Source organism: Clinocottus analis, unplaced genomic scaffold (assembly GCF_023055335.1).
Source record: "Clinocottus analis isolate CAN_PGR_092001 unplaced genomic scaffold, fCliAna1.0.p SCAF_20, whole genome shotgun sequence".
NCBI classification, from domain to species: Eukaryota; Metazoa; Chordata; class Actinopteri; order Perciformes; family Cottidae; genus Clinocottus; species Clinocottus analis.
Window position 1 is genome coordinate 12,504,404 of NW_027175932.1, and position 107,414 is coordinate 12,611,817.

At 43.8% G+C, this 107,414-nt stretch overlaps 9 protein-coding genes, 1 long non-coding RNA gene and 1 pseudogene across 10 annotated transcripts in view; 8 read left to right on the forward strand and 3 right to left on the reverse strand.

Moving 5' to 3' along the window:
• LOC137791791 (uncharacterized) overlaps window positions 1-2,484 on the forward strand; it is a 2,567-nt gene extending 83 nt beyond the window's left edge. Inside the window, exons 1-4 of the long non-coding RNA XR_011078049.1 lie at window positions 1-86; window positions 813-918; window positions 1,974-2,119; window positions 2,419-2,484. The exon at window positions 1-86 is cut by the window's left edge and continues 83 nt beyond it. This is a non-coding gene — a long non-coding RNA (uncharacterized lncRNA). The remainder of the gene's footprint in view (window positions 87-812; window positions 919-1,973; window positions 2,120-2,418) is intronic.
• Window positions 2,485-2,729: 245 nt separating this feature from the next.
• LOC137791790 (NXPE family member 3-like) lies at window positions 2,730-3,630 on the forward strand. Its single transcript, XM_068586953.1, has 2 exons — window positions 2,730-2,795; window positions 2,879-3,630. Exons 1-2 carry the CDS (start codon window positions 2,738-2,740, stop codon window positions 3,475-3,477), a joined length of 657 nt encoding a protein of 218 aa, XP_068443054.1. The 5' UTR covers window positions 2,730-2,737; the 3' UTR covers window positions 3,478-3,630.
• Window positions 3,631-3,854: 224 nt separating this feature from the next.
• On the reverse strand, window positions 3,855-7,007 carry LOC137791762 (angiopoietin-4-like). The gene is made up of 5 exons (XM_068586907.1): window positions 6,930-7,007; window positions 6,553-6,660; window positions 6,151-6,268; window positions 5,497-5,676; window positions 3,855-4,153 (listed from the first exon to the last, which is right to left on the reverse strand). The coding sequence occupies exons 1-5, from the start codon at window positions 7,005-7,007 to the stop codon at window positions 3,855-3,857; spliced, it is 783 nt and encodes a 260-aa protein (XP_068443008.1).
• Window positions 7,008-10,601: 3,594 nt separating this feature from the next.
• LOC137791615 (NXPE family member 3-like) lies at window positions 10,602-19,242 on the reverse strand. Its single transcript, XM_068586699.1, has 7 exons — window positions 19,224-19,242; window positions 15,945-16,054; window positions 15,000-15,443; window positions 14,008-14,303; window positions 11,584-11,654; window positions 11,238-11,441; window positions 10,602-11,155 (listed from the first exon to the last, which is right to left on the reverse strand). Exons 1-7 carry the CDS (start codon window positions 19,234-19,236, stop codon window positions 10,602-10,604), a joined length of 1,692 nt encoding a protein of 563 aa, XP_068442800.1. The 5' UTR covers window positions 19,237-19,242.
• Window positions 19,243-22,503: 3,261 nt separating this feature from the next.
• On the forward strand, window positions 22,504-27,210 carry LOC137791758 (protein adenylyltransferase SelO-1, mitochondrial-like; annotated as a pseudogene).
• Window positions 27,211-29,817: 2,607 nt separating this feature from the next.
• LOC137791843 (NACHT, LRR and PYD domains-containing protein 12-like) lies at window positions 29,818-36,411 on the forward strand. Its single transcript, XM_068587035.1, has 11 exons — window positions 29,818-30,088; window positions 30,175-30,198; window positions 30,322-32,074; window positions 32,215-32,388; window positions 32,554-32,727; window positions 32,815-32,988; window positions 33,738-33,911; window positions 34,058-34,228; window positions 34,411-34,584; window positions 34,954-35,000; window positions 35,834-36,411. The coding sequence occupies exons 1-11, from the start codon at window positions 29,818-29,820 to the stop codon at window positions 36,409-36,411; spliced, it is 3,714 nt and encodes a 1,237-aa protein (XP_068443136.1).
• Window positions 36,412-37,873: 1,462 nt separating this feature from the next.
• On the forward strand, window positions 37,874-39,900 carry LOC137791810 (fibrinogen C domain-containing protein 1-like). Its single transcript, XM_068586992.1, has 5 exons — window positions 37,874-37,951; window positions 38,221-38,328; window positions 38,613-38,730; window positions 39,150-39,329; window positions 39,554-39,900. The coding sequence occupies exons 1-5, from the start codon at window positions 37,874-37,876 to the stop codon at window positions 39,850-39,852; spliced, it is 783 nt and encodes a 260-aa protein (XP_068443093.1). The 3' UTR covers window positions 39,853-39,900.
• Window positions 39,901-44,756: 4,856 nt separating this feature from the next.
• LOC137791872 (fibrinogen-like protein 1) lies at window positions 44,757-47,577 on the forward strand. Its single transcript, XM_068587075.1, has 5 exons — window positions 44,757-44,837; window positions 45,107-45,214; window positions 45,489-45,606; window positions 46,092-46,271; window positions 47,279-47,577. The coding sequence occupies exons 1-5, from the start codon at window positions 44,760-44,762 to the stop codon at window positions 47,575-47,577; spliced, it is 783 nt and encodes a 260-aa protein (XP_068443176.1). The 5' UTR covers window positions 44,757-44,759.
• Window positions 47,578-47,801: 224 nt separating this feature from the next.
• Window positions 47,802-60,739, reverse strand: LOC137791512 (NXPE family member 3-like). Its single transcript, XM_068586507.1, has 6 exons — window positions 60,638-60,739; window positions 59,845-60,282; window positions 58,609-58,904; window positions 58,255-58,325; window positions 48,637-48,840; window positions 47,802-48,553 (listed from the first exon to the last, which is right to left on the reverse strand). The coding sequence occupies exons 1-6, from the start codon at window positions 60,737-60,739 to the stop codon at window positions 47,955-47,957; spliced, it is 1,710 nt and encodes a 569-aa protein (XP_068442608.1). The 3' UTR covers window positions 47,802-47,954.
• LOC137791513 (fibrinogen-like protein 1) lies at window positions 53,766-56,586 on the forward strand. Its single transcript, XM_068586508.1, has 5 exons — window positions 53,766-53,846; window positions 54,116-54,223; window positions 54,498-54,615; window positions 55,101-55,280; window positions 56,288-56,586. The coding sequence occupies exons 1-5, from the start codon at window positions 53,769-53,771 to the stop codon at window positions 56,584-56,586; spliced, it is 783 nt and encodes a 260-aa protein (XP_068442609.1). The 5' UTR covers window positions 53,766-53,768.
• Window positions 60,740-65,062: 4,323 nt separating the features above from the next.
• On the forward strand, window positions 65,063-99,707 carry LOC137791431 (anoctamin-4-like). Its single transcript, XM_068586385.1, has 29 exons — window positions 65,063-65,288; window positions 67,652-67,726; window positions 73,939-74,163; window positions 79,444-79,647; window positions 80,435-80,583; window positions 80,672-80,821; window positions 82,009-82,109; window positions 82,676-82,720; window positions 82,806-82,937; window positions 84,026-84,132; window positions 84,379-84,434; window positions 84,633-84,754; window positions 84,917-85,051; window positions 85,826-85,922; window positions 86,485-86,545; window positions 90,376-90,458; window positions 90,982-91,122; window positions 91,235-91,399; window positions 91,527-91,563; window positions 91,677-91,788; window positions 92,381-92,438; window positions 93,966-94,063; window positions 94,342-94,484; window positions 95,640-95,792; window positions 95,891-96,038; window positions 96,432-96,551; window positions 96,970-97,075; window positions 97,427-97,741; window positions 98,325-99,707. Exons 1-28 carry the CDS (start codon window positions 65,063-65,065, stop codon window positions 97,616-97,618), a joined length of 3,441 nt encoding a protein of 1,146 aa, XP_068442486.1. The 3' UTR covers window positions 97,619-97,741; window positions 98,325-99,707.
• The last annotated feature ends 7,707 nt before the right edge of the window (window positions 99,708-107,414 follow it).

Below are 107,414 nucleotides of genomic sequence, written 5' to 3' on the forward strand. Positions count from 1 at the left end.
TTTAACGGACTGAATCAAGCCAGTGAGCCTCCCAGTTCCACATGAAATAAGAAACATGACCTTGGTTTTTTAGCATTACATTTTCGGTAAGTACTTTTCTGTTAACCAAGTTATATGTTTTGATATTGATATTTCTCTTCTGGCATGGTGAGCAACTGTTAGCATTGCGTTATAACGGCAGCGTTACTGTGCGCAATCACTACACTTAACATTAGCGCCAACTTAGCATTAAGCTAACCCAGCTGATTCACTTCCAATAATGCTGAAGACAGTAGCTGGCGATGGGTTTACGCTTCTCCGTTCCCGACTTGAGTTTACCGAAGCACGATGACGGCAACAGACGGCTGTTTGTGTGTGAGCTCAGGCTTAAAAAACGCTGTAATGACTTCTGCTGCTCACACACAAACAGCCCAAAAGAGCGCTGAGCAATGAATAAGCATTAAGAAACATCAACGCTGGTCTGTTGCCGTCATCGTGCTTCGGGAAACTCAAGTTGGGAACGGAGAAGCGTTACAGCGGTCTTGATTTTTTAATTTACACATTTGTGAAATGTGCTTTTTGTGGTATCAAAACCACCGTAGGCCACTGTACCGTAACACCATGAATAGAGGCTCACTTTCAAGCAGCAGTTGTATGCATTCAAACAACGTTAGTAATCGGATATTTCTTGTGGTACAGTCGTTATGTTTTAGAAACGAACTTTAACTAACGTTACTGACGTTAATTACTTGATATTGTCTCATATTGACTATTCATGTATTTATCTCAATTACTTGGGCTAACGTTAACTAAAGCTAAGGTACTCTTGCAAGTTGCAACAGAAAATGCTGGCAAAGGTGAAATACGGACGAGTCCAGAAATACATCAAAGTTCCACAAAATGATGACTTCTTTGATTTCCTTCAGTTTCTTCAAGAAGGTTTGTCGCATAATATTATTTTATATTTTTAAACATAAAAATGTAATTACTCAAAGCTTGTAAGGTGTATTAAGGTATGTTTACATGTTTTCTGTTCTTTGTCAACATTTAAAATTAAATGTTGACATGTTGTATATTAGACCTTTTGATAAACAATACTCTAATGAGAGTGACAGAGCATACATTAATCCCTATTGTTGTATGTCTTGAAAAGCATTGTAAAATGTCCATGTGATGCACTGGTTTTAAAATAAATATGTTTTAAAACAAACATGTCTCTTTCACTTTAACAAACTTTGATTTCTTTTAGTATTTCTAGTAAAAAAACAACAACACATTGACACCTTATAGAGTTAAAATGGGAGTGACACTTGTGTAGTTAACAAACCATCCCTTGAGAGAGTTAATTTTTAACACTACATACAGTGTTAAAAAAACTAACACTGCTGAGTGTAACAAAGAGTTAAATTTAAACTCCCAAAAGAGTCAATACTAACACTAAAATGATGTTAAAGTACTAACTCTTCAAAAAGAGTGAAATTAATACTTTGTGGTCCCTTATACATTCTTCAAAAGTGTTCAAATCAAATCTGAGAGTGTTAATTTGGCTCTGGTGATTTTGCTGTGATAGACTTAAATTTCACGACTGTCATATGCCTTGCAAGCTGTCGCGGGCCACATAAATGACGTGGCCTTGAGTTTGACGCCTATTGCATAAAGGGTGTTAATTACCCAATTCTTTATTTTATATATGTCACGGGTGTTCGTCCCCTGATCTACACCTGTGTTTTCCCTCTCTTCTATATACCTCCCTGCTTTCCTTTGTCTCCTGGCAGGTGGTCATTTGTCGTTCGTCGCTGTGTACCTGTGTGAGTGTTCCAGTTTTGTGTCTGCCCTTTTTTTGGTGCCTGTTTTTGTGAACGCCAGTAAAGTGCCCTTTTGATTTTTGCTGAAACCTGCCCCCTGTCTTCCTCTGTACCTGAGTCTCCGCCCCACCACACACGATCAAGACAATACATCTATGAATATATAGATATTTTTTAATCCATTTCCAGAGTAAGAGCTTCACTGGAGCTGAAGGTGAAGATAATCACTGATGATGAAGGTCCTATCATGTACAAGTAGGGGGTACGGCGCCATCTTCTTCTTTCTGGCTGTCTGTGTCTTAGTCTTCATGCTACGTAACGTGGACGTCCTGGAGGTAAGAACTGAGTTTTAGTGAGATTGTGTGAAGGTTTAAATGTTCTGTATTATTCAGGTTTTTGGATATTGTTTTGAAATGTGTTTCAATGTTTTTCATTTACCAAAAACATGAATTTCAGTGAACAAAACCTTGGAAAGCACACAAAAACAATCTGTGAATTTAACATTCACTTTCTTACTTTCTTTCTTCTTTCCTTGGATGTCAAAGTGATTCAGTAGTTCCATGTTTGTCCTCTTGTATGCATGTCCTAATGTTGTAGTGTATTTCAGAGATATATTGTATGTGCTTTTCTTCAGTGGTGTTAACCAGAAAGTCTACATTCGGGCTTCAGGACCTGCTAGTGTCACCGTGTTGCCACAAAAAGAAGGTACAGCATGATATTTATTTTCATATTTATTACTGTTACTGCCAAACACTGCCTATAACAATAATTAAAACAGAATGTGCTACAGACAATGGTCCTCATGAGACTTGTACAAACAGATTTAGCTAACCCTAATAATTAGAGTAAACACTTAATTAATCATTTATAAAGTTTTGTTTCACCATGTGTGTGTGTATATATATACACACACACATGGTGTGAAACAGTGTCTGAAAGGCAAGGCCGTCCACATGTATGGAGACTCCACCGTCAGGCAGTGGTTTGAATTCCTCAACGCAGCTCTACCAGGTAGCTGATCCACAGGGACTTCTGGCAGCAGTTTGGTTTTGTTCCCACTGCAGCCTAATTTGTTCCCCCTGTCAAACTTTCAGGTCTTAAGGAGTTTGACCTTCACAGCCCAAAAAAAGCTGGACCTTACATCTCATTGGACTATGAAAACAACATCTTGGTGACGTCCCGCTTCCACGGCCCTCCCATCCGGATTGTCCCCGTCTCAACCAGCGAGCTTCGTTACATTGCCAATGAGCTGGATGGCTTAATCGGAGGCACCAACACTGTCGTAGTCTTTGGCATCTGGGCTCACTTAGGCATTTTCCCCATGGAGATCTACATCAGGAGGCTACAGAGCATCCGCAGGGCGGTGGTGCGGCTGCTGGACAGGGCTCCAGACACGCTGGTCGTCATCCGGATGGGGAACCCAAAAGCTTTGACGCTGGCTGTGTCGATAAGCAACAGCGATTGGCACTCGCTGCAGTGTAACAAGGTGCTCAGAGCCGTGTTCAAAGGACTGAATGTTCATCTGATCGATGCTTGGGAGATGACCCTGGCCCACCATCTGCCGCACAACCTCCACCCACCACCTCCCATTATTGAGAATATGGTAAACCATCTCTTGTCCTATATATGTCCCCAAAAGGACGGCAAGATGTTTGTGTCTTGGGGGAGAGGAAAGGGGAACGCTGTCCTTTGATTGTTATTCAAAGACAGAATATCTTTGTTGATCAAATGGTGTCGTTTTAAAGAAATAGATGGATCAAGGGTTCTGCAAATAAATGTTTATTGAATATGTATGTCTTCATCTCAGGTATTTTGCAATACAATAAATGCACTTAGCCTTTACAAACTGTGCTCTGTTTATTGACTTTTAATTATGCAATCAACCAAACCTCAATGATGATGTCATCGACCAGTTAAAATGTCTTCCTCTCGTGTTAACATGAAGACATTTTAAATCCATCAACAATAATCATTCTGCAAAGGCAGAAAAAGAAAGTCCTATTGCTAAACGTACTACCAGCCTGGATGTGCCACTAGAACAGTATGAAGTTAAGTGATGGTTGGCTCCGCTCACACAGACTTGATCATCATCCTGGTGGCCTTCATGGAGTACGACCCAGGACCTTTCCAGGTACCCCAGTGGAGGCCTGACAGCCAATCGGTGTGGTCACCTTTAGGACTCCAGTCTCCGTTCAGGTTGGCAGAGCCACATGTGTTGAACCACCAGCCACCACCTTCTGTAGTGGTACAGGCAATTAGCGCAATGTCACCAAAGATGCATGGGTTGCAGCCGTCGTTGTCGCGGTCGGTGGTGCTGAAGCCAAAGCCGTTCTGGTCGATGCCTGGATAGGCACCACGGATGGCATCACCTGTGGACAGATGGAAACCATATAAGCAAGTTCAGGATTCAGTGGGGGCCTTTTGAAATGCAACGTTTGTGGAAAATTGTCCACTGTGAGCTCATGAGGCAGAAGATGAGTACAGAGGAGACAGTGAACCTATTCACTAACTTAAGTTTACCAAAATTAGCTAACGTCAGCCGCCATAAGCTACTGGTCATACCATATCAAGTAAAACTCCTCAGGGTAGATTGGCGTGCATTTTATTTTAATCCACTTTTGAAAGAGGAAATATTGTATTATTTCCCTCTTTCAAAAGATACATTGACTCACTTTAAAGCTCCAATGTGTAGCATTTTATTAAGTGCACATGCTGTGGCCAGGTCCATTTTGCCCAAGAAAGACGGGTCTAATAAGCAGTTTAGCCAATCACTGATTTAAGATATAAATGAGTGACATACAATTTATCCAATCAGCACCCAAAAAAAAGATTCACACTGGGGCCATTCTCACTTGGCCCCAGGGTGCGCGTTCCCGTCTCTCGCTCTCGTCAGGGCTAGTCTCTCGAGGCGCCATTTTAACAACATGATTATTGCGAGTGAGAGCACGAGCAGTGCTCTTCAAAGAAGACCAAATGCCAACTCGGTAAAATCTCTCCTCTTGATTGAAGAACTTTGGTGGAGAAACTACAGGTAAAACACCTCGTCCCAGATCAACTGGACCTCACCGTAAGACAACAGACTGTCGTGAAAGGGAAGCAGCTTCTGTGGAGACGGCTAAGCGACGCCAGAGCGGTTTGGCTAAGCTAGCTGCTGGATGCAGTCGTTCTAACGCTATATCTTACTTTCCATGCTTGCTTTTTAAATCAAGGGGTACCGATCCAGCATGGACAGCTACGGGAGTAAGGGACATGAAGCTCTTGTCGGAAAAATTCAGAATTTATGAGAACAACAGGACACGCGGATAACTCCGTCATGTTAGCATATCAGGCTAAGTGAACATCGCTACCCAGCGGACACAGGACTGCGGTGAAGAAACACAATGAGGTGGACAACAGCGGGCACATTTTATCCAAAGTAATTGATTGTATGAAGTTTTGTGGAGCTTTTGAGGTGGCCTTGTATGATGAGACTTACTCCTTGGAGTGCTGACGAAGCACTGAAAGACATCCAGCGTTTTTAAAGGCTTGTCAAAGACGGCACAAAACGAGCTGTTGGGCAGCATGCTGTCAGTTTTTATATGATATGGAAGTAACCCACTGACTGTTCTAAAAAATAGTCCAACCAGCATAAATGTAAGTGAAGTAATTGGGATGAAAATTAGTGTACCAATAAAAAGCAGAGAGAGAAAAGATGGCTGAAAGCAGTTAGTACCTGCATCTCCATTGTAGTTGCCGACATGCAGTTTGAAAGCAGCTTCTTCATTGTCCAACCGGAAGTTGCTGTACTCTGCAAAAGCGTTGACATCGTCGTGGTCCCACAGGTCGACCCTCAGGGTCCAGGTCTTGGTCTTGGTCAGAGAGAAAACCTTCATCAGACCCAGCCAGTGGTCGTCTAGAGAATCAGCAGAGCACAAGGAGACCATTCAGTTTTTTTCCTGATACAACGTTGCTTTGAGTTGTCACTGCTGCAGGATGCAGGGGTTTGAACGTTTAGGATTGCAATTTCTGAAGTTCACACAATGCTTTTACTCTGTGGTACCACAGCCTGATTTGCATACAAGTCTGTGTGATATAAAATGTGCATATTGTGTTTACATTGTAATCTGATCTCTTCACATGAGAGCATGTGGTAAAAGTGGTAAAATAGTTTCCATTGAATGTCAATAAGGAAAACAAAATCTGTTAATTCTTGCAATGTTTCACCTTAATAAAATCTAATTGAATTCAAAATCCTGTCTGTTCTTCTGCTTTCTGGGATATGTTCACATGTCCCTGTTCATAAGTAAGGCGTGTCACAGTTAATCACATGTTTGATTCATCCTCACATCCCTGATCAAACGCAACCGGTTGTATATTCTTTACTTACCAGAGAAGTCTCCAAAACCATTTTTATATGCTGTCCATTCCCTGTCAAAAGAAACCTCTCCTCCACTGCGCCTCTGAATCACCGTCCAGCCGCCGTCTGACCGCATTTCACAGAACACCTGAGCAGATAATTCAGTTAACAACTTTACCCACACTACTCAACCTAGTCACGACTATTTGCTGTCCTAGCTCCTCAATGGTGGAATGAGCTCCCTATTGACATCAGGACAGCAGAAAGTCTCTACATCTTCTGCCACAAACTAAAAACACATCTTTTCCAACCATACCTTGAATAAAGAAAGTAGCACTTACAATAACTAAGGGGGTGGGGCTTAGCGAATGGTCCATTACAGTCAAGCCTTGCTATGAACATTACATCTCAGGATTGGGTCTTTTGTTATACCTTGAACGCGGGCTTGAGTCTAGAAGGCTGGATCCAATAAACCCCACTGGTCGCTTGTGGTGAGAGAGTCTTAATCTGTGTGCAGTCTGTGCCTGAGGTTAGAGCCACAAGAGAAAAACAAGAGGAACATCATGAAATATGAATATACACAACCTTCCAAAATGTGTGCATTGCATGAAATTGTGAGGCAAGAATAACATTCACAGTACCTTCAAGGAAATTCACCTCCTGGGGATTAAAAATCAGAGAAACAGTTTCATAGTGAGACTCAAAAATACAGATTAAGCCAGAGCGTGAGAATTGAGCAGCTTGTCTGAAACATATTAAAGACAAAAGAGAGGAGGAAGACAATGCAGAGAGGAAGAGATATCCTGTAGTTGTATTACCTCAGCTTGTCCAGTGCAGCTCAAAAGAAACACCGAGATGAGCACACAATACCCGACCAGAGTCTTCATCTTGACCTGCGTTCAAAAGAGAACCTCTTTTTAAAACATCTTATAAATGATAAAACAACTGTCTGAGCAGTGAGACTTTTCAGCCTTTGTTCACTTTCACGAGACCAACACTGACATTATGAGCTCATAGTAATGTAAGCGTTCTTTCTGGCACTGACCTGTGTGATGGATGATCCACGTCCTGTCGTGCAGACTGAGCAGGAGACAACAGACCTCTTATAGCCCGTCTTCTTACCTCAGGCAAACATTCCAAAGTGGACTCAAACAAGAAATACCTGCCATGTTGTTGACGTCCACGACAGTCAGCGCCCACTTAGGAAATCGCACACTCCCAATCGCACAATGTCGTGACACAATGTGTGATTACTAACTGTTTCCTCACGCCTGTAAAACAGCACAGGACCAAACACTGCATGATGGATTGGCACCATACTTTGTACATTCATGGTACCCAGGTGGTGTATTCTTATAACTTTGATGATCCTCTGATTTTACTAGAACGCTGCCATGAGGTTTACACCTGTGATTTTGAGTGAAATCTCTTGACAACAATGACTGCAAAGAAAGTGGCTTAAACTTATCAGATGTACAGTATTCTTCAGCTTTGCTGCCACACTTTGTGAGCAGAAAACACAATTTACATTTTCATTCAACAGCTCCACTGCACAAATAGTGCAGTGGACTCCGTCCCAAACCCGGTGTAGACGGGCTCTGTGAAGGTGCTCTAGAACGTGTGAAGGTGCAGTAGAACGTGTGAAGGTGCTGGAGAACATGTGAAGGTGCTGTAGAACGTGTGAAGGTGCAGTAGAACGTGTGAAGGTGCAGTAGAACGTGTGAAGGTGCTGTAGAACGTGTGACGGTGCAGTAGAACGTGTGAAGGTGCTGTAGAACGTGTGAAGGTGTAGTAGAACGTGTGAAGGTGCTGTAGAACGTGTGAAGGTGCTGTAGAACGTGTGAAGGTGCTGGAGAACGTGTGAAGGTGCTGTAGAACGTGTGAAGGTGCAGTAGAACATGTGAAGGTGCAGTAGAACGTGTGAAGGTGCTGGAGAACGTGTGAAGGTGCTGTAGAACGTGTGGAGGTGCAGTAGAACGTGTGAAGGTGCTGTAGAACGTGTGAAGGTGCTGGAGAACGTGTGAAGGTGCTGTAGAACGTGTGAAGGTGCTGGAGAACGTGTGAAGGTGCTGTAGAACGTGTGAAGGTGCTGGAGAACGTGTGAAGGTGCAGTAGAACATGTGAAGGTGCAGTAGAACGTGTGAAGGTGCTGTAGAACGTGCAAAACTCCAGATATTCAAGTGTGGTTGTTGAACGGCACAATCTGTGATTTAATCACATTGTTTTACTTCTACTACTTCCGTTTTATGCAACTTAATACTTCTGCTTCACAACATTTCAGAGGGGAATTTGTACATTGTACATTACTTGTACTCAGTTATTAGATACTCTGTTGATTTAAGATTTACATACAGTTGAAATTGTGTGACCAGTTTATAGAATCATGCATTCAAAACTTAATGTCAGTAAAAGTATCAGCATCAAAATATACCTCAAAAATACTCATTATGCATAAGCCCCATTTTAGAATAATAGAGTATTATATTATGATATCCCAAATCCATGCAGCAGTTTCTGAAAGCTGATCGAAAGTGATGATCATCATCTGCTGTTTCTTGTTCTCTTGAGTTTGCACATTGCTGTGGTAAAACCTTTTATAATAGGATATGTCAACGTAAACACTGAGCAGTGTATTCACAAGACTTGAGGTTTACAAAGTCTATTAGATCAGATTGTTTGGCTTCTTTTATGCCATCGCCGTGCTCTTGCTTAAGGACCTGTAACCTGAGATTCAGTATCTAAGAGGGATTTGAGTTGAAGCACTGGACAAACCAGTCTGACAAACCAGTCTGACAAACCAGTCTCACAAACCAGTCTGACAAACCAGTCTCACAAACCAGTCTGACTTCTGTCTCGTTGTCCTCATGTTTTATAGGTCAGATATGTTTCAGAAATATTTCTGCTCTTATTCAAAGCTTTTTATTCGGTGCATTGTATTGTTTCGAATCATGACAATCCATAATCCATATTAACTTGTATATATTACAAGTCAATATGAATCATGGGTTCTCAACATTGTCAACAGTAGAACAGCTGCTTTATACTGTATGAAAAGTTCCTTCAATGCTTAAAGTTCCTGCAGCATCTGAGGTCACACATATGTTTAATAAATCCATGAGAAGTAACGTGCAGAGCAAATTGCATGACTGTGTTAACCTTCATTAAATCACTTTAAAACGATGTGAAGCGGATCAGTAGCTATAATCATACAGACCTCGACACACAGCAGACTAGTGTCCCAGTTTACATTCTGCTTTTGTGTGACGCCCTGGTCCCATTAGCAGGACGCATCGAAGCCTCTTTAGTGTTCACGCCATGAGATTTAGTGGCCATTAGAGGTGAGGTTTCACACTGCAATGAATACCCCTCTGCTCACCCCTCCCTTTCCAAGCATGTCTTATAGCTACACTGGCCATCAGCTAACATAAAAACATGAAAGACTCTCGTTAGATCCAGTGTTTGGTTTGTAGGTTCAGGGCGTTCATGGCGGCGTAACATGGCGGACTCTGTGAGGAGGACCCGCCCCCGATGTAGAGATGAAGGACTCATTCTAAGGTAACTAAAACACAATGATTCTTAGTTTCAGGTAAATATAAAGTTATGGATACTGTATACATTTTTGCTCATACATTAATAATACTAATATAATAATACGATATAAGGAAATTAGGATATATGCAAAATTTTGTTGAGTAAAACAATATTACTTATAACAACTATTAAAGTGGACTCAGTTCTTGCTTATGCTGTCAGAATACTAAAATACAAGGAATTGCCTGTTGAATTAAAAAAAACTTAAGAGAAAGTAGTTTCAACAGTATTTTACTGAACAAACTGAACATTGATTCATTGCTAGCAGCTTCAACTGGTCTGACAGGTCTATTTGGCTCTAAAGCAATCTTTTCAGATTTTCTCCATTTCAGGCTGGTTTTGTTGACTTTTAGTTAGTTTTGATAAAACATTTTTGCAATAGTGATACTCGTTAACCAAAGATATATGTTTTCTTAAAACTAAATATTGGAAAGACCAAAGAGTTGGTCATGGATTTCAATGGTCGTGGCATTACTGCAGATGATAAAAACAAGATGATCAGACAGGCTGGCTCAGGCCTTCCCTCAGACTCACCAGAGGTCACTTTGGAAAAGATATATGTTTTTTTTTTCAACTTGCCACACATGGAAATCAATTTGAAATAAAGTTAAATGTCAATTCTGTAAGACAATCCCAAAACATGGAGCATGAAGTTGTATGTGTTCAGAGTGTTCATTCAGCAGTTTTTAATACTTGTAGACACTTTCAATCCTGTCCAGTTTCTTTTGCGTTCACTCAACATTGTCTGATGGATGAAATACATTTGGCACAGAGGGCTCTGCCTACATAAGACATCCTCTGTCCTGGGGCATACATCGAAACAGGATGAGTTAACATGTAAACTCAAGTGATTTAATCCACAATTCTCTCCCCCAACAAACAGAACACGACTAGCCAGCCTTCTGAGGACAAATGTAGGACAAGATATGGTTTATCATATTCTTAATTATGGGAGGTTGTGGGTGGAGGTTGTGCGGCAGATGGTGGGCCAGGCTCATCTCCCAGGCATCGATCAGATGAACATTCAGTCCTTTGAACACGGCTCTGAGCGCCTTATCGCGCTGCAGTGAGTACCAGTCGCTGTTGGTAATTGTCTCATAAAGCGTCAAAGCTTTTGGGTTCCCCATCCGGATGACGACCAGCGTGTCTGGAGCCCTGTCCAGCAGCCGCACCACCGCCCTGCGGATGCTCTGTAGCCTCCTGATGTAGATCTCCATGGGGAAAGTGCTAAAGTGAGCCCAGATGCCAAAGACTACGACAGTGTTGGTGCCTCCGACTAAGTCGTCTAGCTCATTGGCAATGTAACGAAGCTCGCTGGTTTGTAAGGTGGGGAAACGGATGGGAGGACCGTGGCAGCGGAACGTCACCAAGATGTTGTTTGCATAGTCCAAGGCCAGAAAAGGTCCAGCTTTTTTTGGGCTGTGAAGGTCAAACTCCTTAAGACCTGAAAGTTTGACAAGGGAACAAATTAGGCTGCAGTGGGAACAAAACCAAACTGCTGCCAGAAGTCCCTGTGGATCAGCTACCTTTTAGAGCTGCGTTGAGGAATTCAAACCACTGCCTGACGGTGGAGTCTCCATACATGTGGACGGCCTTGCCTTTCAGACACTCAGTGATGGCAGACTCCTTGAATTGTCGAACTGTGATGCCACTTAGTGCTCGCCACAAACCCTGGTAGTAATAACCAGAGGGTCCAGATGTCACAGTGCTGCTATTCCCCTCCAGTTGACCTGAGAGGAAGTTAAGTAATATTAGTAGGTGGTTTTTCCCTCCAAAAAATAAAACCTCCATGCCGCCTGCACACTTTCATTGTCTGTAGGACATTCGGTTTTGACTTATTGTTATTATAGTCTGTAGTAAAACTGTGCTTACCTTTCTCTTTTGGCAACACAAAGACATTGGAAGGTCCTGAAGCCCGAATGGAGACTTTCATGTTGACACCACTGAAGAAAAGCACACAGAAAATATGTCTTAAACATATACAAAAAACTAATACAAGTTTAGAAGACTGTCATTTTACATAGTTGAATAAAGTTAAAACGAGAAAGATTGAACACTAAAATCCACAGCTTAAAATTCCATTTAACATCCCACAAAACTTCATTTAGTGGGTTAAAGTCGCCCGTATCAATATTTGTACATAAGCAATGGGTCAATGACTATGAGCATGTTGCTTGCACCGATTAACATGAATAATAATAATAATAATAATAATAATAATAATAATAATAATAATACAAAAATAATAATAGTTTCAATTTATATAGCGTTTTTCACGGTACACAAAGACACTTTCAAACGGAACAGAACACAAACTGGAAGACAAGACCAAACAAAACAAACAAACAGAACATTTTAGGAAATAAAGAAATAAGGGGAAGTAAACAGAAGAGGCTGGGTGGGCCAGAGAGCAGGGTAGGCACACGGGTCTATCCAGCTTTCGCAGGTTGGAAGAGGTGTGTTTTGAGGGCTTGCTTGAATGGTGTGTTCACACCTAGTGCGACAAAAAAAAAATGATGTTGAGTCGTTGTGTCGCGCCACAAAAAAAACGTGTTTGGGTTCATAAGAGCATCTGTAGCTGCACACAGCTCCAGGAACTACCTCTAGCTTACTACAACAGTAACTAGCCTTCATCCACCATAGACATAACCTCTAGTTCTGTTTATACTTGTTGTGTAAATTCCACATACGTCGGGACATCAAACGCCATCGTGTCTGGGTTCATAATACATCCATAGTCCCTCAACAGCGTCTGAATGACGGCTGCTATCATCGCTATCACAGGCAGAAGTTTGATTCAACAACAGGACGGCGGTGACGAGCAGAACATCTCAACGCTGATTGGCTGAGGCAACTATGACTCACGCGTTTTTGTCGCCGGAGTTGGGAAATTTCAACTCGCGCGACAAGCTGTCGCGTCCAACGCTCTGTTCGCCCCGCGGCAAACGCGTCTGTCGCGTCGTTCGCCAGAAAAGTCGCGTCTACGCAGCTCCTACGCAGCTCCTATGCAGCTGTGCATTGACTTTGCATGTGATCTGGTCGCGTGACCAAATTGTGTCGCGTTCAGTGCCGTGTTCACACCTACCGTGTCAGTTTACTGGCTTGACAATAAAAGGGTGTTCACACCAAACGTGCCGCGAATATAATCGCGCCGCGTCAAAGGGGGCGTGGCTTATCGGCGTCACTTCTCTCAAGGAAAATAGCATCGTCTCTGCTATTGACTACGGAAGAAATAACTACTAGTTCTGTTTCATAATTGTTGTGGAAGTCACAAAACGTGGGAGCATCAAACACCCCTCTGTTCGGGTTCACAACACCATCCGTAGCCGCACACAGCTCCGTGAATTTCACCAACTCCAGGAACTACGTTTGGTGTTACGTTACCGTATCCTCCATTCACCATAGAAATAACCACTAGTTCTGCTTTACACTTGTTGTGTGAACTCCACATAGTGTGAACATCAAACTCCATGGTGTCTGGGTTCATATTTTTATATTTAGTCCCAGTACAGCGTCCGATTGACGGCCGCTATCAGCGCTTCTTCCGGGGGTCAGTCAGCAGTTTGAATCAGCGTCGGTGACGGGCGGAGCTTCTCAACGCTGATTGGCTGACGAGGCTATGACTCACGCGATTTTTGTAGCAGGAGTTGGGATATTTGAACTCGCGCGAATTCGCGCCGAGTCAAACGCTCATTTCGCGCCGCGTCAAACGGGCTGTTCGCGCCGCCTCAAACGCGTCTATCGCGCCACCCGACGCCTGAGGCAACGGGTTGGGGCGTGGAGATGGAGGTCAGCAAGTCAGGGAGGGCCAGGTTGTTTAGGGATTTGTTGGTGATGAGTAGCAGTTTGAAGTCTATCCTGTAGTTGATCATCTCTCAGCTCATTGTTTTAGTTTCACATTCTTACAGGTAGCCAATAACACAACTAACTCTTTACCCATATCAACTTCATATGGTTACCATATATCAATGGCTTGTTGTGTACACAATCATAACTACAACGGTACACTCAGTTGAGGGAAGTTCTCCGTCAGGTGTTTCCACCACAACCAGTGTTGTATTGAGTGATTGATTGAATACAACCCACGATTGGCTAACCCAACGAGACACCAATAACTTGTTTGATGTTGTAAAACACACTGAAATCAAATTCAAAACCAAGCAGGAATGAATACGGCCGTCAACTCCAGGTCGTCATAAAGTACATGTCATTGCACGTTTGCATGTCAAAGTTCTTCAGGATCAATGTTAACCGCTGGGGTCAAAACCGTCTCTCTTTGTCTTTCTGCTCCTTCACCTTTGAAAGAGTTTATCCTCCTTGGCCTTGAGGTTTTGTTTGTATCCTCCCATAGCGTGGTCGATCCTGGCATCACAGCTCAGGTTCTTTGGCTTGTAGCAGAACCAAGGTTCACCTGTACGGAGGTCAGTGTGGTTACACAGCGGCTGCTGGGTTGGCCGTAGGCAGACGTTACAGCTGGTGGTTTCAGAGAGTGATCCTGAGCGGAAGAGGCTCTTGAAGTAAATCCTGTCTGGCTGTTCTCTGTTCAGCCTGTCGAGCACTGAGATGGCCTCACCAGGGTGAACCAGCGTCACCTGATTGGATACAGAACCAGAGTTTTCAATAAGAATCGACAATTCTTGATGAAAAATTAGACATTGCTTTGTCTGTCATGAAAAAGTCCCGCTGTTTATAAATAGACTAACATTTTTGAGTAGTAAATCTGCCAACTGGGCGGGCCTAGTGATCAGTCAAGTATCAGTAGAAATCTGAACTTTAAAAGGTTTAAATCTTTACTTTTTGTTGGGGCCTATAGTGTACAATTGAGGCTTTGCTAAGCCCCGCCCCCTCCTGCTCCTCCATCAACCAATCAATTCAATGAAAGGTTGGAAATACTTTCCCTTCATTTTTAAAATTCAGCAAGCAGTTTCTTGTATTTTAGTAGACTGAAAGCAGAAGAAAGGCGAGACTGAGTACACTAGAATACTTTTTAATTAATTGTGTAAATCATTTTGTTATATTCAACAAAATGTCACATACATCCTAATTCCCTCATATTGTGCAGCCTCAACATATTGGCAAAATGGAAACAATATCCATACCTTGGTTTTCATTCACCTGAAACTATAATAGTAATTGTCTTTCATGTTCTTGCCTTACCTGAAGGCAGGTGTCGCTCTAAGACAAGGGAGAGGTGACTAGTGGGGTATTCATTGCAATGTGAAACCTCACCACTAGATGCCACTAAATTCTACACACAGAACCTTTAACATGATAGTTTTTAGCATCACCTCAACCTGTGCGTCTCCTTCCCAGAGTAAAGAGAATACAGCAGAGTAGCTCCCATTCAGAAGATCCACCACTTTCCCAGCAACACCTGCTTTAAGCTTCCGGTTGTGCAGCCGGGCGAGGAGGAAGTCCCCTCCAGACTTCTTGGGACGACCCTGGAAGTCAGAGGCTTGTATCATGACCTCCAGCTGATCCCCTACATGCCACTGTCCTCCTCTCCTCCCTGGGAGGATGGTGAAGGTGCTGTGAGCTGGATCACTGGTCTGCTCCAAGGAAATGAGAGCTGGCAGAAGTGGAGTTTCAGGCCAAGCAGTGGAGTCCAGTATGAGGCGTTCCTCCAGAGCGTCCTGAGGGGACAGCGGCTGGAAGCTGCAGAAGCTGCGACTCATGTCAGGGTCAGAGGAGACTCTCAGAGAGAAGATGGTGGAGTTGACTTTAGGCTGAAACTGAGAGAGAGAGAGAGAGAGAGAGAGAGAGAGAGAGAGAGAGAGAGAGAGAGAGAGAGAGAGAGAGAGAGAGAGAGATTTGAATATTCTTTGGGGGAATTGATAAGAATTGTTCTTAACATTGACTAATGGAAAAGCGTTAATATAATCTTACTTTCTGTTTTATACAAGGCAAGAAAGTGAATGTTAAATTCACAGATTGTTTTTGTTTGCTTTCCAAGGTTTTGTTCACTGAAATTCATGTTTTGGGTCAATTAGTCAGTTTTAACACATGGACTGTTGTTCTAAAGAACATAAATCTGCCAGCTTCATCCTTTAGCTACAAGATCTGCTGCTGTCAGCAAGTCAAGATGCTGGACTGAGAGAAAAAATACAATTTACCTCAAATTCTATTTATTTGCAATGAAAAACATTGAAACACATTTCAAAACAATATCCAAAAACCTGAATAATACAGAACATTTAAACCTTCACACAATCTCACTAAAACTCAGTTCTTACCTCCAGGACGTCCACGTTACGTAGCATGAAGACTAAGACACAGACAGCCAGAAAGAAGAAGATGGCGCCGTACACCCTTCTTGTACATGATAGGACCTTCATCATCAGTGATTATCTTCACCTTCAGCTCCAGTGAAGCTCTTACTCTGGAAATGGATTAAATATATATATAAACATTTACATGAAGAATGTAACAGACAATGAACACCTTGGTGGTGCAGTGGCTAGCACTGACGCCTCACAGCAAGAGGGTCTGTGGTTCGGATCCCGGGCGGGGCGGGGTTCGGATACTGGTCTGGCAGGTCCTTCTGTGTGGAGTTTGCATGTTCTCCCCGTGGCAGCGTGGGTTCTCTCCGGGTTCTCCGGCTTCCTCCCACAGTCCAAAGACATGCTGCATAGGTTAATTGGACTCTAAATTGCCCGTAGGTGTGAGTGTGAATGGTTGTTTGTCTATATGTCTGCCCTGTGATGAACTGGCGACCTGTCCAGGGTGAACCCTGCCTTCGCCCCTTGACAGCTGGGATCGGCTCCAGCGCCCCGCGACCCTAATGAGGATAAGCGGTTAAGATAATGGATGGATGGATTTTGCTGACGCTTTTATCCAAAGCAACTTACATAGTTGCTCAATACACCGTAGACACAGCAACAGGGAGCAATTAGGGGTTAAGTGTCTTGCTCAAGGACACAACAACATGGTCTAGCGGAGCCAGGGATCGAACCACCGATGCTCTGATTGAAAGACAGGCATGCTAACCACTGACCACAGTCACCTACTGGTTTGAACTTGAACTCAGTTGTGTAATCCTCCCTCTCTATACTGGTCCATAGTGAGACATGTTCAGCTCTCAGTCTTTAGGACCAAACTAAATCCACTCAGGAAAATCCTTACATTGATCGTCCGTCAACCAGGAGAACCCTGAAAACATATTGACTGGGATATGTACTGTATTATTTTACTTCACTACATTATTTTACTCCGATACATTTCCCCTGAACCCTTTGCTTACTCGCTATAAATAAAAATCTGTCTTTAGAAGAAAAAAACCCATCGGGGACTGTGGTGGAACACTGACTCCACCAAGCAGGTTTGGAGAATCACCATATTTTGCATTTGCCTCTACATCCTGTAGTCCAGCGGTCCCAAACCTTCATGCGTCACGGACCCGTTACGTGAGGATATGTTCACTGACCGGGTTCACCTCAGGATGACGGGAGACACCCGACGTGTGTTCATTATGTCCAGTCTGCTCCGTAATTTAGACCTTTATGTCCAGTCTTCTGCTTAATTTATAACCCGCTGGACAAAGACAGGATGTTGAAATAAAAGCAGTGTTTTTTGGGCAAGCTCAGGATACTTTGCCTTAGTTTTAATCCAGAGCGGCAGAGTTGAAACAAACTTTTAAATTTCATTTTTAGGGTAATACACGTGACCTCTTGACATGTTCAGCTGTTCAGTTTGAGGTTACGCACAGACCGGATGTATCCGGTCGTTTTTCAGAATAAAACATCTTTCCTGGCTTGATTTTCTGTTGGACAAATTTGTTTTATTCATTCTTTCTGTGCGGCCCGGTACCAAGAGACACAGACCGGTACTGGCCAGAATGAACACACCTCTACACACTGTTACAACTCCTTCATAGTGTCATATTACCTTTGGAGAATTATGACAAGTTCATACTAGATGCAAAAGTATACTTATACAATATATTATGTTGAACATTGTTGCTCAGCACAACTCCTGGTCCTTGGTCATGGTGCCAAAGCACTTAAAAGAATAAACTTCATAATTCTCTAAATTCTAAACGTTTGCTTTTTTATTAACAGCATTTACTTGTACTTTTACTTTCAATATGTAAGTACATTTTATATCAGAAAAATACATCTGATACTTAAGTACAGAAAATATCAGATACTTTAAGACTTTTAATAGGTGACTTCATTTTCCCGTAAGGTATCTTTACTTTTACTCAAGTATGTCTTTTGGGTACGTTATACACCACTGTCTGAAATAAATTTGAGCTCTACCACATGAAGACACTGACGTCAGACTAGTTTGTTCTTTAGAAAGAGTTCAAGCGCTTCCTTAAGGGCTTGACTGTGCTTCTGCAGATCTGAAAGGTATTTGTTCTTGAAGCACTGCACAAACCAGTCCAACCAACCAGTCTGGTGTCAGTGTCTTCGTTCCCCTGTAGCATAGCTCAGATGCATTTCAAACCTTTTTGTTAGGTGCATGGTATACAAGAAATCCAACTCTCTGATCGAATAAACTTTGTAAATCCCAAATCTTGTGAATAAACTGCTCAGTGTTTATATTGAAATACCTTTAATATAAAAAGTATAACTACATCAATGTGCAAACGCAGAACAAGAAAGAGCAGGATGACGATCCCTTTTGTTCAGCTTCCAGATACTGCAGTTTGGATTTGGGGAAGACATAATATAATCTCTTCTAAAATAGGCCTTCTGCATCATGAGTATTTTTGCTTCAGGTACTTGAGGTATATTTTCTGAATGCATGATTCTACAAACTGGTCACACAATTTTAACTGTAAATCTCAGATTGATAAAGTTTTTAATAACTCAGTACATGTAATGTACAACGTACACATGTCCCTCTGAATGTTGTTGAAAGGCAGAAGTATTAAGTAGCATACAACAGACGTAAAACAATGTCCAACATAGTTAATGTAGTATATTAGAGTTGTTGATACTGATTCATAGTAACATTGAACTTCAAATATATTTGGTTTGAGCGTTTCATGTCTTACCTCAGCAGAGACTCAGTTGCAGATTGTTTTCATCACAGTGTGATCCGTCATCAACCCTCAAGAGAGAGAGAGAGAGAGAGAGAGAGAGGGGCAACAAATACTTCCCTAAATGCAGCGGAAGTGCAAAGATGGAAAATCTTCCACCACTTTGATAAAAATGAGTGAAATGTATGTTTACTCCCCTTCTCAACGTCCCCCATGGCCCTTCCTCTATTGTCAGCATTGCCATTGCACCTCATAGTCCTCCCTTTAGTCCCCAGCTGTGTTTTAAAGCATCTCTTAGCTCTTTAATAACTTTATGTCTGCGACTCATTTCTTCAGATCCAGAAACTTGACTAATATCAGACTCTTCAAACAGGGTCCGACCGTAACGCAAAACCACTAACACTTCAAAGTGCTCACCTCCAGATTGTCCAAGTCACGTAGCACTAAGATTAGGACAAAGAAAGCCAGAGGGAGGAAGATGGCGCAGTGCTTCCCTCTGACAAAAGCTTTGGCCTTCATTATTGGTGATCACACCTCATCTCTGGCTTCAGCAAAGCACTTTGACCACTTTCTCTGGTACTGAATACAACATAAACAATAAAAAAAAGCACCTTGTTATACAAAAGAAGGTGTACCAGTCAGAGAGAGACGTTAAGCTTCACAGCAACATTTTCAAAGAAATACAGTTTGTTTACTACGGAAGCACATTGCATTCACTGGATAAAAAAAATAGACCCATTTTTCTCGTAATTACGAGATCTTTTCTCGTCTTTTCTCATAATTACGAGATTTCTTCTCGTAATTACGAGAAAAGATAAAGAAAAAGGAAACGTCTGCAAATCCTCCCTCAGTGGCAATGATGGCGCTATCGCAGTTATCTGCTATTAATAGTGTAACGTCCACGGCAGGAAGACACGCAGACGTTGGTCTCATTTACTTGTTGGTTTATTTCACCAAGTTTCACACACTCACTGTTACTGTAACGGGGCTCTTTGCTAATGCTAGCTCACGAAGCTTTCCCCACACTACACCTACAGCAAACCACAACACACATACTACCTCTGAAACCACCCGCCTCCCACCCCCCCTGCTCCACCAATCACAGGCCACAACCCCACCAAGCGGTCGCTGCTTGGCTGGAGAGAGAGCGAGACCCCTGCCCGAACATCTCACCCAACAGATACCTGTATAGGGTCGCTACAGCACCTTCTCGGTTTGAGACACTAGAAAATACTGATGTTTCTGAAAAATGAGGATGGTATTACATTTAGTCTGTCATTACTGCGCAGGCATCACAAGGCGTGTTCAGGAGGAAAGCCTGAACAATCCCAACGTGGTGGATGTCGTTCTGTTTCTGCAGGAGTAGTTGAACCAACACAGGATGCTTCATGGATACAAATGCATGCATTTGAAGTGCATCCAATCTGGTTTGGTAGTGACTCAAAGAACTGTGCAGCACCGATTAAAAATCCTAGATCCTCAAAGAGTACAGCTAAGGCAACAGGACTGTCTAAGAAGACGTCTGTCTTGTTGCATTCAGTCAATGTTTTCCTCTGCAACACGAGAAAAGATCTCGTAATTACGAGATCAGGGGTCTTTTTTTTATCCAGTGAGTGCAATGCGCTTCCGAAGTTTACACATTAGTTGTAAACCATTAAAACAACATGGCCACACAGTCTGAGTGCAAATAGACACATTTAAATATGTTGAGCCACATTTTAAAATTATCAAAATAATTTAGAGAAAACTATGAACACTTGTGGTCCAGACATTAGACATCAAACAATGTAATTTAAGAAGCTTGAAGGGTGATATTTATATGTATATTAGTGGCGCAGGTGTAATTCTATTTTGGCATTGCCATCTAATCAATTTCACTCCAAGTATGATTCAATGCAAAGAAAGGTATCAAACACACATTGCAATTTTTTTTCCAAACACTTTTGAGATACATCTATTTAAGATACACATCTTTACTATCTTTATTCAAGAATGTTGTATGTGTACAGATTGTAAAGCCCTCTGAGGCAAATTAGTTTTTGGGATTTTGTGCTATACAAAATAAATTGAATTGAATTAATCCATCTATTTATTTATGTAAGTTAATTTAAGTGTATGTTATCCTCCAACTGTTGTCTGTGCCACATTTGTTATGGCCTAAGAGCTGGGTCATGACAACAAGTTCATCTGAAAGAGTAGCATTAGGGTGTGTGAGAAATCAGACAATCTGATCTAAAATGAGGACTATTGAAAATCCCAAATTGTGTCAAATGACTGTTCTGTGTTTACATTATTACAAATATCCTGTTAAACTGTTACAAAGAACAAACAGATGGATGAAGTTCAGCTTTCAGATACTGGAGTATTGACTTAGCGAAAATATAGGTCAGTAATATATATTATTAATAATAATACAATCTCACAATTTCACACATGTACAGTATATTTGGTAACATTTAGTTGTTATAAAATGAAAATGACTTAGTTTATCTAGCGTTGCATGTGTCTTACCTCAGCAGAGAACCATTGGGAGATTCTTGTTATGAAAGTGGTGAAATCTCAGTCTCTTTATCTCTGCTCTGGTTTCCTGGAAACTTTGCTCTTTGCTCGGCCTACAGGTTTTGCATGTGAGAGGATAGTGACCATCCTCTGCAGTGTTTCAGGAGTCTCAGTCACAGCTTTACTCAAATAAACAGCAACTCTGTGTTGATTGACCTATTTTCTGAAACACTCCCATGTGCCAAAAGAGCTGCACTAAACATTGCAATAGGGACAATATAGAGAGAGTATAGAGAGTTTATTTTACAGGCTGTTAGTAGAGAATGAAATACAAATAAAAGAAATACATGAAAACAAATTGTTGGAAGACACAAAAATACTAATTGTTATGCAATCAAAAATAAATGCTGTCTACAGCCAAATCCCAATCTACACACTCACGGACATAATAGACATACTACATATTTCAGTACAGTTTATTAGCTCCTTTTTCTCTGTATTCTCTGTGATGAATATGTCATTGAGACAGTTGTATGATCACAGAGGTGAAAGAAAAACCTCCGTATTAAAAACTAACCTTAAGGTTTAGGGCCGTCCCACTGTTTGAGGGCTCTCTCGCAGACATGTGTAGGAACCCTTTCTGTAAGTCAGCATCTCTGCAGACTTTGCAGACGAAAAATCATTTAACATCATCAGCCCGACGAGAGATTAGAAGAGAACATGGAGTGTAGAACTGTGTGTGTGGCCTTGCTCTGTTCCAGTACAGGACCAAAACAATGATAAGGAAAGACGTCGGTGGGATTATTTGCTGCCATTAAAAAAACTAAACTTTGACATATACCAGTCTGTGATGATCTATCAACACACAAGACTGCGATTGTTAACTATAGTCAGAATAACTGATAATTTAATTATTGTTTTACTCAAAAACAAGGCAAAAGTTCATGTAAATAAAGTATTATTGACCTTAAAAAGTTGTAAATGTGTTTGAAGTAAGTTGTTATTAAGGTGTCTGGGGAAGTATCCACTTTATATTCTTTAAATAACAGTCCGACCAGACGGGGCCATTTTTGACTCCAGGGGACAAGAGTGTGATTATTTAATGTATTATAAATAAGTTGATTATACGCGTATGTTCTGTTTTATTTGTTGTTACGTGTGTGTTTCACGTACTAAAACTGCATCCTTCTATTTCTTCCTCCCTCCACCTGCTTCATGCGTCCTCGCCCCTGACACAAAGCGCCCTCTCGTCGTAGCGCCACCACGCAGCTGGTGACCGGTCCGGGTCGCGTCACGCTGCCGCCTTCATGGAGCCCTCCCGCCGCGCGCGCACGGCTCTGGAGCGCCTTCCTTTCAGCAACACCGCGCTGCAGAAGCTGCCGGTGGATGACTCACAGGACTCCGGGGTGTCCCGCTCGGTCCCGGCGGCGTGTTTCTCCAGGATTTGGTCTCTGCAGCCTCTGGTTCGCCCGACCCTCGTGGCCCTGTCCCAGCCGGCGCTGGCTCTGCTCGACGTGAGCGCGCAGGACGTGTGGAGCGACCCCGCGGGCCCGCAGTATCTGAGCGGCTCCGGGCCGCTGCCGGGCTCCGAGCCCGCGGCGCACTGCTACAGCGGGCACCAGTTCGGGCTGTTTGCCGGACAACTGGGAGACGGAGCGGTGATGTACCTGGGAGAGGTGGAGTCAAGCACCCACGGGCGATGGGAGATGCAGCTGAAAGGTGCAGGGGTCACACCTTACTCCAGGTATGTTTTTTTGTTGTTGCGCTGGACAGTTACACATTCATCATTTAGTGAGAATATGACCATTTCAGCAGGTGATGCAGCCAATCTTTCACAAGCCAGAGGCACGTGCATGCATTAACCCGACTGGAGCTGCTTAAGAGCTTAACTGCTTGGCACACATCACATGTGTCCCCAATTGCTCCACACCTGTGTGCTCAGTAGAAAGTAATGCACCTTTTGTTCCCCCGCTAATCTGAGCTGTTAAACATATTATATAAAGAATATTTGAGATTGTCATATCTTCACTTAAGTGTATTACACATACATGAGAAGGGATGGATATCTATATTTTTTGGGTTGCCGAACTGAAATATAAAGCTTTAATCTAATTGTAAAAAGGTAAGATCCTGCTCCCACCCCCTCCAGAGAGAGAGAGAGTAAGAGCGGACTCTTACTCTCTAATATTATTAGGATGTATTCAGAGTTGAATATCAGACATGTCTGTGTGACAAACACATTTCCTCAGAGACGGTGATGGCAGGAAGGTGCTCCGCTCCAGCATCAGAGAGTTCCTGTGCAGCGAGGCCATGGCGGCCCTGGGGATACCCAGCACCCGTGCGGCCTCCCTTGTGACCTCTGACCTCTACGTCAGCAGAGATCCACTCAACAGTGGCAGGCGCATTCCTGAGCGCTGCTCAGTCGTCCTGCGTCTCGCACCTTCCTTCATCAGGTATAGTCGCCTCTCAGGAAGACACCAGAAATTGTATTCAAATATTTTTTTGTTCATGACGTATTCCTCTTTGTTTTAGATTTGGATCTTTTGAGATCTTCCTGGGTAAGGATGAGTTCTCAGGCTTGCAGGGTCCCAGTGCAGGGCGGTATGACATTCGCGCTCAGCTGCTGGATTATGTCATTGAGACTTTTCATCCTTGTATTCAAAAGACTCATAGCAACCGGAAAGTCAGGAATCTGGCATTTTTCCGAGAGGTGAGGACCGAGGGCTTTCTTTGAGCGAAGCTGGGCTAATAATGGAAAACACGGTTTAGGACTCAGTCTGCCTTCATGTTTATTTATTGCGTGCTGGCTTTTTTTTGCATTGTGATCATCATATTTTACTTGTGTATCTCCAGGTGATGATGCGAACCGCCAAGCTCGTGGCCCAGTGGCAGTGTGTTGGTTTTTGCCATGGCGTCCTTAACACAGACAACATGAGCATTTTGGGCCTGACGCTGGATTATGGCCCCTTTGGTTTCATGGACAGGTAGGCTGCTGAAAGTCTCGGTGCACTTATTCACTTGACCACAGCATCTTCTTAGCTTTCGCTTGAACCAGTTGGATCATCGCTATCTGAAAAACTGGTTCTTCTGCTCCGCTCATTGAGCTTAAACTCACTCAAATGGTTCTAAAAATCTGATTGCAATCTCTTTTGACACTACTCCTAACATATTCTACGCCCACGCCCGTGTATCAGATTTGATCCAGATTTCGTTTGCAACACCTCGGACAAAAAAGGGCGCTACTCATACCAAGCCCAACCATCAGTGTGCCACTGGAACCTGGCTCGCCTGGCAGAGGCGTTGGGCTCGGAGTTGGACGCCGCCGATGCGAGGGCGGCTCTGGATGACTTCATGCCCGCGTACGAGGCCTTCTACCTGAGTATCATGCGGAAAAAGTTGGGCCTTGTGAGAAAAGAAGAGCCGGAGGACAGCGCGCTCATATCCGACCTATTGCGCCTCATGCATAACACTGGTACAAAGACAGAACACTTTCATGAGGAAGATTTTCCGCACATTTGACATTTTCACAATGTGTTAGACGACAGAAACTGAATGAAAATGTTACTCAGTTATGCTTTTGCAGTCTTGCCATGGTACTATGACATCATTTGTTTTCAGGTGCGGACTTCACCAACACCTTCCGCCTGCTGGGCCGAGTCCCCTGGCCTGAGGAGGGCGACAGTGAGACGGCGGCAGTGGGACCGGTAGTGGACCTCGTCCTCGAGCAGTGCGCCTCTATCGAGGAGCTAAAGGTGTCAAATACGCCAACTATGGAGAACCGGTGAGGGAGTGTATGGTGGATACGTGTGTGTTTCTTCACAAAGCAGCTACTGTATCACAAGAACAGGAAGTCTCTAGCTGCCCCACCATATACTCCTAATAATAAATGTGCATTTGATACTAGTTGAGTACTCGTTGATACTTTTAATGGTCTCAATTTACTCAAAGTCCCTCCCCCTCTTATCTCTTTGTCCTTTCACATGCTAGCATTTTGGGGGGAAAGCTTACCAAGACAATATGTAAGTTACATGTTTGTTTTGCAGCATTTGGAAGGATTTACATTGCGACAGTGGCAGTCGTCCGTGTAACATTATGTAGGATTAGAGTTAGATTTGTGGCCGTCATCATCCAACTAGCATGTTTCTCTCCAATTCTAGTGAACTGGCGATGATTCTGTCCATGGCTCAAACCAACCCGGTCATGTTTGGGATGGTGGCGGACGGACCAGCTGTGTCCCAGCAACTGGAACGGATGGGACGGCTAAAGGAGCTGCTGGAGACGGATCAGGATGAGCTTCAGAAAAAGCAACGCGATGACTGGATTCGCTGGGTTAGTCGATACAGGTATGGAAAAGAAGTAGGACAGGCTTTGCAACCTTTTTATTGTTTCTATTAAAGGGTTTTAATTTGTTTAATTTGCATTTGTTAACATGTGATAAACACAAAAGTATACGATATTAAAGGGGCTGAAATTCAGAGAATATCTATCCAGGACGTTGTCTTCAGCTGTCGGTCACAAACACTGTCAAAATAAAAACAAATAAACAAAAACAAACACATAAAAACAAAGCACAGTGAAGCTCTGTTTACAACACTAAGATGCCATGACGCCACTATATCTATATTTGTTTGCTGCGATATCATTGCTCTAAATTCAAAATGTAGCACCTGTAACATAAAACAAACTGGGTGCATTGGTATTTAACAAAGCTCATGTTTATTCCACATATTCCATGTTCCTTGCACAGATGTACAATCGTACATCCGATGCACATATTAAGTACATCTAGTTAGGCGAGGTACATGCCAAATTTATACAAATGTGATTTTGTAGTAACATTGGTTATTTGTAACATATTGGTCCATATATGTAATTATATCTTTTATAAATATGTCACTGTGAATATGGACACCCACAATATGGCATTCTGATGTCAGCCATTTATGTGATTGCAGCATACATACATTGCATATATAATATTTATATAAAATGCTCCTACTGGAAAATGCACATTCACAGTTTCTTGTTTTTTCCTAACACTTTCTCTCGTGCTGAAACACCAGGAGGCGTTTAGCCAGAGAGTGTGACGACAGCAGCCACTCGTCCCTCACCCAAAAGGAGAGGCTCATTGTGATGAACAGCACCAACCCCAATGTCGTCCTGCGCAACTACATCGCCCAGAATGCAATCCTGGCTGCAGAAAAGGGGGACTTCTCTGAGGTTAGGAGATAGAAAAGAATGTTTTCTTTCTTTGTGAAAATCTCCACGTTTGTGACTACAGATTAATGAATAAAAGTCAAACAGCCAGCGATGGGGGCGACGGCCTCACTGAGGATATGTCGCTGGTCACAGGAAGATGTTGTGCTAAGGGACCTGGATGACGGAGCACTGCCACAATGGCTGGCTCAACTGTTTTCAAAATGGCGGCCGGCTCACAAACGTTCTCATTTTACGGCTAAACAGTTCACTCAAATACGTTTCTGTCAGTTTGAGAGTGTATATCACGCGCTGCACGAGCAGGGATTGAAAGCTGCATCAGAGATTCAAGGGTTCTGATGGTGAGTTTACTTTAGGCGCTGTGGAACATTGCAAAAGCCAATAGGATCACAAAAAGAAGACAGAGGAACCAGATTTAGTTTAACAAATGATCTGTTCCATCCACTAGAGGGACAATTTGAGCACAAACAATGAAGTCATCTTTTTGAAAGGTTACCAACTGCAGCTTTATTGGACTGAGTTGTCTCATTCTCAGGACTGCAGTCTCATAATTGATATTTAATGTAACGCCTATGTTTTGCCTCAAGGATCAATTGAAGTTTTTGTTTCTGTTCCTTGTCATGCAGGTCAACAGGGTCCTCAAAGTCCTGAACAAACCATATTCTGATACATTTGGACTGGAGTCTTTGGATGGATCTCATGCATGTGAAGAACAGGCGCTGGATGGCAGGGAACTTGCCTACAACAGGAAACCTCCTGTCTGGGCACAAAGCATCTGTATCACCTGATCATCGTAAAGCCTCCCAGACAGGTGAAGGAGAAAGGTCTGGACCACAAAGGACTCAGTTTTCAGAGCAAGCAAGTTGCCGGTTGTCGGTACTGCTCCCTGTGCTACTGATGCTGTTCCTTCCACTTCAGACTTTCTTCCCTGTTTCCTGAGAGGAGGGTGTCCTGTGACCCGGTGTGTTCCAGTGTTTATCAGTGTGGTCACGATGCCCATCGGAGAGTAAGACTTACACCGTTATTCTAAAGCTGATTTGGACCAATTTTGACCGAATGGTCACAGCTTCAAGCCGATGGACTTGCTGATGATGTATGACGGCTCAGATGACCAGTCACACAGTGACCTGTCTGGGTTTGAAACATGGGAACACACTGGGAGCAACTATTTACAGTCGTAGATAACAATTACAATAATTACAAATATGAGCAAAATGATTACCGTTAATTTCTTAAAGCTACTGTAGATATGTTTGTTTCTTTGACTGGTATTTTGTTGCTAATAGATTCTCAGAAATTCAAATAAAAGATGACATGTGTTTGTCATAAAGTGTGTTTGAAACATATATACTGTACAGTATAGTGAGCATTATGGTAATATCTTAAAGGACCTTAACACATAAGTTGTATACTACATGAAAAAAATAAGTTATTATACTTGGAACAGTGTTTGAACATGAATATATATATATATATATATATATATATATATATATATATATATATATATATATATATATATATATATATATATATATATATATATATATGGGTATGTGTGCGCCCATTCATTTCTTACTGGTTTGAAGTGTCCAGATCCATGAAATTCGGTGCAACATTTTAATCAAATGATAACAGTTGGGTTATTAACACTGTCATCAAAGCTAATAAAACCACACAGACACAACCTTATTAGCTGAATTTTAAAGTGTTGAACTCTATAAATAAGTAAAACAAATTTGGATTTATTACAATCTAACAGACAATATTTACTCTATTGATGATGGCTCAGATTTTTAAAGAGCAAATAGATTATTTTAATTAAAATACCCACTATGTAGTACTGATCATGCATTTCATTTATATGCATTTTATTGGTTGTTGTAAATAGTTTCTGTTCCATCCACAATATTTTTAGGAACTATACATCTACAATCTTATTATCTGTTGACCGCAGAGAGCTTTGTCCCACAAACTGTTTCATATGTATTTCACAATTGCCTGACACGGGATATGAATACTAGCCATCACAAAGACTGAATATGAATACTAGCCATCACAAATACTGAATATGAATACTAGCCATCACAAATACTGAATATGAATACTAGCCATCACAAATACTGAATATGAATACTAGCCATCACAAAGACTGAATATGAATACTACCCATCACAAATACTGAATATGAATACTACCCATCACAAATACTGAATATGAATACTAACCATCACAAAGACTGAATATAAATACTAACCATCACAAATACTGAATATGAATACTAACCATCACAAAGACTGAATATGAATACTACCCATCACAAATACTGAATATGAATACTAACCATCACAAAGACTGAATATAAATACTAACCATCACAAATACTGAATATGAATACTAACCATCACAAAGACTGAATATAAATACTAACCATCACAAAGACTGAATATAAATACTAACCATCACAAAGACTGAATATAAATACTAACCATCACAAAGACTGAATATTAATACTAACCATCACAAAGACTGAATATAAATACTAACCATCACAAAGACTGAATATAAATACTAACCATCACAAAGACTGAATATGAATACTAACCATCACAAAGACTGAATATAAATACTAACCATCACAAATACTGAATATGAATACTAACCATCACAAAGACTGAATATAAATACTAACCATCACAAAGACTGAATATGAATACTAACCATCACAAAGACTGAATATAAATACTAACCATCACAAAGACTGAATATGAATACTAACCATCACAAAGACTGAATATAAATACTAACCCATCACAAAGACTGAATATAAATACTAACCATCACAAATACTGAATATAAATACTAACCCATCACAAAGACTGAATATAAATACTAACCATCACAAAGACTGAATATAAATACTAACCATCACAAAGACTGAATATGAATACTAACCCATCAGAAAGACTGAATTCTCCAGAGTCGTACTCCTGCATCTCATGGTTTGAGAACATGATATTTTCTTTCTCTCTAGATGTATCTGCTCGGTAAAATGAAGAACATAACTCTGTGACACAGAGAGAAACTAAAATAATGAGCTAGTCAGTTCAACTCGGTTCCTTTTATTCACTTTTTTTTCTGAAGAGTTCCCCTATCACTGGACTGGCTCTACTTGTTCGTCTGACATGTAAACAAATTCACTCTCATGGAAAACTGATAAGAAGGAACAAAGCATTTACTGTAAACTGGGGTTGTTTAGTCTAGGCAGTGACAGCGGTTACGCGGCTGTAAAACATGTTGTAAACTCAAAACTGAAACTGCTGCTGCATTTGAACGTTGCTCCTGCCAGAGGATGGACACCGAACGACAGGACTGGCTGATCGCATGACCAGCTCGGGAAAAAGATGGCTCGTGTCCCTGAGCTGCTCTTGGCCACTTTGGATGAGCTGGTTGATAAAGACCTGAGGACGTTCCAGTGGTTCCTTTACAGTAATGTTCTTGAAGGAATCCCTCATATACCAAAGTCACGAGCCGAGGGGGCGGACAGGCCGGGCACAGTGGATATTTTGGTGCAGACGAATGGCTACGACGGTGCTGTTTCTGTTACAGTGGATATACTGATGAGGATGAAACTCAAACTTTGGGCTGAAACATTAAAGCAGAAGTACGAGGAAGGTAAAACACATTTAAAAAGAACATAATTTGACTATGTAGTTAGTTTGTGACTTAACAACTCTCTCTTCTCTTTATCTCTTTATCAGTTCCAATAAATCAAGCTGGCAAAGGTAAGGAGATAAAATGGTAGCCACACAGTCATGTTAAAGCGTTCAAACTCATAAATCCATTTACTGTATATACTCAAGATTAAAGTACATGGAGTGATAGTGTTTTATTTATTCTTTGGACAGACATTGACTACCATGCAATCAGAGAAAAACTGAAATCCACCCTGAGGAGGAAGTACCAAAACCTTTACCAGGGCAATGCAGATGAAGGCGACACCGTTTACCTGAACAAAATATTTACTGAACTGCACGTGATTGAAGGTGCCTGGGGAGGTCTCAACGAGGAGCACGAGGTCAGACAGCAGAGGTCCAACTATGTGACAACAGAAGAAACCTCCATTAAAGCTAGGGACATTTTCAAACCCAAGCCCAACCAAGAGAAGCAAATCCGAACTGTGCTGACCCAGGGTATACCTGGAGTGGGCAAAACTGTCTGCGCACAGAAGTTTACCCTGAGTTGGGCAGAAGGAGAGGAAAATCAAGATATTGCCTTCCTTTTCCCGCTTCCTTTCCGGGAACTGAATCCCAACATCGGCGAGAAGGACTGCAGTCTCATGCAGCTTCTCCATCAATTCTTCCCTGAGATGAAACCTCTTGAGACGGTGGGAACAGAACGCAAAGTCCTCTTCATCTTTGACGGTCTGGACGAGACTCTCCTGCCCTTGAACTTCAAGCACAACAAGGTTGTGAGAGATGAGACGGAACCGGCCTCGCTAGATGTGCTGATCACCAACATCATCACGGGAGATCTTCTGGGCAACGCTCTCATCTGGATCACGTCCAGACCTGCGGCGAGTTGCCGGATTCCTCGGAAACACATCCACCAGTGGACAGAGGTGAAGGGCTTTGCTAATGAACAGAGGGAGGAATACTTCAGGAGGAGTTTGGATGATGATAACCTCGCCATCAGGATCATCAACCATGTGAAGTCATCGAGAAGCCTCTGCATAATGTGTCAGATACCAGTTTTCTGCTGGATCACAGTCACTGTAATGAAGAACATGTTGCAAAACACTGTGACAGGACGCATGCCCAGCACCCTGACGGAGATGTACGCGCATCTCCTTCTCTGCCAGACAGACCGGATGACTGAAGGCCACTACCCAATGGGAAGTGACAATGTTGTTTTGAAGCTAGCAGAGCTGGCTTTCCGTCAGCTGGAGAAAAGAAAACTGATCTTCTACGAGGCTGACTTGAAAGAGTGTGGCATGGATGTCAAAGAGGCAACCATCTACTCAGGAGTTTGCACAGAGGTCTTTGTGATGGGGGGCAGGAGGAGAAGAGAAGTTTTTAGCTTTGTGCATTTAACCATCCAAGAGTTTCTGGCAGCTGTGTTCGTCCATCACTCCTACATGCAAAGAAAGGACAATTTTCTTCTTGGGTACCTAAAAAGGATGTCAACAAGATGGCTCCCAAAGTCGGTGTTCGGTTTTCACAAGACTGCCGTCGAAAAAGCCTTGGAGTGTTCAGATGGCCACTGGGACCTCTTCCTTCGCTTTCTCCTGGGACTGTCGCTGAAGCCGAACCAGGAGCTCCTGGGTCGAATCCTGCCATTGGAAGCAGCAGGAGAGGAGGACTTGGAGAGAACCATCCAGTTTATCAAGGAGAAGATCAAAGATGAACCAGAGGCCAAGCTCAACCTCTTCCACTGCCTGAGTGAGCTGAAAGATGAGTCTTTGGTACAGGAGATCCAGAGCTTTGTGAGTTCTGGGCGCTTTGATGCCAAACAGCTGTCTCCAGTCCAGTGGTCTGCTCTCACTTTTGAACTGATGACATCAGAGGCAATAGAGGAAGAGTTTGACTTGAAAAAGTACATGAGATCAGAAGAAGGGGTAGTGAAGCTGCTGGCTGTCATTACGTCGTCCACACGAGCTCTGTAAGTTGATAATGATGAGTGTTGTATGTTGGATTAAGTTGTTCTGCAAACAAATTGTTTTTCTGTGTAATGCTGCATTCTTTGATTTTGACTTTCTCCCCATGTTAAGACAGAACATGTGTTGTTTGTGCTTTTTCTAGGTTAAATCACTGCAACCTCACTGAGAGCAGCTGTGAAGCGTTGACCTCCGCACTGAGTTCAACCTCCTCTCACCTGAGAGAACTGGACCTGAGCGACAACAACCTCAAGGATTCAGGGCTGAAGCTGCTTTCTGTTGGATTAGGGAGTCCACATTGTAAACTGAGGAGTTTAAGGTCTGTAATAATTGCCAGTAGTCTTTTAGAAACTTGCTTTAAACAAGTGGTTAAAAGACCTGGGTTTAGGTCTTCTGCAGTCATAATTGCTATTGATTTATATACAGCTCACTTGAGCTATGTTTCAGTTCTGAATATTAACAGATTTATTTGACCTTTAATTAGATTGCACATGTGCAAACTGGAGGGAGACTGCTGTGAGGCACTGGCTGTTGCACTCAGCGCAGAGTCGACCCAACTCAGAGAACTGGACCTGAGTGCTAATAACTTCCATAAAGCAGCAGTAAAAGCTCTGTGTGTGGGACTGCGCAGCCACCACTGCAAACTGGAAACAGTGAGGTTAGTGTTTCTTGCTGACAAACTTTAATTCACAAGTCATGTATTTAAGAAAATTAACTCCTGTTGTTTTGGTAAATATTCTTGCAGGTTGAATCAGTGCAAGCTGAACGAGAACTGCTGTGAAGATTTAGCTACAGTGTTGAGTTCAGGCCCATCGCAGCTGAAAACTCTTGACCTGAGCAACAACCACCTGAAGGATGCTGGTGCGTCTCTGCTTGCAGCTGGACTGATGAGTGCAACCTGTAGACTGGAAACACTTTGGTCAGTGCAATCCTCTCAAATGAAAAATATGACTGTGGTTGTCCAAGTGACTTTTAAAGTATAGGGCCTGAAAGGTCACTGTGGCAATCTCACAGTTCAAACGTAGAGACATAGTGCAACTCAAGAGCTAGAACATAGTTCCTTAAGTGCAAAGGAAATCTTAATATTTTGTTTTGATGCTGAGTCCTGATTTAGTGATTTCTTTTGTATCAACATGTGTATTTAAGTGTATGTGCATTGATCACATTAAGTACTCTAGCGGATAAAGTGTTTCTAAAATAATACAAACATCCAAATTATACAGATATAGAGCAACATTAACGTTCCACTGGATTTGTCATGCGTTAAGAGTACAATACGGTACAGTGGGTTTAGAGCCTGTTAAGTGTAAACAGATAACTGCTGCGGTTCATGTGTTCATGTATACACGTGTTTGTATAACTGTCGACAATTCAAACAAGACAGGCAAGGAGTTTCTAAATAAAACGGGAAACAGAAAGTTAATTGTTTTGTTTTATGACCTATATTTTTACTTGGTTCACACAACCTTATTTGCACTCACAAAATCAATATACACCTGTCAGCCTAGCATTAAACCACAAGGAGGCAAAGTTAGCAACTCCCTCGTCAACATTGTGTGTGTGTGTGTGTGTGTGTGTGTGTGTGTGTGTGTGTGCAGTGTGAACTGATCTCTGTGTCTCACGTGGTGTGCTGTAAGTTGTAATTGGACATTTTCTCTCGCCTCTTAGGCTCAGCTGGTGTGGCCTGACACAGAAATGCTGCCACCACATCGGCTCAGCTCTCAGCTCTGACTCTGCCACCATGAGAGAGCTGGACCTGACTGGAAACAACCTGCAGGGTCTCGACACACAGTCGCTGTTTGCTGGTCTGCAAAGTCCAAACTGTAAACTGGAGATAATCAGGTCAGGTCACGCCGGTTCAGCGGCTTATATCGATGCAATGATTCAGTTCTATATGACCACTCGGGTCATGACGAGTTCCTTAGAAATAAAGTTCAATTCAACTTCGGCACATAACCCACTGGAACAAAACATATCCCCTTCTGCAGGTTAAATGAATGCAATCTCCAGAAATGCTGCGCTGATCTGGCCTCAGTGCTCCGCTCCGACACCTCTCACCTGAAGCAGCTTGATCTGAGTGGGAACGACCTGCAGGACCCGGGAGTCAAGCTGCTCTGCGCTGGACTGACATGCACAGACTGTAAACTGGAGATTTTACGGTAAACTAGCTTTACATTCAAAGGGACATCGTCTTTAATTGCTCAATCAGATAACTTGCAAGAAAACACTTGATTGTACATATAAAAAACAACTTGAAATTGATGACAGGAAAGTAACAAATGATGGTTAAAGATGAACAAGACTGGAAGTGATTCAATTTGAAAACCTTGCCTCCACAAAGGCTGTCGTTCTGTGGAGTCACAGAGAAAGGCAGCACTTATTTGGCTTCAGCGCTGAGCTCCAACCCTTCTCGCCTGAGGCAGCTGGACCTCAGCTACAACTACCTGCAGGACTCAGGCGTGAAGCTCATCTCAGTTCATTTGAAAGACCCGCTCTGTAAACTGGAGACATTAAGGTAAACGATGTATCTCTGCAATGAGTGTCTTTGGGGATTTCAGGGTGTAAATGTCTTCATTTGTTTCCTAGTACAACACTTCTGTAAATATAAGAAGTGAGACCATGTGCCTTGTTAAAATGGGATTTTTTTGTTAAATAAGCAAGACGTCTTGTGGGTTAAAGTTTCATTTAAAGTTCGATACATTGCATGGAACAGAAAGTGCATCGTACATGCGAAGCAAAGTGCAACATGTCCACATGTTCTACAACACATACAATCACATTTTACATACATATGCATTTTGGTAGAAAAGCCAGATATAAATAATCATAAAACCTAATAATGTATCTATTAATATTTTCAAACTGTATATCCTCCTGTATACAGAGTGGACCATAATGCAGAGTGCTACTTGAAATCAACACTGAAAAACTGTGAGTGCAGTGTTTTCTATTTATATTATTTTCATTCGCTTTACATTTTTGGCCCAGTGGCAACAATCTGTAATGTTGGCAAAGACGAGACTCAAAAGCCTTGTAGTTGTTGGCAGCAGCAGGCTCAGGATCAGTTTCTGAACCTGCAACTGCACAGCTGTGTAAGAAGCTGTAACTGGACTCTCTTACAAGAAAAGAAAACCTGCCGCATGTGTTTAGGTAACGCATGAATGACTTCACCGGTTTCAAAACGGCATCAAGCCTCTAAGAGTTCTTCAATTTAAAATGTAAAACTTCAAATGGTTATGTTTATTTCTGAATCATGTCTTCCGTCTCAGTTTAATTGTAGTTTCTGTCTTGTCTGGATTGTTTGCACGGATACTGTATATGTGACATGTGCATGATGAAATATTTCAGCCCATCCACTTGCTTTTTGCTTGAGCTATTGTCATTTGTCCAACAGATGGCAGGATATAGATAAATAGTTTTACCACTGAAAGTGTGGGTTACGTAAATCTGGTTTATTTCTGTCTCTCTCTTCCTCATTTCCGTTGCTTGCGTCTGTCTCTCTGTCTGTCTGTCTATGTCTACTTGTTTGAATTAGACACAGTCTTCTTCTGGTTGGCAATATTTTATATTTTTTTATGTTGGGTAATTACATAACATAAAAATGCATTACCAACGCCTTTGAGAACCAAAATAGTAGGGGCCCTGAGAAAAAAAATCTAGTTGTAAGGGCCTTTACTACATCAGATCGGGCTCTCCTATGAGTTAATACGGCTCTGGGATCTCATCATTGCTGTGAAATAAAACCATATTGGTGTTTTGTACAGATGCATGTTCGCTGACGTTGGACACGAACACAGCCGCCAAGTCTCTGTTTCTGTACGACGGTGGAAAGCAGGTGACGTGGGTCAGGGAGGCACAGCAGTACCCAGATCACCCTGAGAGGTTCGAGAGTGTCTCCCAGGTGCTGTGTTGCCAAGCCCTCACCCAACGGCACTACTGGGAGGTGGAGTGGCGAGGGCGCTGGGTGGATGTCGCTGTGGCGATGAAGGCGATCCGTAGGAGGGCGAGCTCTCACCTCTGTGGGTTCGGCTACACAGACCAGTCCTGGAGTCTGTACTGTTCTGAGGATCACTACAGCGCTCAGCACGACCACCAGCCTGTGGAAATAGCAGCACCCGCGTCTTGCTCCCACAGGGTGGGAGTGTATCTGGACCGGCCGGGTGGCACCTTGTCCTTCTACAGCGTCTCGTCCGGCACCCTCAGCCACCTTCACACGTTCTACAGCACCTTCACGGAGCCCGTCTACCCCGGGTTTGGGATGGAGTCCGATGACAGCTCTGTAACTATATGTGCAGTGGAGGGTTTGCGAGAACTGGTTCCTCTATCAAAAGGGCAGAAATAAATGACGGCTGTTGAATGCAGGTCAATTTGAGAATAATTCAAATTCGAATGACAGGAAATTTGGGTTTTTGGTGACAGAGCATGGCACCAAAGCTGAAGAATACTGTGATGAGTTGGGGGTGCAAGATAATTCTGAACTTGGTAGCATCATTTACTAAAACATCTTTTTGCTAAACAGACAACTGTAAACTTCCATCCAGCCATGCTAGCAGCCGTTAGGCTGTACTTTGAGCTTTAGGCTCAATGCTCATGAACCAGGCCAAACAACACACAAGACTTCAAGTGCTATCATTTTAGAGATCTTTATTGTCTTCTGATATTTTCCTGTAATCTTTTTGAAAATGAGTAAATAAAAAATGGTTTTCAATTTCAATTTATTTCTTGTTGTTTACCTGAATATTGTACCAGTTTGGCATCAACATGGCACCAACATGGCATCAATATGGCATCAACATGGCATCAATATGGCATCAACATGGCACCTACATGGCACCAATATGGTACCAACATGGCACCAACATGGCACCAATATGGCACCAACATGGCATCAACATGGCACCAACATGGCACCAATATGGCACCAATATGGCACCAACATGGCACCAACATGGCACCAACATGGCACCAATATGGCACCAACATGGCACCAACATGGCATCAACATGACACCAACATGACACCAACATGGCACCAACATGGCACCAATATGGCACCGACATGGCATCAACATGGCAGCAACATGGCACCAATATAACAGTATCCATAGCAGGACTGCTGCTTCAAACTAACATGAGCTGTCTCTCTGACTCATTCTCAATCCTGTCCCTCTGTTTGTCACTCCCAACAAACATTTCAGCATCTTCACACTCCCCCACCTTCAGCACCACCTGAATCCCGTCTTTTTTTGTCTCACTACTATCCTGGAAAACCTCCTTGTCACTTCTGCCGGTACCCTTCTGTCACAAATTACTCCTGACACTCTTGGCAGCGTTCTAGGAAAATCAGAGGATCATCAAAGTCTCTCGAATACACCACCTGGGTACCATGAATGTACAAAGTATGGTGCCAATCAATCATGCAGTCTTTGGTCCTGTGTTGTCTTACAGGCGTGAGGAAACAGTTAGTGATTGGGAGTGTGCGATTTCCTGAGTGGGCATTGTTGTTTAGACTTTGCTCCTCAGTCTGCGAGACAGGACGTGACGACAATTATGGTAAACATGAAGTAGGTGTGGTAGTTTAGTTGTTTGGAAAAGGTGCAACTGCTCTGGAATTTGAGCTGGCACACAAGGATCATCCAGCACACAGGTCAGTGCTAAACAGAACGCTTACATTACTATGAGCTAATAAAGTCAGTGTTGGTTTCCTGAAAGTGAACAAAGGCTGAAAAGTCTCACTGCTCAGACAGTTGTTTTATCATTTATAAGATGTTTTAAAAAGAGGTTCTCTTTTGAACGCAGGTCAAGATGAAGACTCTGGTCGGGTATTGTGTGCTCATCTCGGTGTTTCTTTTGAGCTGCACTGGACAAGCTGAGGTAATACAACTACATAATATCTCTTCCTCTCTGCATTGTCTTCCTCCTCTCTTTTGTCTTTAATATGTTTCAGACAAGCTGCTCAATTCTCACGCTCTGGCTTAATCTGTATTTTTGAGTCTCACCATGAAACTGTTTCTCTGATTTTTAATCCCCAGGAGGTGAATTTCCTTGAAGGTACTGTGAATGTTATTCTCGCCTCACAATTTCATGCAATGCACACATTTTGGAAGGTCGTGTATATTCATATTTCATGATGTTCCTCTTGTTTTTCTCTTGTGGCTCTAACCTCAGGCACAGACTGCACACAGATTAAGACTCTCTCACCACAAGCGACCAGTGGCGTTTATTGGATCCAGCCTTCTAGACTCAAGCCCGCGTTCAAGGTATAACAAAAGACCCAAACCTGAGATGTAATGTTCATAGCAAGGCTTGACTGTAGTGGACCATTCGCTAAGCCCCACCCCCTTGGTTATTGTAAGTGCTACTTTCTTTATTCAAGGTATGGTTGGAAAAGATGTGTTTTTAGTTTGTGGCAGGAGATGTAGAGACTTTCTGCTGTCCTGATGTCAATGGGGAGCTCATTCCACCATTGAGGAGCTAGGACAGCAAATAGTCGTGACTTTGTTGAGTAGTGTGGGTGAAGTTGTTAACTGAATTATCTGCTCAGGTGTTCTGTGAAATGCGGTCAGACGGCGGCTGGACGGTGTTTCAGAGGCGCAGTGGAGGAAAGGTTTCCTTCAACAGGAAATGGGCAGCATATAAAAATGGTTTTGGAAATTTGACAAGTAAGAAAATAATATGAAACTGATTGCATTTGTTAAGGAATGTGAGGATGAATCAAACTTGTTAAACTTATGACACAGTGAACATATCCCAGACAGGATTTGGAATTCAATTAGTTGTTATGAAGGTGAAACATTGCAAAAATTAACAGATGTTTTTATTCCTTATTGACATTGGCTAGAAACAGCCTATTTTACCACATACTCTCATGTGAAGAGATCAGATTACAATGTAAACACAATATGCACACAGACATGTATGCCAATCAGGCTGTGGTACCACAGAGTAAAAGCATTGTGTGAACTTCAGAAATTGCAATCCTAAACGTTCAAACCCCTGCATCCTGCAGCAGTGACAACTCAAAGCAATGTTGTATCAGGAAAAAACTGAATGGTCTCCTTGTGCGCTGCTGATTCTCTAGACGACCACTGGCTGGGTCTGATGAAGGTTTTCTCTCTTACCAAGACCAAGACCTGGACCCTGAGGGTCGACCTGTGGGACCACAACAATGCCACCGCTTACGCCGAGTACAGCAACTTCCGGTTGGGCAATAAAAAAGCAGCTTTTAAACTGCATGTCAGAAACTACAATGGAGATGCAGGTACTGCTGGCTTTTGGCCATCGTTTCCCACTTCTTTTTAGCGATACATTCATTTTTATCCGACTTACTTCACTTCCATGCTGGTTGGACAGTCTTTTGCCCCGGTTTAGGTCTCCTCTGTACTCATCTTCTGCCTCATGAGCTCACAGTGGCCACTGTTCCACAAGCGTTGCATTTCAAAAGGCCCCCACTGAATCCTGAACGGTTTCCATCTTTGTCCACAGGTGATGCCATCCGTGGTGCCTATCCAGGCATCGACCAGAACGGCTTTGGCTTCAGCACCACCGACCGCGACAACGACGGCTGCAACCCATGCCTCTTTGGTGACATTGCGCAAAATGCCTGTACCACTACAGAAGGTGGTGGCTGGTGGTTCAGTAAGTGTGGCTCTGCCAGCCTGAACGGAGACTGGAATCCTAAAGGTGACCACATCGGTTGGTCGTCAGGCCTCCACTGGCGTACCTGGAAAGGTCATGGGTGGTACTCCATGAAGGCCACCAGGATGATGATCAAGTCTGTGTGAGCGGAGCCAACCATCACTTAACTTCATACTGTTCTAGTGGCACATCCAGGCTGGTAGTACGTTTAGCAATAGGACTTTCTTTTTCTGCCTTTGCAGAATGATTATTGTTGATGGATTTAAAATGTCTTCATGTTAACATGAGAGGAAGACATTTTAACTGGTCGATGACATCATCATTGAGGTTTGATTGATTGCATAATTAAAAGTCAATAAACAGGGTCAGAGGAGACTCTCAGAGAGAAGATGGTGGAGTTGACTTTAGGCTGAAAATGAGAGAGAGAGAGAGAGCGAGAGAGAGAGAGAGAGAGAGAGAGAGAGAGAGAGAGAGAGAGAGAGATTCGACAATATGCACTGAAAACAAATATGATTTGAATATTCTTTGAGGGAATTGATAAAAATTGTTCTTAACATTGACTAATGGGAAAAGTGTGAAGATACTTTCTGTTTTATACAAGGAAAGAAAGTAAGAAAGTGAATGTTAAATTCACAGATTGTTTTTGTGTGCTTTCCAAGGTTTTGTTCACTGAAATTCATGTTTTTGGTAAATGAAAAACATTGAAACACATTTCAAAACAATATCCAAAAACCTGAATAATACAGAACATTTAAACCTTCACACAATCTCACTAAAAGTCAGTTCTTACCTCCAGGACGTCCACGTTACGTAGCATGAAGACTAAGACACAGACAGCCAGAAAGAAGAAGATGGCGCCGTACCCCCTACTTGTACATGATAGGACCTTCATCATCAGTGATTATCTTCACCTTCAGCTCCAGTGAAGCTCTTACTCTGGAAATGGATTAAAAAATATCTATATATTCATAGATGTATTGTCTTGATCGAGTGTGGTGGGGCGGAGACTCAGGTACAGAGGAAGACAGGGGGCAGGTTTCAGCAAAAATCAAAAGGGCACTTTACTGGCGTTCACAAAAACAGGCACCAAAAAAAGGGCAGACACAAAACTGGAACACTCACACAGGTACACAGCGACGAACGACAAATGACCACCTGCCAGGAGACAAAGGAAAGCAGGGAGGTATATAGAAGAGAGGGAAAACACAGGTGTAGATCAGGGGACGAACACCTGTGACATATATAAAATAAAGAATTGGGTAATTAACACCCTTTATGCAATAGGCGTCAAACTCAAGGCCACGTCATTTATGTGGCCCGCGACAGCTTGCAAGGCATATGACAGTCGTGAAATTTAAGTCTATCACAGCAAAATCACCAGAGCCAAATTAACACTCTCAGATTTGATTTTAACACTTTTGAAGAATGTGTTGCAGAGAGTGGTCTTTCTTGGAAACAAAAGAATCCAGCGCCAACAAGATGAGGATGGTCTGACTATGCCGGCTGCCAACGACTCCTTGATGTATTTCTCCATGGCCTCCCTCTCAGGACGGGACAGTTTATAAAGCCGGCGAGACGGGTGAGAAGCGCCTGGGAGAAGATCTATGGCACAGTCGTAAGGGCGGTGAGGAGGCAACGAGAGGGCTAAATCCTTACTGAACACCTTCCCTGGATCGTGATAATCAGCTGGGATGACGGACAGGTTAGGGGGTTGAGGGCTTGGTGGTAATGTGGGGACCTCTGCAGGAGGCAGTGCTGACTGCAAGCAGGCCGAGAGACAGAAAAGGCTTCAGCTAAGCACTCTACCCGCTGACGAGTCGATGTGTGGGTTATGCAACCTTAACCAGGAATAACCCAGGACTAGTGGGGAGTTAGGGAAGAAATTACGTTGAGCTAAATAACCTCACAATGGTTACCAGACAGGACAAGGGACAAAGACGCTGATTGATGGGGAAACTTAAGCAAAAGGCTTGCCATCTAAGGCAGTTGCCATGAGTAGGGACTGTGATTGTTCTAAGGGAAAACCGGCCTGGAGGGCCACGTCTCCGTCTAAGAAACTATCCTCAGCGCCAGAATCGACCAGGGCAAAGAGGGGCAAGGAGAGTTGTTGGTGACAAAGAGTGGCTCAAATCAGCAACCTATGTGGGAATGCCTGGTTTGGGGAACGAGACGGGGAACTAGACAGGGAACTAGGTTGGCTCGCCAGAAACCCACTACTACTGGCGAGCCCTGTCTTTTGAGCGGACTGGGCAGAGAGCAAAGAAGTGACCGGGCTGGCCGCAGTAAAGGCACTCGCCCACCCTCATCCTGCGCTGTCGTTCAGCAGGAGAAAGATGAGCACACAACAACTGCATTGGCTCCTCACCGGGAGGAGCGAGGGCTGATGCCATGGAGGGATGAGCCAGCATGGCGTAATGAGCTGGCATGGAGGGTGGTCGCATTCCCCATTTAGCTTGATGTGGTGAAGAGTAGAGGCTTAAAAACTGACTGGGACGGCCGGCCATCTCTTTGCGTTGCTCACACAAGGGCTTATCGAGCCGGATAGCGAGGGAAACCAGAGAATCAAAGTCAACAGGTTCCTCACGAGAAGCCAGTCAAACCCTGAGGTGTTTGCTGAGCCCATTCAAAAGCGCCCCTCACAATGCCTCATCGTTTCATCTGGAATCCGCTGCGATTGTTCTAAACTCGAAAGAGAAATCAGCCGAACTTCTGGGGCCCTGGCGGAGGTTAATCAAGCGCATAGCCGCATCACCCACGTGGTCCGGGTTGTCAAAAAAACCCTTCATCCTGCAAATGAAGTCTTCATAGGAAAGGGCAGTAACTGCCAGATTAGAATTAACGGCTTCTGCCCAGGCTAAAGCCCTTCCTCTCAACAGGCCCAAAATATAACGCACCTTGGAAACATCGGAGGGGAAGGTCAACGGCCGCTGGCTAAAACCCAGAGAACACTGGAGAAGGAAACCTCAGCACCTATCCAGGTCTCCAGGGAAGGGTTCAGGGACCATGACAAAAATCTGAAAAGATTGCATTAGAGCCAAATAGACCAGTCAGACCAGTCGAAGCTGCTAGCAATGACTGGTCGGACTGCATTCAAGGGCGTGACTTAACGAGGGACGATTCAATGTTCAGTTTGTTCGGTTAGTTCCCTTGAGTTTATTTAATTCAACAGGCATTTTCTTGTATTTTAGTATGCCGAAAGCATGAGCAAGGCAGAACTGAGCCCACTTTAATATTTGTTAATTTATCGCAAGTAATATTGTTTTATTCAACAAAATTTTGCATATATCCTAATTTCCTTATATCATATTATTATATTAGTATTATTATCGTATGAGCAAAAATGTATACAGTATCCATAACTTTGTATTTACCTGAAACTAAGAATCATTGAGTTTTAGTTACCTTAGAATGAGTCCTTCATCTCACAGAGTCCGCCATGTTTCTAAGTAGCCCTGAACCTACAAACCAAACACTGGATCTAACGAGAGTCTTTCATGTTTTTATGTTAGCTGATGGCCAGTGTAGCTATAAGACACGCTTGGAAAGGGAGGGGTGAGCAGAGGGGTATTCATTGCAGTGTGAAACCTCACCTCTAATGGCCACTAAATCTCATGGCGTGAACACTAAAGAGGCTTCGATGCGTCCTGCTAATGGGACCAGGGCGTCACACAAAAGCAGAATGTAAACTGGGACACTAGTCTGCTGTGTGTCGAGGTCTGTATGATTATAGCTACTGATCCGCTTCACATCGTTTTAAAGTGATTTAATGAAGGTTAACACAGTCATGCAATTTGCTCTGCACGTTACTTCTCATGGATTTATTAAACATATGTGTGACCTCAGATGCTGCAGGAACTTTAAGCATTGAAGGAACTTTTCATACAGTAGCCTATGAAGCAGCTGTGGAAAGCAGATACTGTATGAACCTCCTACATTCATTTATAGATTGATGCAGACACACATCTGACCTACAACACATGAGGACAACGAGACAGGCGTCAGACTGGTTTGTCAGACTGGTTTGTCAGACTGGTTTGTCAGACTAGTTTGTCAGACTGGTTTGTCAGACTGGTTTGTCAGACTGGTTTGTCCAGTGCTTCAACTCAAATCCCTCTTGGATACTGAATCTCAGGTTGCAGGTCCTTAAGCAAGAGCACGGCGATGGCATAAAAGAAGCCAAACAATCTGATCTAATAGACTTTGTAAACCTCAAGTCTTGTGAATACACTGCTCAGTGTTTACGTTGACATATCCTATTATAAAAAGTTTTACCACAGCAATGTGCAAACTCAAGAGAACAAGAAACAGTAGATGACGATCACTTTCAATCAATGTTGAAGCTGATACTTTTACTGACATTAAGTTTTGAATGCATGATTCTATAAACTGGTCAGACAATTTCAACTGTATGTAAACAGAGTATCTAATAACTGAGTACAAGTAATGTACAACATACAAATTCCCCTCTGAAATGTTGTGAATCAGAAGTATTAAGTTGCATAAAACGGAAGTAGTAGAAGTAAAACAATGTGATTAAATCAAAAATATTTGTTAAATAACTATTATTGAGTTTTTCTTTAAAGCCAAGTTGTGCCGTTCAACAACCACAGTTTTGCACGTTGTCCAGCACCTTCACACGTGGATGTACAATATATTGTGCCAGTCCATCACGCAGTGTTTGGTTCTGTGCAGTGACATTGTGTCACGACATTGTGCGATTGGGAGTGTGCGATTTCCTAAGTGGGCGCTGACTGTCTTGGACGTCAACAACATGGCAGGTATTTCTTGTTTGAGTCCACTTTGGAATGTTTGCCTGAGGTAAGAAGACGGGCTATAAGAGGTCTGTTGTCTCCTGCTCAGTCTGCACGACAGGACGTGGATCATCCATCACACAGGTCAGTGCCAGAAAGAACGCTTACATTACTATGAGCTCATAATGTCAGTGTTGGTCTCGTGAAAGTGAACAAAGGCTGAAAAGTCTCACTGCTCAGACAGTTGTTTTATCATTTATAAGATGTTTTAAAAAGAGGTTCTCTTTTGAACGCAGGTCAAGATGAAGACTCTGGTCGGGTATTGTGTGCTCATCTCGGTGTTTCTTTTGAGCTGCACTGGACAAGCTGAGGTAATACAACTACATGATATCTCTTCCTCTCTGCATTGTCTTCCTCCTCTCTTTTGTCTTTAATATGTTTCAGGCAAGCTGCTCAATTCTCACGCTCTGGCTTAATCTGTATTTTTGAGTCTCACTATGAAACTGTTTCTCTGATTTTTAATCCCCAGGAGGTGAATTTCCTTGAAGGTACTGTGAATGTTATTCTCGCCTCACGATTTCATGCAATGCACACATTTTGGAAGGTCGTGTATATTCATATTTCATGATGTTCCTCTTGTTTTTCTCTTGTGGCTCTAACCTCAGGCACAGACTGCACACAGATTAAGACTCTCTCACCACAAGCGACCAGTGGGGTTTATTGGATCCAGCCTTCTAGACTCAAGCCAGCGTTCAAGGTATAACAAAAGACCCAAACCTGAGATGTAATGTTCATAGCAAGGCTTGACTGTAATGGACCATTCGCTAAGCCCCACCCCCTTAGTTATTGTCGCAATGCATGTCCTTACCAATACACAATCTTAAATTGTACAGCTCTTTTTCTGTTGTGATGAATCAAGAAATGATCAAGAAAAAGAATAGAGCGCATGCAAAGTCCTATCAAACCTCTGTGGAAGACATGTCATGTTTGTATTTCTAACATACTGCATGTTAACTGGACTACCTGCTCAGGTGTTCTGTGAAATGCGGTCAGACGGCGGCTGGACGGTGTTTCAGAGGCGCAGTGGAGGAGAGGTTTCTTTTGACAGGGAATGGGCAGCATATAAAAATGGTTTTGGAGACTTCTCTGGTAAGTAAAGAATATACAACCGGTTGCGTTTGATCAGGGATGTGAGGATGAATCAAACATGTGATTAACTGTGACACCCCTTACTTATGACACAGGGACATGTGAACATATCCCAGAAAGCAGAAGAACAGACAGGATTTGGAATTCAATTAGTTGTTATTAAGGTGAAACATTGCAAGAATTAACAGATTTTGTTTTCCTTATTGACATTCAATGGAAACTATTTTACCACTTTTACCACATGCTCTCATGTGAAGAGTTGGAAATCAGATTACATTGTAAACGCAATAGGCACAGTTTCTATCACACATACAGTCCTTGTATGCAAATCAGGCTGTGGTACCACAGAGTAAAAGCATTGTGTGAACTTCAGAAATTGCAATCCTGAACGTTCAAACCCCTGCATCCTGCAGCAGTGACAACTCAAAGCAATGTTGTATCAGGAAAAAACTGAATGGTCTCCTTGTGCTCTGCTGATTCTCTAGACGACCACTGGCTGGGTCTGATGAAGGTTTCCTCTCTTACCAAGACCAAGACCTGGACCCTGAGGGTCGACCTGTGGGACCACGACGATGTCAACGCTTTTGCAGAGTACAGCAACTTCCGGTTGGACAATGAAGAAGCAGCTTTCAAACTGCATGTCGGCAACTACAATGGAGATGCAGGTACTGACTGCTTTTGGCCATCTGATATGCCTAATATCAGATGGCCTGATATGCTTACTTGACGGAGTTATCCGCGTGTCCTGTTGTTCTCATAAATTCTGAATTTTTCCGACAAGAGCTTCATGTCCCTTACTCCCGTAGCTGTCCATGCTGGATCGGTACCCCTTGATTTAAAAAGCAAGCATGGAAAGTAAGATATAGCGTTAGAACGACTGCATCCAGCAGCTAGCTTAGCCAAACCGCTCTGGCGTCGCTTAGCCGTCTCCACAGAAGCTGCTTCCCTTTCACGACAGTCTGTTGTCTTACGGTGAGGTCCAGTTGATCTGGGACGAGGTGTTTTACCTGTAGTTTCTCCACCAAAGTTCTTCAATCAAGAGGAGAGATTTTACCGAGTTGGCATTTGGTCTTCTTTGAAGAGCACTGCTCGTGCTCTCACTCGCAATAATCATGTTGTTAAAATGGTGCCTCGAGAGACTAGCCCTGACGAGAGCGAGAGACAGGAACGCGCACCCTGGGGCCAAGTGAGAATGGCCCCAGTGTGAATCTTTTTTTTTGGGTGCTGATTGGATAAATTGTATGTCACTCATTTATATCTTAAATCAGTGATTGGCTAAACTGCTTATTAGACCCGTCTTTCTTGGGCAAAATGGACCTGGCCACAGCATGTGCACTTAATAAAATGCTACACATTGGAGCTTTAAAGTGAGTCAATGTATCTTTTGAAAGAGGGAAATAATACAATATTTCCTCTTTCAAAAGTGGATTAAAATAAAATGCACGCCAATCTACCCTGAGGAGTTTTACTTGATATGGTATGACCAGTAGCTTATGGCGGCTGACGTTAGCTAATTTTGGTAAACTTAATTTAGTGAATAGGTTCACTGTCTCCTCTGTACTCATCTTCTGCCTCATGAGCTCACAGTGGACAATTTTCCACAAACGTTGCATTTCAAAAGGCCCCCACTGAATCCTGAACTTGCTTATATGGTTTCCATCTTTGTCCACAGGTGATGCCATCCGTGGTTCCTATCCAGGCATCGACCAGAACGGCTTTGGCTTCAGCACCATCGACCGCGACAACGACGGCTGCAACCCATGCATCTTTGTTGACATTGTTCAACATGCTTGTACCTCTACAGAAGGTGGTGGCTGGTGGTTCAACACATGTGGCTCTGCCAGCCTGAACGGACACTGGCATCCTAAAGGTGACCACACCGATTGGTATTCAGGCCTCCACTGGGGTACCTGGAAAGGTCATGGGTCGTACTCCATGAAGGCCACCAGGATGATGATCAAGTCTGTGTGAGCGGAGCCAACCATCACTTAACTTCATACTGTTCTAGTGGCACATCCAGGCTGGTAGTATGTTTAGCAATAGGACTTTCTTTTTCTGCCTTTGCAGAATGATTATTGTTGATGGATTTAAAATGTCTTCATGTTAACACGAGAGGAAGACATTTTAACTGGTCGATGACATCATCATTGAGGTTTGGTTGATTGCATAATTAAAAGTCAATAAACAGAGCACAGTTTGTAAAGGCTAAGTGCATTTATTGTATTGCAAAATACCTGAGATGAAGACATACATATTCAATAAACATTTATTTGCAGAACCCTTGATCCATCTATTTCTTTAAAACGACACCATTTGATCAACAAAGATATTCTGTCTTTGAATAACAATCAAAGGACAGCGTTCCCCTTTCCTCCCCCCCAAGACACAAACATCTTGCCGTCCTTTTGGGGACATATATAGGACAAGAGATGGTTTACCATATTCTCAATAATGGGAGGTGGTGGGTGGAGGTTGTGCGGCAGATGGTGGGCCAGGGTCATCTCCCAAGCATCGATCAGATGAACATTCAGTCCTTTGAACACGGCTCTGAGCACCTTGTTACACTGCAGCGAGTGCCAATCGCTGTTGCTTATCGACACAGCAAGCGTCAAAGCTTTTGGGTTCCCCATCCGGATGACGACCAGCGTGTCTGGAGCCCTGTCCAGCAGCCGCAGCACCGCCCTGCGGATGCTCTGTAGCCTCCTGATGTAGATCTCCATGGGGAAAGTGCCAAAGTGAGCCCAGATGCCAAAGACTACGACAGTGTTGGTGCCTCCGATTAAGCCATCCAGCTCATTGGCAATGTAACGGAGCTCGCTGGTTGAGACGGGGACAATCCGGATGGGAGGGCCGTGGAAGCGGGACGTCACCAAGATGTTGTTTTCATAGTCCAATGAGATGTAAGGTCCAGCTTTTTTTGGGCTGTGAAGGTCAAACTCCTTAAGACCTGAAAGTTTGACAGGGGGAACAAATTAGGCTGCAGTGGGAACAAAACCAAACTGCTGCCAGAAGTCCCTGTGGATCAGCTACCTGGTAGAGCTGCGTTGAGGAATTCAAACCACTGCCTGACGGTGGAGTCTCCATACATGTGGACGGCCTTGCCTTTCAGACACTCAGTGATGGCAGACTCCTTGAATTGTCGAACTGTGATGCCACTTAGTGCTCGCCACAAACCCTGGTAGTAATAACCAGAGGGTCCAGATGTCACAGTGCTGCTTTTCCCCTCCAGTTGACCTGAGAGGAAGTTTCAAGAATAAGGGTCGGTTTATTCCATGAAAAGACCTATGAATATATATATATATATATATATATATATATATATATATATATATATATATATATATATATATATATATATATATATATATATATATATACACACACACACACATGGTGAAACAAAACTTTATAAATGATTAATTAAGTGTTTACTCTAATTATTAGGGTTAGCTAAATCTGTTTGTACAAGTCTCATGAGGACCATTGTCTGTAGCACATTCTGTTTTAATTATTGTTATAGGCAGTGTTTGGCAGTAACAGTAATAAATATGAAAATAAATATCATGCTGTACCTTTTGTGGCAACACGGTGACACTAGCAGGTCCTGAAGCCCGAATGTAGACTTTCTGGTTAACACCACTGAAGAAAAGCACATACAATATATCTCTGAAATACACTACAACATTAGGACATGCATACAAGAGGACAAACATGGAACTACTGAATCACTTTGACATCCAAGGAAAGAAGAAAGAAAGTAAGAAAGTGAATGTTAAATTCACAGATTGTTTTTGTGTGCTTTCCAAGGTTTTGTTCACTGAAATTCATGTTTTTGGTAAATGAAAAACATTGAAACACATTTCAAAACAATATCCAAAAACCTGAATAATACAGAACATTTAAACCTTCACACAATCTCACTAAAACTCAGTTCTTACCTCCAGGACGTCCACGTTACGTAGCATGAAGACTAAGACACAGACAGCCAGAAAGAAGAAGATGGCGCCGTACACCCTACTTGTACATGATAGGACCTTCATCATCAGTGATTATCTTCACCTTCAGCTCCAGTGAAGCTCTTACTCTGGAAATGGATTAAAAAATATCTATATATTCATAGATGTATTGTCTTGATCGTGTGTGGTGGGGCGGAGACTCAGGTACAGAGGAAGACAGGGGGCAGGTTTCAGCAAAAATCAAAAGGGCACTTTACTGGCGTTCACAAAAACAGGCACCAAAAAAAGGGCAGACACAAAACTGGAACACTCACACAGGTACACAGCGACGAACGACAAATGACCACCTGCCAGGGGACAAAGGAAAGCAGGGAGGTATATAGAAGAGAGGGAAAACACAGGTGTAGATCAGGGGACGAACACCCGTGACATATATAAAATAAAGAATTGGGTAATTAACACCCTTTATGCAATAGGCGTCAAACTCAAGGCCACGTCATTTATGTGGCCCGCGACAGCTTGCAAGGCATATGACAGTCGTGAAATTTAAGTCTATCACAGGAAAATCACCAGAGCCAAATTAACACTCTCAGATTTGATTTTAACACTTTTGAAGAATGTGTTGCAGAGAGTGGTCTTTCATGGAAACAAAAGAATCCAGCGCCAACAAGATGAGGATGGTCTGACTATGCCGGCTGCCAACGACTCCTTGATGTATTTCTCCATGGCCTCCCTCTTAGGACGGGACAGTTTATAAAGCCGGCGAGACGGGTGAGAAGCGCCTGGGAGAAGATCTATGGCACAGTCGTAAGGGCGGTGAGGAGGCAACGAGAGGGCTAAATCCTTACTGAACACCTTCCCTGGATCGTGATAATCAGCTGGGATGACGGACAGGTTAGGGGGTTGAGGGCTTGGTGGTAATGTGGGGACCTCTGCAGGAGGCAGTGCTGACTGCAAGCAGGCCGAGAGACAGAAAAGGCTTCAGCTAAGCACTCTCCACGCTGACGAGTCGATGTGTGGGTTATGCAACCTTAACCAGGAATAACCCAGGACTAGTGGGGAGTTAGGGAAGAAATTACGTTGAGCTAAATAACCTCACAATGGTTACCAGACAGGACAAGGGACAAAGACGCTGATTGATGGGGAAACTTGAGCAAAAGGCTTGCCATCTAAGGCAGTTGCCATGAGTAGGGACTGTGATTGTTCTAAGGGAAAACCGGCCTGGAGGGCCACGTCTCCGTCTAAGAAACTATCCTCAGCGCCAGAATCGACCAGGGCAAAGAGGGGCAAGGAGAGTTGTTGGTGACAAAGAGTGGCTCAAATCAGCAACCTATGTGGGAATGCCTGGTTTGGGGAACGAGACGGGGAACTAGACAGGGAACTAGGTTGGCTCGCCAGAAACCCACTACTACTGGCGAGCCCTGTCTTTTGAGCGGACTGGGCAGAGAGCAAGGAAGTGACCGGGCTGGCCGCAGTAAAGGCACTCGCCCACCCTCATCCTGCGCTGTCGTTCAGCAGGAGAAAGATGAGCACACAACAACTGCATTGGCTCCTCACCGGGAGGAGCGAGGGCTGATGCCATGGAGGGATGAACCAGCATGGCGTAATGAGCTGGCATGGAGGGTGGTCGCACTCCCCATTTAGCTTGATGTGGTGAAGAGTAGAGGCTTAAAAACTGACTGGGACGGCCGGCCATCTCTTTGCGTTGCTCACACAAGGGGTTATCGAGCCGGATAGCGAGGGAAACCAGAGAATCAAAGTCAACAGGTTCCTCACGAGAAGCCAGTCAAACCCTGAGGTGTTTGCTGAGCCCATTCAAAAGCGCCCCTCACAATGCCTCATCGTTTCATCTGGAATCCGCTGCGATTGTTCTAAACTCGAAAGAGAAATCAGCCGAACTTCTGGGGCCCTGGCGGAGGTTAATCAAGCGCATAGCCGCATCACCCACGTGGTCCGGGTTGTCAAAAAAACCCTTCATCCTGCAAATGAAGTCTTCATAGGAAAGGGCAGTAACTGCCAGATTAGAATTAACGGCTTCTGCCCAGGCTAAAGCCCTTCCTCTCAACAGGCCCAAAATATAACGCACCTTGGAAACATCGGAGGGGAAGGTCAACGGCCGCTGGCTAAAACCCAGAGAACACTGGAGAAGGAAACCTCAGCACCTATCCAGGTCTCCAGGGAAGGGTTCAGGGACCATGACAAAAATCTGAAAAGATTGCATTAGAGCCAAATAGACCAGTCAGACCAGTCGAAGCTGCTAGCAATGACTGGTCGGACTGCATTCTAGGGCGTGACTTAACGAGGGACGATTCAATGTTCAGTTTGTTCGGTTAGTTCCCTTGAGTTTATTTAATTCAACAGGCATTTTCTTGTATTTTAGTATGCCGAAAGCATGAGCAAGGCAGAACTGAGCCCACTTTAATATTTGTTAATTTATCGCAAGTAATATTGTTTTATTCAACAAAATTTTGCATATATCCTAATTTCCTTATATCATATTATTATATTAGTATCATTATCGTATGAGCAAAAACATATACAGTATCCATAACTTTGTATTTACCTGAAACTAAGAATCATTGAGTTTTAGTTACCTTAGAATGAGTCCTTCATCTCACAGAGTCCGCCATGTTTCTAAGTAGCCCTGAACCTACAAACCAAACACTGGATCTAACGAGAGTCTTTCATGTTTTTATGTTAGCTGATGGCCAGTGTAGCTATAAGACACGCTTGGAAAGGGAGGGGTGAGCAGAGGGGTATTCATTGCAGTGTGAAACCTCACCTCTAATGGCCACTAAATCTCATGGCGTGAACACTAAAGAGGCTTCGATGCGTCCTGCTAATGGGACCAGGGCGTCACACAAAAGCAGAATGTAAACTGGGACACTAGTCTGCTGTGTGTCGAGGTCTGTATGATTATAGCTACTGATCCGCTTCACATCGTTTTAAAGTGATTTAATGAAGGTTAACACAGTCATGCAATTTGCTCTGCACGTTACTTCTCATGGATTTATTAAACATATGTGTGACCTCAGATGCTGCAGGAACTTTAAGCATTGAAGGAACTTTTCATACAGTAGCCTATGAAGCAGCTGTGGAAAGCAGATACTGTATGAACCTCCTACATTCATTTATAGATTGATGCAGACACACATCTGACCTACAACACATGAGGACAACGAGACAGGCGTCAGACTGGTTTGTCAGACTGGTTTGTCAGACTGGTTTGTCAGACTGGTTTGTCCAGTGCTTCAACTCAAATCCCTTTTGGATACTGAATCTCAGGTTACAGGTCCTTAAGCAAGAGCACGGCGATGGCATAAAAGAAGCCAAACAATCTGATCTAATAGACTTTGTAAACCTCAAATCTTGTGAATACACTGCTCAGTGTTTACGTTGACATATCCTATTATAAAAAGTTTTACCACAGCAATGTGCAAACTCAAGAGAACAAGAAACAGTAGATGACGATCACTTTCAATCAATGTTGAAGCTGATACTTTTACTGACATTAAGTTTTGAATGCATGATTCTATAAACTGGTCAGACAATTTCAACTGTATGTAAACAGAGTATCTAATAACTGAGTACAAGTAATGTACAACATACAAATTCCCCTCTGAAATGTTGTGAAGCAGAAGTATTAAGTTGCATAAAACGGAAGTAGTAGAAGTAAAACAATGTGATTAAATCAAAAATATTTGTTAAATAACTATTATTGAGTTTTTCTTTAAAGCCAAGTTGTGCCGTTCAACAACCACAGTTTTGCACGTTGTCCAGCACCTTCACACGTGGATGTACAATATATTGTGCCAGTCCATCACGCAGTGTTTGGTTCTGTGCAGTGACATTGTGTCACGACATTGTGCGATTGGGATTGTGCGATTTCCTAAGTGGGCGCTGACTGTCTTGGACGTCAACAACATGGCAGGTATTTCTTGTTTGAGTCCACTTTGGAATGTTTGCCTGAGGTAAGAAGACGGGCTATAAGAGGTCTGTTGTCTCCTGCTCAGTCTGCACGACAGGACGTGGATCATCCATCACACAGGTCAGTGCCAGAAAGAACGCTTACATTACTATGAGCTCATAATGTCAGTGTTGGTCTCGTGAAAGTGAACAAAGGCTGAAAAGTCTCACTGCTCAGACAGTTGTTTTAACATTTATAAGATGTTTTAAAAAGAGGTTCTCTTTTGAACGCAGGTCAAGATGAAGACTCTGGTCGGGTATTGTGTGCTCATCTCGGTGTTTCTTTTGAGCTGCACTGGACAAGCTGAGGTAATACAACTACATGATATCTCTTCCTCTCTGCATTGTCTTCCTCCTCTCTTTTGTCTTTAATATGTTTCAGGCAAGCTGCTCAATTCTCACGCTCTGGCTTAATCTGTATTTTTGAGTCTCACTATGAAACTGTTTCTCTGATTTTTAATCCCCAGGAGGTGAATTTCCTTGAAGGTACTGTGAATGTTATTCTCGCCTCACGATTTCATGCAATGCACACATTTTGGAAGGTCGTGTATATTCATATTTCATGATGTTCCTCTTGTTTTTCTCTTGTGGCTCTAACCTCAGGCACAGACTGCACACAGATTAAGACTCTCTCACCACAAGCGACCAGTGGGGTTTATTGGATCCAGCCTTCTAGACTCAAGCCAGCGTTCAAGGTATAACAAAAGACCCAAACCTGAGATGTAATGTTCATAGCAAGGCTTGACTGTAATGGACCATTCGCTAAGCCCCACCCCCTTAGTTATTGTCGCAATGCATGTCCTTACCAATACACAATCTTAAATTGTACAGCTCTTTTTCTGTTGTGATGAATCAAGAAATGATCAAGAAAAAGAATAGAGCGCATGCAAAGTCCTATCAAACCTCTGTGGAAGACATGTCATGTTTGTATTTCTAACATACTGCATGTTAACTGGACTACCTGCTCAGGTGTTCTGTGAAATGCGGTCAGACGGCGGCTGGACGGTGTTTCAGAGGCGCAGTGGAGCAGAGGTTTCTTTTGACAGGAAATGGGCAGCATATAAAAATGGTTTTGGAGACTTCTCTGGTAAGTAAAGAATATACAACCGGTTGCGTTTGATCAGGGATGTGAGGATGAATCAAACATGTGATTAACTGTGACACCCCTTACTTATGACACAGGGACATGTGAACATATCCCAGAAAGCAGAAGAACAGACAGGATTTGGAATTCAATTAGTTGTTATTAAGGTGAAACATTGCAAGAATTAACAGATTTTGTTTTCCTTATTGACATTCAATGGAAACTATTTTACCACTTTTACCACATGCTCTCATGTGAAGAGTTGGAAATCAGATTACATTGTAAACGCAATAGGCACAGTTTCTATCACACATACAGTCCTTGTATGCAAATCAGGCTGTGGTACCACAGAGTAAAAGCATTGTGTGAACTTCAGAAATTGCAATCCTGAACGTTCAAACCCCTGCATCCTGCAGCAGTGACAACTCAAAGCAATGTTGTATCAGGAAAAAACTGAATGGTCTCCTTGTGCTCTGCTGATTCTCTAGACGACCACTGGCTGGGTCTGATGAAGGTTTCCTCTCTTACCAAGACCAAGACCTGGACCCTGAGGGTCGACCTGTGGGACCACGACGATGTCAACGCTTTTGCAGAGTACAGCAACTTCCGGTTGGACAATGAAGAAGCAGCTTTCAAACTGCATGTCGGCAACTACAATGGAGATGCAGGTACTGACTGCTTTTGGCCATCTGATATGCCTAATATCAGATGGCCTGATATGCTTACTTGACGGAGTTATCCGCGTGTCCTGTTGTTCTCATAAATTCTGAATTTTTCCGACAAGAGCTTCATGTCCCTTACTCCCGTAGCTGTCCATGCTGGATCGGTACCCCTTGATTTAAAAAGCAAGCATGGAAAGTAAGATATAGCGTTAGAACGACTGCATCCAGCAGCTAGCTTAGCCAAACCGCTCTGGCGTCGCTTAGCCGTCTCCACAGAAGCTGCTTCCCTTTCACGACAGTCTGTTGTCTTACGGTGAGGTCCAGTTGATCTGGGACGAGGTGTTTTACCTGTAGTTTCTCCACCAAAGTTCTTCAATCAAGAGGAGAGATTTTACCGAGTTGGCATTTGGTCTTCTTTGAAGAGCACTGCTCGTGCTCTCACTCGCAATAATCATGTTGTTAAAATGGCGCCTCGAGAGACTAGCCCTGACGAGAGCGAGAGACGGGAACGCGCACCCTGGGGCCAAGTGAGAATGGCCCCAGTGTGAATCTTTTTTTTTGGGTGCTGATTGGATAAATTGTATGTCACTCATTTATATCTTAAATCAGTGATGGGCTAAACTGCTTATTAGACCCGTCTTTCTTGGGCAAAATGGACCTGGCCACAGCATGTGCACTTAATAAAATGCTACACATTGGAGCTTTAAAGTGAGTCAATGTATCTTTTGAAAGAGGGAAATAATACAATATTTCCTCTTTCAAAAGTGGATTAAAATAAAATGCACGCCAATCTACCCTGAGGAGTTTTACTTGATATGGTATGACCAGTAGCTTATGGCGGCTGACGTTAGCTAATTTTGGTAAACTTAAGTTAGTGAATAGGTTCACTGTCTCCTCTGTACTCATCTTCTGCCTCATGAGCTCACAGTGGACAATTTTCCACAAACGTTGCATTTCAAAAGGCCCCCACTGAATCCTGAACTTGCTTATATGGTTTCCATCTTTGTCCACAGGTGATGCCATCCGTGGTTCCTATCCAGGCATCGACCAGAACGGCTTTGGCTTCAGCACCATCGACCGCGACAACGACGGCTGCAACCCATGCATCTTTGTTGACATTGTTCAACATGCTTGTACCTCTACAGAAGGTGGTGGCTGGTGGTTCAACACATGTGGCTCTGCCAGCCTGAACGGATACTGGCATCCTAAAGGTGACCACACCGATTGGTATTCAGGCCTCCACTGGGGTACCTGGAAAGGTCATGGGTCGTACTCCATGAAGGCCACCAGGATGATGATCAAGTCTGTGTGAGCGGAGCCAACCATCACTTAACTTCATACTGTTCTAGTGGCACATCCAGGCTGGTAGTACGTTTAGCAATAGGACTTTCTTTTTCTGCCTTTGCAGAATGATTATTGTTGATGGATTTAAAATGTCTTCATGTTAACACGAGAGGAAGACATTTTAACTGGTCGATGACATCATCATTGAGGTTTGGTTGATTGCATAATTAAAAGTCAATAAACAGAGCACAGTTTGTAAAGGCTAAGTGCATTTATTGTATTGCAAAATACCTGAGATGAAGACATACATATTCAATAAACATTTATTTGCAGAACCCTTGATCCATCTATTTCTTTAAAACGACACCATTTGATCAACAAAGATATTCTGTCTTTGAATAACAATCAAAGGACAGCGTTCCCCTTTCCTCCCCCCCAAGACACAAACATCTTGCCGTCCTTTTGGGGACATATATAGGACAAGAGATGGTTTACCATATTCTCAATAATGGGAGGTGGTGGGTGGAGGTTGTGCGGCAGATGGTGGGCCAGGGTCATCTCCCAAGCATCGATCAGATGAACATTCAGTCCTTTGAACACGGCTCTGAGCACCTTGTTACACTGCAGCGAGTGCCAATCGCTGTTGCTTATCGACACAGCAAGCGTCAAAGCTTTTGGGTTCCCCATCCGGATGACGACCAGCGTGTCTGGAGCCCTGTCCAGCAGCCGCAGCACCGCCCTGCGGATGCTCTGTAGCCTCCTGATGTAGATCTCCATGGGGAAAGTGCCAAAGTGAGCCCAGATGCCAAAGACTACGACAGTGTTGGTGCCTCCGATTAAGCCATCCAGCTCATTGGCAATGTAACGAAGCTCGCTGGTTGAGACGGGGACAATCCGGATGGGAGGGCCGTGGAAGCGGGACGTCACCAAGATGTTGTTTTCATAGTCCAATGAGATGTAAGGTCCAGCTTTTTTTGGGCTGTGAAGGTCAAACTCCTTAAGACCTGAAAGTTTGACAGGGGGAACAAATTAGGCTGCAGTGGGAACAAAACCAAACTGCTGCCAGAAGTCCCTGTGGATCAGCTACCTGGTAGAGCTGCGTTGAGGAATTCAAACCACTGCCTGACGGTGGAGTCTCCATACATGTGGACGGCCTTGCCTTTCAGACACTCAGTGATGGCAGACTCCTTGAATTGTCGAACTGTGATGCCACTTAGTGCTCGCCACAAACCCTGGTAGTAATAACCAGAGGGTCCAGATGTCACAGTGCTGCTATTCCCCTCCAGTTGACCTGAGAGGAAGTTTCAAGAATAAGGGTCGGTTTATTCCATGAAAAGACCTATCAATATATATATATATATATATATATATATATATATATATTAGGGCTGAAAAAATTAACGCTGAAGCCGATCCCAGCTGTCAATAGGCGAAGGCAGGGTTCACCCTGGACAAGTCGCCATCCTATCGCAGGGCAGACAACCATTCATGCTCACATTCACACCTAATTGTTCGTGGTGAAACAAAACTTTATAAATGATTAATTAAGTGTTTACTCTAATTATTAGGGTTAGCTAAATCTGTTTGTACAAGTCTCATGAGGACCATTGTCTGTAGTATATTCTGTTTTAATTATTGTTATAGGCAGTGTTTGGCAGTAACAGTAATAAATATGAAAATAAATATCATGCTGTACCTTCTTTTTGTGGCAACACGGTGACACTAGCAGGTCCTGAAGCCCGAATGTAGACTTTCATGTTAACACCACTGAAAAAAAGCACATACAATATATCTCTGAAATACACTACAACATTAGGACATGCATACAAGAGGACAAACATGGAACTACTGAATCACTTTGACATCCTGTTATGTCCTTCAAACACATATTGCAAAAAACGTGATTTGCATCACCTCACATCTTTACAACATCTTTATATTCAGTCCTAAGTGCCTGTAGTTACAAACTTCTGAAGTTCACGAAAAAAATACATAGGTAACACTTTGTACTTAGACGTCACACAACATATCAGTATCTGTGCTCCTTCACCTCTGAAAGAGCTTCTCCTCCTTGGCCTTGAGGTTTTGTTTGTGTCCTCCCATAGCGTGGTCGATCCTGGCATCACAGCTCAGTTTCTTTGGCTTGTAGCAGAACCAAGGTTCACCTGTACGGAGGTCAGTGTGGTTACACAGCGGCTGCTGGGTTGGCCGTAGGCAGACGTTACAGCTGGTGGTTTCAGAGAGTGATCCTGAGCGGAAGAGGCTCTTGAAGTAAATCCTGTCTGGCTGTTCTCTGTTCAGCCTGTCGAGCACTGAGATGGCCTCACCAGGGTGAACCAGCGTCACCTGATTGAGTACAGAACCAGAGTTTTCATCAAGTTCAATCATGTTCAGTCACCTCAATCAAGACAAATAAAGTGAATACTACCTGAAGCTCCACATTTTGTCACATTTGGAAAGATTCATGTCTGGATTGACATCTGACGATAATCTCTGGAGAATTGTCTGTCCATTCTCATTTCATGTAATCTGCTCTTTTTAACATAAACAGCTGACCAACTAGCTACCAACAAAACATAAAGACCTAGCCTAACTTCTAACACCAAGGAGTATGTAGAGGTTAGGTCAAAATATATATTTTTAAGTTACGTTTACAACTAGCACAGCTACTGTGTAGTATTTCTCCAATATGTGAGCCTTCTGGGTGCTGCTTAGAGAGTCGACTAATGTTAGCAGCACTATCCTGGTTCAATGGAAACATTATGTGCGGCATCCGCATCAGGCACATTTATGCTATACATTCTTCAATCATACTTATAACCATAGGACTAACTAGCTGGTTTCGGGAAGATAAATCTACTACTGACAGTTTGCAGCTGAAACAAAATCTCCAACCATGAGAACAGCTTTTATCTGAAAATAAAGAGTCTGAAATGACTGAGATTTTGAGAGGTAAATCTGTCCCTGTTAGCTTCACAAACTGCAAATATGCCGTGCAAGACAGTAAAGTTAACAGGGATAGCAACTCTTGGAGCCAAAATGGGGTTCATTGTTTGAGGGAATCACTGGTTGAACGGGGGCATGTAGTTCCTTCATTTGAACACAGGGTGGCACACTAACTTCCATAAGGGCATATAGGTAGTGCCTGCTAATGGGAACACGTGTGTGGAAAGGAAGCACAATAGTTTTTGACCGTGGTTGAGCCAGGTGGTACTGCTGTATCCGAATATTGATATTAAAAACATCTACGGTGCCATTACATTGAACATCATGGTTTTAGCATCACCTCAACCTGTGCGTCTCCTTCCCAGAGTAAAGAAAATACAGCAGAGTAGCTCCCATTCAGAAGATCCACCACTTTCCCAGCAACACCTGCTTCAAGCATCCGGTTGTGCAGCCGGGCGAGGAGGAAGTCCCCTCCAGACTTCTTGGGACGACCCTGGAAGTCAGAGGTTTGTATCATGACCTCCAGCTGATCCCCTACATGCCACTGTCCTCCTCTCCTCCCTGGGAGGATGGTGAAGGTGCTGTGAGCTGGATCACTGGTCTGCTCCAAGGAAATAAGAGCTGGCAGAAGTGGAGTTTCAGGCCAAGCAGTGGAGTCCAGTATGAGGCGTTCCTCCAGAGCGTCCTGAGGGGACATCGGCTGGAAGCTGCAGAAGCTGCGACTCATGTCAGGGTCAGAGGAGACTCTCAGAGAGAAGAAGATGGAGTTGACTTCAGGCTGAGAGAGAGAGAGAGAGAGAGAGAGAGAGAGAGAGAGAGAGAGAGAGAGAGAGAGAGAGAGAGAGAGAGAAATTCGACAATATGCACTGAAAACAAATATGATTTGAATATTCTTTGAGGCAATTGATAAAAATTGTTCTTAACATTGTAGATACTTTCTGTTTTATGCAAGGCAAGAAAGTGAATGTTAAATTCACAAATTGTTTTTGTGTGCTTTCCAAGGTTTTGTTCACTGAAATTCATGTTTTGGGTAAATGAAGAACATTGAAACACATTTCAAAACAATATCCAAAAACCTGAATAATACAGAACATTTAAACCTTCACACAATCTCACTAAAACTCAGTTCTTACCTCCAGGACGTCCACGTTACGTAGCATGAAGACTAAGACACAGACAGCCAGAAAGAAGAAGATGGCGCCGTACCCCCTACTTGTACATGATAGGACCTTCATCATCAGTGATTATCTTCACCTTCAGCTCCAGTGAAGCTCTTACTCTGGAAATGGATTATATATATATATATATATATATATATATATATATATATATATATATATATATATATATATATATATATATATATATATATATATAAACATTTACATGAAGAATGTAACAGACAATGAACACCTTGTTCTGCTGAGTATTATTACTTTACATTTAGCTGACGCTTTTATCCAAAGCAACTTACATAGTTGCTCAATACACCGTAGACACAGCAACAGGGAGCAATTAGGGGTTAAGTGTCTTTCTCTCATTTCTTCTCATTTTATCTGTACTCTACTATTTATCTTTCTGTTGACTTTTTACTTTTACTTCACTACATTTTACCAAGAAAACTGATACTTTTACTCCTATACATTTCCCCTGAACCTTTTGCTTACTCGCTATAAATAAAAATCTGTCTTTAGAAGAAAAAAACCCATCGGGGACTGTGGTGGAACACTGACTCCACCAAGCAGGTTTGGAGAATCACCATATTTTGCATTTGCCTCTACATCCTGTAGTCCAGCGGTCCCAAACCTTCATGCGTCACGGACCCGTTACGTGAGGATATGTTCACTGACCGGGTTCACCTCAGGATGACGGGAGACACCCGACGTGTGTTCATTATGTCCAGTCTGCTCCGTAATTTAGACCTTTATGTCCAGTCTTCTGCTTAATTTATAACCCGCTGGACAAAGACAGGATGTTGAAATAAAAGCAGTGTTTTTTGGGCAAGCTCAGGATACTTTGCCTTAGTTTTAATCCAGAGCGGCAGAGTTGAAACAAACTTTTAAATTTCATTTTTAGGGTAATACACGTGACCTCTTGACATGTTCAGCTATTCAGTTTGAGGTTACGCGCAGACCGGATGTATCCGGTCGTTTTTCAGAATAAAACATCTTTCCTGGCTTGATTTTCTGTTGGACAAATTTGTTTTATTCATTCTTTCTGTGCGGCCCGGTACCAAGAGACACAGACCGGTACTGGCCAGAAAGAACACACCTCTACACACTGTTACAACTCCTTCATAGTGTCATATTACCTTTGGAGAATTATGAACTTCAAATACATATATTTTGTTTAAGCGTTTCATGTCTTACCTCAGCAGAGACTCAGTTGCAGATTGTGTTCATTACAGTGTGAATCAACACCTCCCAATTTCAGTTTCATGAGAGAAACATGAGCGCATAAGAAAGGAGGTGCAGTTGCTATTTTATTTAATGAGTCTCTTCAATGCAAGCAAATGTCTTTTGGTCATTTTACTTTCTTTGAATATGTGGCTCTGAATTCCACTCAAGTTTTATTCCTCAACATTTACAGACCAACTAAATACTGTGCAACCTGCTTTGATGAGTTTACTGAACTGCTGTCTATCATGTGTATTGATTTGTGTTGTCGTTGTTGGTGATTTTAATATCCATGTTGATAATCCCCAGGACAGAGGGTCTAGAGAGCTCTGTGGTGTCCTTGATCACTATGATCTGACTCAGCATGTACCAGGTCCAACCCACAACAAGGTTACTGTGACTAATGTTGCACTCTCTGATCATTTCTGTGTTTTCTTTGAGAGTGCAATCTCCCTGCACACAAATGCCCAAACCGAGGTTGTGACAAAGCGTTACATCACTGAAAACACCAGTGAACTATTTATTCAGAAGTTCTCCTCCACATCAGCCCTCTCTTGCATCTCAGTCAATGATCTTGTGGATGGCTTCAATTCTAAAGTGTAAAATGTTATTGATGCCTTTGCACCCACGAGGTGAAGGTTGTCTCGGGTAAGAAAAGATCCCCCTGGAGAAATGCCACACCGGTCCAGATAGAGAAAAGTGCCGGAAAGCTGAGCGCAGCTGGCAAAAAACTACTCTCCAGGTTCACTGTGGTATCTATAAAGAGAGACTTCGCAATTATAATGTGGAACTTAGAAATGCAAGGCTACGCTCCAATCCACCTGGACTCCACACCAACCACAGGATGTGTTGTCACCATCTTTAAATAGCATCCATTCAAATATGACAGAATTTCATTCATTTAACCAAAGAAGCCTGGAAGACATTATACACCATCTGCAAACATCCTCCTGCTGCTTAGATATTCTACCAACACACCTTTAAAAATATATTTCACACTGCATGACCACTGATCTTTGTAAACACATCCCTTCTCTCAGGTGTTTTCACACAAGCCCTAAAAACTGCAGTTATTCAATCACTCCTAAAGAAGGCTAGTTTAGACCCCGAAATATTGAAAAACTATAGGCCAACATCAAACCTCCAGTTTTTAAGTAAAATAATGGAAAATGTGTCTTTTCAACAGCTGAACAACTTCTTGGCCAAAAATAACAGTTTTGATGTCTTCCAGTCCGGCTTTCGTCAGCACCACAGTACTGAAACGGCTCTTGTTAAGGTTTTCAACGACATCCACTTGAACAGACGGTGGCAGATCTTCAGTTTTAGTGTGGGAATATGGTACGATAAGCTCCTTAAGATATGGTGGCGCATCACAAATTAAGGCCTTGTATATGCGGAAAAAGATTTAAATGTGAATCTTGATTTTACAGGGAGCCAGTTCAGCAGCTATAACTTCAGATGACTTGGTTTGATCACCATACAGCAGTTTGGACTTTGCTCAGCTGAGTCGGGTCCACAGCCGGCTTGTGAATGTGGAACAATATAAAGGATCGCTGCAGTATCGCTGAGTTATTACTGGACTGATCTGGGCTATTTCCCTGGAGCCAAAGGGCCTTCCTCAAGTGAAGCGTGTTCTCCCTCAAACGCTCTCAGAGTACAATAGTGTACAGCCAAAGCTGGAGGCCAGAGATTATACTCTGTTTTAGTATTTTAGCCTTTAATTGAATTTGGTTGAGATAAATTCTGCACGTTACAATGTTTTCCTGACCTTTGTTCCAGTCAGGCATCAGAAGGAAAATCAATGCGGCAGCTTCATTTGTTTGTAATTGATACTGAGCCGTTCGTGGGATTTTACAAACTTTTATTACATTTTTACATTTGTTCATATATGCGTCACTTAAACTGAATTTTTTTTCTTCTTCTTAAAGCAACCTGTTGGTCATGCCATGGCCTTCTTGGCCTTCTTGGCCAGATTGGGACCCAAAACGGGGTGAAACAGTCATATTGGATTGTTCCCAAAACTGTTTAATTTAGTGATTTCTTCATTTTGTGGTATTAACTGAGGTTTCGCTGTAGAGCATATGTGATGTATCTAAAGTATTATAGGATTTACATCAGAAACCTAAGGAAACAGATGTTTTGGGCCCTTGTGTTGTGGTGGATACACGCACATTAACCAAAACAACTCTCACTTGAAGGAATCCGGCCTGACACATTAATGTTATCGTCAACAGGTGATTGACATATTGTGAGTGTGTGTGTTTGTGAGTGAGCGTGTTTTGATTAATTATTTTTCCTTATTTTCTATTTTTTACTATTTTTATTCGTTGTATTTCCTCTTATTTTGTACGTTTGTCTGTTTGCTCTTCTTTCCTGTCACTTTCTTCATTCCTACTGCAAACATATCGATTGTAGTGTTGCTCATCACACACACACACACACACACACACACACACACACACACACACACACACACACACACACACACACACACACACACACACAAATGAAAACACTTGTTCTCCCCTCTACGTCATATTGGGCATATTCTCTAATAAAGTATATCTTTTTTGACTATGTCCTGACTTAAAGTCATATTTATTTATTTTTGGGGATTTCTTGTTGTAAGTTGCAAACATTTTTTCTCTGTTACAGTAAGTAAGGAGCGGGAATGTGATGGCTATCCCTACGTGATCTGTCTCTGTTTCTTTGGTTAATAGCGGCTAGAAAACGCGTAATAAATTAGTTTCGGGGTTGTAATCCTTTCGGGACTGAGACAGTCTCAGTGGTACTTAATAGAGACCTCATTTTACAACGTCTTGGTCTTGGTACCACTTTATTTCCCCACGGGAACCTGACATCGCGACCCCATCAGCCACGTGAAGCGGCCACGCCTGCAGTCGTGCGTAAAGAGGGAAAGACTGCACCAGCGGCCAGCACGAGCCGAGGGAGGCTGCCGCGGAGGAGCTGCTGCGGACAGCAGCCGCGGAGTAAACAGTGCTCTGGCTCAAGAGCAGTGGGTGGAGTTTAAAGGATGCTTTCCGTGGCTGCGTTAGAAGTTGTTGCCTTCACACGCCGAAGCCATGCGTAATAAGAATAGAGTGTGACCGCCGCCGGTGAGGAGGAGGAGGAGGAGAAGGAGGAGGAGGAGGACGTGGAGGGATGCTGGAGCACGAAGCAGGAGCGGACATGCGACTGGTCCGGCAGATCAGCGCGGGGATGAAGATCCAGGCCGCGGGAGAGCACGTGTGCTGCAGCAAGGTCGGGGGGAATCCGGAGAACCAGGTCATGTGTGTGCAATGTCAAGAGGAGGTGGTGCGGGTCTGCCCGGGAAGCCCGCGCAGTCCTCACCGCGCCATCGCGACGCGCCTCTCCTCCGTATCTGCAGGTAAAGACTTCCGATGCGGGGACGGGACGAGGATGACGGCAACATGGCTCTTCACGTGTGCTCGTGTGTTTGATAATGCATCCCCTGCTTTTTTTGTAATGTCACTGTTCAGCGTGGCCGGACATGAGGGTGTGGCGAAATATGATCACTATAGTCTCACATGAAGTGTCCCATAAAGAGCAACTCCCTCAGTGAGTTTGAAATCAAACCAGAGGGATGAACACGTCTGTGCTTCTCGTGGTAGATGCTTTGGAATTGGATTGTTCCCAAAACTGTTTAATTTAGTGATTTATTATTTCAGTATAGGAGTTAGAGCCTCTTGTGCGGTGTTGTTAGTTTTCATGAGGGAATTTGGATGACCTTACATGACAACCTCTGACTCCAAAGTTGTTCAGCCAACACACTCATGAAGTGCTCTTTATGTTCTCTGCCGAGAGATAATGAGATCCTAATGAGATTGGTCGAGGTCGTGTGTGTGTGTGTGTGTGTGTGTGTGTGTGTGTGTGTGTGTGTGTGTGTGTGTGTGTGTGTGTGTGTGTGTGTGTGTGTGTGTGTGTGTGTGTGTGTGTGTGGTTCTGCATCTCTGTTTCTGTCCATGGCTGTTTTGCATGCTGCTGAAAGCAAACCGCATCATTTTTTGGGCGCTCATTTATAGATCAAGGAGCCTTTGTGGTTGCACCGACACACACTTTCTCACAAGACCTTTTATTGCCTGTTATATACTGCCAGTGATTGACTGCTGACTCATCGCTCACTACTCTTTACCAGCCAGTATGGGCTGCAAGTGAGATACAGTGGGATGTTGTTTTGGACTGTGTGCACTAGATGGAGGTTATTCATGTGTGTGTCGTCTTAATTTTTTTGAAATCCAACATCACCTCTGCTGCATCAGATTAGATGGCTCCTTATCTGCTGCTCACAATAAAACAGTAGTCTATCAACCTGTGAAGAGTCTTTTAAGATTGTGACTGAAACGACTTTGTACACGAAGCTTGAATGATGTGAAACCATTTTTCTAAGTTATGGGTTTCACTGGACGCTGCTTTAGATGCTGATACGGTTTGTCCCGTTCCATGCAACGACGTCCCACAGCGCAGGTAATGAATGATACCTGCAGGTGTATCTCGTAACATGGACGCAAATGTGCAAGCCTGGACTGAAAAGACTTCCTGTCAGTGATGAATGTCTCGCTGTGCTGCAGTTGCTCATGTTGGACGCGTGGGTGTTAGATTACACAGTATGGAGATGAAAAGTTCTTTAAATTGCTAAATGGGCATTTTTATTCAACGCAAAAAAATGTCAGGCGGCACCTTGAAGCAGCGACTGCAGGGCCACAGGAAGTCCTTTCCTCTGCTGAGACAGATGAATCATTTAACCTCCGGCGGCCTTGATTGCTTGGCGTTCCAAATTAGCCCTTTAGTTTCCTGCTCCCACTGGGACCTCATTGAGAGCAAGACGTGTCAAACCAGCCCATCAGATCATGGAATACTGTGATGGCAATAGCGATGTCACACAAGCAGCTTGAGCTCTACTCCCGCAAATAAACTGAGCAAATTGTGAATTGGGTTCCATCAACGTTTTGTGCCACTCGGTTAACATTTCAAACCTTCTTTTAAGCAAAACTGCTCAAATTATTGGGTTGCACCGTCTCCAATGTGAGGTTTTGCTGCTTTTCTCTGTTTTCATATCGTTGTAAGTGAAACTCTGGAGGTTTTGGACCGTTGCTCGGACCAAACAACGCACTGCGCGACATCGCCGAGGAAAATGTGATGGGCTTTTTCACTATTTTGTGACATTGCGTTGGCCAAAGTGATGAATTCATCAAATCGAGGAAACAACCCTGGCACCAATTGAGGCGTCATTCCCTTAAATACAGGGGTCTCTTCCTGTCTTCCCGGGTTAAGGGCTCATTCTCATATCACTGCTTGGGTTGTGGATTGTATCCACAGTGGATTATTTCACTACTAAGGCACTAACGCTGCCAAACTCCTGGATTGTATTCCCTTACCTCTGCCAAGGTCACGGGTTTGTCCCCCTGTTGGCTGGATGTGAAGCAGGGCACTAACGCTGCAGGTTTAGGGGCTTCACTCCCCGTAACGCTGCAGGGTCATGGCTTTTCTGGAGCCCACAGGAACAGCAACGGGCTTAGCGCACACATTCGGAAGTGTGGGATTTCGATTTTTCGAAATTCAACTTCATTGCAAGAGCAACGGCTGCAAAAGTCATTCAAACTGTGGCGGTCGCCTATGCTACGACGAATTCATGAATAAAAAATGTATGTCTTTGTTGCACAATGAGTCTCTTTGGATAGAGGAGTCTACCTGCAGCCACTCTGTACATGATGATCTCTCGCCCTGTCGTAGACCGTGAGCCCAGCAGCAGCAGCTACAACGCCTCTTCTGGCACCTTCTACAGCTGCGTCAGTCAGATCACCATCGGTAAGTGCAAATCGCTGACTAACTTTGAATATATGTAAAAGTGAAAAATATGTTTCGTCCCCTTATTTATTGTTATCAGGTATAATACGATTGAATCATAAGATGTTTCCTGTTTGCTGCCACGGACCCTCACAGACCTGAACCGAGCAGGGGAAGTCTGAGTAACGAGGAAACGACCTCGATGCGATGTGAACACAATGAACTACGATTCTGTTCACATTCAAAGCAATAAGGCAACATAGTAAACGCCAACACAAGTGTTTGACTGAAGCAAGAAAACAGGAAAAGCACAAGTACCAATAAAGAATTTGATGATGGCCGAAATCCATTTCACTGCTCCAGTTTCAGGGTCCCTGTGTGGTTCATGCAGACTCTGACACTCAAACAGGACGGAGCCATCGCGTACGTTAACTACGTCAACATGTCTGCTGTGACATTACGGGAAAAGTTAGTATAAATGATTCACAACTCACCATGTACACCTGGGTGGGTTCCAGTAACATGTTAGAGGACTTACTGCAGAACCGTGTGGTGCTGTATTAATGCTAAGCTGACTGACAAAGTGCCGGGGGAGGCGGAGGGGATTTGCAAAGCAGTAAGAAATTTGAAAGATTTCCCCTGACGTACCACTGTTCCTGTTTTTCTGTCTCTCAGAGGCTGTGGCAGCTGCGCTGTGTGGTTCAGCTGAGGCCTCAGCTGCTGCTGCTGCTGCAGGTGTGGCCTCTCTTCTCCCCGTGCTGGAAAAAAAACAACATCAAAAGAACTAATGAAGTGCTGAGGGAGAGCTTTGAACTGTTGAGGCTGTTGGTTTTAACAAAAGGGAGAGATCTATAGTCTTGTCCCGCACGCTGACATGAAAAGTTAGTGTTAGCCACCCGTGATTTAAAAGCCCTGAGAGGAAAATACCAGTCAGCACCGCTGGAGGTGCTTAAAAGTTCCAATCGATTACAATCTCCCATTAATTCCACCCCTCTTCATTGTTGCAGGACTTTACTTCCTCACAGCTGAGAGCTGGATTTAGGTTGTTGTGTTTTCGGGTTGTGCTGACTCGGCTTTCTGCTTTTTTTTCTGTGAATTTCAGAAGGTTGCCGAGGGACCTTCAGACATCACATGAAACAAAACAGACCAATGTCGATAAACTCATATTATTATCAGCTAAGGTGTTCTTACGTGTAAAAAAAAAAAAGCTCACGCTTGTCCAGATTGAGGTTGAAGATTGTCAGCAGTATGAAAACAGCCTCAACAGTCTGACATTGAATTTGGGGGACGACATTTTTCACGATTTACCCCTCCGCTCTCTGGGACTTTGTTTGAAGCGTGTTACATTTCTCACATGTTTAATCCAATGCATCATACATCGATGCATCGATACATCAATGTATTGATGCTTTAATGCTTTGATGGATCAGGAAGTGATGACAGTTGGGCCTATTAATTCAATTAAACTGTGATATACATTAAATTATGGAATTTTAATTCCTGTTTGAGTTTTGATGAATTAGTTGCAGCTTTTATTTTGCCAGGTTGATGATGTACACCTCATTATTTTGATAATAAATAACAATTTAGAACATTTATATCCGTCTTTTTATTTGCTACATTTTCATTTGACAAAGTTATAAAAGCAACATGGAAGTAAAGCCTGATGTTGGTGTAATGAAAGAAAGGATGATCCCGCTCACCTCCACACAGGGAGGCATTCAGCCTTTTTATTTAATAGCTGGGATCGGATCACATCCTCAAAGCCCAAGTAGCTCATCGGTGTTTTCTCCACAAGGATGACCACAAGGCCCCCCCTCTTACTTTTCAACACTTTTTCCGTAGTAAAGAGCATCTGTAGCTCGGCGTACAGCAAATGTCATTCTTTGACATTCAAGCTGCAGGCTGTCTGATGTGCAGGAACTAAAAAATATAAATGGCCCCGAGCTGCACAGGATGGGCCACCAGCACGTAGAAAGTAGCCTGAAGGGCTCTTCATCAAGTCCTCTCCAATGGAAGGGCCTCCTGGAGAGCATGTGATCATCCAATGGGGCAGTAATATATATATATATATATATATATATATATATATATATATAAATGAAAAATGAAACGCATTCTCTGCATTTGACCTATATCCTTGGTATTTGAAGGAGCAGTAGTAATATCCTATATTAGTGTTCCGAGCCCAAATGCATTTTGTGTTATTGTGGTGATATGAATCATTTATGGTGCTGTTACATCTGGTTTGTATAGGTGCGTTCCTCCCTGTGTGTGCAGCAGGAGAGAGAGCAAACTGTTTTCTGACGGCAGGGAAAAAACACGCAATATATTTGTATTGAAGCAGAATATTCCGTGAGATAAAAACACGTTGTGACGTTTGGAAATTAATACATATATCTTATGTTAATTTATTTATTTATTGGGCTTCCCAATGCTTTGGAGTTATTAAAAATGTTTGGATCACACAAATACCTAAATATGGTCTTTAAACAGAACAAACATGCAAAAAAAAAAAAAGAAGTTATAGAATTTGAACGTCAACGTGATTGAACTCTTTGGTACAGCCCTATCTACCACCATGAGGGCACTGCAAAAAATATATTCCTTTTATCCTCTGGCTATTTCATATTCTGCATCATGTGACACATCCAGGTGTCCAACACAGGTGGAAACATTAAACACCGCCTCTCTTGCATCCGCCTAAAGGACTCCCACTGAACGTCTCTGTAGGCACTCAGCTGAAACTTGTAGTGCCTCCTCGTGTGGCCCAGATACCTGCACCTGCATTTGTTGTCTCACCTCCGAGGGTGTCAGGAGGTGCTACGTATCTGGGCCTCGCGCTCCTCAGAGAGCCAACGCGGGCACTTTTTTTTCTGATGACTGCGACATAGATATTGCTTAGAATACACTATGTACGAAAAGGCTGCGCGCGCCCTGAGTGTTTGGAGGTCGTTCGGATACATGCCAGGTGTAGATTACCACCGCCGCCCCTCCCGCCATTTCAGGTGACTTTCATGGGATGTTGAGGACTGTTGGCTCGATGCAGGTCTTAATGGCTTTTTAAAATTGTGTTACACCAACTTTATCGACAGCCTATATATTTTGAGTTGACAGTCTGTGGAGCATTTTCCAAAATCTGAAATCCACCGACCTTGATAGTGTTCACTTAAACTGTGATTCACAAGACTTTCTTCAATTTTAAGGCCTTGAAAACTGACACAATATCCAACCAAGAGCTGAAATGTCAGTATTACTCCCATTACCCATAGTATTACTACTACTACTACTACTACTACTACTACTACTACTACTACTACTACTACTACTACTACTGCTACTGCTACTACTACTACAACTTTATAGAAAAAAAAGACTCATCAGCGAGGGGTGGGAATCACCAGAGGTCCCACGATATGATATTATCACGATACTTAAGTCCCTATACGATATTATCACAATACTGCGATACATCAAGTATTGTGATATAATAAGTTTTATTACCGCAAATTGGCCACAAAGGAAAACTGTCAACATATGTCATCTAACAAGATAAAGTTTTCATTCTTTTCATCTAACTTCAATCACTTTTATTGCAGAAAATGGGACAAACTGACCAACACTTTCATACATGTTGCACCTGACAAACTGAGCTGTTTGTATTACAGTCTGCATAGTCGTGTCTTTCTAGCGAGACGCCCAGGAGAGGGGGCGGGGCTTATCTCTGTGGTTTATGTCCATAAAAAGTGTTTTTATTTCTGCCACATTACATAAAAATAACCACTACTTCTGCTTCATACTTGTTGAGGAAATCCCAAAGACGTCGGAGCATCAAACGCCGTCGTGTCTGGGTTCATAATATTATCCGTAGAAATTTCACTGACTTCTCCAGGACCTGCGTCAGGATGACAATGTTACGGATTAACAGGCGGTCGTGTTCATTTTCAGCCTAAAGTCGGCAGTTAACACGGCCGTCTGTTAATCCGTATCGCTTCCAGCGCGACAAGAGTACACTTAGCCAGTTTGATTAATACTTTTTTTTAACGTCTTAAAAAAAAGTCCAGACGTTTCATTTACGCACAGACGGCGCATGACTTATTTCTTTCTCCGATGCCTCCCATAATTAATTACATAGAAGATCGATATTTGGCTCCCGCGTATCGATACAATATCGCCACGCAAACTATTGCGATACTCTGCTGTATTGATTTTTTCCCCCACCTGTAAAGCTTTCACAGTCCTGTCCGAACTTGTCTCCAGGCTTATTTTGTCCTTTTGTTGTTTGGGCATTTGTCCATAATTTCAATAAAAAATGTGGGCATTACTTTCAGACACGGAGGTTGAGATAAACTAGTGTGTCCCTTGAGCCCCTGGATTGAGAAGTTCAAATAAGTAAAATACTGCTTCATTTACTGCACTCCTGTTCTTGTTTGCAAACTTTCACACACCGACAAATATCTTTTTTATAATTTCCGAGCAGCAGCCAGAGTTTCTTGCCTAAAGGTGTCTCACGAGACAAATTACCCGCAGGGACAATAAAGAGCTTCTCGGCATTCTCGTTGTCACAGCTGCTGGCTTGAGCGCAAACATCTTTTTTTGGGGACGCCCAACGCGGTCGCCACCGTAAAACAGCTGATATGAGATGTATAGCTTAGGTTTACCTCACGATCTATCCTCCGGCTCAATGTGCTGCGTGAGGAGCCAGCTGGGAGGCGACGAGACTGCCAGGCCTTCCCCTACTCTGCTATTGATCGGGGTTTGTTTGTTCACTGCTGATGTTTCTCCGAAATGGGCCGGGCTTTGGGTTTCACAGGAATCCAGGAGGTGAGCGGGTCGAGTGAGTTCCCTAGTCCCACCTGACCCCGGTGTGTTACGTAACGGTGTGCTTGGATATTTAATGTCCAAACAGGGATGATGGAAACAATGTAAGCCACAAAGCTTCATTTTAACTTTTAACAGAATAGTTTTAAAAGTTACTCAATGAAGCATGTCAGACTGAATTACAGTTAAATGTGTATAAAATAATGCACAAGACATATAGAAATATTACACTTTAGGTAATGGGGCAACTGTAAATAGTGTTGTTAGATTTAATGTTTTGTACTGTAGGTGAAAGGGTAGATTTATCTTTGAGTAAAGGCCTATCTGGCTTTACAGGAACAGTGTTGTTCCTTCATTTCATTGTCTCCTATTCACTTTTACACCGTACTTATTAGCTACTAGCTACTTGCTACTAATAGTCTACTACTATTATTAGCTTATATCTTTATCTTCTTAATCTGTTTTTACTGTGAAGTCGGTTTGAAAGCCTGAATATGTACTTCAAACATATCTGTAGAGCCTCCAGTCAGTACAGGAAGTGTAGTTCGTGACAGCGTGGGCTGTTTGTCAGCGGGAGCATGAATAGCAAACACCAGGATGAGAAAGACTGAAAGAACAACATATTTTGAGGTGAATTTGGAGCGCCACGGATGTGTTTGGAAGAAGTAAAACTAAATCTGCAGACTTGATTGGCCCCGTCAACCTGCCAGAGACAAGGAGCTCAGCAAACTTGCCAACCCAGAGCTGAGCACAGCGGGGTCACATGGGTCTCGGAGGCCTCGTGAAACAGAGAGAGAAGCCGACTAAGGGCTGAATCGATGCGAGCCATGCTGTTTCAGCTTCCTGCCCAATAATCATGTGTTGTTCCTTAAACCATTGCCAAGGTGCTTTACCGATTCCTTCTTTATCCAAGTCGGAAACAAAAAACATGATGGTAGTTTATGCTTTCCCTGTGTCAGTCTTTGTCATGCAAAATATGGATATTGTCATTAGTTTGTAGAAGTCGTAACTTGAGTGATGGGATGGCTGCCGAGCACCCGCTGCTCTCTGTAAACATGTTCGCTTGCAGCTGCAACACTCAGTGAGGTGCAGAGAAAAGCCTCACGACAGTTGACGTTGGCTGTTTTAATGACGGCGGCAGCTTCCACCACTAGAGGGCAACGTTGCTAAAGAGATTACTGCGTTATTTGACTTTTAACTGCCGTGGATGCACCAGCGTTACACCGTGTCTGTCAAGAGGTCAGAGCCTCTATTGTCGGTGCAACCAAACAAAACCCCCCTATGATCATGTGTGAAGGACAGAAGCACACTCATCGTCATCCTCCAGTTGGCGGTTTGAATGATCGCATGATTAAGATTTTAAAAAGAGCTCCTCCTAATCTCTCTTTCTTCTGCTTGTTGTCCCTCGGCAGGGTTTGACCTCGGGGGTCAAGTGGCCATCGGCTTCTCCCACTGGAAGAGTCCCTTCCCAGCGAGCGACCAGAACCTCCCCAGTCCGGACTGCGTTCACTCCGAGGTTTCCGCCGTGCCGCCCATCAGCGAGCACCTGGAGCCGGTGTCCTGCCCGGCGTCGCTGTCAATCACCCCGCTGCCCACCCGCAGCGCCAGTCAGGAGACGCTCTGCGACAGCAGCACGAGTACGTAGAGCGCTTGTTAAAAACCACCAGGCCTCAGTTTACAGAGAGGGGAGCCCTTTAGAGGTCAATATACTTTGTACATGGCTGTGTGACGGGTCTGGGAGTTAAACTGAGCAATGGAAAAAAAATATATGAGCTATATATATAGACACAGTATAGTGAGGGTGAAAAATAAAATCATTTATTAAAAAATGTTCTTGATAATAAAGATGCTGCACGCCAAAGTCAGCAGTCAGACCAGGAGACCATCGCTACATCACAAGTCTCTGAATTGTCGATTCCTCGATCCTCGATTGAACCGGAAGTTGTTCTTCGTCGCCAGATTGACGCCCCCTCACTGTCCTCCAGTTATCTGCAGCTGATCCGACTGGTCGCCCGAGTTTCATATCAGAGTGAAGCCGGATCACAGATTAAACGCTTTTTACAACATGTATCCTCTTTCCATCCAGTCAAGGCGGATCATTGATGATCGGGTTTGATCAGATATGATTTAAGTTTAACCTGAAACATTGAGCCTAAACAATATGATACAATAATTGTTATTGATTGTTATTGAAATGTTTGCTGAAAACTGTCCGGACCAGGAAACAACTCTGTTCCACTGATCACGTGTTCAGACACAGACTGCGTCATAAGTCTTTCCAGCTGTTAAAGCGACTGACAGCTGATCCAGCTGTGCTCAGCGGCCGCCGTCATCTGAATCCGCCGTCGCTTCACGTGACGCTCCAGAGGAAAGGACGTCTGATTTCTCTTTAAAAACATATTTCCGCGTGTCCTCTCACCTCGCGTGGTTTCCTTGCATCTCTCCGTGCGTCTCTGGTGGGAGGGACGAAGGCGCAAGGAAAAGACTCAAGTGATGGAAACAAGGACGCAGTTCAGAGACCTGGGCCAGCTCATCAGCACCAGGTGAACCAGCTCAGCCAGCCCACCGCCTGCTGGGTGGGAGGGAGGGACTGTACACAGTATACCCGCTTTCTTAAACACTCTTATCAGTTAGTATTTTTGTTTTTGCAAAACCAACCCAGGAGTTAGCGTCAGTCTGTATGGATTATGGCAGAAAATAAGCTCTGTTGCAAGCAAAAGTTGATGTTACCTCCACCTTTTGTTCAGTGAGATAACCTTCACAAAACAACACGTTAATGATTATTTCAATGCCATCGGCAAAAGAGATTAAAGACTAGAGAAAGTCCAAATTCGTTGTCACATTTAGCCGACACTAAGATGAGGCGTCCTCGTCTGTGTGAAACAAATCACATTCATACAGAGATTTTAGACTTTTTGGTTCAGTTGTGAGCCTCATTACAAGGAGCAGATGTGTATTGAGACACTTCATTTGCATCTGAGACACTTGTATTGAGCGCAGACACAGACGCATGAATCTGTTTGGGAAAGAGTGTGAACCTTTTCCTCGATACAGACCGTGTACGTGTGTGTGTGTGTGTGTGTGTGTGTGTGTGTGTGTGTGTGTGTGTGTGTGTGAGTGTGTGTGTGTACACGCTGACACTGTCATCTCTACTGTCATTGTTTTGGGCCACAGCAACACTGCCACGGACCCTTTTTCCTGATTGGCTGCTGACAGAGCAGCTTAACCTCTGATTGGCTGCCAGGGAAGACTGATGAACAGCACGCACCTCCTCTCTCTCTCTCTCTCTCTCTCTCTCTCTCTCTCTCTCTCTCTCTCTCTCTCTCTCTCTCTCTCTCTCTCTCTCTCTCTCTCTCCTCACACTGTAAACATCCTGCTCATGCTTGTGTTTTCTTCCCACCAGAGAAGAGCTTTTGGTCGTAGCATCTACACTGTGACAGATCCGTCTGTGTGGGGGTGTGCGTGTCAGTGTGTGTGTGTGTGTGTGCGTGTGTGTGTGCGTGCGTGCGTGCGTGCGTGTGTGTGTACAAGGATGTCAGCTCGACGGATGCGGCGATGAGGAGTGAGGAATAAAAAGTGGGATGCTGGTTTCCCCCCACCTCCCCGCGGGACGTCGTGTTTGTTTCCTCAGCGAGGTCATTTTGCGCGTCGGGGCTGGCGGGGGGGAGGAGGGCTGACTGCTGTGTGTGTGTGTGTGTGTGTGTGTGTGTGTGTGTGTGTGTGTGTGTGTGTGTGTGTGGATACAATCCTCTGGCTGCTTCGGCGTTTGCTGCGGCTCTGGTGGGAAGACCCCCCCAAACCCAAACTCCCGCCCCCCCTCTCTCCCTCCATCTCCTCCCCCCTGAGGGGTGAAGCTGCCTCTCCACCTCTCTCCACCTTCACGCGGTGAGTGTCGTCAAGTTGTCTTGAAGCAAAGGCGCTTGTTCAGCCGGCTGGATGTTGTTCTGTTCCTTTTGCTGCAGTGCTCTCTTTCATGTGTTGCTGCTCACACTCCTCTTTACGCTGCTCCATCATCTTTGGCGCACTTTGTCCCTGTGACCATGCAAGCGTTTGACCTTCACACTCTCATCTTCTCTCTGCGAGCTGTCCCCCTTCCTCTTGATTGTGATTGTACTTCTTTTTTTTTTTTCATACTCTCCACTTCCTCATCCTCCATGCTGCATCAGTTGTAAGACACAGAAATGGGTCATGGCTCAGTTCGGAGTGTGAGTGTGTGTGAGTGTGTGTGTGTGTGTGTGTGTGTGTGTGTGTGTGTGTGTGTGTGTCTACTAGCTGTCAGGGAGATCATGCCCCCCCTCCCCCTTTCCGTCCACCCTGAGGCATGATGGGAGCATCCAGGTGGAACTATTCCTCCTCACAAGTCACTGACACTTGATCCCTTCGGCAACACATCACACACCTCCTACTCCCTTCCTTCCTTTCCTCCTGCAATCTTTTATTCTCTCCTCAGTGTGAGCTGTCATCTCCAGGCTGTATTTGTAGCGTGCGAGGAGCCACAATGGGTTTGTTTTTTTGCCTCACAAACTAAGAAGGCAAATGTAACAATGAATGGGGCTTAATGTGTTATTAGAAAGTCAAGTCGTTTAATGTGGTCATGGTCTCTTTGTCTCCTTGATCTTGTTGTTTAAATTGTGGTACTGCAGACTAATTGTGTTAGGAATTTATAGCCAAACCAAATGTATTTTTATGATTTTAGTATCACATTTAAAGAGGGTAAAAAGGGTCCTTAAAATGCTTCGTGGCTTATACATATAGAAATACAAACTAAAACCTGAAAGTGAGATGAGAGCGTATAAAATGCTGATTAAATATGTATCTGGCTCATTGAAATAACAGACATAGCCTACTTACTTCTGCACACATTCATTTCCATGAACTACTTACTCCAAATACTACCTGATTCAAAACTATTGTGCTGATTAATTTAATGTATTGATGACGATAAACTCTCCATAAAAGTAGATATTTAAGATGTAGGGGTCATTTTTGCAAATGTTACAATAATCTTAAAGGAAATCTTCCCATGGGTAATAATCAATGTGCTAGAAACAATTTAAAGATCAGGAGCGTGTCAGAGTTACTCTTCCTTAGCATTCCTGCAGCTAGCCTATTGTTCGCTATTCGTTATACTGCGAGCGTTCATCCACAGCTTTTGAGTTGTGCATATTGCCTGGATTTGTAGTGAGTAGCCACGCGTTTGTAATTTGTTGAGTGTTGTAGGAAGAAGAGGAAATGGGGAAACAGACGTGTGATATGTATCAAATAGCTGATAAAACACTCAGCTGCATTACTGCCACAGTTCTGGAGGAAACACTCCTGCGTGCTGCCAAAGACTCAGCACCACGTGGCCTCCGCTGTGACTCGCGTTACAGGAGGACCATAGGGCCGTTAAAGTTTGATGGATACATTGTTTGACTGGCCGATGTCTCGGCACAGCGACAAGATGTCGGCTAATATGTGGCGTGTCAGTCCTTTGAGAGCCAATATTTATAGGAAGCAGGTCTCTAGCGAGGCCGGCGTTGGCGTGCCGTGCAACTTTATCTCTTGGTGAATCCAGAGTCCTCCCCGTCTGACCACTGCAGCTACCGTGTGGGTAATGGCTTCCCAGCGCCGGGAGGAAAGGAGCGGGACCGCGAGCGCCGATATCTCCCCTGGTGCGTGTTTCTCTTGGCCGCATCCATCGGTTGCAATGTTCCAGAGCATCAGCGGCTGATTAAAGAGCCGAGACGCTTCCCCAACCTCTATCTCCGCCCCCGGTCCTGTGCGGCTCAGCAGATTATTTTTTTTGCTGAGTCACCTTCCATGTCACAAACAAAAATCCAGCGCACACACCTCCCAAGACAGCCACCCACCTCCACGGAAGTCTTCCAAGTCTCAAGAGACCTGAGAGGAAGAGATAGAGACGTATGAAGATGGATGATTTAAGCTGTTTTGCTAAGCTTTGAATAATTCCCCTCAAAAGGACACAGTCGACTTGACAAATAGACCCAATTAGCTTGTGCGTTCCCGCAGAGTGTCTTTTCAAAGTCTTTCAAGGTTAATCCTCATTACGGAGATAAAAGTTACAGAGCTGTCATTGTCTTGTCCTGTTTTGTGGGTCTTCCAGCTTTGACTTACTCTCTCTCTCTCTTACGTCTTACTTGCTCTTTCTCCTCTTTTTTCAGTCCATTCTTTTTACTTTTGCCTTTAGACGACAGCAATAACCCAGAAGGAAAGTTTGTAGTTTTCTGGACATGTTTTTGCGTTTACTGCTCACATGGACTTTGACCCCGGCTAGTTGCATGACATTTTATAAAGGAACAATCATTAGAGACACAAGCAATAACCCAAAAATAGTCACTCATTGTGAATATTTTAGTTGACGGTTCTCTTATCCATATTTTTAGAAGAACCATGGGGCAAAGTTGAAGTTGCCCGAAGCATAACGATGATGAATGCTAATGTATTCAACATGTAAACAACTTTTTCCAACCTTTCTAAGGTGAAAAAAATGATGAATTATTGATGGGAACACGGCTAATGTTGTGTTTTCAGCTGCTCCCCAAGTGGGCACCTAAATGGATAAATGCAGTTTTAAACAGTTTTAAACAGTCTAACTGGTATTAGACTGGTCTTTGAGGAAAACCCCACATGTAGTACACATGTAGTACACTTGTAGTACACATGTAGTACACTTGTCGTATGTTAAGTGCTGTCTAACACAGCTTTGCGTTGGTGGGATGGCATTTGTGGGAGAATTTCAGTCATGAATTCTGCGTTTGTCAACAGAAGTTGTTGCTTAAAGAAGAAAGGTTGTAAGATGCTAGCTTACCTGAAGATGGTCACACAAGGGACACGTTGCCAGTTCCCAGTTAGAAAGACTCCAAAACGTGACGACACAAAGCCTGAATGAAAAAACCTTCCCTGTGTTCCTGTAGGTGTGAGCTTTTCTCTCCATGGGTCTGAGTCCCTCCGGAGGAGCCCTCGCCGCCGCCGCAGAGCCCCGCCGCAGCCCTCCGCCTCCGGCTACCAGGCCGCGGACCGACCTCTGGCCTTCCCCTCCTGCGCGGAGGCGGACATCATGGAGGAGTCCTCGTCCAAAGCCGAGGACTCCAGCACTCAAGACGATGCGCCGCCGCTCGGTGAGGCGCGAGGGCTCCGACCTCCTGTTCTCTCCCTGTAGCTTGGTTTGTTCGTGGCTTTGTGGCTTTGTGGCTTTGTGGCGTGTAAGTGAGGGAAGTCCTGCCATGCTGTGGTACTGCTGTCTGCTGCTTTGACCCAGGAGGCCGCCGCTTGAGCCAACGTTGAGTTAGTTTACCTCCACCCTTTGTTCTGGAGCGGAAACCAACGTTTACATGTACGCGAGTTACGCAACAAACAGTAACGTAGTCATTCAAACCCAAACCACAATCTTTCCTGAAGTCTAACCAAGTGTGTTGTTGGTGGAACCCAACCAAGTGAACTAAACTAAGTAAAACTGTTTGAATGTCACGAGCACAAAGACAAATCGTCTCTCAAGACGCCTCCTTAAAATGTAGTATTTTAAACATGGATTAATATTGTGGATATGACCAATGAGTCAAACTGCTATGTTTGACGTAAGAAGTGACTTTGGTAAGGACTCCCAGAGCGGTTCTTGACTCATCAACCCATTCTTCGTTGTCTATTCTTGGCTTTACGGCTTGCAGCTTCACTATTTGGTTTCTTTAGCCAGTCAAGGAGCCGTTCAACAAAGTGGAGCATTTAACAGCCAAAAATATGTTTCCCCACAGCAGTTGATCGAGAGCGAAATAGAGGTAACGGGAAGGTGAATATTTGACTGGTGGCCAGAAACATGGCTCCAAATAGATTCAAATGTTGCTCCGACGTCAACATTCAGTCAGCACCCCGGCGGCACTACGACTTACACGCCGCTCCTCTTCCCTCCAGCTGTGAAGGGCGTCACTGTGCTGCTGGAAAGGAAGAGTTCAGAGGGCATCAGCAGCCCGTCCAGAGACGACGACTCCACCCTGCTGAACCGGGGAACCAACAGCAGCATCCTCGACGACAACACAAAGTCGGATGCCGGCGTCCCAGAGGTCATTGCTCCTTTCCATCCACAGTGAATGATGCTGTTTCAGACTGCCGCTACTGATCGCGCCTGGTTTGTGTCTGTCTGTCTGGCAGGGGAGGAGCAAGTCCAGAGGCCTGTGCTTCAGCGATGGGAAGAGTCGCATCGACTACATCCTGGTTTACAGGAAGTCCAGCTCGCAGTCGGAGAAGAGGGAGATATTTGAGCGGAACATCCGCGCCGAGGGCTTACAGATGGAAAAGGAGGTAAAGCACCAACATTCACGCTCACTGCTTCCTTCATCACGTTGACATGGTGCTCGATGCTCCGCCATCTTCACCAGCTCGTCGCCAGCTGGGTCCGCCTGCTGTCGGGTGCTGAGCAGTGAGCGTAAAGATGTGTCACAGATGTATTGCGCTGAAAACAACCGCATCGATCGGCTGGAAGCAACTTTGAGGAGATTGAACCAAAACAGTGGAGTTGCCGAGCTGAAAGACAGTAAAATGAGTTGCAAGGCTTCACAAAGTTGGTACAATATTCTCATGTTCATCTCTACAAGCAACAGCTTTCACATCACACATCATGACATGATCCTTTCTTCATGTGAAGATATTGATTGTCGCCGCTTTGTGATGTGTAATTGTATCAGGCACAAGCCTGAGTCACAGCATGTACTGAACGAGCGCATGTTTATATTTATAAAAGCTTCCACCACCATGATTAATTTAACGTTTATTTAGCTGGAGGGGATTAAGTGTCTTGCTCAAGGGCACGTCAGCGGGGCGTAAGATATAATGAGGGTGCTCCACTTGAAGCGTAACCTTTCTCATCACATCAGGCCTCCATCTCTGTGTTGACAAAAACAACTTGTTTTTGTTGTTGTTGCTCTCGCTGCTCGGTACGTTTTTGTCTCTTTTTTTTCTCTTTCTGGCCAAGTTGCCGCGATCAACGCTGGCAGACCTGCGGCCGCACTCGTAGAGGGCAACGTGAGCAACATCAATAGCAATTTGTGTGAAGGAGCGATTTAGTGCTCAGTCCTATGAGCATGTAATCTCAACTGCCAGACGGCTGAATTTATAAAAAAAAAAACGCTCCGAGCCTCGCAGGCTTCTGACAGCCGCTCACGCAGCCGATAGAAATGTGCTGATGGCCTTTTCCTCCTGGAGAGACTTGAATTTAAACGGGTGGAACATGTGGATGTTTGTGATTTGTGTGTGTGTGTGTGTGTGTGTGTGTGTGTGTGTATTAACTCCTGATGCAGTGGCATCAAGGTCGTCCTTATCCAGACCGCGCAGGGGGAACAGCGGCCCTCGCCTCCTCCAGCAGCCGGCTCGTGCCGTGCGGGGAATTGTTTTTGTTCCATCTGGTTCTCTGCGTTCCCGTACCGAGTGATGCGGTTGGTGGTCCTCTCTGTTCCTTGTCTTATCTTCTTGCGTTGGGTTTCCTCCTCCAGGCCTCTTTGACTAACAGCGACGTGATCTTCCTGAAGCTCCATGCGCCGTGGGACGTCCTCTGTCGCTACGCAGAGCTCATGAACATCCGCATGCCCTTCAGGTGAGACGACAAACCACAAACACAGAACTGCCTTGTTCTGTGGAAGAAAAGAGGAACTTGAAAAACGTACCCGCAGGAGTTTACTTGTAAGCAAAAAAACAAAAGTCCTGTCAACATTTACAAGCGCTTCCTAAAGGTCTAAAATCATTCAAATGCATTCGCTTCCTCATAGAATATTTGCAAAGTCAACGTTTTGTGCGTGTCACCGCCCCCCAGCTGCCAATCAGCGGACCAGCATGAGACCAGCGGCAGAAATGTGTTTAAAAAAAACAAAACCAAGGAGGCCCATTCATAAAAACACTGCTCCACAGCGCCTCTAGTGGCCGGAGAACTCCAGTGGCTTCCTTTAATGTTCACAGCAATAGAAACAGTGGGGGAAAAGTAGACTTTATACCTGATGCATGGATAGCAGCAGTAATAGTATCAGTATTAGTAGTAGTAGTAGTAGTAGTAGTAGTAGTAGTAGTAGTAGTAGTAGTAGTAGTAGTTGTTGTATTTGTTTGTGTTATTATTCTCATTACTGAACTTTTCTAAGTTGATCATTCCCAACCTCCTGCATATTCCAGGAGGAAAATCTTTTACATGCACCGCCGGCACAAGTTCACGAGCAGGTGAGTGTTGGCTCAGCAGCGGCTCGGCTCGGCTCGGCTCGGCTCGGCTCGGCTCCGGCAGCTTTAACAGAGACTCCGCTTGCAGGATGGAGAAGCGCATCAACAAGTTCCGCGGCTGGCTGCCGCGCAAGCCCATGAAGTTCGACAACGACGCTCTGCCCGACCTGGAGGAGAACGAGAGCTTCACCGCGCCCTTCAGTCGGTCGAGGATTCACCAGTGAGTTTGGTTTCATTACGGAACCGCCCTTTAAACGCCCGTGTCCAGAAATGACTCAAACTTTATCAAACAGAGGAGGCTGGTGCGACTTATTCTGTTTGCGCTAAAGTAGTTTTCTACTTGAATTTCTATCAAACTGGAACTCTCCACACACACGAGCAGGATCTACTTTCTCTATTAGCAGGATCTACTTTCTCTATTAGCAGGATCTACTCTACTCTATTAGCAGTATCTACTTTCTCTAATTGCAGTATCTACTTTCTCTAATTGCAGTATCTACTCTCTGAGCAGTATCTACTCTATGAGCAGTGTCTACTCTATGAGCAGTGTCTACTCTATGACCAGTGTCTACTCTATGAGCAGTATCTACTCTACTCTATTAGCAGTGTCTACTCTATTAGCAGTGTCTACTCTATGAGCAGTGTCTACTCTATTAGCAGTGTCTACTCTATGAGCAGTATCTACTCTATGAGAGGTGTCTACTCTATGAGAGGTGTCTACTCTATGAGCAGTGTCTACTCTATGAGCAGTGTCTACTCTATTAGCAGTGTCTACTCTATGAGCAGTGTCTACTCTATTAGCAGTGTCTACTCTATGAGCAGTATCTACTCTACTCTATTAGCAGTGTCTACTCTATGAGCAGTGTCTACTCTATTAGCAGTGTCTACTCTATTAGCAGTATCTACTCTATGAGCAGTGTCTACTCTATGAGAGGTGTCTACTCTATGAGCAGTGTCTACTCTATGAGCAGTGTCTACTCTATTAGCAGTATCTACTCTATGAGCAGTGTCTACTCTATGAGCAGTATCTACTCTATGAGCAGTGTCTACTCTATGAGCAGTGTCTACTCTATGAGCAGTGTCTACTCTATGAGCAGTATCTACTCTATGAGCAGTGTCTACTCTATGAGCAGTGTCTACTCTATTAGCAGTATCTACTCTATGAGAGGTGTCTACTCTATGAGAGGTGTCTACTCTATGAGCAGTGTCTACTCTATGAGCAGTGTCTACTCTATGAGCAGTGTCTACTCTATGAGCAGTGTCGTGCACAGCAGACAGATGTATACTAACTGGTGCGTTTCTCTGCAGTTTCATCATCCACAACAAAGACACTTTTTTCAGCAACGCCACCAGAAGTCGCATCGTCCACCACATCCTCCAGCGGGTCAAATACGAGGAGGGTAAAAACAAGATGGGTGAGTTTCCTTCTCTCTGAACTGTGAGGCAAACGGAATTAATTTAAAACATTTTAAAAGAGAAGATAATATTGAGAAGCTGTGTTTGAATCTTTATTTCCTTTCCCTGCCCTATGTTTCCCTCATCTATCTTATTTATCTTTTGATTCAATAAAGGGCTGACTAATAATCTGCGTGCAGATGATTGCAATGTTCAGACCAGTCGTCTGTTTCTCTTCTTTCTCAACGCTCTGTTGTTGGTTTCAGGGCTGAATCGTCTTCTGAGCAACAACTCGTACGAGGCGGCGTTCCCTCTGCACGAGGTAATTTGGCGGCTCTTCATGAAGTCATTCATCAATGACATGTTGTCACTTTTAAAGTCATTACTTGTAGTTGTGTCTCCAGTGCGGTCCCGGATCGCATGCACTGACATTACAGCAATACATACACGCACATAGATGACGTATCCGCGTGTCCGTATCCGTGTGTGTGTCTGTGTGTGTGTGTGTGGACTCTAACAGGGGAGCTACCACAGCAAAAACTCCATCCGAACACACGGAGCAGAGAACCACCGGCACCTGCTGTACGAGTGTTGGGCCTGGTGGGGGGTTTGGTACAAGTACCAGCCGCTGGACCTCATCAGGTAACTCACAAGTCGCTCTCAGCAATCAAAGCAGCACCACGGGCAGTAGAGTATCATCTTGTATAGGCTGGATCTGCGTTTTTTTACACGTTGAATCGATGGATGAATGTCTCTTTGTGTCGCGGTGGAGGACGTCCTGGAACTGCTGCTCTTGTGTTCCAGGAGGTATTTTGGGGAGAAGATCGGCCTGTACTTCGCCTGGCTCGGCTGGTACACGGGGATGCTGTTCCCGGCGGCGCTGGTGGGCCTCTTGGTGTTCCTGTACGGCCTCTTCACTCTGGAGCACTGCCAGGTCAGGTAAACACCCCTCCTCTCTGCTCATCAGGAAGCTCCTGTTACTGAAAATGTTCCGTTTCTGTTATTGCTCTGATTTGTATTTTTCCACTTTGGACTGCTTTTTGGGGGACTTGTCATCCTCCAAAACTCACCAAATTCCGCACGCTTGTCAGGCCTGGAGAAAATAGTCGTATGAAATAGGCGTCAAATTTGTGTCAAAAGAAATGTCTCTGTAGCGCCCCCTAGGAGTTGGACCAGTGACGCCCCTCGCTCAGATTGGACGATTGACTTGAAATAATTCACACATGTATAGTATTGTATTTGAAGCGTTTCAAAAGATATATGTTTTAAAGAGTTTCTCCAGAAGAACAGGCCTGGCTTTAAGCTGCAGATCAGATGTTTATTGAGTGAAGAGGTCAGGTAACTTCACTGAGTGGAAAGTCATTCGGTCCGATAGATAAGGTGACGGAGTGTGAAATTGTCCCGTGGTACTCGATGTTTTGGACGCCTGTTAAATGAAATAATGAAGTAAAACGTGTGCAGGCGGAAGCAGAGACGCATCAATATTCAAGGAGCAGGTTAAAGTAAAAGCTTATGTTGTAAATGCAGAATAAAACGTGTAAACTCAATTATTTTCTTAGACGAATAACATAACTTTCACAACTCAGATATGAAGGAATACACACACACAGACACACACACACGTGCAGCGCTGTGCTTGCGTGAATCATCATTCGTTGCTCGACATTGTGATGCAACTCAACTGGAGTGTGATGGGCTGCTTGTTTTCTCCAGTAAAGAAATCTGCCAGGCCACTGACATCATCATGTGTCCCATCTGTGACCAGTACTGCCCGTACCTGAGGCTGTCCGACAGCTGCATCTACGCCAAGGTACCAAACACTCCCAACAGACGGCTGTCAATATGTAACTTTCACATTCAGCATGGAGTCAGGAATGTAGCGGTCAGCAATGGAAGCAGAGACGCATCAATATTCAAGGAGCGGGGTGTCGTCGTGATATTTATTGCCTTCGCTCTCTCTGGAAGAACTACGGTGGCCTTCAGGGAACGTGACAGCCAGACGGCCCCTCTCTCACGTTCGGTTTGTCCGTTCTGGGCTCCTGTAGAAACATTGTGGCGCATAACTCTGGATCAATGCACCATTTTAATAACACCATCATTTAATAAAGGACCGGAAACTTGCTTTACTTAAACATTTATATTTATTGTACACTGATTTACAGACGTCTATTTCTCAATGTCAGTCAGTGGGGGAGAAGTATTTTTGGGCCACATGGCATAACGTGACGAAACCAAAAGTTGTAATTAGTTTACTATTTTTAGTACTTAGTTTCAGGTTGCACGCTAATAAAAGCTTTACTATGACCATCCATCACCATAAATCCTTTCCTCACTAGACTTTGCTCTTCGGCTGCTTGTTGTCCTCTCTTCAGGTCACCCATCTCTTTGACAACGGAGCAACCGTTTTCTTCGCCGTGTTCATGGCTGTTTGGGGTAAGTCCAACGGTGCACACGTCTGGACGAACCCTTCAGGGGTTTTCTCCTAAAGATGCTCTCAGACCACGTTTTTCCACAAGCAGAGACGTGCATGCTACAACCCTGTCAAAGTTCACATGGCTCACGTGTCGCCTCGTTATACACCAAACAAACAGGTCCTTTTATCAATGCATGTCTTTGCTGCTCTGGGAGATCTGTCTCTCTCTGTACGTAGTCTTCATGAAGGTTGCAGGCCAATGAGCTAAAAGAAGCTATCCATTGACCCATTGTTCACATTAGTGCAGCTTTAACTTGATTTTTTAATTGCTGAAATCGTAAAAATATATCCTAGTTCTCTAAAAAAGTATTTAAAAAGTCACACATGTCATTGCATCGCGTGTACGACATTGTACATTATTTTCACGGTGTTCTCGCGGCGGCGTCAGGAAGCTGTCAGCGCTGAACCAGGTCCCAGAGGACGGGGGGGAACGCAGAGCGCATGATGGGTTCATACTCAGGGGCGGGTGACGGAGCAGCAGCGCCGTGGCCCCGCGGCTGGAGGCCGGCCTGCTTGCAAACGTCTCGGTGGAAGCATGAGGGCGCTGAGGGGAGGAACGGGAAGAGGAACAGAGGCGTGAGCTAAACATCTTCAAGAACTCCAAATCAAACGTTCTTGAAATATTGATAGAAGCAATCATTTCCCCCCCAAAAAATGATCAAAGGAAATGTTCTGCTTCAATCCCTGGTTGTTGGTGTTCATACTTTCTAAAAGGATTTGCTCCAAAATCAGCCCCAGAGGTACGACACAGTAATACTTTAAGGTACTAAAAGGGTTTCAATGAGAGACTGTCAATGAGTTTGTTTCTCGCAAACAACTCACAACTAGAGTTGCATTATTTTTATATATGTATTATACTTGGTTGTTTTTGTGACGCTCACCAGTGAGCTTGTTCTCCGGGCGTTTGAGAGCCTCCTGCACTCTGATGTCCAGTCTCCAACATCTCAGCATGCAGAGCAGAACCAAACACAGCTGCAGGGCGAAGGTCAGCACGCCCAGCACGACGATGGTGCTGTTAACTGTTGAGGGAGAGGAGGAGAGAGGAGGTACAAGATGGTTTCACAGCTCAGCGCGGCGCTGCCGGGACCTTTTGCTCTCTCCACTCAGAGGACGAGAATCAGACACTTTCAAACACGGACAGGAACGTAACCGTCATGGAGCCGAAGGCTTCACATGAAAAGAGATGTTTCATTCATGGACAGTAAGTGCTGCAGTATAAACTCGTAAAAGCTTGGCGGGCCCTGTTGCATTAGCGCGCGTTAATAATTCAGACCGTCGGACATCTTCTCCGCGTCCTCACCGCGGTGGAAACCAGACCGGCTTCACAAGTTATGAATGTTTGATTTTGCGACCCGAGAGAGTAAAGAAAAATCCAAAGTGTAAAATGCTGCAGTACCGGATGAAGATAGGTGTGGTGGTGACTCCCAGTGGGTGACCTCTGGCTGGGTCAGGTTCTGGTGCTGGAGGAGTCCCATCGCTCAGATCCTTCACGGCTGCAGCAGAAGCAAAGTGTGTGTTCACTCACGACCTGAGAAGCTCTCTGCACACTAAAGGATCTGCTCGGAGACGTTCATGCCGCAGGCTGTGTGAGCACTGCAGAGCACCGGCACCGAGCAAACAACAGATACATGATTCATATTCTCTATTTGCAGAGGATATAGAAATCACCCTGCGCTGCTAGATTCATATCAATCATCACATCTGCTTCATGAGTCAAGAGCTCAGAGTAAAAGTGTTCAAGTCTGCGTGTGGAGAGACTTCATTAGGTTTGTGTGTGACGGCAGCGTTTCTCTAAATGGAAGTGACAGATCTTCTGTGTGTGTGTGTGTGTGTGTGTGTGTGTGTGAGGGGGTGAGGAATGAACTATTCAGGGTATTGAAAAGATTTTAGTTTTAAATGTATTAATGTCAGCGTTGAAATAAAAGTCTTTTAGGGAGGTAAAAGGCAAAATGTTGTCTTGGATGACGTAATCTTCCTCTTATCTTGTCTACACATTAACTTTAACAACCTTTAATAAGTTAGACACCTCTGAGCACGTTGCAAACGTGCAAACTAAAAGTCAGGCCGCTGATCGACATGGGAGGTTGAAAAGACAACACAACTGAAAACAGGGTTCAATAGCATCATATCACAACAAAGTCATGAGAGAAGACTAAAGAAAAGCAGCTCAGGGAACGTTTTATTTCAGGTCAACATAGATATTAAAAGGGTGCAAAAATAAAAGATCTGTTCAAACAAAGTGCAACAACGTTGTATAAAATCTATACAAGACATGACACACAGACACACAAACTAATAATCCAACTAAAAAACAAGCCTCACGGATATTAAACCATGTGGAAGACAGACAGAGCCCAGTCTGCAGACACTTTGTGCACGAATGAACTGACCTTCCAGCCGCGCTGCTGCTGCTGCTGCTGCTGCTGCTGCTGCTGCTGCTGCTGCTGCTGCTGCTCTGCTGCTCCGCTGCTATGCTGCTGCTGCTGCTGCTGCTGCTGCTGTCCAAGTGAATTGGAGGCTCGCCTGCTCAGAGGATCAGATCCCTTCATTAAAGCTCCTTTAGAAGTGAACTCCCCTGCTGGCTCCACACGGGGAAGCGGGGCCTTCTCAGACAGCTGCGGCTCCGCGGTCACAACATTTCAAACCGGACGTGGGACGCCATGGAGCACAGACCCCGCGAGCTTCAGCTTCAGCGGAGAGACGTGTTTGTGTGCAATGAGTAAGCTATCCAGAGGACTTTGTTCAGGCTTCTGACGACACCGCTTCTCAACTACATGTCCTCCATTCAGGATTATTATGATGCACCACGGACGTCGTCAGCCTCAACGTAAATGATTCAAGTTTCAAAGCACCGTGACGGGGACTTCACAACTCGGTTTTGAGTCTTTTAAAGCTGAAATGACGAATATCAAAGAACTTGTCTATGACATAATTTACTCCCTGCGCAGAGAAGAGGCAGCGGTACACAAAGTCAGTGTGAGTCTCTGCTCAGAAGACAGAGGGTCCACAAAGGGACCTGTTGTTTCACAGAGTGATTGAGTCAGTGCTGTGGGTCATATCATGAAGGTCTTTGCTCTTATGTTGATGACTTGTCCACTCAAGTGATTGATTGCTTGATACCAGGTGTTCCTGAACAACGACAGGACGGAGGATGATTTGCATGCAGAGGTTTCGAGGCCATCTCACAAACTAGAAAGAGAGAATCAAACTAAGAACATATGATTCCCATTACAGCACTCGCCCATTTTCTTAGTACCTGAAACCTGAAACCTGCTGAGGGTTATATCAGGTCAAAAGGTAAAAATCAAGAAAAAAACATTGTATAAGTACTCCTAAAATCAATAAAAAAAGTGTTAGCTACCAAATTAAAAATCAAGGCTACAGTATTGTATATAGATATGTACAAGCTCTAAACACAACTTAAACAACACGTAGGATTAAGTGTCAGAGTAAGGGGCTTGAAGGGCCACAAATTTCAATTCTTTTATTGAATTTTTAGATTATTGTTACTTGCAGCATCAAGGCGTCATCGGCACGGCGAGTCCATCTTCCACCAGAGAACACGCTCATGGATTAAGATGAGATAAATAGTGTTTTTTATGTTGTGGTTGATTTCTTTTCTGGGTTGATGATGACTAATCCTTCAAAAGCCTGAAGCTGTATGAACTCTACCTCCTCTGTGACTCAGTGGGACGCCACAGGAAGCTCTTTTGCGTGTTTAATCACTACGCTTCGGGGCACGAACACATGCAAACACCTGACGTTTTTTTTTTCCCGCCATGTTTTTCAGCCACGGTCTTCCTGGAGTTCTGGAAAAGGCGCCGGGCGGTCCTCGCATACGACTGGGACCTGATCGACTGGGAGGAGGAGGAGGTGAAGCTCTTCCTTTTGTTGCTGCATCTGAGGGAAAAGGGCGTCTGAAAAAGGGAACAACTAAGTTGCTGCCCTTTATCTTCGTATTTGAATTGAGCCAACGTTCCTTTTGGCTTTACCGGAGAGGTTTCACCTCACAGACAATATCTCTGACCCTTGAGAAGTGCTTGGCTACTTCTACATCTTTCCGGTCGATGCTAGTTTGCAGGCATGTATTTATAAAGGTGGGACTGTTGCAAATCAATGCATGACTCACTGAAAATGTGACCCTACAAAGCCGTCTTGCGGCAATTTGTGTTTCGTCAGCACTTTTAGTGGCTTCATGATGTGCCTGCATGTCCTGTGCATCAACCTCCGTCTGTCAATCAAACGCTAACTGGCTCGTGGGCGTGAAAGTGACTCAGTCTTCTTTGTCAGGAACAGAAGACGAGTCTGATTATAAACTCTGAGATTCTGGGTTTTGAATCGGAAATGTATTTATTACAGTTTTGCTCACGCACGTCTTTGTCTTTTGGTCTTTCAGGACGAGATACGCCCCCAGTTTGAGGCCAAATACTCCAAAAAGGAGCGGATGAACCCCATATCAGGAAAGCCTGAACCCCACCAGGCCTTCAGCGACAAATACAGTCGGCTCATCGTCTCGGCCTCCGGGATCTTCTTCATGGTGAGTGTCACACGTCCAGCGGCGGGTACACAACTCTCTTTGTGTGTGTCGATGCCAATGGAAAGCCTTGTGTTCACGTTTGTGGCCGTGCCGTGTCGCTGCGATGTCACAGATCCTGGTGGTGATCGCCGCGGTGTTCGGCATCATCATCTACCGCGTCATCACCGTCAGCACCTTCGCCGCGTTCGGCTGGGCGCTCATCAGCAACAACTCCCAGGTGGCGACCACGGGGACGGCCGTGTGCATCAACTTCTGCATGATCATGCTCCTCAACGTGGTGAGTGGGAAGTGGTCCATGAAACACCATCATACCCAGACCCAATAGCTCACGACATGAAGTGTACCATCTCTTTCACTTCCTCCCTCAGTGATGGGTGACAACGTTGTGTCTTTCTTTGTTCCAGCTCTATGAAAAGGTTGCTCTTCTCCTCACTAATTTAGGTAAGTTGTCTGCACCGGCGGATGGGATGGTCTGGAAGCTGGAAGGGTGATGCAGATTGAACAACTCCTGTAAGTGTTTGTACCCGTTGATCAGCTTCTCTGTGCCACCACAGAACAGCCAAGGACAGAGTCCGAGTGGGAGAACAGCTTCACCCTCAAGATGTTCCTTTTTCAGTTCGTCAACCTCAACAGTTCCACGTTCTACATCGCCTTCTTCTTGGGAAGGTGAGGACGTTCCTGCAGAACACAGACAGTCAGAGACGCGCAAACGGCCGAGGCGTGTAACGTACACACGTCTTCGGGTGAAACAGAAACTCATCCGAGTGACGAGACACCGTATTTGTTTAATCTACAAATAGACACACCCTTGAGGCGCACCAGGGAATATTGACTCTCTCTTCAAAGAAGTCCCCAAAGCGCTCAAAGTATTCTCAGCTTTTTGTAGTAAACCAGCCAGCTGTGCAAGAAAAATGAAGTAAATCCCCAAGTGCTGAGAAAATATGGGACATCTAGAGCCGACTGTTGTATAGCATCCAAGTCAAAGAGCTTTCCAGCTTCTCATAGATAATATGTAATAAAGGCTGATCAGGGATATGTTTGGCCCAAAGTTTTTTTTTTACCTTTTTAATTTTTACACTTTACACTTTATTTACATTTTCCAACCCGACTTTTTGCTTTGTCAGTATAATATGTTTAAAACCATCACAAGATAAATGTGTTTCATAGCAAACGCATCTCATTGGCTACTGCAAAGCCTGCTGATATTAAAGCTGCCACCTCACAGAAGAAAGTTATTGTTTTTCTCCCGCGTTGACAGATTTACAGGCCGGCCTGGTGCTTATCTACGACTCATCAATCGCTGGAAACTGGAAGAAGTGAGTAATAACCTCACTTTTCCCATCGGGGGAGTAGCAGCAAAGCATTATGGGTCTAAGTATTTTCAAATTGGACATCGAGCCATTATTGTATGGCCGACCACGGGGCGTTCAACCTCCCTCAGCAGGCAGCGTCGCTGCCGGCAGTACTTATGGGAACATGCAGGGAAATAACACACACTGAGTCGGTCTCCGGGGACCAGAAGGCCTGAGTTGACGCTTTTAAATGCTGAGCTAACGTGTCACCGCTTGTTCCCATGGCTGCTGAAATGGAAATGGAAAAATTGTCGGTAATGTGACATGTACAGTACAAGTACGGCCATCTGGGGCTGCTCGGAGAGATTAGAGGCTTTTATGAACAGCTGCAAAGATGATGAAAGCTGCAAGCTAACGTGTGAAAGGTTTCCTCGAACAAAACATTTTGATCATAATTTGACGTCTGATTCGCTTGCTGACACAGGTGCATATGCAATGCAGCTCTGTGCTACAGCATATGGCTTTTAAATAACGCGGGAAAGAAGAAATTAACAGATAAAGTCAGAAAAACAACATTTTTTATACATAATAAACCTTAGTAATGCATGGAATGAGGAAAGATGGTAACAACAACCAATATATTACCAGCTGAAGGACCTTTCAAAAGTATTCCACCAGGAAAAAAACATCATTACATTTACTTGAATAAGCGTCATAAATCATTTGTTTTTCTTGCAAAGCAAAAGGAGAAGCTGCTCACGGCTGCAAAACATTGAGACGAATACTGTGTGTGTCCAGACAATTCCATACGACATGTTGAATGTTAAGGCGATCTCTTAGTTCCCATAATTAGAGCTGCCCTCCTCCCCGGGTATCTGGCAGAGGACCAGACTGTTACCATTACGAGACACTGAGCCGATCCCGGCCCCCGAATGCTGCGCAGCGCAGGTCCTGCCAAGAAATGTAATGCTGACAGGACACCTCAAAATGCTAACAAGGTCAATTATGACTCTTTCTAATATTAATGTTGGATCCGTGGAGGTTTTATACTTGAATGACGTCCCTTGACCCGAGAAAAGCGATTTAAAAATCTGTGAGTTCATCACAATGCTGATGGGCCGAGCAGGAGCTGGCGGGAGGGGCCAGCGGGCGACGTTCATGGGACTGAAGAGGCGCTATCGAGGGGTCCGGCATCCGGCTCTTAGAATATATCCGTGATTTAACATACCAAAGAGAAAGCCGGTGTTTATGGAGATGTTTTACCATCCTTTGCAATTTAGTCCATGTTTTTTCTTTGCAGCTGTGAGTTGCTCTTTCATTTCCTTCATGCAATGCACTGTGGAAGAATAATGTGAACAACAGCGCTCTCAAAGATCAAGTATTTTTGGAGTATAGTTAATTTTGCCGCGTTTATAGTGTTGGCAATTTGAGTCACAGTGAGCTATGCTTATAAAAAATGATGCATCTTTCGACAACAATGCAGAGTGCCATTGTAAGTGAGGGCTACAGTTATATTTGACCGTCTCTCTCTCTCTCTCCTTGCTGCTGTAGTGCCACCCCAGTGGCTGTCTCATCGACCTCTGTCTACAGATGGGGATCATCATGGTGCTAAAACAGACCTGGAACAATTTCATGGAGCTTGGCTACCCGTGAGTGATGTTTCTCACCTTCAAATGTTAAACATACCCAATAATGTTCATGCCCAAACCACAAATAATTTACAATATCAACTAATTCGGTGTTGAAGTTACTGTGAGGAAGACCGTCAGACCCTGTCGCAGTAAAAGAAGACATTTCTCAAAAGGACTTTGCAGTCGGAAACACTACCGCTCTGGTCCCCAGGGGCCGCCAAAGTCAACACGAGATTAAAGTTCCTCGTAGTATCTTGAATCTAAACGTCCTGTTTGCTCTGCTCTTGCTCTGCTAGGCTGATCCAGAACTGGTGGACGCGGCGGAGGCTGCGGAGAGAGCACGGACAGAAAGCCAAGGCCAGCTTCCCCCAGTGGGAGAAGGATTACAACCTGCAGCCGATGAATGCCTACGGACTCTTTGACGAGTACTTAGAAATGAGTACGTTGCATCTGGAGTGCCGAGTAAAAAATCTCTATCTGGGTTGTAGCACAGATAGTAAAAACCTTAAGTCATGTTGGCACCACAACCTGAGATGATCAGGTGTAAGGTTATCCTAATTGCACTCGACGGCTTAATCCTGTCTAATACTATCTATAATTCTTTGGACAATGCAACCTTTTCATTTGGAGCCCTGGCCGCTGCAGCGCATGTTATGTAACTGTGACACTGATTTTCTATGGATTAAATTTGGGCTGGAGCTTTACCACATGCTCGTATCTCTGTTGTTGCAGTTGTGCCTGCGGGAGTCATATAAATCAAACAAAGCTGCACTAATCAATATTTTTACATTAGCAATGAAAAAAAATACTGTGTAAAAGGAAAGGGTTTGCTTGTCGGGATGCACCCACAGAGAATTATTACTGTGCAGTTTCCTTGAATATTTTAGCACCTTTCAGCTTATCGTTTTGTTTTTTGCACACTTTTATTTTGGTTCACTGGACAGCGGGCAGCTGTTTCATCAGAAAGGCTCATAAACACACTCGACACCAGCGGCTCCACACCAAACAACAGTTAGTTAGCTTAACAGTTACCAAGCTAGCAAGGAGCTTGTTTGCTGATTATAGCAGCTAGCAGCTAGCAGAGCCAGGTGCAGGTGTGCTGCAGGAAGGAGTCCTCAAACCAGGGAAGGATTTAACATGTATGCACTTACAATTCTCTTGTTGTGAAATCCCTTACAGTTCACAAGTTAGATATTTACGATGAAAATTATGTATTTCATGTTGTGAAAGCGTTAGCAGCGGTTCAGCCGATTGCAAAAAAATCATAAAATAGGGTTTCAAGTGTGAAGATAAAATATTTGAAGTATTTTAATACATTTTCTTTAACAATCTAAAGTCCACTACCTTTGTCGAGGGAACCAGTGTAACGCTAACTTCCAGGCTGGCCTGCAAAGATTTCCCTCAGCAGTTTATGGAGAGAAAGCAGCGATAATACGTGAATATTGGACTTATATTAATCATATCGTCAGATATATTGTATCTGTTGCTCCACATCTGCTACATTACATTTGCAATTGTTGGCTGACATGTCACCCATGATAAACCTCTGCAGGAACTTCGGGGCCTGAAGGCTTGTGGTTGTTGTGTGTTTCAGTCCTCCAGTTTGGCTTCACCACCATCTTCGTGGCAGCGTTCCCTCTGGCTCCTCTCTTAGCGCTGCTGAACAACGTCATCGAGATCCGCTTGGACGCCTACAAGTTCGTCACGCAGTGGCGGCGACCTCTGCCCTCACAAGCCAAAGATATAGGTGAATGAAACAACTCAGGCACAACAAACCTTCGACGTTTGAAAGTGTAATATTTTTGGGGATATATATGCGTGTCTAATTGTGCGCGTCTGTGGCAGGGATCTGGTACGGCGTCCTGGAGGGCATCGGCATCTTGTCCGTCATCACCAACGCCTTTGTCATCGCGGTTACCTCAGACTTCATCCCCCGCATTGTTTACGCCTACAAGTATGGCCCGTGTGCCGGTCAGGGCCGAGCAGGGCAGGGGTGAGTGATGCTTTAACCGTGTAGTTTATATCAGTTTGGTCTCTATTAGTTCCTTTTACCTTCATAATTTAGTGTAGCAGTGCTGACATACAAATGTTAAAATCCATAGTACTGGAACGCTGCACAGTTTTTCTTTTCTGCTTCAGCTCCACTAATCAGTGTGTCCTCTTTATTCACGATGCAGCAGCACAAACACGTTTTTATTGAACTAAAGGTTATGCTTCTATCCATATGCGTTAGCGTTTAGCCTTTTAAATGTAACTTTTGAAAAAACTGTTTGCTCTCCCGCATGTTGCACGCAAAGGGACAACGTTGATTTGATAAATTGAGGATTTTGTTTCTGTTTTATTTACTGGAAGTGTTGACTAAAAGGATCGCTCATATGCTCCTCAGGTGTATGATCGGTTACGTCAACGCCAGTCTCTCTGTGTTTCGGGTGTCTGACTTTGAGAATAGATCCCAGTCGATGACTAATGGCTCCGAGCTGTTTGGAGAAGCTGTAAAGTATTGTCGGTAAGTCGTGTCTCTGTGTTTGTGTGTGTGTGTGTGTCAGCTTGCAGTGCTCATCGTGCATAAGATGTTCAAAATATACTGGAAACTGTCATTTCAATGCGGGTTACACAAAAAATAAGCTCTTCAGAAGCACAATACCTTTATCTGCCAGCATTTGCACAATCCCAGGAAAGTGTGTGTGGGTGTTTTCATCCATCACTTCATTAATGATATTAATTAACCAACACGCAGGCTCTTATTGAGCGCCGCATAAAATATAAATCACAACGTAAACAGTTCAAACAGAAGTTTAGATGCAACCCAGAAGCCGGCTTCAGCGAGAATACATCAAGTCGCAAAGAGAATTTAAAGTCAAAGTTTTCCCATCACACAAAAACAGATGCGATGACCTTTGAACTCATCTGTTTTGACCCACCAGGTACCGGGACTACAGGGAGCCTCCAGACTCGGCCGACCCTTACTCGTACACGCTGCAGTTCTGGCACGTCCTGGCAGCGCGGCTAGCCTTCATCATCGTGTTCGAGGTACGTGTTTTCAGTCGGTGACATATGGCGCCAGACAGCCGGCTGCAAAGGGATTCATACTCATGAGTAGACAGCAAGCTGCAATGTGCTCACAGCAAACAAAGAAGTCTTACTAATAGTCCAATCAATATAAATCTACTTCTTCTTCCGAACCCCCCCCAGAATCCAGGCATGATGGATTGCTCAAATAGTCCGTCACTTGCATTTTTATTTAACGCCTTTAACCGTCTGTCTCCACCTCGCGGTGGATGATTCAATTATCTCTTCCCGCCTTGTCACTTTAGTGCTGGGCTTGTTTTTATCGTGGAGGTAAGGCGCCGGCTTACGCGCTAACGTTCTCTGCTCCTGCAGCACATGGTCTTTGCCATCAAGACGCTGATCGCGTACCTGATCCCCGACCTCCCCAAAGACCTGCGGGACCGGATGCGCAGAGAGAAATACCTGATCCAGGAGATGATGTATGAGGCCGAGCTGGAGAGACTGCAGAGGGAGAAAAACGAGAAGAAGAAGAAAGACAGGGCCCATCACAAGGAATGGCCCTGAATGCACCGCATGCTTCGGCCGGAGATCCAGAACCAGTTTGTTCAGGTTCAGCTCCGTCCACGACTGGTGCACCCTCCTACATGTTTTTTCATTTAATACTGGTCGGCTGGAAAGATTGAAAAGGTCAGTCGGAAGCAGAGTTTTTAATCAATTTGTGGCTATAACGTTAGCTTGATCATCGGAGAAACTAGACAAAGAACATTGTCAAAAGTATTGGATAGGTGTGGACGCTAGAAAAAAAAACACAACAGAGTTCATGCATTTTAAAACGTAGACGTATTGGTGTGTGGGAGGAGCCTGAATGAGAACGCCTGTTTACACAAGCAGCAGGTTATTAGGTTGTTTTTATTCTCTCCAGCCTTAAGCCACAAATGTCTTCATCATAAAACATATCAAGCTACTGAATGCATGTTATCATAGTTGAAAGAATGTGTATTTCTAAGAGACCAAAATCAACAAAGGAAAGGAGGTTAAGCTTGTTTAAAGGAAAATTCATATACTATTTATTTATATATATATATATATATATATATATATATATATATATATATATATATATATATATATATATATATTTGTATTTTAGAGTGACTGCACCCTAAGACCTAAGCTGTGTACCTTAGGTCATAGCTCTAAACATTTAACGTGAGCCGCTGTATGTCTCCCAGTGTTATCAGCCCAACCGTCTGGTTTCTCTTACTCGCAGGTTACCGGCTGGTGTTCGCACAGTGGAGGAAGGAGAGGAGCGCCGGGTTTCCTGCATGATACTGGACCCTCATACCTTCCTCCTGCCGTGTCAGACCAGCACCTCCTAGCAGAGAGTTGATGAACTGCACCCAGCAGGCCGCCCCGTGTCTGCATTCATGACGGATGTCGTCCCCCTGAACATCCTGGCAGTGGGTTTTGCTACCTTTTTCTCTTTCTTTTTTCTTCAGATAGTTTCTACCACTTTGGACTCTCAGCAGCGTGCGTCTTCAGATCCTGAATGTAGATTTCAAGCAAGACTACACTTTTACAGATGTCTTGTTTTGGACAAGAGAAATGACTCTATGGACTTCCTGAATGACAAACCCTGTGCACGGGACTCCTTGTTTGAGGAGTCCACGTGTTGGTTTATTGTAAATAGCAATATTTAAATGAATGTCAGGCCATCTGCTGCGCTATAGTCTGATGCAATAAAACAGTAGAGAATGCAGGTGGGATTGCTGGCAGCTGAAAATCCGACTGATGGAGCCGGGAGCCGAACCGCATCGCTTTGAGTAGCCTGTAGCAGGGAGCTGAGCAGCACCGCTTGATCAATGGCACAAAGCTAAACTGCACTGCTGGCTTAACTTTGTATGAAGGAGCAGCGGAAAGAATATATGAACAGTCGGAATATTAGAAATTATAGTGTGAGCAATGAAGTGTATTTTTGGAATAAGTGAAAAAAAATAGTTAAGGTCCAAACCTCATAAGCACGAATTATAGAAATTGTTTTTATTATTATTTCATTTTAAAAGGTTTTTTAGCGCTCAGGCAGCTTGTCGTATGCTCAAGCAACCTTTCATGAAGGGCTTTTGTTTTGAAAATCTCTCAGCCTACTTTAGGGTCCCCTCATAAACTCCTGTTTCCAGCTGAAGACTTCCTCTCCTGTACGTGGACACAAAACGGTGAAAGCGGTTCTCAGTGAACATAATGTATTTTATTTATCTTAAGGAAGTCTTACAGTTGAAGTCCCTGGAAGACAAATCCCATGTGGTCAAATCTTGTGTCATGTCAGCTAACAATCCACCTCAGAGGTCAGAGCAGCGATCTAATTGGCTAATCTCAATCAAATTAAAGGTTGAGATAATGTCCTCCATGAGCTGAACATTGGGAATGAAGTTGAAATGAAGTTGAAGATGGATGTAAGAAGTGAATGTGTGTGAAGTATGAAGGTCAAGAACATAGATGGGTTGCAGCTGTTGCCCAGCAATCTCACCAACGAAGACAAAGTGAGAAGAACGTGAGGATCGCTCACTTCAGCATTCCCAACAATCACATCTATAAGAGCTTGAATGGGAAATGCTTTCCATTTAGATTCATAACTGCATTAATAAACAATATTTATTGTAAGGAAATTGGACTTGCCTTTGTGTGTGTTTCTTCGGCGTTGCACAACATGTGGAGTCAAGAGGAACAACCATTTCAAACCTTTTCTGTGCAATAGGACAAGAGAATTGCTCGATTTAGTTTTTTAAATATATTTTGTTATAAATATTTGTATTTATCCATGGAGAGATGAACGAGCAAAGACAAGAAGCAAAACAAATAAACACTTAACTCTTCGTCAGAAGGGATGAGTGTGTTCTCGGCTTCATGGTAGTTTCACGCCAATACTTTTTTCCTTTTCTTTTCTGATATTTTAAAACAGATTTCACTCATATAGGGCAGATTTATTTCTTACTTTTTAAGTTAATTGTGCATTTACATAACAAAAATATCCCCTACATTCTAACCTTTTCAAATTTGTCTTTATTGTTCTTAATTTATTTTGTTAAAATCCCCCAAGGTAACAAAATTAAAATGTAGGACCTCAACACCCTAAATGCCCTAAATGCCCTCCCTCCAGGTCAAAGGTTAACGGCTGTTGAGCTCAACCAGAAATTATCCTTCACACCACCAGAGGGAGGCAGAGGGCTTAGTTACGCTTCAGCAACAACATATTTTCATCACTTATTCATTCACTTATTTACTCATACTTTTCTTTCTTTTTTACTATAATAAAATTATTATTATTAATAATAATAATAAATAGCATAGCTACTGAGTCAAATTTTACATTGAGGGAATTCAGTAAGGGGGAAATGTGGTGACGTCATTCCCTGACTGTCTGTTTCGCACCATAAGCAGTGTTACCTGTGCAGCTCTCAGAGAAAATAAGCAGTTTTTTTTACAACCATCCTTATCGCTCCATAATTTAGGAAGCGCAGCACTGCCTGCATACTAATGTCATTTTATGAGCGTATCCACTGGGGCGCAATGTAGTCATCAATATTCTCATTGTGTGAAGCTGCATTGTGAATATTATTGAACAGCATGACAGAGTCATGCTGAAACACGTGTGCCCTGGAGGACAACCTCCTCGGGTGAGTTAATTGCATGTATAAAGAGCAGGAAGAAAAACACGCTCATTAATTATTATTAGTTGTGAATTAAAACCCTTTAAGACCCAGTTTCCAATGAATGAATTGATGCTTCCAATAAATATTGTCTGTATATAAAAACGGACAAAGCTCCACTATTAAAAACACGTCATTTAGCCATTTGTTATACACGTTAGACACATGTTAGATACATGTTAGACACATGTAGACACATGTTATACACATGTAGACACATGTTATACACATGTAGACACATGTTAGACACATGTTATACACATGTAGACACATGTTAAATACATGTAGACACATGTAGACACATGTTAGATACACGTTAGACACATGTAGACACATGTTAGACACATGTAGACACATGTTAGACACATGTAGACACATGTTAGATACATGTTAGATACATGTTAGATACATGTTAGACACATGTTAGACACATGTAGACACATGTAGACACATGTAGACACATGTAGATACATGTTAGATACACGTTAGACACATGTTAGATACATGTTAGACACATGTTAGACACATGTAGACACATGTAGACACATGTTAGACACATGTTATACACATGTAGACACATGTAGACACATGTTAGACACATGTTATACACATGTAGACACATGTAGACACATGTAGACACATGTAGATACATGTTAGATACACGTTAGACACATGTTAGATACATGTAGACACATGTAGATACATGTAGATGTGTGTAGGTGTGTATAGTTGTAAGTGTGTGTAGGTGTAAGTGTGTGTAGGTGTGTATAGATGTGTGTGTGTGTGTGTGTGTAGGTGTGTATAGATGTAAGTGTGTGTAGGTGTGTATAGTTGTAAGTGTGTGTAGGTGTGTGTAAATGTAAGTGTGTGTAGGTAGGTGTGTGTAGATGTAAGTGTGTGTAGGTGTGTGTAGATGTAAGTGTGTGTAGGTGTGTATAGATGTAAGTGTGTGTAGGTGTGTATAGATGTTTGTGTGTGTAGGTGTGTATAGATGTAAGTGTGTGTAGGTGTGTGTAGATGTAAGTGTGTGTAGGTAGGTGTGTGTAGATGTAAGTGTGTGTAGGTGTGTGTAGATGTTTGTGTGTGTAGGTGTGTATAGATGTTTGTGTGTGTAGGTGTGTGTAGATGTAAGTGTGTGTAGGTGTGTGTAGGTGTAAGTGTGTGTAGGTGTGTGTAGATGTCAGTGTGTGTAGTGTTTTTAATACCGGCCTGTATAAAGAAGTAGCTTTTGGTTTTGTGTGGTAACACAATTCCAGGGGGATTTGTTTTGTTTTGGACATCTCTGCGTTTTAATAATACCGTTTTAATACGTTTTAACACATCTGTTTACACAACATCTATCGTTTTGAACATGCAAATAATCATTTGAGAGCAGGGGCTTGTCCTCCGGCATGGATTACCCGGGTGAGGTGGCCTTCGCACAAACTCCATTTTGATTATTAAAAGCAGGGACAGGGGAGGCAAACTGTGTTTTGTTTCCTATTAAGGCAACTCCTCTCCTCTCTAAGAGGATTACTGCTGACACACGCTCGGGAGTTACGTAAGGCTGCCAGGGGATAACATCTGACATTTCCTAACATCCTGCATTTTGGCAGCTCGGCTGAGGTGTGCTGTGGACAGTCAGTGCTCGGTGTAGAAGAACAGAGGGGACGTGTGGACTGGAAACTGATAGTGTCGTCTACAGTCGATGTAGAATGGACAGGCCTCGTGCCATGTTGCTGTACATGAAGGGATCAGATGTATGTCAGCATGATGTTGGTGAACTAAATGTCTGTTGCTGCATGGTTGATGTTGGTGTAAGGCTTGTTCTACTATCTCTTTTCTGTGACATTCAAACAATAATTGATCGTGTTTAGGGATCTTATCTTGCCATTCTGCTTCTTTATCTAGCTGTTATGTTGCCATATTAAAGCTGTACTAATCAATATCTTTCCATGAACAATGGTTTAAATGACATTGACACAAATGACTTTGACAGAAACACAACTCTGTTGCTTAGGTTTAGAGGACCGTAGCTGTTTATGATTAAATACGATTGCGGAGATAAAAACGCTGACAGTAACACAACCAGCATTTCTCTCTGCACGCCCATAACCCTCCATGACCCTCTGAGAGAAAGAAGTCATCACTCGATCTACCAGCAGGTACAAGGTTCTTGGTTGTAAGTTTCTTCTTCTTCTTCTTCTTCTTCTTCTTCTTCTTCTTCTTCTTCTTCTTCTTCTTCTTCTTCTTCTTCTTCTTCTTCTTCTTCTTCTTCTTCTTCTTCTTCTTCTTCTTCTTTCTTCCATAGACTCTAACAAAAGGTGCATTACCGCGACCTACTGCCGCTGCACCAATCACAGCGCATGTTGATGGTCACGTTGATGGTCACGTTGATGGTCACGTTGATGGTCTGGGCCGAAACACACTTCCATAATGCTCGCAGGCCTCGCCATGAGTCGCCGCTAATCTACCAGAGAAACAGAGGTGACATGTGATTGGACAAGAGCTCTTTCTAGCCAGGCTGCAGGCCTGAAGCTGAGCAACAGAGGAAGACAGGAGCTGTGCAATGAGAAAATAAAAATATATATCTGTGCACTGCGAACTGGACCAAGGCGCCCTCTGAGAAGCAGTTTTCCAATAAAGAGCCCTTTAGAACAGTCGCCACTTCATTTTGGAAATAACAGGAGATTTTCCTGCAAAATGATCCAACTCTGTCCCGACTTGAGCCTGCTGACCTCTCAGTTCCCCCAACGGCTGATCCCACAAGCATCCGTCACACAAGAACATTTTGTGATCAGAGCCTGGGGATGTGCCACATTGATGGACGGATGAAATGAAGTTTGTTGCAAAGCGTTCAGTTGCCCGTGGCAGAGGAAAACCCACTGAGTGACCGGCGTAATCAGCATTGCGCTGCCGTTGGAATCTACTTTACTGGTCGATCGTTTATTCCTCTGGGCACATGCTGCACTCGCACCGAGGAAAGACTCAAAGGCAGCCATACAATGGTGTAAAGTACATTTCACTGTTGGGCTTTATCTGATGCATTCAAGTGAATTAATGAAGTATAATCATTTGGACGCTCCAGCGGTCCAGTTGAGCGTTACATCAGATACGGCAATCCCTTCCATCATTGCCTGAATATTTATGTGTTCAGGTGCGGGTCAAATCCCTCATCGGATGGAATATTTGCGCTCTTCAGAGGCTGAAGCAGAACAGAGAGACTGCAGTAGCAGCTCGTGTAACCTCCACGCCGTACAGATGAACCGCCCGCGGGGCAGAAGCGTGCGTCCTTTGAATTTCTCCAGCTGCCTGGTATCCAATTGCTTGATAACAAGTGCTGCTCGTAAGCTGCCCGGCCGATTGTTTGCACTCACGGACACGAGAGCTGATGTCACATCCTGGATCACCGCCGCACGTGCCAGGAAAACAAAGAAAAGACATCAAAATAAACACTCCTGCTGTTTCCTGGCTGCCGTTGTCATGGCGCCGCAGCTGACAAGGCCGTCTCCATCTCCCCCACCCCCTCTTTCCTCTTTTCCCTCTTCCTCCCTCTGACTCCATCTCTTTGGTCACCCTTCATTGCTATTCTTTCACACTCGTAGAGTTAGGACGTGTACACACACATTCAGCTCACACTGACTCTTTCGGAAACTTTAAAGTTGCACTGAAATCTTCTTTTTGCCGATAAATCAACATATATATATATATTTATATATATATGTATATTTGTTGCTTGGCTTGAGGAACAGGGCTGCTCCTTCATGTCATTGTCGTCTGTGTGAAGCGGCACTGAGCTCTGAGGCTTTGGCTCCTATCTTTATGTTTTCAACCTGTCCTCACGGCTGCATCACTTTGACATCCAGGATGTATCCTTCAAACACTGGTCGTGACTCCATAAACAAAAGGGCGGGGCTTAGCATGGGTCTATTCTTTGTGGGTTCACTTTGCGCAACCCCTTAAATCCAACCATGTATGTAGATTTATTGTAACCACTCTAACACTCCCACAGGACACCTAAATCTACAATTATATTTGTGATGTTTTCTTAATCTTTGATCCAGTTGCTGACCTTCAACTGTACTGGATCCTTAAGCCGATGCTAAACCGCTCACTTTGGATAGGAACAGTGGGAAAGTCTCCAAGTACTTCATCTCATTTACATCCCTTGTGACGTCATTTGGCTGTCATTGTTTTTTGTGATACAGGCACACACACACACACACACACACACACACACACACACACAGTGTGCAGCAGATCATACGGCCTAATAACCTGTAGAAGATAAGGGAGCAGCTCACATCCTGCCCAGACGGTGAACCTTCCTTCGTGCTTTTTAAGGGCAAAGCTGTCGAAGAAACAGAAGAAATTATTTTGAAGATAAGACGCCAAATCTGTTTCCGACACATTTCTTCCATTTGTCCCCTGAAGGGGAAAAATGTATCCGCTGTGATTTTCTGCTGAAGAGCATTATGGCTTACTTACTATAAGAACTACTTATAGTACTATCTTACTATCTTGAATTTCCCTTTGGGGATCAATAAAGTAATTATCCATCAATCTATCTATCGAAGAACACAGAAAGGTGCAGCGTGAACAGCGGTGACCTTTTACCTCGGCATGAACGACAAAGACGGATAAAACAGCATTTACTTTAGCTGACGCTTTTATCCAAACTCACATTTTGCTCCATATATCGCAGTCACAGCAACAGGGAGCAATTCAGGGTCTTGCTCAAGGACACATCCACATGGATCAGCAGAGCCGGGGCTCGAACCACAACCCTTAGATTTTAATACTGTTCCTTCTGATCGTGGCTCGTGCTCTTGAGTGTTTGGTGTTTTTGTGCCGCAGTTTTGTTGGATTGTTTGGTCATAGCTAAATGTGAGCGTTTCTTGTGAGAAGAAGTCGTTGAGTTCATGAGTTGGCTCAGAGGTACATGTACGGCACAAACCACGCTGCCTAAAAGAACTGGTCTTCTCATCACTATGAGAGAGCATCCCTGTGACGACCCCACCAGAGGAAAACAGCAGCGCAGCACAGGAAGCCAGACGAGTGGGCCGCCACGAAAGCTTTAGGAAAAGAAATCAGAATTTGTCACTTTCTACCTCCGTGTCTTCGACTCAAGGACGAGCCCTGTTCGTTGTCAAATGACTGCTCGGTTTGGATGGAATTGAAAGCTGCGTTTAAAAGGTTAAATGTTACCAATTAAATCTATACCAAGAAATTACATGAAAGCCCACTTCATTTCATAACCACCAGGCATGGATAATGAGTAAGGGGAGCAGCCACAGGTTGGTTGCAGGAATACATTAGTACACATTTAGCATTTTCCTTTCACGGCTGAAGTCCCCTAACGAGCAGAGATTGTATGTTTCTGCTGGGCTGTGATTGTACATTTGACCTTTATTTAATCAGGTAAAATCAATTGAGAACCAATTTTCATTTACAATGATGACCCTGACAACAGTGACCACAATCTACAATTTCTACATGATGTCCGTTGATAAACATTTCCATGCAATCTCGCGCAATCGGCCTCACGGGCACCTTCCTGAGGTGCGGTACGGGGGGAGGGGAGGTAGCTGCTATGGAAGCTTGAGGGTGAAATTAAGTAATTTTAATTGCATCCTTGCAAGCTTCTCCTGCCGGAAATTCCACTGAGTCTACAGTCTAAACTCTACAGTTTATTACATCACCATCATTAGCGGTTGATTGCAAATGATCTCGCTTTATTCATGGCAGTCATTCACCCCCAGTACATGACCCTCTCTTTTTGAGGCTTGGGTCAAAAGCCCTAGCATTGTCACATCATCTCGATTATTGGAGAGAACACACACCCCAGAGCCGGGCGTATAGGAAGCACAGGAGATCCCCGACGATGCAATGAAGCGCCAGCTTCAAGAATGGATTCTCAGTCCTTCTTTTTCCAAAGAAGCCTCTTTGAAGGATGTTGTTTTCCGCATGGTCTTCAGAAGGAGGCGGTGCCGGTGCTGCTTTCTGTCCACTTAAGCTGCTCCAACATTCGTTCCTTCGAGTCACAGAGACTTCACAGGTAATGTGGCGACCACCCGGTGAATCTCAATCAATTCTGTAACCCTGCCTGCAGCACACAAACCTGCACATTTTATGGAAGGTGCGATATGAACTCATAAACATTGCCGCTGAGTCTCAACTCCTTTCTTTCATGGCTCTGTAGGGATAATTATACAGCATCCGGTTAATCTGGCTCTAATCTACATTCATAGCATTACCATTCCTCCCTATCTGATTGTGGGCTGAACTCTCATCCTTTCCACCAAAACGCTCACATCACTCAGCACTGAATCACATTCCCTCCTCCACGCTCGCTCACATGCCCCTGACACTGTGAGTTGGTGAAACTCCCCATCTCTCTGCTGAGCTCTCACAGCGATGCTCTGGAGCACTCCATCAGTCTACGCTCGCAAAATTATGTTCAACTCCTTCAAAAGTTCACTCACAGTTTTGCTGTTAGCGTTTCATAAATTTGTCAGGGCTGCATGTATTCATCTATAAAACTGTAATGGTGCAGTTACATTGCAATGCTATGGACGCTGTTTAAGTGTGTTTCACCCTGGGATGGGTTATTGGAGCTGCGGGTCTTTTTTGTTAACCTTGCCATGTTATTGGAATTCAATTTGATGGCTGGACGT

Coding starts and splice junctions, on each gene's coding strand:
- LOC137791790 (XM_068586953.1), top strand. CDS start 2,738: ATGTATGGAGACTCCACCGTCAGGCAGTGGTTTGAATTCCTCAACGCA. Junction 2,796..2,878: donor CCTCAACGCAGCTCTACCAG/GTAGCTGATCCA, acceptor TCAAACTTTCAG/GTCTTAAGGAGTTTGACCTT.
- LOC137791762 (XM_068586907.1), bottom strand. CDS start 7,007: ATGAAGACTCTGGTCGGGTATTGTGTGCTCATCTCGGTGTTTCTTTTG. Junction 5,677..6,150: donor TGGTTTTGGAGACTTCTCTG/GTAAGTAAAGAA, acceptor CTGATTCTCTAG/ACGACCACTGGCTGGGTCTG. Junction 4,154..5,496: donor CAACTACAATGGAGATGCAG/GTACTAACTGCT, acceptor ATCTGTCCACAG/GTGATGCCATCCGTGGTGCC.
- LOC137791615 (XM_068586699.1), bottom strand. Junction 15,444..15,944: donor GTAACGTGGACGTCCTGGAG/GTAAGAACTGAG, acceptor TCTCTCTCTCAG/TTTCAGCCTAAAGTCAACTC. Junction 11,156..11,237: donor CCTCAACGCAGCTCTAAAAG/GTAGCTGATCCA, acceptor TCAAACTTTCAG/GTCTTAAGGAGTTTGACCTT.
- LOC137791843 (XM_068587035.1), top strand. CDS start 29,818: ATGGCTCGTGTCCCTGAGCTGCTCTTGGCCACTTTGGATGAGCTGGTT. Junction 32,389..32,553: donor TGTAAACTGAGGAGTTTAAG/GTCTGTAATAAT, acceptor ACCTTTAATTAG/ATTGCACATGTGCAAACTGG. Junction 33,912..34,057: donor TGTAAACTGGAGATAATCAG/GTCAGGTCACGC, acceptor CCCCTTCTGCAG/GTTAAATGAATGCAATCTCC.
- LOC137791810 (XM_068586992.1), top strand. CDS start 37,874: ATGAAGACTCTGGTCGGGTATTGTGTGCTCATCTCGGTGTTTCTTTTG. Junction 37,952..38,220: donor GACAAGCTGAGGTAATACAA/CTACATAATATC, acceptor TGTTTTTCTCTT/GTGGCTCTAACCTCAGGCAC. Junction 38,731..39,149: donor TGGTTTTGGAAATTTGACAA/GTAAGAAAATAA, acceptor CTGATTCTCTAG/ACGACCACTGGCTGGGTCTG.
- LOC137791872 (XM_068587075.1), top strand. CDS start 44,760: ATGAAGACTCTGGTCGGGTATTGTGTGCTCATCTCGGTGTTTCTTTTG. Junction 45,215..45,488: donor GACTCAAGCCAGCGTTCAAG/GTATAACAAAAG, acceptor CTACCTGCTCAG/GTGTTCTGTGAAATGCGGTC. Junction 45,607..46,091: donor TGGTTTTGGAGACTTCTCTG/GTAAGTAAAGAA, acceptor CTGATTCTCTAG/ACGACCACTGGCTGGGTCTG.
- LOC137791513 (XM_068586508.1), top strand. CDS start 53,769: ATGAAGACTCTGGTCGGGTATTGTGTGCTCATCTCGGTGTTTCTTTTG. Junction 54,616..55,100: donor TGGTTTTGGAGACTTCTCTG/GTAAGTAAAGAA, acceptor CTGATTCTCTAG/ACGACCACTGGCTGGGTCTG. Junction 55,281..56,287: donor CAACTACAATGGAGATGCAG/GTACTGACTGCT, acceptor CTTTGTCCACAG/GTGATGCCATCCGTGGTTCC.
- LOC137791512 (XM_068586507.1), bottom strand. CDS start 60,739: ATGAAGGTCCTATCATGTACAAGTAGGGGGTACGGCGCCATCTTCTTC. Junction 58,905..59,844: donor AAGGAGACGCACAGGTTGAG/GTGATGCTAAAA, acceptor GTACTCAATCAG/GTGACGCTGGTTCACCCTGG. Junction 48,841..58,254: donor CGTGTTGCCACAAAAAGAAG/GTACAGCATGAT, acceptor ACTTCCTCTCAG/GTCAACTGGAGGGGAAAAGC.
- LOC137791431 (XM_068586385.1), top strand. CDS start 65,063: ATGCTGGAGCACGAAGCAGGAGCGGACATGCGACTGGTCCGGCAGATC. Junction 79,648..80,434: donor AGACGATGCGCCGCCGCTCG/GTGAGGCGCGAG, acceptor TCTTCCCTCCAG/CTGTGAAGGGCGTCACTGTG. Junction 84,435..84,632: donor CGGCGTTCCCTCTGCACGAG/GTAATTTGGCGG, acceptor GGACTCTAACAG/GGGAGCTACCACAGCAAAAA.